A 114,678-nucleotide genomic window follows, 5' to 3' on the forward strand; every position below is an offset into this window, starting at 1 on the left:
AAGATCTTTTGCCCAAATGGCAAATTGAGGTGCAGCATCTACTTTCTCATCGTAGATAGCTATAGCAGGCAGGAACATTTGATCTGTCCATGACCTAGGCAATGGCAAATGGCATTCTCTACATAGTGATTTTGTATGCACAATTACTCCAAAGCAAAAAATGTGCATAGGGTGGTAGCATGCAAGCCATCAGATACAATAATCATCTATGATGGGGTTATGGCAGACCATGCATTTCAAACCCTGCTGCATAGCAGGATAGGCATCTGATTTAACTATTGCAGCCATCAATACCACATTATTTCTCTATACATGATGAAGTTGCTTCCTGATTCCTTCCTCCCTCATCCTAAGGTTGTGATGCTCTCCTTCATCTCCTCCACTTTTTGCTCACTCTGTGCAACAGCTTCATTTGAATCCCTCAACATCTGGAAGCAGCATAAATTGCTGAAAAACATCTTCATGGGCCATTTGCAAGACTTTCACTCTACTTCGTAAATCTCTCAGGACAACGGACTGCTTTTCATAACAGTCAAAAGACATGGCAAGCTCATGCAAACATCTATCCTGATCTTCTTGCAGGGTCTTTTAGCTTGCTCTTTGGACTTACAACAATGTTTTGAAAAAACAACCCTCGTCGTGGCTACTGCAAATTGATCCACTGTGGTGGCTAGAACTTGCTCCACCGTGACTACTCTTTGCATCCTTCCTGGCCTGGGGAGCTGCCTCGTTGTCTTCTCCACCCCGGCTGCTCTCTACCCCATCCTTCCTGGCCTTGAAGCTCTATCCTAGTTCCTGCATCACTTTTCTGGTTTTTGCATTCTCCCTTTTCAGCTCCTCCATCATCTGGTCTTTTTCAATGTTCAATGCATTCTACATGTTGCAGAGCCATTTGTAAAGACTCTCCTTTTTGGCTCTCTGATCTTCAAGATCCTTTCGCATCTTTTCTAGCTCCTTGTCCACCATGTCCCCGTCATTTCTCATTTCTTTGAGCCTATCTCGGATCTCCTTCATGTGCTCTACTTCTTCTTTTCTATGTCTTTCCATGTCGACCAATTTTGTAGCGGCCTCAGCTTGCTCTTGTGCCTATAAGGCCCTCGCTTGTGCCTCCTCTACCTTGGCTTCTGTACCTTCCCTAAGACTTTTCTCAAGTTGCGTTGCCTTTGCTGCATTGGTGGCTTTCTCTTGTAGAAAAGTCACCTTCTGAGACATTTGCTTATCGTATTGCTCAAATTTCCCTTTGAGGGTAGATGCCATTAGGATGACAATTGGGATTTGCCATCCAAGCAATTCTTCATGTTGGTTAACACGATCTTGGAGATCGTCCTTGAGAAAGATACATCACGTTCTTTTAGTTGCTCTACTACTGCTTAAACCTGCCAAAACTTGTAGGCTCCTCTCGTATCAGGAAAGAAGTGAATGGCTTCTTCAGTACATCTTGGAGGTCTATTAACAAGCTTGAAATCTTGAGTCCACCATCTTTACTAATCTGAGTGTTGGGGTATAAGTCTAGAATATCCTGTCTCTTCCACTGCTTCTCGAAAAAGTGTGCTTTCAAACTACCTCCAGAAATTCCTAGAGCATTTTTAATCATGCTTTCATTGATGGTAATCTTTTGACCTTGACAGACTAGTTTCCCCTCCTTCAGGGTCACCTCTTGTACCAACCTGGTGAAGTTTTGGAGAGCATCTAAATTGGGGTTTTGAAGAGCGAGAGATGAGCTCCCATATGTCACGATTTCAAGATCAGGGGAGGAGGGGCTCTCACTTTGTTGCAGCAAAGGTGGAGGAAAGATTGTGTGATGAGATCCTGGACTGCTATGCAAGGTCCATTATGAGAGGGGATAGAAGTTGCACGAAGAGTGCAAGGGAGACTAAAATGGTCGAGAGAGAGAGAATATGAAACAGTGAAGGAAATGGAATAGTGGAGGCTTGAGTTTGTAGTCCGATTACAAGAGAAAGAAATGGTCGAGAGGGATAGAAGATGAAGCAGTGAAGGAAATGGAATAGTGGAGGCTTGAGATTGCAAGGGAGAACGAAACGTTCGAGAGGGATAGAAGACGAAATCGTTAAGGGAATGGAATAGCAGTTTGTAGCCCGCTGACTACACTGTGAAGGTGAGAGCCTGGTGGTTATAGCCCAACTACTATCAAGGTGAGCCACCGTGGTGCTTGGCCCGAATTTCGAATAATTCAAGGCGACAGTATTGACTTGCATGGTAATGAATGATTAGAGGTGGTGGCATCTAAGATTCCCAACCACGTCTGTGGTGGTGGCTAAGACCCACTAACTAGTAGTTATTTACCAACTACCACAATGGCCCGCAATTACTCAGCTTCCAATTACCACCACCAGGCTTGCATGCATGATTACTACGAGTGTAATAAATTATCAGTCACTAGACTTGCATGCTCAGGAGAGTACAAGAGTGCATGGTAATGAGGGATTAAAGGTGATTAGGCTTCATGAATAACTTATGTGGGAATTATTGCCCGATGGTGGTGGCTGTCATCAGCCACGTCTGTCATGTGGCGACAATTCCACCATGCCACGGCTCACCCACCACCACCGCACTTTAACATGCATGATCACTACGAGTGCAGTAAAAATTACCAGTCACCAGGCTTGCATGCTCAGTAGAGAACTAGAGTCAATGATAATGAGTGATTAGAGCTTCATGATTTACCTTTGTGGGAATTATTGCCCAGTGGGGGTGGCTCTCATCAACCACGTCTATCGTGGCTAAGATTCCACCGGACTGGCAGTTAATTACCAGCCACTGGAGTGGCACCACATGGCATCTTCTTCATGATTACCAACCCATCTGGGGGATTTCGGCCTGCAATTAATATGGATGGAACCCCGGCTCCCCAGCCACCACGGTGGCTCGAACTTTAAAATATATATAAGACACATGGCATTTGGCATTTAACTACATTGCTCTGATCCACCCATGCTTTGCTACTTTGCTCCACACGCGCTGCTACTTTGCTCCACACCCCTCCTCTAGCTCTTTTTCACCCCTGCACTACGTTGCTCCATGCTCCCTCCTCCAACTCTTGTCACTCATCTGCTCCCCTACTCATCTGATGCTCACCCACTCATCTTCAGCATGCCTACTACCACCCCCCTCGATGCTTTGTTATCCCAATGTTATCTGCCTTCTCATATAAGGTGATTGTGTTGCACTCACCTGGAGTAGAAATGCTAGCACCAGTGGAGACCCTTCATTCCCAAAGTCGATTCCCCACACATTTGAATGTCATCACCTGAGATGACATGCTCATAGAGGCCCTCTTATGGCTATGATGTATGGGTTCCCCCTACATGTTGATGAAGGCCTCAATATTTTCAGAGCAGAGTACTCTCGACTTACTGGGGGGGTGTAATCTGAGTCCTGGCAATGTGCATGGTCTTCGGCCTCTCCATCATATCCTTCTTTGGCTCCCTAAAATTTTTAATACAATAATTTAGATTGGCGGAATACTAAGTTATACAAATTCCCTCTTGCTTAGACGAGGCTCTCAGCAATGGATGGATGTAATCTTTTGGGCTCTCAATGATCTTTTGGCTCACTGGATGTAATGTTTTGGTCTCTAAGGCATTTATGTAATCTCTTTTTGCTCAATTTGAGGCTCTCAGTATGCACTGTTATTAACTTTTATATTTGTATTTGAATGGTTATGGCCGCTACCTATAATCTTTTGGCGTTTAAGGCTCTCAGCAATTGCCGAGTTTTTATAAATGTAAGATCCTCTGTTCAATTTTTGCTCGATATAAGTTGATAATTTTTATATAACCTGTTATTGGATGTAGATATACATTGTAATCTCTGTTGCTCAATTTTCACTTGATAAATTATACTTTTGCCCTCATTTATAGTTACTGCAACAAGGACTAAAATACTAGGAAAGGACTACAATTTCCTTGGCTTATGACCAAAATAGCACTAAAATAACTCCAACGACCCCACCGTTGGGGTTGCATGGAGATACATCTAGAAAAATGCATGTCGATATGGCCCTTGCCCCTAAAGGGGACCCCTCAAGGGCCATATTGTCAATTGCACTTTTCTTGGTTGCACAACGGAATACATTTTCCTTGGTACACAAATATATAACTCAAAGAACCATTGTGGTGGCTTTCATAGATCTCCTTCTGTTTGCCAGCGCGCTAGTCATCATAGACCTCCTCTAGTAATGCTTAAAAATAGGTAATGGAGCTATAACTCCAAGAACTGATGCGGTGGTCTCTCCAAGACAACCTTGCATTCTGGGTGATGATACGTCGTCATGCCAGATACTACGCTGAGGCGATGCTCAGAATGATAGATTGCATCTCAATATTATGCCAAAAACCAGCATGGTGGTCTCTCCAAGCCAACCTATGATTTGCATGGGCTGCGGGCAAAAGATGCGGCAAAAGGCTACACGATGACAGGTGGTTAGGCTAGAGACTGCGCTGAGGCAGTGTTCAAAATGATAGATTGCATCTAATTATTACACCAAGAACCAACGTGGTGGTTTCTCCAAGCCGACCTTCAATTTTAATGATCTGCATGGGTGCATGCCCAGTGAGACAGGTGGCAAAGCTACAACAAAAGGCTATGCAATGATAAGTGATCAGGCGACGTAGGCCAGAGAGTGCATTGCGCAAAGCAGTGCAGAGATGCCATATGTCAAGATATGCGGTATTTTGAACCAATAGATTGCGTCTCATTATTACGCCAATGTGCCTTCATGACGTCGAGAAAATTTTCAACAAGAGCACGGGTCCGCCCAAAGTTCAAATATTCACCCAGGAGCGTATAACGTCACGGCGTCAAAATGGCCCCGAAAATAGTTTCGTCAATTGGCTACATCCAAGCAAGCGTTGACCCTTCTCGCATGCACATGTCAACCATGACAAAAGTGTTTTGCCCCACTAGGGAGATTTCATCGATAATCAGGACATTGATGTTTCTGTACAATGCCGATAATGCTTCTAGGTTTTCATGTAATAAGGATTTGTATGAGGATGCTAAGTGGCAAGCACAGGGAAGAGTGGATCGATGTTCCACCACCATTGCGGGCAGCCTTGCCACTCAGGACAAGAGCAGTAGGCCTGTGTCAAAACTTCCACAATGTGAATGGTGACGCAGGAGCGCTTGCAATAGCGGGCAAGAATAGAAGAAGCTACGTTGTTGGGTGGGTGCGCTTCTTCTTCAGAATGTCTTCAAGTAGATGTTGTTCTCTATTGAGTTTGTGCAGGCCCTCATAATATTGTGCATTGGGTGCCAAAGTGTACATTTTGTGGGCTAGTGTGTTTGCTTGGCCTATGCGTTTGTTCATTGGTATTTCTCTTCACAAGTCGAACTCATTGTTCTTACTTAGGATTGGTGTGTTTGTGCTCGAGGACGTCGAAGCGAACAAGCATCTTGCAAGTGCTCTTAGTCCAATCAGCATGTTGAATTGTTTCCTATTAGCTTCTATTTGTTCTTTGTTTTGCTCATACAAGTCATGCCACATCGGTAATGTAGACATCAAGGAGTGTTCTTTGCCGATGAATGGAAGGCAAAGGAGACAAAGCTCCCTGTAATGTTGCTCAGGGTCCTTGAGTTTGTAGGTTCAACAAGACAAGAGCAAAAATTCTGGATAGTGCGGGAAATCTTGTTGGCACAGGAGTAAGGAGCAACAACTTGTATGAGCTAAGTGCTCTTACAGCCACCGCTGGAGTGGGCACAAGCAGACTTTGGCATGAAAGATTCGGCCACATCGAATTTGCAGTGGTAAAGGAGATGCAAAAGCAAGGTATGGTTGCTCACTTACCTGTAGTCACAGACAACCGTGTGAAGCTTGCATGATGGGTAAGCAACAGAGAAAGGCATTCCCACAAGAAAGCAAGAATAGAGCAAATGCTCCTCTAGAGTTGGTGCATGTTGACTTGTGCGGTAAGATGCCTACATAGGCCTTGGGGGGATCTTCCTACTTTTTATTGATTGTTGACGACTATAATAGGAAGATGTGGGTGTACTTTCTTCGCGAAAAGTCTCAAGCTTTTGGTAGATTTAAAGAATGGCTACAGCTTGTTGTACACACACACACATTTTTCATGCTTTTGCGCCTAAATTACAAGGAGAGGGAGCAAAAAATGCTACATTATGCTCTAACAAAAGTGAAAGTGAGTGCATACAACTAAGCATGTAAAGCTCAACAAAAGCATAAGAATTATCAAACCCATACCCATGTCGCTGAGAAGGTGTAGGGAGAATATGATCATAAGAAAGCCATTTTGAATCTTCTCAATCATTTCGCATAAAGGATGATAATGACCCAATGGAGGCTTAAAATCTTGCTTGTGCATTCAATTTCTTACAAACAAGATGGTACAATGTGGTAGATCACTACCTAAACTTAATTTTCATGATTTGTTGAGGGAAATAGTCCAAGGAGAGTAGGTATGAGGGGTTTAGAGCAAAAGTTACGAAGTTAAAACAAAATCAAGTTTAAAAGAATGTGATTTTATTTCAAGATAATTCCAAGAATTGATTAGCAAAGGTGCTAGGATTGTGCATGGAGGTGGTAAGGGCATAGTTGCTTATAGGGGGTGAGAGTTTTTTGGTAGCTACAACAAGGAAACTCATCACCTTTGCCACTTGGTCTACACATTGAGGTTCAACGAAAGAGAGTTGGGCCAATTTCAACTATTCTTCAAGTCCCTGGAGGATGCCTTCAACCGGAATAGATCCAAGAAGGTTCTCTTCTCCAATTTGGAGCTTTACTCCATCAACAACAAAGGTGCATTGAGATTCAAAACACTTAACAACTCATCTTATGCTTTAAGCAACGTGTCCATTCCCGTTTAACTTCAGGAATTATTTTCGGTCATCTTCAATTCCTCAATTGATGTAGTTCATGTTTTGCTTTTGTCAATGAAAGTAAACCATTCCATCCTCTTCTATTAAATCTATTATAGGTGTGAATTTCTTTGCTATAGTCCCTTTGTCAAGATTATTTTAATCACTGACAATTCCAATAGTGTAGTGAAATCGTGCACAATCATCTACATTCAAGACCGAAATCACCATTTCTTTTTTTTCTCGAAAAGCTACAATTATATTAAATTGGAAGAAAAGAGAGAGATTACAGCGCTGCACGGAAGCAGAGTCAACAACCCCAACATGCTGGGGGGATTACCAAAGGGAAGTCCTATTCAAAAGGGAGGTGCAACTGTCTCTCATCTAAAGAGGATTTTGCTAGCACAGTCTACAGTAAGCTTAAGATCTGATTTTTGAGTAGTGACAGGGCTACGAGGATTTCTTCATGTTTGACTCGATTCTCCTCCATATGAGCCAGCTTGGGATCTTGTTCTTTATACGTATGGCATTTCATCTTCTACTCCAGGGCCTGCATCTTCTTCCTCACATCTTTGAAAGAGTCTTCAATCTGCTTACAAATGTCATGGATTAGAGGATGCAGTATATCTTTATGAGTACCTTGAAAGAGCATTTTGTTACGGCTAATCCAAACATTCCACAAGTAGGCTGCTCTTATACTATTCCAAAGAATTGTTGGCAATCCATAGATTTCTCCTAGAAGGAGTTCCTTAGCTGAAATAGAAGAAGGATGGATGCAGGACATGAATTTGTTAAACCAATTTAGTGCGGGAATGTTAAAGCTGCATCCCATAAACAAATGTTGGAGAAATTCATTTTCAGTTTTGCAGCGGCAACATTTACCATCTCCCTTTCCTATCCTTAAAGCCCTCATGGAGGTCCACACAGCATGATGTAAGATTAACCAAAGCAGGCAATACTTTTTGGGGCTGATGTCCCTTTTCCAGCAGTTACTGAACCTAAATTCCCATTGTCTTACATTCCAATTGATTTTCCATCGTCTATTAAGTTTAAATTGGAGACTGGAATTCAATTTATGAAGAGGGGGGAGGGGGAGAAGCTGACTCCCTTGTTGCCATTTAAAAGACTGAATTTTGAATTCTCCTTTGAAGTGGATCCTTGCTGCCCTGGAGTCCCAAAGGTCTATCCTTTCCTACACAAGAAGATAATCAGAGTTAGACAGTTTGAATAGACTTTTAAGACTCCTTTTATCCTTCCATCTCCTATTGGCATAATCCCATATGTGTCCCCAGAGCCGAATGCCCTTCTTGTGCAATTTATAAGCATGTTTCAGATCTCCAGAGAAGAAGTTCTAAAGTTGAGTGCTGAACCAAACAGAGTCCAAGTGGGCCCATGAGCAAATGTGATTGGAGTATCTTTTGAGGATAAGTTGCTCTTTGAACTTGTTCCAAGAGTTCCAAATCCCCTTCACCAACTGGGCGCCTTTCGGAGTGATTTTGAGAGGGCTGCAGATGAGGGGGATAGTGTCCAAATTTTTCCAGGTAGGGCAGTCCTTCAGTCTAAAGTCCATGTTGTGCCTATGGAGCAGAAGGGACCAGCTGTCATTAGGGAGAGAAGACTTCCGATGACCCATTTAGCAGCCATCCTATCAGATAGCTCATAAAGGTTAGGGATCCCAACGCCTCCCTTCTCTTTGGGAGTGGTGCAGAATTCCCAGGCCACTTTGGGCAGTTTGTAGATGCTTCCGTCTCCACTCCACAAGAACCAAATCACCATTTCATCAAGGCCAGTTCTCAAAACTCGTCACATCAAGGGAAATTTTCAAAATATATCATCAAGGTTAGCCACTGATACATGTCATCAACCACTAGTACATGTCATCGATTTCATCCCTAAATATGTCAACGATTGGCTCTGGTACACATCAACAACAAGCAGTCCCAGATTGTTATTCTAATAGTTCATTTTGTTTAGACAAGGCCAGCTATTCCTTCAATGATTCACTGCATTTTGAGCTATAACTTCACTATTCATAGAGAGCGCTCTCTATTTCACTCTTCTAACGAGTTTCTTTTTTCATTGCAAAGAGGATTATATGCACATGGGTTTGGACTTTTTAATGTTGACTTATTATTGAACGTGAGCCCCGTAAAGGCCAACACTTCTTTAAATTTGACATCTAAGAAGGGCCGTAAGTCCATTAATGGGACATACAACATAGGTGAGAGCATTCTACATGGCCTTAAATGCCTTTTATGTAGGAGATTTCACTCTATAGAGAGAACGAGAAAAGCTTCAAATCTTGGTGCATGTTACATTAATTTCTTATTATTGGTGCATACGAGTTACATAACATGTAAGTTTCTTAACAAAACTAATACGAAAAAATCATCCATGATAATCATATGTGTGTGCAACAAGTTTTATTTCTTTCAAAATGGTATTCAATGAAGACCATGAGTTTTCTTATAAAATCAAGAATTTGCTCTATATTTGACTCAATAAAACTCAATGGCCTTCACTCCTCCCCGACGTTCTAGTGGTTTATCCCATCCAGGCTTTCTCATGCTCCTCCAATCTTTATTCTTGCTTTCTTCTTGTTTCTTTTTTTATCACTCTTTAGAACAATGTCAAACATGGAGAAATAGATATTGAGCCACTATTTAGAGTATATTGATACAAAAAATAGAGTGGTGACCTAATAGAGAATGATAAAGACCAATTTGCTACTCAAAAGCCATGAGAAAGAGAAATGCTCTACAAAGTCAACATTGCAAAAGAAGAGCTTTAGCGCTTGAGGTCAAAAGAGAGAGAAACTGAACAATCTCTATGGACTATTAATGTTCATGGTTATTTTGGTCAAAATATTAAGATGAAGCAAAGATTATATAACATCGAGACAAGAATTTAGAAACCCAAATAATGGACATCATGTGAAAGCCTATATCTTCATGAAGCCTGGATGACATATGTGTTAAAGATGGGAAAGAAAATTGGCTTTTGATATAGAGATCGTAAATCATGATCCTCAATGCACCTCAACTGTACTTAATACAAGTTTTTGAGATGTTTTATGTGATTATGTTTGCATGTATGGTGTTTTCTAACACCATAAAAGAGTAATATGTAGGTGTTTATTGTAAGCACCGCAATATTTTTTGAGGTTGTAGATTTCCTAGAAAATGTAACATATTTACTATGTTTGCAATGCCTTAAGCTATTTGATATGATCTTTCCGAAACATTACATATCTTTGTCTTTTTGAGAGAGATTACTTTTTTTTAAATTAGAAATTAATGTAGCTCTAATAATGGTTACTATTTTTTCCTAAAGAATGGTTTTCATTGGACTCCTCTATTCTATGTAAATTAATATTTCATAATGACGTATATTTATATGTATGTATATTTCCCAAAAAATGGAAAAAGAAGAAGAAACCACAAGTTTTTTCATAACATAGTGAACAATAATTACAACCAAAGTAGACACATATTGTTCTTAGTTTTTTGCCCCATTCTACTTGAAGAGAAGCAAATGAGATTGCTTTCCCCTTGAATCGCCTTACAAGAAAAGCTTTTGTTTTGTTTCATCCATGGAATTGTCCAAAAGCATCTTCCGTGTTAATTTCATAATTTGGTTTAGTACCAAATTAATGAAATATGTCTTATCCACTCAAGTGTCGTGTAAACTACACTTAGTAGCCTTGATTGCTTAAGTGCATAAATAGTTCTCCAATGCCATAGCGAGATCCTCAAGACCTATGGGCTTTCAATATTGGACTAAATAATGAGCTCGAGTAGTTATTCATTATCATGAGACCCATCAAAATGAGCCACCTATGGCCTTCTCAACTACTAGTTGCTAGATCTTGGCTATTGACTACAATTTGAAAGCTTGGTGGCTCTATAGGTTCAATGAGGCTCTATAGACCCATGAAGCTTCACAATATCCAAAGCCTCCTCTAAATTGGTTGCATCTATTTAATAGAAGGCTCATTCTTACAACCCAAATGTATCATACAAACCATTTGCACACTTACCCACAACCACAAGATTCAAAACACAAAGCATACATGAATTCACATCTACTTTTCTCCTTCAAACCCACAACAATGAGCACAAAATTCAAACCTTCAAGCATATCAATCCATGGAAACAATGCCCATTCAATCCAACAGTGATATTTCACCAAAATTCACATACCCACATAAGCGGAATATATAAGAATCATCACATCAACCTTCCCCTCATGAGCTCTTTTCTACTATGCATGGCCCTGAGTCCTCTAAAATTTGGGAATACAAGGCTTGTTTCCCGTGTAAAGTACTCACGCATAATTTCTAGTTTACAATTCATTGCAATTGGACCTTAAGAGGCAAGAATGCTTGTAGGTGAGGGAAGATACACATCATGTCTTCTCTTTCCTACATTGCCATGCCCTTGCCACCACCAACTCCTCCCCTTCCCCCATGTTGTCAATTCCATAGCATCTTCCTTAGCTTTGAAGGGCATGAAGCTCTTCTCCTCACCCCCCAAGGATCATTGCAAAGCTTAATAGGTTGAAGAGGAGATGGGTTAATGGTGGAGTACAACTCCTCGAGCCCCCATACCCCAACTCCTACAATAGCCTTTTTTAACATTAAAAAAGGTTACGACCATGAGTCAAAGGGGACTTTTTTCAATGAAGCTTCCCCTCCCTCCCCCAACATCAAAAAAGGTTACAACCTTGAGCCAAAGGGGTACTCTCTTGAGTAAAAACATTGTAAACGTCCCTACAACGTAAGAACCTTCAAAGTACTAGCATTGCACCACCTTTGTTCATTGAAATATAACTCACGTAGTTATTTCACGTATCTTTATCATCTCATCCTTTGCTCAAACCAAGATAGCATATGGGTGTTGTAGTGAATGCTACAATTACTCAAAATGTATAGAGTACAATACTACTTTCTACTTGGATATGATCTAGACTCCCTTCAAGGATTCAAGATTCCTCCTAACTCGAACAGTAGCATCGATCTATCATGCATACTTCTATTTTTAAAGGCACGAGAAACGAATTAACATATTATCACTCACTATCGATTTGGCAATTCACTGCACACACAAAGAATACCATCATACTCGTGTTTAAGGCTCATATTGCATCACTCAGTATCTACTTGTCAATTCACTACATCACCTTCAGAAACATGTCAAGACAAATTCGATTGCGAATCATATAAAATCAGTTCTTTTGTACACAAGCACGATCAACAGTGACTATTAACAAATCCATTTTAAAATCCATGCAAGCCACATCTTAAAAATCCATTTGTAATACAAATGGATGCAATTCACATCTTAAAAACCCTTTTGTAATACAAATACCTCTGTACGTGCTAGAGTGGTGTTGGTGGTACATTTTGGTGAGTTCAATAAAAATTATTGACAGAAATAGAAACAAAGCCTGGAGACTTCATTCTGAAGCCCAAATGCTTAGCATAATTGAGATATTATCGTTTTATCATGCATTTGATCAGGAACTCACGTCAGTACCCAACGGGCTCCATGTAATCGTCCTTAAGAAAGAGTCTACAAAAATATAGGTTTAATTATTTGACAGTTACCCTTGTCCAATCAACAGCAGGAAAAGGTATACCATGTCACGTGTCGATGGCATAAACAAACTAGAAATAAGCAAATTATCTAGTGACAAGTTCAAGAATTAATTGCATAGCATGGATACTTTGAACAAACAGTTACACTTGTCCGATGAACAGAAGGAAAAGCTATTCCATGAATGATCTTATACATCACCTAATATGGAAAACCTGTAAATTTAGCACCTCACCGAACAAGGCTTTTGTGAACTCTAGATGTCAGATCCTGGTGGAGAAAAATCCTGTTTTCGATGTACTTTGTTAAAGCGGAGTCTTCAACTACGTGGACAATATTTTAATATTTCCACTGCCTTCCAGAATATGTATCCATACATTGTTACTGAAAAGACAATATTTTACTGTTTCCACTGCCTTCCAAAATATGTACCCATACATTGTTACTGAAAGGACATAAAAGAGGCTTCTCTGATGGGAAAATCTCTTGAAAAAGGAGAGTACAACCTTGTGGACACTGCTGCATTATAAATCTCAAAATGGGAAGCAGAAAGAGTGACTCTTCGTTGATATCCAAGACCTTCATTGTCTTAATGTTTCATCACCTATTTGATTCTTGCAACTTTCTCAAAATGGGAAGCAGAAAGGGTGACTGCTATTACATGCAAGCCCTTCGTTGATATCCAAGACCTTCATTGTCTTAATGTTTCATCACCTATTTGATTCTTGCAACTTTCCAAGCTTTATGTACTCCCAGTACGCAAGCACTACCTCCGAATGAAATAGGCTACTGCACCAAAGAATGAAACTAATCCAATTGCATTGAACAAAGAAAATAACCCAGGAATGGCAGGCTCTCAGAGTGCCAAGAAACTCAACCTGCTATCTTGAACTTGCCTTTATTAAGAATTTTGTAAGCATCAATACACAAATTGCAGAACCTATTGATGTGGTTTACCTTCAAGTGAAACAACCACATGGTTCTTCCTTCCCGAAACAAATTTTCAAGAAAAATACTGCAATCAAACGATGTGCACCTCACCTTCTAAAGTGGTGCAAGTGAGCACAGTCCAGGTGATCTTTGCACCCTTCTGTAAAATGTGGTGAATATATACAAACCTACATGTCGAGAGGCAGATGGAAATTCCACTTCCAGCCAGAAAAGAGAGTGTGCCTTGGAAAATTGGATATACACAGCCCTCTAGATCCAAGCCAATGAACTACGGTCGTTAGATGGTTGAGGCCTACCACGAGTGGGGGTCGGGGGCCTTTGTGAGTTTAATTCCTACAAAAAAAGTACACCGATATTAGCTCTCGTCATGTCTCTCTACTAACCATTTGTGGACAGAGACCATATTTCCATTAATATATATACTTCAAGGCCAATAAATTGCTTCTTATTTTAAATACCTGCATCCAAGTGTCTTCAGCAAGGTGCTCTGGAGATGTCTCGGGAGATGCAATTGTGGGAGGTAGGGGATGGATAAGTTTAGGTACAACAATTAGATCTCTTCCTAGAACTAAAATAGCTCCAGCATTGTTTGCAGTACCTGCAAACCAGACATTTTCAAACAATATATCCCCCTCTGAGAAACATAATATCAGTACACCAGTGTATGTAGAACCACAAGAGTACTATGAAGACTTACCACAGTAATTGGTTGCAGAAAATAACGTGATTAAATGGCCTTGTGCAAAGCGCTCAAACCCATCCATCACACACTCGTGAGCCCTTACAATCAGTTGCAGATCATTGTTCTTGCAGAACTCCATCACCCGATCAGGCTGCCCAGGCCAAACCATGCAACACAGTTCAATCAAAGGCATACAGTTTAAGAGGTATGAAACTCCAACACATTCAGCATATTTGTTTTCAGGAGTAAAAAGAGCATTAACACAAGCCCATTACTCAGCATATCACGTACTCCAAAAGTGACAAGACCTGGCCCTCTGGCATTGGGCCGCAACCCTTCAACACTGTCATTTTCAGTTGGATCAGACCTGCAAAAGAACAGGCAGGATACAAATTTCAACAAGATTGTAGGATGCTAAGCCCAGAAATACAGTCAGCAGGCGATCTACACAAAGTAGAAAGTTTAACTTATAAGACAACAGTGCATAAAATTCCAAGACAATAGTGCCTAAATAAATCATACCATAGAAGATCCATTAGTACCACAGATCCTGTCTCCATGGTGATGGGTCGCTGCAGACTTTCGATCTGCTCCACATGATTTATAGAGCGGCCGATTCCTCCGTGCATGCATATTATTTTATCCTCAATTAGTGCAGCTAAGGGAAGCCAATTAAAGAGCTGGTTGATACGGTGCCATGCCCATATGCCATCTCTTTCACCCTGTTAAAAAACCAGAACATGAGACCCCACCATTTCTATCCCATTGCAGATTCAGGAAATATGCCTCACATAAGGAGAGAACGTTCAAAAGAGCCTCACTTCACAACTTACCATGCGCTCAATGCATTCTATTCGAAATCCAAACAGAGCATTAATGTCAGAAGCCTCATGGTTTCCTCGTATCAAATGCACGTTCAGAGGATATTCCACCTAATCCAAAATACCTCCCAGTCAGGAACATAAACCAAATAAATAAACCTTCATCTCAGAAATCATTTGCCAATCCAGTGAACAGATAAAATCAACTGACCTTGAGAGCAAGCAGTAAAGTTATAGTCTCCAAGCTATGCTGCCCCCGATCAACATAATCACCTAGAAAGAGATAGTCAATATACCTGCAAAAAATGGGTTCAAAACAACTGAGGAACAATAAAAAGGAGACTACGGTACACAGGGATAATAGCCAACCTTACAACATAAGAACCACAGAGTAAAATCAAAGTCACTATATTCCATTGCACTCAAAAATCAACTTGTAAAGTTGTCATTACAACTGTCAGCACATTCGTCTCCTTTAATCCAACCGTGGGGATTCTCCTTTATTCAAAAATAGCACAATTGATTAAACATACAGCAACCAATTTCAATAGACAATGGCAGCACCGCATGTTTCTAACTGAATACACCACACCAAAATTAAAGGATAAAGCTCCTCCTTTTGTCATTTAGTAAAGAATGCTAGGTAGAAAGGAAAAGAGTTGAGACAGAAAGGATAAAATGATGGCCCAACTCAACGAAGGCCACAAAAGCTGAGGTAGCTAGGATTTCTATGGTCTTCCTTTATCTCCTACTCACAAGGCTGCTTGTTGGGAATCACTGAAAAGGAAAGCATGTCTACTATAAGGCAGGTAGAGGACTACGGCAGAAGAAGCAAAGCTATCATTACTAACCAAATTCTTCATAGTAGTTGATTTGTTGAAGAGATATCCCTTTCACTCCACAATACACCTAATGACGTTAAATGCTTTACTAATCTTTGTCCTAGAACAAACACTCTCAAATGTTTGGCAAAGCGTTGTGTATCTGCATATATCACTTGAACATAAACTCTTCAATGCTTGACAAAGGGCCTTGTATCGGAGTAAGCTTCATGTGGAGACTTTCCTTCTACTGCATTTGCCAAACTCACATTGAGATTGTTATATGTACCTTCATAAGACCTAAATAATTTATAAAACAAGGTAGAAGGGAGTTTGTAAGCAAGTTTACACAAAATTATGAGTAAATGACAAATTTTATTTAAAAAATAACTTAGTAAGCAAAGCTATGCTTATTCAGCATAAGCTGCCATCTAGGTATCAAAAGATTTCGGAATCTCTTGGATAAACTCAATGCTTACTAAACTTTGAAATCCCAACCCAAACAACAAAAACTTCAATAGCAAAAAGAAAGAAACAAGGCAAAATTTCAGAAAAAGAATATGAGAGAGAGAGAGAGAATTAAATTAGATTAAATATCCACCATAGCATACCCACCCAAAAAAACAACAACAACAACTAGTGCTAACGCAAGGGAATGAAGATAAACAACGTACATATAAGAAAACAAATGAAACATCAACGCAAACACAAAGAAACAATTATTATCATTATTTTTTAATAAGTTAGTTATTTATTTATTTTAAATTTAAAAAAAATACTAATTAATTTAAAAGGTGTGAATAAATAACAAAACGAAACTAGACAGGTACCGAAAAGTAGATGACCTCTAACAGTAGGACAAGCCTAAGAACTAAAAAGCAAATGGGATTGTTATATAGATACACTTCAGTGAATATTGCTACTAAAAAACAAGTCCTTTGCTCCAGTACTATGCCTCCAATTTCTTCTTTTTAAAATATACTTGTCAATTGCCTCCGATTTCTTCTTTAAAAAATATACCGATATCTTCATGATGGCATCATCGATATAGGTTTTAAAATAAACTACATCTTCATGTAAGAGAAATTCACCAGCACAGCAAAAAGCAATCTTTTAACCAAAAAATGTTCACATGAGAGAGAGAGAGAGAGAGAGAGAGAGAGAGAGAGAGAGAGAGAGAGAGATGTAGAGCTGTGTAAACACAACCCAAACAGGCTGAAAAAATGAATCTCCGTGTGCTCAAGCATGGAACAATGGGTTCTTCGCAATGAACTCCATATTCACCATGAGGGTGGATCAATTCTCCATCCTTCTCAAAAGTGAGTATTCAAACAAACTCCTCTATAGGGTATGGACCAACCCATCTTCCCAAGACCACATCAGTCCTGTCAAGGTGCATAATTTATTTTTATATCCTCGAATTTCCAAACTGACAATATTAAGCATTGTGTCCTAGACTTTCTTGCCTCAACCCTTAGGAGACCACATACTTATGTGCCCTCTAACCTTTAGGTAACTTGTATCCATAGTTCAAAAAGTTATAGATGGCATTATCATTCAACATAACCCTAAGCCTCTTCTCATTAAGGATCCCGGTAGGTCATAAGGGCGAAAAGTTTAGTTCCATATGACCAAATAATGAAGCAAGCATGTGCTTCACCCTCATAGAACACTTCAATTCCTTACATCTAGAATGTTAAGGAATGGGCAATACTTGTACACAATGAGCTTGCTTATCGTTATTAAATGGGTTTTTATTCCCTTGTGATTGATTAGGACATTCATGGCTATATGATGTGACGAGATAGTATTTAGATGTTTCGAGAAATAAAAGAGAAAATATTTTAAACCATTGACTTCAATCAAAGAGTCAAGCGTAAAGATTTGGTTTCAGTCAAAGAGTGTTGGCAATGGTCAACGAGCAAGTTTTGGCTTTGGTCAGAGAGTGTTGACTTTAATCAACAAGAGAAAGGTTGCTTATGTTTACCCATGTGCATGATGGGGACACCCACAGAGGACTACGATTAGTCAAGATCACGAGTATGCATTAGTTTTGCTAACAATTAATGGGTATAGGTGTTTTAATTGTGACAGGGGATTAGACACTGGTAGGAAAAGCTATAGCTTTTTGGAAAGCCAGCTTTTTGGCTAAAAATCATGCAGCAGCTTTATTTCAAAAGCTGAGCTTTTGTAAAAACATGGACAGCTTTCTAAGCCTATAAATCTAGGAGCCTGGATATTTTCCAAGTGGCTACGGATCTCAAGAACACATTAAGAGATGAATAGATTGCTAAACAGAATGATCTTTTTCTGAGTAATTTCACTGAAGACAATAAAACTTAAATGCATGCAAGGCTGCAGCAAAACGCATGTTTTGTTCCCTAGGGAGGGATTGCTTGGATTTGTCAAATCTAGATCATGATACCAACACGTTATTGCCAGCCCTTTTATAAGGGCCTAATTGGGGGTTAACAACAGCAGTGTACCTTGTCCCCTTGAACGACATGATTAATCGAATGAGACCAAAATCAAGACACAGTTTTAAAAATGACTAATAGATTAAAACCTGGCAAACAAAGCTCTCATTTGTTTACACAGCTGCAATCCCAAAACACCCCTTAGAAAACTTTTTCTGGTCAAGATCACTTTTGTATGTATGAACGTCACTGGATGAGATCTTACGTTATATCTCCCGCTGTTGACGGAGAACCATATTCATCAAACAACCGCATGAGGTCACCAAACTGACCATGAAGATCACCAAAAATTTTAACTGGGGCTTTTATTTGAAGGACGCTGTGTTCCCGAGCAAAATTTTTCTCTGCAAAGTCACAAAGTTCTGCAATCTCACTACATTCCAAGAAAAATTGCCTTCGCACAGGAGGCTTCCAGCCACGAGGTTTTAATAAGTGCGCAATAACCTACATGAGTCAAAAAACAATCATTATGTGAACGGTTCATACAATCATATGCTGCCCTCCTAGTTGAACATTTCAAGAATACCAAGCATCTCTAAAGACATGGACCAACCTTTAAGAATTACCTTCTTTGATACACTGTTAACAGATATGTCCCTATCGAGTAGCTTCCTTGCAGCATTAGCACTCTCTGGAGTCCCATAGCTCACCCTACGTCCTTCATTCTCAAATTGATCTATTGATAATTGCCTAACCAGTCCTCCCAATGCTCCTCCAGACTCTGCAGCTACAACCACCTGCAACCATCAAAACATGAATTTTCAACAAGAATTCCTTGAAAAACAGTGTGACTCTCTCTCTCTCTCTCTCTCTCTCTCTCTGTGTATGTATGTATGTATGTCCGATGGGCCCCCTAGCCTTTGTATCACGGATACATGGCTTTATTGTGCCTGCTCCCCCACTCGACGCTGACCATTCATACTTCGCTTTCAGCATTTCGGCCACTACACCAGCCACAGGGAGAGCCCCTCCCACACTCACCCATGCTTAAATACATTTTGATCATGCTCTCAACCCAATCTTTGTGAGCCACTTGGCCCATGAGGTTCTGTCTTTACTTGGGGATGATGTAGACCTCACCCGTGCCTCGAACCCCCTAGTTGCAATGGTACAGGACATTGCTACTAGATCTTTCCCTACAACTCGATCCACAACACATCCCAGCTAGGAAGATGCCTCAAAACTCTTGGGCCAAAGACGAGTGCAAAGAGGTGAGATCTCAAATCACACGTAAGCGAGCCTTGGGCCATCTAATGACCTAGGAGGCGTAACGGATCTCACGATGATTATTGACACATCATAAGAGGCGGGCTTTCCTCACACACAGGATGGATGAGGTAATCCGATGATTTCGAGGGGGGGACCCCGTGTCACATTTGCCCAAAAAGCAGTGACATTTGCTTGCTTTGATTTGAAAATTGGGGATTTTCAGTGAAATTGGCAACGTATTGCAGGACATTTCATCACATTTGCAATTTTACAGCAAAATTTGGGGCTTTTACAAATTTACCTCAAAATTTGGAGCTTTTGCTCAATTTGCTGACATTTGCAGTGATACTTGCCTGAACAAGTCAAATTTGGGCTCTATTTGCATTTACCCTTTGTTTAGGGCTGATACTTTTGCAGGACAGCTATCCTTGGCAGGAGGGTCCTTGTGGCCGGACAGAGATTGTTTTGCAGGTTATATTTTTTGGGGGACAGCATGTGCATTTAGCTCATTTTTTGAGTGCTCATTTTTTGGTTCATCACTACCTGGCATGTACTGTCATTTTTGGACAGCCAGCTCACTTTGCAGTGACAGCCTTGAGGCCACTCTTGAGCACATCGGGGATTTATTTTTGCAATGGGAAGCAACCATTGGATGGGTATGTTCTCAGTTGAGGACAAGCTCGATGGCCCCAACTATCCCATGTGGTCATACATGGTGAAACACTTGCTGGTGGCCAAAAAATTTTGGGGTATTGTCTCAGGATTAGACCTTCGACCTCCCTCTGTGGCATCCACTTCTACTACTATAGCTGGTGCAGCTGTTACAGCCACTTCTGGATCTACTGCTACAACTGGTGCAATTGTTACAGCCACCTCTGGATCTACTACTACTCCAGCCACACCTCCCACACCCGAACAGGCCAGATGGGATGGTAGAGATGCCCAAGCACATTCTATCATTGCTTTTTCATTCAAGAGACACATCATTCCTCACATTCGATCTTGCAAAACATCAAAGGCTGTGTGGGACATCTTGGCCAACATTTACTAGGTTCGCAAATGAGGCACGTGTTGCTTTCTTACGCATGCAATTGGAGAATGTCAGAATGGAAGAGGGGTACAGCATGGATGCATACATCACAAAAGTCAAGGATTTTCAAGGGCAGCTCATCAATGTGGCTGAAATTATTCCAGATGCTCACGTAGTGTCCACGACACTTAATGGACTTCCTGAGTCCTACCAAGGGTTTGCTACTTCATTGAGGTTGGGTGCCATAGGCAATCCCAATGCTTATACTTTCGACCAGCTTGTTTCCCTTCTTCTGCAAGAGGAGCAGAGTCGCACAAATAGTGTTGCCTCTCAAATTGCAAATCAGGCTTTTGTCACTGATCACACAAATAAGGGAAAGAATAAGCACAATTACAGCAAATCAAATCCTTCTAAAGGCTCATCTACTTCTGCCCCGTCTGATGCAAATAAGAAAAACAGCACACGCTGTAATTATTGCAACCGCTTCTGAAGAAAAAACAGCAAAAGGGACTTGCTGTCACTACTACTACTGCTGCCCCAGATCATAGTCATGAGGTTGCAAACTTTGCTCACATTGAGTGGGCATTCATGGTGACATGCAGTACCATCCAGAGAAGCATGCTAAAGCCTTGTCTGTCTTAGATTCTAAGTCACATTGGTACTTCGACAATGGTGCTTCCAAGCACATCACTTCCTGCACGTCACTCTTTCGGACATTGGGGGCTGCTCCATCACATGTGCCAACAATGCATCATATCCCGTGAAAGGGATTGATCAAGACGAGGTCACTTCAGTTTTAGGTGATACATTCACACTAACAGAGATTTTGTTTATCCCAAGTATCAAGAAGAACCTCATCTCCATTTCAGCCATCTCGTTGAATGGCTTTCAGTTTCTCTTTGATGGTTTTCGATTTGCCGTGTATGACAACCGGTTCGATGAATGCATAGTACTTACTGGGTCACTTTCTTCTCGACTGTATCATCTTGATGAATATGACAAACAGCCAGCTGTAGAGGCAAATTTGGTTGCTGAATTTGTAATTTCAAATTCCCACTAATGACATGCACGGTTGGGTCATCTCAACTATAGAAGCTTGGCTAAAATGCATTCACAGGACATTGTGGTTGCTCTCCCACCCATGCATGCACCAACGAAACATGTTTGTGAGGCATGCTTGTTGGGTAAAATGCACCATTTCTCATTTCTAAAAGATGGGACAATTGGTGCATCCCAGAAGCTTCACCTTGTGCATAGTGATGCGTGCAGGCCGATAAGGACAGCATCTCTTGGGGTCTACCTTTACTATTCTACCTTTGTGGATGACTACACCAGCTTTGCTTGGATATATGGCATGAAAGCCAAATCTGATGTGTTCCCATGCTTCAGACATTGGCTTGCCATGGCTGACAATGAATCAGGGCACAAGCTCCTTACTCTACGCACTGACGGGGGGGGGAGAGTACATGTCCCATGAATTCTTGGATTTTTTGGCAACTTGAGGTATTATACATCAATGTACAGTGCCTTTTACTCTGCAACAGAACACGCTGCCAGAGATGAAAAATTGGTCAAAGATGGAAATGGGTAGATGCATGCTCAAAGGGAAGTCTTTGCCAAATAAGTTTTGGTTGGATGCTATCATGTGCTCCAACTATGTGCTCAATCAGCCACCCATAAAGGCATTGAAGACTATCACACCTTACGAGACATGGCATGGTCGCAAACCTGAAATTTCTCATATGCGGGTGTTCGGGTCATTGGGTTATGCTCATGTGCCATCTCAGCTGAGGCACAAGCTTGAAGACAAAGCTGTAAAATGCATATCAGCGCAAAGAGCAAGGGATACAAGTTGGATCAGCCCCGCACAGGCAAGGTCATTGTCAGTAGGGATGTTGTATTCGCTAAAAATGTGCCTTTACCTTGGCTGGAAGGCCACACAGCATTTGGGTTTACTCTATGGTTCAAAGGCCCCACTTGTTTTGCATGCATTCACGGACAGCGACTAGGCAAGATGTTACAACACTAGGGTGTCACACAGCGGCAACTGTTTTATGCTTGGAGCTTATGCATCTCTTGGTTCAGCAAGAAGCAACCTACAGTTGCCACATCCAGTTGTGACTTGTGAGGCTGAGTACAAAGCAGCTTTCATAGCTATAGTAGAATGCGTTTGGCTTTGCAAGTTACTTGCAGATCTTGATATCATTCAACCGGACTCTATTGCGATCTACACCGACAACCAGAGTGCTTTGGCAGTTGCTAGAAACCCAATGTTTCAGCACGCACAGAGCATATTGAGGTCCACTATTACTATGTTCGAGAGCGATTGTCTGGTGGAGACATCCAGTTGTCCTATGTTCCCACCGAGGACAGCTTGGCAGATCTTTTCATGAAAGCTTTACCACGGCCCAAGTTTAAGGCATTTTGACATGCTTTACACTTGGCTAATTTTGTTACGTAAGGGATCACTCTGTACATATCATAGGTTGCTATATCCCTCTGGAACGATATGTGCAACCATGAGTAGTTCTAGGTTTCTTGAGATATTTCCAAGATACTTCAGCCATACCATGGAGGGGGGTTTGTTAGCACTCAGCCCTGGAGCCTTGTAGGTCAGGTCAACTCTATGAGTCGACTTCTCTGGTCAACCATACGGTTGACTTGGGGGCCATATAGGCCACCCTTTGTATTTTTCTCTTAATTTTTTGAGCAATACTTCATTCTTGCTTCAGTCTTTTGTTTGCTCCCTTTGCACTTCATTCTCATAATTCATTCCATTGCTTCCCGCACCAAATACAATATCATACGGTTAGCTCTCATCCAACTCTAGGGAAAGTTCTTTTCTCTAGCAAATAAAAAGGCACATGAACAGCTTGCTGAACTAGTTTTTAAACAAGGGATGAAATATGCCTACTTATTAAAGCAGTTAACTATGATATAGATCATATCATTTTCACCCATTGTATCAAGCATTCCTATAATGAAATTCATTGAAATTTGTTTCTAAGACTGATGGATTTCAATTTTATCATAAGTAATGCATGAGTCTTACCCTTGTAAATCCTTTCGAGAAGCAATACATTTTGCACCAAATATTGCAACATCTTTCCTTATCATTGGCCAATAGAATATCACTTGTTACGTAGCCATCACTCTTCAAAGTCCCATATAAGATGGCTGATGCATCTATTCCATTACATGTTGCCTATAATGTCAGGTACCAAGAAATTTAGTGTGCCTCCAAAGGGAAGAGGTGCACATGGCAGGAAGGGTAAGCCAATGAACCTGCTCGTGCAAAAGGCCAAGAGATTAAAACATGGTGCAGGTGTGCTAAGGGAGATCAAGAAGCAACAAAAAGCTATAGGCTTTGCAATCCCCAAGGCACCTTTTCAAAGACTAGTGAAAGACATATGTGATAGTTGGCACCTTAGGTTCAGGTGGAACAGGACTGCCATTCTTTCCTTACAAGAAATGGCAGAGGATTACTTGGAAAAATATTTTAAAGATGCAATGCTACTAGCAACCCATGCTCACAGGGTGACTCTGATGGCCAAAGACTTTAACACTTTGTTCAGAGTGAGATGGAGGTATGACAATCTTGTTCATCCTGTGGAATGGCAGGACATAAAGATGAGAGACATATTATTAATTCCACCTACAGGGAAGTTGAAGGTAGATGAGGTTACGGTTGTTGAAGTAACCCACTCAAAGAACACTAGAGGGAAGGTTGCTTATGAGAAGTCACTGAAGCAGCAAATAAAAGAATCAAAATCTGTTATAGATGTGGAGACTAGAAAGAGGGAGCTACAGATACAAAGAAGGTTGCAGGAGCTAGGCCCTAATATAGTTGTCCATATTGAGGATGAAACTTCAGTATGGATGGCAACAAGCAGGATGCAGCCTTAAATGTGCAAAGGGGCAGATCACAGTTTAGGGGGAAGTCCCAAGAAAGAGGGAAGTCTCGTAGCAAATCCAAGGCACGGAACATTGAGTGTTACCATTTCATGGAATAAGTGTTGTTTTCCAATCTAACCCATATATTGGAGAAGCTGAAGTAGTTCTCATGTACTAAACTTCTATTGTCGCTATAAGATTGATAGTTGGTTTTCGACTAAAGCATTTTCCCCTAGTTGACATTATATCATAATTTGAAAGATTTGTATAACAAATGTCCGTTTAATATGTCTACCGGATATCAATGGCTGATATATATCCCTTCATAAGACTAGAATACATCAATCTTACACATTAAAATCTTTTAAAGAACAAGCGAGAAATCGTTACGAAAAATTTGGTGCCAATTAAATAATACTTCCGTATCCTTGAAGCATGCACAACAACCTTTAATAATTAATCATATGTAGTATAGATGCATTCCACTCACTTGAATTCACAGTTTTCATATGGTATGGGATGTCCATCTTGGATAAGGACAACTCCACTAGTTGTTAGAAAACAGAGGCCGAGGTTGCTTGCTACAGGCAACACTCCCCCGCAGTGGAAGATTATGAAACGTTGCCCAGAAGACACACAGTTCTATTTCAAATCTTACTTCTTTCCTAGATGCGTACACAAGTGCATAGAGAGATAGATACAGAGTTAGATCTTTGAACAGTGCAACAGTAGAGTAGAGTAGTAGATCAAGTATTTATAGACTGCTCCAAACAAATGAACAAAACCTGATACAAGAGAATGTATTCAGTGCGCCACCATCTAGCAGATAGGGTTCTACCTAGATGTGGACCCCTGACCACCCAAAACTGTCATTTACCTCCTGCTGGCACCTTTCAATCTCTGTCAGTCTGCATCCAATGCATTATCTCCAAGGAGGCGCTGAACCATCCTCAGTCGTGTACCTTGTGCTGTGTATACCTTTTGCTTTTGCATTCTTGAATGTAGAACTTTTCAATTTCTCTGTTCATTCGAACAGTAATTAAATCAAGTTAAATCGATAAAGATGAAATCTTACATGTTCCCTAGGCACCTTTTGACACTCAAGCAGACATTTTAGGCATTGTCCGATATGTTCACAATTTCCAGGTCAACAAGAATTCATATACATGTACAAGACATGCTATGTTGCTCAATCTTACTCTAATCTCTAGAATACTTGAATAAATTCTGCCGACACGTCCTTTGCAGCCTCTGCTCCCATCACAATCCTGCCTAAATGCTCCTCACCCTTTACATCTTGGCGTATGTATTATGAGGTGAGCACAATGTGCGAAATGTACAAAGAAGGAAGTTGTAGGAAATTATTTGTTGTTCCTTGATGAAATCAAGCTTCTCAAATACATTCCAAATCATTGACTTTATCAACACTTCTCAGATTCTCTACAACAATCCAAAACAGTGGCTTTTCTGGTCCTCTCGTAGAAAATTGCATCCACCACATGAAAAGACACCCAGGTCCACATGACTCAACTATGAACAGTTCATAAATAATTACAAAACCCACCAACACAACACTTTTAGTTCACACAACACCTATAAAATACTAGACTCTATATGAGCTCCTTATGCAAGACGAAAGGTTGCAATTTAAATGCCCAGCTCCTAGATAGTGATATTTCCACATTGAACTTACTGCTCTGTGATGCAATCGAACACCAGTTTGAGGTGCAAGATTTTCCACTGGTGTTTGCTGAGCTTTGCTAACAGAGGCCATAGTTGATGAAGGTTCTCCTTCACTTGAAGAAGGATCAGCTCCATTCTCGACATCTGAAGTACTCTGGTCCATCTCCCCATTAGTCTGGCGGGCTTTGGCAGCAGCTAGTGCCGCACTTATAGCCTCAGCCTCAGCTGCTGATGCCTCCACCAAAGACTCGACTCCAGTACTTGGTCTCCTGCTTGTGAATAAAACTATAAATATAGCATGTAAACAAAGAACTAAATCTTAACATTTCTAAATTATTCAAAAGCTGATTTCAATAAATGGAGATCTACCGTTGATGGCCATGTAGCAAAGCATTTTCTGCACTGATATCCATGGATACATCCCCATTGACAGGAGCTGCAACTGGAGTCCCCAAAACAACAGCGCCATTTGAGGTTGGCTCTGGGTGAGGCATTTTAACATGCCCATCTGTATAATTTGTCCGACCAGCAGTAGTTGGTGTTGCAGGTTGTCCATTTGCAATAGCAGCAGTTGCTGCAGCTGCATGCAATGCAGCATTGGTTGTTTCAACAGCTGCAGGGTCTTCTGCTACCAACAGATCATCTAACAGCACTCCTGTAACATTTAAACGACGTTAAATTTCAAGGACAGCTTTAAAAGTTTATAGATACAGCATTGAAAATCCACGTAAAACCAGAGCACTTGTTGATAATCAACAAGCGAACACGCTAAAGGAGCTGCAAAATGAATTTGGAAGGGGAGGGTGGCACACCAGTCCCCAGGGTGTTTCATTATCCATTCCAATAAACAATACATAAGACAGTATTTTCGGGTGTTTAACAGACTGAATGCTTTTTCCCTGCTGCTGCAGTATTAAAGCCAACCATCAGCATGCAATCTGTATTTTCATAGCATGAGAGCTACACCTGCCTACTTTCATGTTTACACAAGGATATCTCCTTGTGGCGTCAATGGCAACATGTAGCTTGCCATGGCTTGCAAGAGAACCAAACAGAGACTACGAGACAAGAAAGCTGAAAATCCTTGTCAAGGCACAAGGAATAGATTACGAGTTGAGGAAAGCAATGGCAGGGTATTGAAATGGCAATGGAAGACACTTTTGCAACATTTGCGAAGGGAGAAACAACAAGAAGAAAGAAGACTCCTTGCAGAGCAGCAAGAAAGAAGCAGTTGTTGCAGATGCATGAGATGCATGCATTCAATCATTGCCATCGAAGGGAAGAACACGAGCTTCTAACCTACATTTGTGCTGCTGACCTTCTATAACACAATCAGCTAGCCACGTTTTCTTGTGTGTTTTTGCACACATGTAAGTATGTATGTTTGTGGGCGCACACACCCACATGCATATGGGCGCACGCCAACACACACACACATGGCATACACCCCAGCCACCGTGATCTATATGACCAAAAGTGGCCAAAAACATGTTTAGCAGCCAGCCAACAGCGCTGCCAGCAGCAGAACTGCCACCGCCAGAAGCAGTTCCTTCACTCCTCGGTCAATTGTTCTCTGGCCCCCTGCCCCCCTGCTCACCTCGCAGCAAGCTCCTAGGGACTCTGACCCCGAGTTAGGCTAAACCTCCAGCCCAACCGGGAGGGCTAGGTTCAGCTAGGGGGTTCTAAAGAAATAGCCAACATGGAATGGCCTACTCTCTCCCCCACTCCAGAGGACATGCAATTATACACCTACACGAGCTCAATTGAAGAATAAGGCAACGGAATTAGCTAGAGTCAGGGCTGCTAGGAAGGATGGAAAATGGGCAGTTTACCGTGCACGCATAGCACTAATCAAAGAATTAAAATCCAAACCAAAAGACTCTCAGTCTTAAACTAATGTATGGCTGATTACTCTTTCAAACTATTACGTAGGTACTCTAAATAATTGGGGTTGCTTTTGCACTCCCTAGGAGCTGCAATGTGCCCTCCCTAAAGAAGATGTACTAGATGGGCTTTTTGTTGTCCCATAGACCTGTTGGTCTCCCGTGGACATTAATAGACTTTCTTCTCTCTCTCTCTCTCTCATCCTCATCTCATCCTCAACGGAGGGGCTGCAGAGACACTTGAGGCCCTACAGGTGTTTTGTAAAGAGAGAGACCTGAAAGTCAACCTTGGGAAGACCAAGGTTATGGTCTTCAACACCTCACATGCAATACTCCGACGACTCAATTTCACTTATCGAGCCGAGCCAGTGAAGATAGTGCAGTTCTACACATATTTGGGAGCAGTCTTCACAGTACGCCTTTTCACTATGACACGTATAGCCCAAGCACGACTCACACGAGGACGGGGTACTTTGGCCCAATTGGAGAGATGGTGTTTCTAGGCACACTTTCAAGATCCACCGACGAAGTGTTGGCTTTTGAATACGCTAGTGCTACCGACTTCCATGTATGCAGCAACCTTCTAGTAATGTGATCTACCAATAGCGATGCGGAAGAGATTTGAGCGGCTACAAGTGACCATGCTCAGTGCCGCATGAGATAGTACAGGCAAAATTCGCCATGACACCTCTGCAGATTGATGCCATCTTTCAGACAGTGACTTTCATCCAGAGTCTAGGACTTACCTCATGGGAGGCTACCGAGGCTAGCTATGGAGTCATCCAGGCGACTAGCTGAGGGTGGTGCGGACACATGGCATGCACGTATATCCACATGGTTTGCTAGACACAGGATCCAGATGGACAAGCTCCCCCCCTTTCAATATAGTTTCGATGCAACCCCTAAGTCGATCCCATGAGCTGAGATTAACCGTATCATACGGTTAGATCTTCTCCAACTCCACACGTCTCGCGCTTTTGGTTGAGATCAGGAGCTCCCCACCAAGACACAGTTCTATCGTGACCATTTCTTGAATGTCTCAGAGGAGGGATTCATCGTCAGACCCCTATATCTCGAGGACAGAAGAGTCTCACATGCATTGAGGATCGCCATTGGGCAAATGCAGGTCTCATCCCATCAGCTGAGGATTGAGATAGGGAGAGCAGCACATATACCTAGAGAGCAGTGGACTTGCATACTATGCACACTGGGAGTGGTTGAGACAGAGGAACACTTTCTTTCCACCTAGCGTACTACAAGATCCGGGGACGATACCACTGCCTCTATCAGGATGGGAGTGGCTTCGGCCCACTATCACGATTGATCCACTTCCATGACCAGGCCAGCATCGGGCTCTATCTGCTTGAGAAGCACCAACACAGGGAGACCCTGCTATGACAGATCAGAGAGCAGCAGGAGGCGATCACACCACAAGATGCAGAGGCTGACCACACACAATGGCACGTCACAGATTTCTATGCATTCGAGTCAGCTCCAAGACACAATGGGTGGAGGAGGAGGAGCTATCTACTATGCAGGCAGTCTGGATCACCGAGAGAGCATTGCAAAGGCCATCCACGACATGGAGAGCACCCAGAGCACACTCGATCGAGGTTCGCCCTATCACAGCTTTCCTCAGAGGAGACCGCCCAAGACGAGGGGTCACTCTGAACATAGTTCAACGGGTTCAGAGATCAAGAAGACCACGTCCCCCTCCGACACCACAGCATGAGACACTCAGACAGACTCAGAGTCGATACATTTTCGCCACTCATAGACTAGCCACCACAGTGCCGGGTTTCGATTTCTGAGTTTCCAATTTCCAGTTTCTAGTTCCAGTTCCAATTCCCAGCATGCTCCAGATAGCAAATAGCACATGATATGATATATATTTTTGTACTTAATTTTACATGAGCCATTGAGCTCTTTTTATTTCATCATAGTACTCAACCAAGGGTTTTAGCGCGCCCTTTGACTAAGCCCCTTGTGGCATGTATGAATTTTTCCCCTTTGGTGTTACCTTGTCCTATAGGCCCGCGAGGCCTCCCGTGGACATTAATATATCTTTCTTTCTTTACTCTCTCTGGTTTGATGATGAGTGCAGAAAGATGAGAGCCCGCCTCACACGTGAGCAATCACTGTGACATTTGACTTCACCAAAGGCATGGCGGATCTCACGCCGAGTGACACGGCATAAGAAGCAAACTTTCCTCATACACATGATGGATGAGGAGATTGGATCCTTTCGCAGCGGAGATCCTACTACGGGATGGGGGCTCTTATAGGAGGGAAAGTCGCCCATCCCCATCACAAATCCAGCCGTCTGGAATACATATACATGCTCTCTCTATGATGTCCCAGGTCAGACACCACCTGATATGTTCTTTATGCCCAGACCCACTACATGTCACTTGTTTACTGCACACAATGTACGGGCTGCCCTTCTCCAGCTTCATAACCGAAGACCACCAGATCATGAGGGATTACGCACTGAGCACTTTGCACATGGACAGGAGATCTTGATCCCGGTCCTAGCACAGTTGTTCAACCATGCCTATGCCATGGCTTCCCGCCTACCTGGAGCACCACAACCATAGATGATAGTACTGATACACAAGGCAAGAGATCCCATAAACACTGGGAACTACCTCACTCTTATGATTGGACAAACCCTAGCTAAGACATATGGGTCCACAGGGTCCATACTAGAGAGGGAGATCAACAGTGACACAGAGGGCAACAAGCAATGGGTTCTTGGGCAGCAGGGTTTTCAAAGACAACACTCCGCCCTGGACCACATTTTCACCTTGAAGGCTATCATTGAGGAGGTGAAATCAAGGCATCAGAAAGTCTACACTTGCTTCGTAGACTTTTGTAAGGCTTGATACAGTCCCATGTTCTCACATGATCAGGAGATTACAGGAGTTACAGCTCCTAGAGATCATGATATGGGGAGTCATGAGTCTATACCCAAATCATGAGTCTATATAAGTCCGTCGAACGAAGGGTGCGTGCCCCAAGAGGTCTATCAAACTGGGTTGAGAGATTATCGGAGTGAAACAAGGCTGCCCCCTCTCACCGACTCTCTTCTGGCTTTATATCGATGAGTCCACTTCCTTTGTACATCGCCTAGGTGGAGAGGGTTCACTTCTGGATGACCTGATGGTGCAGATACTACTGTTCGTAGATGACAGTCCTCATATCATCCTCAGCAAAGGGATTGTAGAAACACCTACAGGCTCAGGAGAGAGGGACAGTTAACCTTGTGAAAACCAAGTTTATGACCTTCAAAACCTCGCGAGCAGTGTCCCCTTGCAATAGTTTCACATACTGAGATAAGCCAGTGGAGATAGTGCAGTCTTACACATATTTTGGGGTAGTGTTCAGCGGGCCACGTTTCACGATGATCCATGCAAGTACGACACGACTCACACGAGGACATGATGCTTTGGCCCGACTAGAGAGGCAATGCTTCCAAGCACACTTCCAAGACCCTCCGACGAAGGGTTGGCTTTTTGACACCCTGATGAGATCGACTGCAATGTATGCAGCACCTTTCAGCGACAAAGTGGAAAAGATTTGAGAGACTATAGGTGATTATAGGATCCAGGATGATTCGGAGCAAGCCCTCAGTCCCCCATCAGATTATACAGGCAGAGTTCGTCATGCCCCCTCTCCAGGTTAATACCATCTTTCAGATAGTGACTTTCCTCCATAGAGTCTAGCCTTACCCTAGTGGAGATTGCCGAGGCTAGCATTGGAGTCTTCCAAGCGACTCGCAGAGAGTGATGTTGATACAGCATAGTACGCACGCGTATCCACATGTTGGAGATATCAGTCGTATAGTGTGTTAGTGTGTAGTACTAGGTGATCTAGTACTACTTTACACGTGTGAGTCTTGTGTGAGTGCCACGTGTCATCATGGGACTTATCCCATATGCACTAGGTGCTAGAGTGTGTGTGAGTAGCCTACATAAGGCTCTTGGAATACTTAATGATTGAATGAAAGCCTTTCATTATGTCTTCATTTGTGCATCATTTCCTCACACCCTCTCTCTGTCTCTCTCTCTCTCTCTCTCTCTCTCTCTCTCTCTCCCTCCCTTCACCATGCTTCTAACATGGTATCAGAGCCAGGTTCCATAGCTGCCACGTCACCCTTGTTCTAACCCTAATTCATCACTCTTGCACAAACCCTAATTCTGCTTCAGCCGCCTCTCCTATGCAGCCTGCTCATTTCCGTCTCTAGCTGCCTCCTTCTCCATAGCTTGCTACCTCAATTCTGCCTCTATCTGCCCCTCCTTGCAACCATTATGCATTCGTTTCTGACCTTACAGCCAGCCGCCTCTGTTCAAGCTCTTGTGGAGCACTAGGCGACCTATTCCCTGCTGGGCTGTGCCTTTTCTTGGAGGTACGTTCAACGTGTGAAGAGTGGGTGTAGACCATAGTATAAAAATATGCTCTCACACACACACATCCACACACCCACACATACTTGAGCATTCATTTATACAAAGTCTTCGTACTGAGATTCTGTCGGCACTCCGGAGGTGAAGGGCAGACTCAACCATGACGAAGGCTAGCACTAAAGGAGAAGACTAATCAAAAAGTAGTCCAAAAACTCTTCATTCAAGCTACAACTGCTTGTGGAGTCTAAACGATTTCATTTTAGTCTCTCCCAAACAAGCATCTAAATCTAGCTGATAGGGCAACGCACCATTTAAGATAGAAAGAATTATCACAATACCAGCAGGCCGCAACTTGGACGAAAACTTCACAAGGTGAAATTTGCATGTCCGCTAATACGGCAAAATATACCTAGATGAATCCGGGAACATTCCCAAACTCATCCTCTAAATTTGCTCATCAACTTCAGGTTGCTCTTCAATTGGCATATCCTGTGGCACTTCTCCATGAAAAGGCTTCAACAAGCTAACATGGAAAGCATTGTGGATGGTCCACTGCTCAAGTAACTTCAGCCTGTAAGCTACCTCATTGATTTTCTCAAGAACTTGTTAGGGGTGTAGTACCTCATATTCAGCTTGGTGTATAGCTTTACCTTCCCTTTCTTGCTCCTGAGGCGTGCCTTAAGAAAACGCAGCAACACCAAGTTCCTGCGATGCTTATCTTCATCTCTTTTCTGCTTGTCCTGACTGCGTTGAAGGGCATACTTAACTTTTCATACGCTGTCCGCAAGTCTTCCACATACTCATCAGCCAGAAATATCTTCTCTTTTGTATGCAAAATAGGAGGAACCTTTCTCGCTTGTCACGATCTGTGACGTATTCCTTTCTCTATTTCTAGACTTCCTTAGCTCTGCAAATACAACTGCCAAGTGTTGCCTATGCTCCTCTTCATCTTTCGAGTACACAATAATGTCATCAAAGAATGTACCCACAAACTTCCTGTGCTCTTTGAAAATACGATCCATCATGCGATTGAAGGTAGCAGGAGCATTAGTCAAACCCAATGGCATGACAAGAAACTCATAAAGCCCCAAAGTGGTCCTAAAGGCAGTCTTGTGTACATCTTTGGGACTGATTCGTATCTAATGGTAACCACTCTTCAAGTCAATGCGACCGAAGATGATTGATCCCTCTAATCGATCCAAGATGTCATCAATGCATGGAATAGGAAATCAATTCTTAATAGAGATCTTATTCGAAGCCCTGTAATCAATACACATTCTCCAAGATCCATCCTTCTTCTGCACAAGTAGGATGGGAGAACAATATGGAGAAGAGCTTGGCTAAATCAGCCCCTTCTGTAACAATTCATTCACCTGACACATGATCTCCTCCTGCTGTGCCGCATCACCCTGTATGGTGGTCGGTTCAGTGGAGAACTGCCAGGAATGATATCGATGGTATGATCTTCTGGCCTCTCAGGAGGTAACTCCTTTGGGAGTTCATTTCACAAGCATTCTTGAAACTGAAATAAAAACTCAATTTGCTGTTTTTCCAGCTTGGAGATATTAGATTCATCCTCTACTGGTTCCTTTTCTTTGACAAACATCAAATACGCTGAAAGATGCTTTTTCATTATAGAAGAAATTGCCGAAGCGGATACAATTGGGACTGATTTCCCTTTCGAGTTTACATCTAGGACTTGGGTTTTACCCCTATAAGTCAAGGTAAGCTTCTTATCATGTGCATCAATGATAGCATGAACACGGTACATCCAAGGCATCCCCAGCAAAATATCACACTCGGGTAAAGGCATCACATAAAAATCCTCATGGTCCACATATCCCTGAATGTGAATCCGTAGCTTCCCTATGATGGGAGTGACAAGGATACTAAGCTCCGGATTAGCCATGTTGGCCTCACAAAGAGGGCCAATCTCCTCTGGTCGAAGACCCAACTGAGTGCAAGTTCAGGGGTTATGAAATTTGCTTTGGCCCCTGAATCAAAGAAGTACAAACAATGATGATCCTGTAGCTTGCCCCATGCTCTACACATTTCTGTCTTCTTCTCATCATGCTCACCCCCAATGATATTAGGAATGTGGCCAGCACTTGGCTTGGGTTTCTTGCCTTTGGGATCCTCTTTTGTGCCTTGATTAGAGTCAGCCCGAGTTGCTGCAGGTTCTTTTCTCTTCTTGTTAAGACAATCTGCTGCCCTATGACCCGTCTCTTTGCAGAGAAAACACCTCCCTTCAGCAAACAATTTATTCCTCTCTTCAGGAGTGAGAAAAGAGGGCTGCTGTTTTCTTCTTTGACCTGCCACAAACTTTGATTTGAGAGGTACTTTTCCAGCTTGCTGTGGTTTCTTTGGCTCCTCCTTGAAGTTGCTTTTGAAGCCTGAGACTCTGCCCTGCATGAGTGAGTAAGCTGTGTTGGCATTCTCTATCAACTGTAACATGCTGGAAATGTGTGTCTTGGTACAATAGTCCCTCAGCTCTTTCGGAAGACCACAACAATACTTTTCAACCTGCTCTGAAAAGGGGACTGTTTTGTAAGAGCTCACAGGTAGAAGTGCATCCCAAAACTTCTTGTTGTAGTCTTCTAGATTCTTGCATTCCCTAGCATTCAAGTTATGCCACTGAGTCATGATATCCACTTCAAAAGTAGTGGTGAGCCATGTGACTTAGAATACCTTCTTAAATTCAACCCATGTAGTAGGTGTCTGCCCCTGAAGAAGGCGGCTAGACCACCACTGCTTTGCATTACCCTTGAGGAATGTGGCTGCCTTCCTAATTTTCGAGGACTCTCTGAAGTACCCTCCAGCAAAATCCAACTCAAATTGCTGCAAAAAAGTAAGAGCCTTCATCCTATCTGCATGTCCATTGAAGGTCTCAAACTTTACTCCTGCCCCCCCCTCCTTGTAATCCTTTATCTTAAGCCTAAGTTCCAAATGGTCACATATGGGGGCTTATAGATGGGGAGGTGACCTTTCCAACACACGGACCAAATGGGAATAAGCATGGTAGCAATGATCAGAATGTGCAGCAAGGGCAGCATGCCCAACCACAGTATGTGGTTCAGCCAACTCACTTTGGAGAAGGATCTATATTTCAGGCCATGACCTCACAGCCAGCCCCAAATTATTTGTATGCTAATGTGGGGATACAGGGATACAGCCTGGAATGTAGGGAGGCAGTCCCATGGTGTCACACTCAGGCAGTACCACTTGTGCCACCAAATGCAGCTGTGGGGGGTGTTCTTCAAGCTCCAGAAGGACCCCAAGGACAGCAGCCTCTTTATTTGCAGCCCCCTGGCTAAGGAGAACATGGGGGGGTGGACCTGGGTCCTGAGGGATGGCCACATGGGCAGCAAGATGGCTGCCATGGGGGCAGAGATCAAAGAGGAAAAGTAAAGTACCTGGATGCATCAAAGTGGCTGCAACACATGGCGTCAAGACCATGGCAGATGCAATGCATACATGGCATAGATCTGGCCTGGAAGAGACAGATCTGGAGCAGCACTAGATTTAAGGGTATCCCGGGGTACATGCGCCTACATGGCGAGCTATCTGGCGAGGTGTGTGGGTAGGCACATGGCCTGCAACATAACCTAAAGATGGCGCAGGAATATGGCGGGACAGATCAGGAAACAGGTCGGTCAACAGTAGAGCTGGTTGGGGCTGGTTGAGCCAGCCAACCAGGCCTTGGTTAGGCTGGTCAAGAGGGCTGGGTCCCTGCCTAGAACAAAGGCTGCAAAGGGCCTAGTAAAGACCCTTATATAGGGCTCTGGTTGGGCTGGTAGGGGCAGCCAACCAGGTCGGTTTTCAGCCAGACCGAGTCGGCCAAAATAGGGCTGACCAGTCAGCTATTTTGACCAGGCCTTGGGCCTCATAATTCATCCAACATTCAGCAAGAGCAGGAGCAGACAGGAGCAGCCAGAAGCCACTCCCTTGGGCCTCACACTGGATGTGAAGGAGAGTGGAAGGTGTGCTGCAGACTGAGTTCCCTAGAGGCTGGACCTTGGCTGTCTTCTAGGGCTGATCATCAATATATATCCTCTGGAGCAGCAAACCTACAGCAAACAGGAGCAGCAGTTAGGGCTTTCTTGGGCCTACTCCCAGGAGGTGAAGGAGACCTACAGAGAGCTGCACACTGAGCTAGTGAGTGCTGCCTACCTAGGCTGATCTACAGGCAGTAAGATAGAGAGGAACACTCTGGACAGAGAGTCTACATACGCTCGAGGTGGAGCACGTGGGCTCAGAGATCTAGAAGTACTTGAAATCTAGTAGAAGAACCTTTCGGTATTGTATCATGTCCTACTCTATGGACGGACGGAAATATAAAGTGTTGCTTCTATATTTGTCTCTGAGCATTGTCTATTTATTGGCTTGCACATCTATGCACATTAAGTCAAGAAGTTTGTGATTCCACACCCCACACCACACTGTGTGAGCTCCTGGGCAATTCTCTCAGTCTTCCGCTGTGCATACCCTCTGTTGGGTAATTTCTAACACCCTGTCTCTGTGGCACTGCAAGTGGCTGTACCAATGGTGTTTGTGGCTCTGGTAGTGGCTGTCCCACATGCATTTGTGGACTCTGAATGAGCTGTGCCTCTGCCCTTGGCATCAAAGCTGGATTATGCACAATCTCAGCAAAACTCTGAGTGAGCTGAGTCAAAACTTGCAACACAGAAGTCATCTGAGTTTGCATCACTGCCATAGCATTTGGCTGTACACTTGGGTCTGCACCCAATGGAACTGTACCAACAGGATTATGCACCCAATGGAACTGTACCAACAGGATTATGCCCCAATGCATCAACCTGAATATTCTGCCCTTCATGGGCTGCATCTTGCACTCTTATTCCGGGGTGTGCTCCAGCACCTTATCTGCTGCTCTGGCTTAGACTCTGAGTCTGCATCATAATCAAGCCTTATATGCTTCATATCCAAGACAATGGGTGGCTGAACCAACAAAAATCAGCAAATGCTTTCTCTACCCAAGCTGCCCAGCGACTCCTCTGGATGATTTGATGAGGATCTCGGCAATGTAACCACTGTAACCGGCCTTTGAATGACAAGTATTATCTCACAAATCTGAAATACAACCAACTTGAACCATTGCCATTTGCCCACAAGCAAAACTTAGAGCATGTAACTTCACAGCATAGCATCACTGAACCATTTAAAACAAGGGAGGCTAGAATGCCCCTACTCAAGCATGCAAAGTGACACCTGTTGGCCCCAACACTTGGCGCCCCTTCCGTTATTACTGGTTAGCTCAAATCATAGTTACTAGGGAACGAGGGTGTCAGAACGGGAACGTTCCAGGAAGGGGGAATGGGAACCGGAATGCCACATCATCATATGGCTTTAAACTATGTTAGAAAATGAAAGAAACTAACATTTTACAGCTTTAAACTTTATATACAAGCTCTAAAATACCCATTTGAAACTTTCAAAGAGCAAAATTTTACTGTTTTTTTTTTTGTTAATTGACGTTCCGAGGCCGGCTTGCTACCTGGAACAGCATTCCAGACGTTCTGGATGTCAGAACGCCATTCCCTGGTAACTATGGCTCAAATACAAGGGACTCCCTTCAAGAGCTCACCGCAAGTGCAACCTAGTACAATGCCAACCCGTGGCTGTGCCCGTGATCAACTCCCAGTGCTATTCTCTTGGTTCCCTTCAATAGCCATGCATAACACAAGTAGAACAACCCAATAGCATGGCAAGCAATGCATTCACATAGATCAAAGCCATTATTGAGCCCAAGGCTTGCCACTGCACACCCATGAAGAGAGTATCACAACCAGTGACCTAATCCTCTCATGGGCCAATGGCAGGGCATCCAACCTTGCAGATCTCAGCAAGAATGACAGTAGCATAGAACAGAAGGAGAAGATAAGAATCCAGCCAACACAGAAAGAGCCTGTTTCAGCCCAAAACAGCCCCTGAAGTTGGTTGAACAGTAGACAGTAGACTCTGGTAGGAGGGAGCTGCCTATGACTGACTTCCAGCACCAGAAAAGATCAAGAAAGAGAGGGTCCAGCAAGCTTAAACAGATCCTCCATGATTGCGTCCACCAGAATGAAGATTCCAGCCCACCAGCACCTCCGTTCTCAGTGCGCCTTGCACCAGACGGGAGCTAGAAGTGAGGCGTCCAAGAAATGGCCTCAGACGCAAGAAAGGAAGACTTTTGTCGTGAAGAAAGTCAAGAAAACCCTCGGAAAAGGCCTAGAATGAAGGCGTCCAAGTCTAGGAAGCATGCCAGCAGCAGAGAGCACCAAGGGGAGGAGAACTGTCACGAAGAAAGCTCCAAAATTCTTCATCCAGCAAGAGAGAAGCTGCAAAAATCCGCCATCTTCAGAATGAGGGGCTTCTGGTAGGGGTGAAGACTCAAAACAGCAAGGAAGGGAAAGGAAGGGCTCCAAGGCCTTCCAAGGGCTTCCAGAGGTGACACCCAAGTTCCACAAGGCAAGCAGAGAGGCCACACAAGCTCCACACACAGACACATGGCAAATGAGGCATGGGAATTTAATGCCCCTAGGGGGTTCAGTTGGCAAACCATGACCCTAATGCTTGAAACCAATGGCCCTAATTTGTAGGATCTCTAGGGGGTCAATTTTTAGAGGATGACCCCACTGAACCAAACCAATGACCTTAGAAACTGAAACCACTCTAATAGCACTAGGAGTGGCACTTATTGCACATGAAATCATAGGTACCTTTTGGGCATTAACTAAGGCCCCTAAGCTAAATTTAGTGACAGTGAGTTTGGACACTTCACTATCACCACCACGTCCCCGTGACATTTACTATTCTTCGCATTCAGCTTATTCTATCTTAATAGAATTAAGACAATCCTGAGATGAGCAATATGATCCTCTAGAGTCTTGATGTAAACTAAGATATCATCCAAGAACACAACAAGAAACTTGCCCAAGAACTCTCGAAACAAGTCATTCATCATCTATTGGAAGGTCGCGGGAGCATTGGTCAATCCAGGTAATACGAGGAACTCATAATGACCATACCTGGTCCAAAAGGCTGTCCTTTCTATATGTTTAACATAAATACGAATCTGGTGGTAGCCAATCCATAAGTCAATCTTAGTGAAATACTTTGCTCCAGCCAATCTGTCTATTAAGTCATCAGCACGAGGGAGAGGATACTTATTCGTAAACGTGATTTTATTCAATCTTTTATAGTCCACACACATTCTCCATGAACCATCCTTCTTCTTCCTCAGAAGAGGAGCACTCCAGGGTAATTTGCTCGGGCGTATATAGCCCAACTTCAAGTATTCTTGATGTTGCTGAGCTTACTCATCCTCTTCTAACTGGCTCATCCTATAAGGTGGTATACTTATAGGTTGAGAACCAGGGACTAACTATGCAATGGTCTACTGCCCGTTTTGGAGGCAAGCCTACCGGCAATTGTTCAGTAAGTACATCACTAAAATCATTCAACAACTTCTTTAATTCAATATGTTCAACCACACTTAAATCATTTGCATCAGACACAGATACAACAAATGAAGAAAATGAAATCAAAACACATTGAAACACATCATAAGAAGTTGTTTGTAATATATTTCGAACTTCAATCGCATTTACAAGAGGTCCCTCGGAGGGATGTATATCATCACACTGTATCAAAATTCGGGTGTCTCCTTACAAAAGGGAAAGGGTATGGGCTTCCCAATCAAATTGGACATGATGGGTTCAATGCCCAACAACAAGTCTACATGATCCAAGTGCATAACACAACACTCCAAACTATTTGCATAGAGGCTTGAATCTGGATGGGAAGTCGATCCACCTTGCAATCCCAAAACTACTTCCCAACTAGAAGCTGCATCTCGTAGGTCTGATCACTAGGCGTCGTACTCAGTTGTAGCTTCAGCACAAGTTTGTAATTAACAACGTTGTGAGAACTACCGAGGTCAAAAAGAATGTGAATCCATGTCCCTTGGATCTCACCATAAGCCCGGTAGAGATCATGGGGGCCAACTTGTGCAAATACTTGTCAAAGTAGTCTGAGCGGCTGTCTTTTCTTTGTAGGTATTCGGTGTAGGTCCCTAAGAGGCTCTGGGCCTCTTCGGGCAATCAGCTTGGATATGCCCACGCTCCTCACAAATCCTTCTAAAGCCGAAGCCAAAGCGAACAGAGGAAGCGCTCCTTGCTGTCCTTAGCAGTTTTATGCTTCTTCTGAGAAGGAGGCTCAGAAGATCTCACTTCTCCGATGCTAGTAGCTGCATTGAAGAACTTTCTCTTGTTCTGGGTCTCGGGTGTAGTCAACTTCTTGGTCGAGACAATCGTATCATCATAAATGCGTGCGAAACGTATGGCCTGTGAGAAAGAGAGTGAGAGAGCAAGAGAGCTGAACGTCAGATTGCAATAGATGAAGTGACTGAATACAAGAAAAGCGAAAGGTTTTGTTTAAGTGACAAAACCTTATCCTTCACTAACCGTAGTTAGTGAACTAACTGTGGTTAGGGCAAAAAACCTCTAAAGAGGGAAAAGTGCCCCTAACCTACTTATTGCATTACATTGGTCACTGCTAGAATATAATAATAATTCTAATACCCCTTGCAGTGCCAATGTCATGTACAAGGAAATGATCGATCACCAAAAGGAGATAAGTTCAGGGCACTGCAAAATGCCTCAAACTTTTCACGTGGAAGTGCTTTGGTGAAGATGTTTGCAACATTGTCATGTGTTGACACATAGATCATATTGATCTCTCCTGCATGCAACTTCTCTCTGACACAGTGATAGTGAACCTCAATGTGCTTCATGCGAGCATGAAACACAGGATTCTTTGCCACTTCTATAGCACTCTGACTATCAATGAGAATCGGAGAAGGACCCTCCAGTGAAAGATGAAGATCAACAAACAAACGACAACCAAACACATTCAACTGTCGCTGTGAAAGCTGCCCCGTACTCAGCTTCACATGAGGAGGTAGCCACTGTAGATTGTTTCTTGCTCAACCAAGAAATGCAAGCGTGTCCTAGAAAGAAACAATTTCCATTGGTGGACTGCCTAGTATCATAGTCTCCAGCCCAATCTGAGTCACTGTAAGCATGCATCTGCAAGTCACCCCCCTGGGAAACATCAAGCCAAAAGACTTTGTACCTTGCAAGTAACAGAAGATGTGTTTTACAGCCTGCCAATGCATAATCTTTAGGCTGTGCATATACCTGCTCACCTAGAAACTGAAAACTGAATATCAGGTCTTGTATTGCAGAGATAAATGAGGCATCCAACAGCCTGGCTATAGAGTGTGACATCAATTGATTCACCCGCATCATGCATTGTAAGCGTCAGCCCCGGCTCCATGGGAGTGGACATAGGCTTGTTGCAATCATGCATGTTGAATCTGTCCAAGAGCTTTTGAACATACTTGGACTGAGACATAACAATGCCACGTTTCTCTTGAATAAATTGGATCCCCAAAAAGAAATACAACAAGCCCAAGTCTAACATATCAAATGTAGCTTTCAATTGGACTTTGAAATCTGCAATTACTTTCTCATTTGATCCGGTGAGCAGCATGTCATCTACATAAAGAATGATGACCAAAATATCCCCCCCATCCTTCTTGATGTAGAGGGTGCTCTCAGTTGGACTATTGTGCAGCCCCTTGCTGGTTAGAAAGGCATCAATTTTGGCATACCATGCACATGGGGCTTGTTTCAGCCCATACAAAGCTTTATTCAGCTTGCATACTTGATGTGCATTTCTTGAAATTTAAAAGCCCGGAGGTTGTTTGACATAAACCTCTTCCAACAAGTCTCCATTAAGGAAAGCTGTTTTAATGTCCAACTAATGAACATTCCATTCAAAATTTGCAGCCATTGCTATAACTGACCTGATGGTGGTCATTCTGGATGTAGGAGCAAAAGTCTCCTCATAATCTATGCCCCTTTTCTGAGCATATCCTTTTGCAACCAGCCTTGCCTTGTACCGATCAATGGACCCATCTGGCTTTCTTTTGACTTTGAAAACCCAACGTGTACCTATGGCATTCTTACCTGGTGGCAAATCCACGACATCCCAAGTCTGATTTTTATGAATGGACTGCAATTCATCGTGCATGGCATTCATCCAATGGACATTATCCTTTGCTTCTTCAAATGTCTCAGGCTTCTCCTCATCAAGAAGAGTACCTGCATAAGCTTATTCAACTGAAAGAGCCCCCCCCATGTGCCTTACTGCACTACGAGTTCTGCCAGGCAATGGAGCTTCAAGCTTACTCTCCTTGAGAGTCTGAAGCAACCAATGCGGGACTGTTTTGGCTGCGTGTATCTCTTGAATTTCTTTGGGGGCTGAATCTGTACATGTGGATCTGGCGGAGGTTGCTGTAAATCCTGAGTTTCAGTGGGGGAACCAAATTAGACAGTCACTCTCCAAATGCTGTCACATTTATTTCCAACTTGAAAGCTTGTAGCAGCATAGGAGCCATAGCCAGAGGGAGAGACATAAATTCCGAGATTGCAAGAAGGGGGCTGGAAAGAGATCATGTTGTTGGCAGCACTCTAGTGGATATGTATGCCAAATGGGGCTTGCTTGCAGAAGCACGCGAAGTGTTTGACAAGCTGCCAGTTCGAGATGTAGTCTCTTCGTTTACGTCTTGAAAGCTTGTGGCAGTATAGGAGCCATAGACAAGGGACGAGAAACACATGCCAAGATTGCCAGCAGGGGGCTGGAAAGAGATCTTTTTGTTGGTGCCAGCTTGGTGGATATGCATGTGAAATTTGGCATGATTGGAGACGCACGAGAAGCTTTTGACAAGCTGCCAGTTCGAAACGAGGTTTCATGGACTGCATTAATCACAGGATACGCAGAGCAGGGGCTTGGTAAAGAAGCACTGAACTGCTTTGAACAGATGCGTTTTATCGAGAAACTGTAGGGTTTGCAGTGGAGCGATCAAAAAGTAGACAATACTCAGACACAACTGAAGAACCGAACTCAGAAAACATAGTGCCTGTCGGTAATATGAAAAACTGAATACAAGAACCTCAAGCCGTCGTGTCTGAAGGACCGTGGCTGAGGTGAATCAGAAAGATGATTCCATGTAGAGAGATAGTAGAAAAGATAGTAGCAGAGGGAGCGTAACGCAGTCCTCCGTGTAGCTCGATGATGACGAGGATGATGAAGGGCTGGAGCTGCCCTAGGAAATGGCTGAAAACCAGCATGCTCTGAGGAAGGAACCTTCAGGCTATCTAGAATAGCAACATGATGAAGAAAAGGAGCTGATCTGGGGCAGAAGGAGCTGATCTGGAGCAGAGGAGCAGAAGGGGACAGATCTGGAGTAGGATGGGACAGATCTGGAGTAGAAGGAGCGGATCTGGAGTAGAGGAGCAGAAGGGGACAGATCTGGAGTAGGATGGGACAGATCTGGAGCAGAAGGAAGGAGAGGCAGAAGAGGAGGCAGCAGAGGAGGCAGAAGTGGAGAGGAGAGGTAGATGGAGCAGGCGGGCCTGCAGCAAAAGATGGAGGAGATGAGCAGCAGCTGCAGGTCCTGTCCTGTCAAAGGAAGTGTGGGGGCAGAAGCCTTTTATAGGCCAGACCTAGCTGGTCGGCCACCTGGTCGGTAGGTCTGCCAGCTGGTCGGCCAGCTGGTCGGTGGGCCTGCCAGCTGGTCGGCCAGCTCTGGTCAGCCAGACCAGCTGGTCTTTCTGGCCACTTGGTTGGCTGAGATGGCTGGCCTTTTGGCTGGCCTGTGAGCTGTTAGATTGCCCCATAAATTGGGGACTGCTTAGTTGCTGAATAGGTTTTTGATGCCAAAACTGCCTTTTATTGCTGCTGCTGTGAAGTCGACCACCTGGCAGCATTCTTTCCAATATTTCGAGGTTTTAGAAGGTTTTTTCGACCTGTTTTGAGGCTGCTGTTACATTTTCGAGCTGTTTTGAGAGTGCTGCTGCAGGATTGTTAGAAATGACCCAACAGAGGGTACGCACAGCAGAAGACTGATAGTAATGCCCAGGAGCTCACACTGTGTGTGTGTGGGGTGTGGAATCACAAACTTCTTAACTTATGTGCATGAAATAGATGTGCAGACTCATCAATAGACAATGAACCAGCCAGATAGAGAAACCACCAAAATAATATATTTCCGTCCAAAGCTATGGACACAATACAAAAGAGATAGATCCAGAAACCCACCAATGGTGTGGTCCTATGATCTTACCACAAGGTACTTCTCCCATCTGGTGGCTATCTCTAGACTCGAGCCCGCGTGCTCCACCTTGAGCATAAGTAGACTTTCCGTCCAAAATGATCCTCTCCACCTTACTGTCTGGAAACCAGCCTAGGTGGGCTGCCACTAAAGCTCAGTGTCATCCTGCTTCAACATGTATCCACTTGCTTGGTTTGTTTTTCAATAGTATGCTTATTAAGAAATGAAATGTTTTCCTACTGTTCAGTTACGGAGACAATGGGGACTAGGTCTTGCTTGGGGTTATGGGCATTAGTGACCCACAAGAGTGATGGCCTCTCTTTGAGAGGAACATCTGGAAACCACACCCCACCTGAGTACCCAAACATGGGACCAATCAAATGCACAGATTGCATACCGACCTAGGAACCATTCAAGAGAATGTTCCCTGAGCTTTGGGTGTGGGCCTGGCAGCATGCCAAGAGTAATGGAGATACAAGATAAGACGACAAACAAATGAGCTCAGTACGGCTCAATTATGACCTTAGAGTACATCAATAGATAGTCCAAGCTGTTAGGAACCCGTGGGTGCGATCAGAATTGAATTCTGACAACTTTGAAATTTTAGGGTTTTTTGGAGTGACACGTGGCAGACCGCCACATGGAATCTGAGCTTGCAGGTCAGTCCACCTGTCCCACACATGTGGCAGCATGCATGGCAAGTTGCAAGGCATGCAGGCCAAGTGTCTGGCCCCAAATCTGGTAGATTTGGGGCAAGTTGTGGGTTGTCCTCTTTGGGACTGCAGCCCACCAAAAATCTGGGACAAGTGTCCACCTTCCACTCTAGGCCTGGGGGGGGGGGGGGGCTGAGCCTATAAAAGAAGGCCTCTCCCCTTCGTTCCCTACATGAAAATTCGTCACTTTTCTTCTCCCTCCTTTTGGATGATGCAGCAGAACCTCTCCAGCTCCTTGGGTGCAGCCAGCTTTTCCCCAAGCCATTCCTCAGCAGCACTTTCTCTCTCTACAACAACACATTCTCTCTCTACAGTTCCAGCACCTCCTCTCCAAAAATCTGCCCCCTCTCAGCTCTTCTAGAATAGAAGCAGCATCCTCTCTCCTTCTCCTAGCTTGGAGCAGCCACAGCCCCTTTCTCTCTCCTGCTGCAATCTTTCTCTCTCTACTGCAGAATTTCTCTCTACTGTTCCAGCCCATTCCCCTTGCAGAAATCTGCCTTTCTGTGCACCTCTGGAACAGCAGCAGCTCCTCTCTTACATCCCCTCCCTTGGGATCAGCATTGGCACTCTCTCTCTACAGCTATCACTCCATAAAAGCTTTCTCTCTCTAGCCTACAGGCTGTTTTTCTAAGCTGTTCTCATTCCAGCCAAATTTCCACACTCTCCTCACCCAAGGTAGCTTCAGAGGCATCAAGGACTTCATCTACAAAAGGGTCAAGTCACGAAGGCAGCCTGTATTGTCAAGTTTATCTCATTTACAGCACTATTTCATGTTGTTTCTACTATCTTTCTAGAAACTAGTGCTTGTCTCTAATGTTGGATTAAGTGGTGATTGTTGCAGGCTTCTTCCTTGTGGATTGGGCAAGCCAAGAGTTGAAACCTGAGCTTGAAGTCCTCCTTTTTGTTGTCTACCTTGCACATATGCTCTTGAGTCTTGTATCTAGGTCCTAGGTTTTCACTGAGTTCATCAGTTTGAAGGTGTATTGCACCTTGGTCTTGTATCTCCATTTTCAAGAATACAGTGAGCCTGGATTGGGGGGGGGGGGGGGGGGGGGGGCATCTTGGCCCCTCAATCATATTGCAATTTCCAATGATGTCACTTTGTGTTTAAGCTGTATAAGTCTTAATTCCAGCTTAATTGCAAACTCTTAAGTTCAAGTATATGTGTTTGGCAACTCGCAATCATTTCATTCAAACGCCTCTGCAAAATCTGTTGTCTGAATTGGTAGAAAGCACCGAGTAGTTTACACTCAGTCTGCAGCTCCTTCAGGGTCACCTTCACCTCCTGTGTATAGGCCCAAGGCTTGCCTTCTTGCTGCTCCTGTCTGCTGCCAGAGGGCTGCTCCAGAGAATAATTTATGAGGGCTGGAGGCCCTCCTTTTATAGGCCCAGGGCCCTGTCATAAAAACCGACCAGTCAGCTTCATACTGGCCGACCAGTCTGCTGCTGGTCCAGCCCTTTAAGGGCTCTATAACCGGGGCCCTTTGGCCCACACTTCTAGGGCCTTGGCCCTCCAATCAAGGCGAGGGCCCAGCCCTATATAAGGCATGCCACTGCCCACTAGCAGCCCCTTTTGAAGCTCCACCTGGCCTCCATGTGGCCGACCTAATCTGCTGGTCTGCCCCGCCCTTCTGTCGTGCTGGTTCTGCCCTCTGCCAGGCTATCTCCAGCCACATGTGCAGCACCGTACTCATCCGTACTGCTGCTGAAGTCAGCCGCCATCATGCTGCTGCTGAGGTCAGCCGCCATCATGCAGCCACTCCTCACCTCCTGTAGATGTGCTGCCCACATGACAGCCATGATGCTGTCCATGTGGCAGCCCCTTTCTTTTTCTGTGGGGTACTGCCCTAGGTCTCCCTCCCCCATGCTCTCCTCATATGGGGGCTTACAGATGGGGAGGTGACCATTCCAACAAGGACCACCTACAACAGCAGCATTTTCGGAGCTGTTCTTGGCTTCCAGCTCATCTACAACAGTCGTTTTTCATTGTGGTGGCCTACTACAACATTCAGAGTTGTTCTAGGGAGCCGCCCTTCACTTCAGAGAACTACTGTTGCACTTTGGTACACCTGCTACAGCATCTCGGTGTACCTTGGAGCTGCCTTGCTGAGCTGCTTCACAAATTTCGAGACCTATTTTTGTATTTGGAGCACCTACAGCCACCTATATCTGCCCACTTGCACACGTGGAGGCTGCTATTGCATTTTCGAGTCCTAGACCAGCTGCCATACTTGCTGGTTCTTCAGCTGGTGCTGCGAGTTTGTTCCCTCAGTTTGCACACATGGAGCCTCGCCCTCGTGGTGAAGATCAATCCGCATAAGTCTCAGCTTGGGATGAGAAGAATGACAAGGCACTAGTGCTTATTGGTGTGAGGTTGGCTAACAAACTACTTCATCATCTTGACCTCGCTACTTCAGCCAAGGAGACACTGGACAAGCTCGAGAATATACACGCCACATCTACTGGACCTGAGGAGCAAGCTCTATCTGCTATATTACATGATCTATCCCTCTCTGAGGTGATAGATGATGACCAGTGATGCTATGCGTTTTGTGTTGAGTCAAATAAAGGTTCTCAGCCTTGAGTTGTTCCCTCTACATTGAATGTATTGGGAGTTAATAAGAGGTCCTCTGCCCTAGGTTGTCCCCCCAAAAATGATTGTATTGTGTTTTCCTTTGGTTGATGGTATTGACCACCCAGTTCAGAGTAAGGGGGGATGACGAGTGATGAGCCATCACCGGTCGCAAGCTAACTGAGAAGTCACTATCACACGGGAGGTGTTGAATAGTTGGACTTGCTCTTTGCAATATTGCGGTGAAGGGGGGATCGGTCTACTCTTGCGTGTTGGGTCTCACAACTCTTTGCTCTGAAGGGGTTTGATCGGTTTGTGCTGGGCTCTATCTGATTGAGCTGCGACGACAGAGAGATATTGGTGCAACAGACCAGAAAGCGGCAAGGATTGATGCCACAGGTCACCGAGATCGACAGAGCATAGGCACTTGTTCTAGATTTCTATGCATCTGAGTCAGCTACCGGTGAGGCTGAGGGAGAGGAGCTTAATGAGATGAGAGCATCATGAATTAGCAGTAGGAATCTCTGCCACGATGCTGCCAAACGAGAGACACGCACTCCACATGCAACAAGGAGAGCAACCAGAGCATGCACGATCGATGTCCGATCTATCTCAGCCCTCCTTAGAGGTGACCGTCAGAGACGAGGCGTCACCCTTGATTTAGCCCATCGGATACAAAGATCGAGGAGACCATGCCCTCCACAACATCGAGAGACAGCTCAACAAACACATATACAAGAGCTCCTCACATCTCATCAAAGAGCCACCAGGTTACCTGGATATATCGAACCTGAGCATGTACTAGGAGCATTAGCTATGAGCACCTGCTACGCTTCTGATATTTTGCTACTCTACTATTTTGTTCACTAGCTTAGCACTTTAGCTTTCAGCGAGGGCCTTAGTGAGCCCTTTGCTTCAGCCCTTAGTGGCTTGTACAAGTTACCTGTTGGTTTTGCACTGTCTCATAGGCCCGCGAGGCCTCCCGCAGAGGTTAGTACATCTCTCTCTCTCTCTCTCTCTCTCTCTCTCTCTCTCTATATATATATATATATATATATATATATATATATGTGTGTGTGTGTGTCACCACAATGTAAATGTCCTAAGTCAAAGTACAGTTGACTATTTATTTGATCATAATTAAAGAGTTTTATATGTGTTAATTACGGTCAAAGAGTTATTTTAATGGTCAAAAGATTGACTACGGTCAAAGATACTTGACTCCAGTCAAGTAAACCTGACTGCGGTCAGAGAGTGTTGACTTCGGTCAACAAGACTTGGCGCCAAGAGGGTTAACCCCGGTTAACCAAGATGTGCCAACTCCGGTTGGAGAGACTTGGCTATAATTAAAGCGCCTTGACCCTTGGTCAAAGCTCTTTAATTATAATCAAGAGTGTTGACCCCGGTCAACCAGAGAAAATATATATATATTTACTTGTATATATATATATATATATATATATATTTGTTTAGATGTGCACATGTGTTCAGTGGGGACGCCCACCGTGACTAGGATTAGTCCACAGTGTGTTATTTGCATGCAAAGCGCTAACAATTAATGGGTACCATGGTGGTGCGCTTTAATTAATTGTTGCAGGTACTAGGAAGGATTATTTCTCCTAAGCGAAATGGGAGCCTGACAAGCAGCTAGGAGGCGGTTCGTGTGACCGAGAGCTTTGAAGACTCCAGAATGGCCCTTAGAGGCTTGTAATAGGATTTAGTCTAGATTTTAGACAAGTGGCAGGTTGCCAATTTGAATGGAGCTTGAAGCTCTTGTAAAAGAAGGGATTTTTCACGTTTTGTAAGAGAGAGATTTACGAGACAGCTCCAAGCTGAACTTCTGTAACAGATTTTCTGGAATGAATAAAGACCTTCGGGGGGGTCCAGCCCGACGATTTGTCCTGGGCCCTAGTGTATGTTCAGAGAGAGGGAGTGAGGGAGAGCTTTGGAGAATAAAATTCCGTCGATGAAGTGAAGCCATAGCTGTTCTTCACCGGTCAGCCTGGTTTTATTGGTATCAGAGTGCAGGTTCGTGGTTTTCTAAAGCTACGACGGTCTCAAAATATGCCTGCAACCAAAGGAAGGATCACAGCTGCACATGCCCTGTGCTGGGATAAGCATGAAATTCAGAATCGCGGCAGAGAAATCAGAAATCGCCCATAGATAATACGTCGCTCTTCTCATACGTTTGAGATTTTGGGGCATTGGTATGCTTGAAGGAATCGCCACCTGAGATACGTCAATTGTATGAGGTGAAAATTTGGGGCAAAAGATTTTAGAAGCGGCGCAATCCAATCGCACGACAAGATGTGCTTGAATGTATATGCCCTGAGCTAAGCCGGCTAGATAAACAGTAAATTTGGGAAAAGTTGAGGCGGATTGCTGTTTTGTGTACTACAGCCTGTTTAGGCAGGGTTTGTGAATGTCAAAGGTTTGGTACGTAGCTGTTTTAATTCAGAACAGCATAGAAGAAGCGTGAAGCTTGACTACCAAGGATTAAGCGCAGTTAGCTTATCACTCGGGGAGCAAGGAATTAGGCGTATCCTTCATATGGATAGCCCTAAGCAAGAGTAGGCAAAATATGACAGAGATGCGGATGGAGATAAATTGCGCTGGTTACGTTGAGTGCTGACGGAAGTTTTCACCTTTCTTTCCTCGCCGGACGTGAAGGCGCGATGTGCGAAACTCTGGACAATTCCGTCGTCTGCGCGTATTTTCTTAGCCAAGGTTCGACCTTGGGCTGATGTGGAAGCCAACGTGGCAACCAAGGTGACGTGGCAGGCAAGGCAGCCAGAGCTGACGTGGCCCATATGACACGTGGCAGTGCACAGAACAGTGCTGACGTGTCATTTTGACATGTGTCAGCTGATGTGGCAGACCCACATGCAGGGATGATGTGGCATGCACGTGTGACATGACCTGGCATTCTAACAGGTGACTTGGATGCTGACATGGCTGACCAGGGGTTAATCTAACTCAACCTTGGTAGTGGACTGGTTAGAGGTCCAGTTAGTTGACCCAACCAGTCTAGTCTGGTCACTGTAACCAGACTGTGACCAGTCTAGTTAGTCCAGTTGCAGACTAACCAGACCAGAACCAGTCAGTCTGGTTAGAGTAACTAGCCAGTTACTCCATCTGGTTACTGTTCTTTCCCCAAAAAAAAAAAAAAAAAGACAGTTGCAGAGACTGTTTCTGCTAGTAATTTTCACCTGCTTGTCAGACTTTTACTGTCAGAAAAGCAGCAGAAAAACAGAGAAAGCAGAGAAAACAGAGAAAGTAGATCTCTACTGTCAGAAAACAGCAGAAAAACAGAGGGATCAGAGATTTGCAGAAAAAGAGTATGCATGCCTTCGAGCAGTAAAAAGAGGGAAAAACAGATGCCTTTTGAAGCCATCTGCAGCAGCCAGAATAGGGCAATATAGTTGTTGATACTTTGGCAACTGTGTGGGTATATGCCTTGAACTGTCAGCTAGTACTGGCATAGATTGTAAATGCAAAACACCTCTTGTTGAGGTACTTTTTTGTTGAAAAAGCAAAACTAGAGTGCATCAGTTACCCGCACTGTGTGAGAAATCTGCAGATCTCAGAATATGGATCAATCACCCATCCAGTGGGATTCACAAGATAGGGATGTACACCCAGGACAGAGAAATGTGCCGCAAACTCAACAAGAATTTGAACAGATGGTACGCACTCGTATACAAGAGCTGGAAAATCTCAAAAGGGATCCCAGGGCTCAGTATTTGTTTCCAGCAGAAGCTATGCCTAATCCAGTATATGACGTGCCAATGCCAGAGGCACACTCTCGTGTACAGTCTGAGAGAGAGAGATCTCATAGATCTCATAGGAGACGGTCCCATAGTAAAAAGAGATCGAGGCAACATCACTGATCTCCTAGTCCATCACCGTCTACCTCGAGTTCGACTTCTGTGTCTTCTTCTTCCTTATCAGATAAACCATCCAGGAAAAGAAGGAAACACGAGAAGTCTGGGAAGAGAAAGTCTTCCAAAGCGACCAGGGAATTTAAAGAGGGAGGAAAATCTGTCAAGTTTATGACCTACAATGGACAGTATGGTCATACAGACAAAGCATTGCAGTTTATCAGACAATTTGATGCTGCATTCGGTAACAGAGAAATTTTCAGAATCCTCACTTAACAGCAACGGCTAGTGCATGGTGGAGTGCACTGACCACAGATGGGTCAGCCCCAAGGAAGTGGAAGGGCTTCAAGAAAGCGTAGTTCATGCCTAAACAACTTAGAGACCATGTTCTTCAAGATTGGGACAGCTTGCACATGGATGCAGGAGATACAGTGGATGGGTACAACCAAAAGTTCTGGGATGCTTATTTGCAGGTTGCACCGTTCAAAAAGATCTCCAAAGGCACCCAGATGAGGAAGTACAGAGCAGGTCTCACTCCAAGAATTCAGACAGTAGTGAATGCTTTGGGGGCAAAGAATATTCAAGATCTTATGCATTCAGCCTCAGTAGCGAGCCTTGTGCCGCTACAAGATCCATCTACAGTGCCATCCTTGCATGCAAGACGTGCTGATAAAAAGAAAACTGATTTTACAAAATCAGAAAAGAAAGAGTACCCCAAGGCTGAAAAGAAAGGGTTTCAGCCTCAGAAGCCGAGGGGTACCCAGTTTTCAAAGACTTATAAGGGCAAATCTCCGAGAATTGCTGCTATCATGGGGCAAAGTTAGAGACCAGCAAGCGTTAATTTTATTTGATCCAAGGGCTACTGATAATTTTATATCAGAGGATCTAGCCCTGAGGCTGGGAATAAAGACGGAAGAGTTAGGCAGGGCTTTGGATGCCGATCAAATGTTTTGTGGGAATCCTGTGCCAGTTACTCCCCTGATAGGGAAGCTCCGTCTTCATGTTCAGAGTTATGTGGATCAGGAAGACTTCTTCATTTCTCCACTGAAACATTATGATGTAGTTTTGGGGATGCCTTGGTTTCACCGCAAGGCAGTGAAGTTGACTCTTCCTGAAAGAGTGCTGGAGTTTGTGCATAGGGGGAAAAATCAGCGTTTAATTGCCAAGAATAAAGGGGACACTATCCCCATTGTATCTGATGTTTCATGCAGTAAAGCAATAAAGTCTGCAATTTCTGCGTACATGGTTTTTGTAAAAGAAAAAGAGAATGATATACATGCTGAAATGAATGATGCAGACAAAGATAAGTTCCAGTTTCTTGTAAACTTTAAAGATTGCTTTTCTGATGTTTTGCCAGGGGAGTTATCCCCAGAGAGACCAGAAGATCATCAGATAGAGTTAATGCCTGGTAGTGAGCCACCAAACAGACCCCCTTATAGAGTCAGTGCGACTCAGAGAGAGGAGATTATGGCTCAGGTACAGGACTTGCTGTCCAAAGGGTTGATTCAGCCCAGCTCGTCTCCTTTTTGTTCCCCTGTACTGTTAGTACAGAAGAAAGATGGTTCATTCCGTATGTGCGTCGATTATCGCGCACTGAACAAAATGACCATCAAGAATAGATTCCCTATTCCGCGTATTGATGATGTCCTGGATCAGTTAAATGGAGCTTCAGTTTTCAGCAGGATAGACTTAAAGAGTGGCTATCACCAAGTGAGGATACAACCTCAGGATGTACACAAGACAGCATTCCGCACTACATTCGGGTTGTATGAATACTTAGTGATGCCTTTTGGGTTGACAAATGCTCCAGCCACATTCAATAGAATGATGGATCGTATCTTCCGGAAGTACAGGCATTTTACGGGTACTTTCTTTGATGATATCTTAGTTTTTTCTAAGACAGAGGAAGAGCACAGAGAACATCTTGCTATAGTGTTTCAAGAGCTGAGAAATCATCAGCTCTATGCAAACAGCAAGAAAAGTGAATTCTTCCTGGAAGAAATCCACTATCTGGGGCATATCATATCCAAGAATGGGATACAAATGGGTCCAGCGAAGATCCGTGCCATTCAGGAATGGCCAGAGCTGAAAACTGTGCATGAAGTTCGAAGCTTCTTAGGCCTGTGTTCTTACTACAGAAGGTTTATCAGACATTTTGCTGATATCGCAGCTCCATTACATGACCTCACTAAGAAAAATGCAGCCTTCACATGGGGATTATCACAGAAGAAAGCATTCAATACACTCAAGGAGAAGTTGACTACAGAGCCTATTCTGGTAGTCCTGGATCTTTATCAGTCTTTTGATGTGGATTGCGATGCTTGTGGAGAATGTGTTGGGGCTGCATTGCATCAGAATGGTCATGTAGTAGCCTATGAAAGCAGGCGACTTCGGGATGCGGAAAGATATTTACGAATCTATGAGAAAGAGTTATTGGCTGTAATTCATGCCATCCATACATGGAAACACTATCTTTTGGGTGCAGATTTTACTGTCAAAACAGATCACCAAAGTCTGAGATACTTTTTGACTCAGACCAAGCTTTCCGAGAAGCATATGAAATGGGCAAACATGCTGTCAATGTATCATTTTCAGATTGTCCATACTCCAGGAATTCGGAACAGAGTGGCAGATGCCTTGTCCCGAAGACCCCAGGTCAATAATGTAACTATTGCTTATCATCAGGACCGGGAACACATGAGGGAACAATATGCTCATGATTCTGATTTTGGTGAAATTTTACAGCAAATGCAAGAGGGGCAATCCACCAGTCACTACTCCCTGAAAGATGGGTATTTAATGAAAGATGATTGCCTATGCATCACCCAGGAGATGAGGAAAAAGATTTTGGGGGAATGCCATGCACCTCCCTATGCTGGACATAGAGGAATTACAGCAACAACTCTAGCACTAGAGAGGTATTTCTTTTGGCCGGGAATGCGGAAAGATATACATCCGTTTGTTACTGAATGCCTTACGTGTCAGAAAATGAAGTATGATAGACGGAAGGCACCTGGCCTACTTATGCCTCTTCCCGTGCCTCAGGCACCATGGGAAAGTATTACAATGGACTTTATTTTTGATTTGCCAAGATCAAAGTCAGGGAATGATGGGATTTGGACTATCATAGATAGATTCAGCAAGCAAGCTCATTTCATTCCGGTTCACAAAACCATAAAGGCAGATCATATGGCTAAGCTGTTCATGGCACAAATCTTTAAACATCATGGTATGCCTAAGTCCATTGTTAGTGATCGAGATCCCAGAATGACCAGTCTATTCTGGAGAGCTTTATTTGATAACATGGGGACGAATCTGAATTTTTCTTCTTCTTTCCATCCCCAGACAGATGGTCAAAGTGAAGTAGCAAATTCTACCATTTTGGATATGCTGAAATGCTACGTGGGTGACCAAAGTTCAGACTGGGAAAAGTACCTACCGTTAGTAGAGTTTGCTTACAATAATACAGTACATAGCTCTACAGGGAAAGCCCCTTTTGAAGTCATATATGGGAAGGTGATTTTGCCACCTATATTGAGGACTAAAGATGAAATATTTGCCGCTGATCAGTTTGTAAGAGACCTCCAGACAGCTTACAGCCAAGTCCGGACAGCAATTGAAAGGTCTCGAGAGAAACATAAAAGAGTTGCAGATAAGCATAGGAGACAGTTAGATCTCAAGGAAGGGGACTGGGTACTTCTGAGGTTTGAAAAAGCTAGGCTCCGTAAGTTTAAAGGCAAACAGAAAGTGTATGCAAAGTTATCTTCCAGATACTATGGCCCTTTCAGGGTTATAGAAAGAATAAATAAGGTTGCATACAGATTAGCATTGCCAGAGCATTGGAGGATTCACAATGCATTCCATGTGAGTCTTCTAAAGAAATTCCAGGGACCAGAGCCTACACAACCAGTATCAGAGGATCCACCAGAAGTGGATGAGCTGGAGGAAGTCCTTCAGCCAGAGCAAATTGTGTACCATACTGTACGTAAAGGCCCTCAGGGTAAGGAGTTTTACAGGTATCTTGTAAAATTCAAGAATTATACGGCATTACATGCCAAGTGGATGGACGAAGACATGTTATCCGACCATCCACAGCTTTTGGATATTTACAAGGAAGCTTTTCAGTTGAGGTCAACTGAATAGAAGCCGAGGGGATGTCACCACAATGTAAATGTCCTAAGTCAAAGTACAGTTGACCATTTATTTGATCATAATTAAAGAGTTTTATATGTGTTAATTACGGTCAAAGAGTTATTTTAATGGTCAAAGGATTGACTACGGTCAAAGATACTTGACTCCAGTCAAGTAAACCTGACTGCGGTCAGAGAGTGTTGACTTCGGTCAACAAGACTTGGCATGCGCCAAGAGGGTTAACCCCGGTTAACCAAGATGTGCCAACTCCGGTTGGAGAGACTTGGCTATAATTAAAGCGCCTTGACCCTTGGTCAAAGCTCTTTAATTATAATCAAGAGTGTTGACCCCGATCAACCAGAGAAAATATATATATTTTTATTTGTATATATATATATATATATATTTGTTTAGATGTGCACATGTGTTCCGTGGGGACGCCCACCGTGACTAGGATTAGTCCACAGTGTGTTATTTGCATGCAAAGCGCTAACAATTAATGGGTACCATGGTGGTGCGCTTTAATTAATTGTTGCAGGTACTAGGAAGGATTATTTCTCCTAAGCGAAATGGGAGCCTGACAAGCAACTAGGAGGCGGTTCGTGTGACCGAGAGCTTTGAAGACTCCAGAATGGCCCTTAGAGGCTTGTAATAGGATTTAGTCTAGATTTTAGACAAGTGGCAGGTTGCCAATTTGAATGGAGCTTGAAGCTCTTGTAAAAGAAGGGATTTTTCACGTTTTGTAAGAGAGAGATTTACGAGACAAGCTGAACTTCTGTAACAGATTTTCTGGAATGAATAAAGACCTTCGGGGGGGTCCAGCCCGACGATTTGTCCTGGGCCCTAGTGTATGTTCAGAGAGAGGGAGTGAGGGAGAGCTTTGGAGAATAAAATTCCGTCGATGAAGTGAAGCCATAGCTATTCTTCACCGGTCAGCCTGGTTTTAATATATCTTTTTCTCACGATGACTCATGCAGCCAAAGCACGGCTCACGCTAGGGCAAGGGGCTCTGGCTCAATTGAAGCAACAGCACTTTCAAGCACACTTCCAGGACACTCCGACGAAGGGTGGCTATTTGATACACTTGTGAAGCCAACAACCATGTATGAAGCACCCTTCTAGGGGAGTGACCTATCGGCTACCATGTGGCAGAGATTCTAGAGGCTATAGATGATTATGGGATCCGTGATCATTTGTAGTAAGCCCCCAGTTCCTCACCAGATCGTACAGGCAGAGTTCACTATGACACCACTCCAAATTGATGCCATCGTTCACACGGTGACACACCTCCACACGGTTTGGGCCCTGCCTAGCTGGAGACTACAGAGGGTGGCACTTGAGTCATCTAGAGGACTAGCCGAGAGCGGGGTTCACACGACCTCATACGCACACATATCTAGCTGGTTTGCTAGTCAGGGTATTCAAATGGACCGCCTCCCCCCCTTCAAGTACAGCTTGGACGCCCCAAGCGACCCCCATGCTAGGGTAGAACTTCCAGCTAGATCTGGTCATTTCGATTCTACTGTTAGAGCTGGTCTAGCCTGAAGTTAGCTTCAGGTCACAAATGTGAGGGAAAGGGGGAGTGGAACAGTAGGAGACAGAGACACAAGGAGTGTGGGTGTGTAAAGAATGCGTTGAGCCACACCACAAACTCAAAGGTTTTATAAGGATTAGGTATTCACCCTATGACTGTCTTAGGACAGTCATAGCGGTCGTAACATTTAAAGGGTGGCAATGTGCCTTTACCCCAACAACCTCCCACCTAAAGGCCAATGTGCCTAAAGGGGAGAAAAGAATAAAAATTACAGCAATATACAGTCACTGTATACAAGACCATAAAATAAGAATGGTCTCAACCTAATCCCATGATGCGGCGACAATGTGCAAACCGCTCTGTAGGCAAGCTCTTAGTGAGCAAATCTGCAGGATTATCATCAGTGTGCACCTTCACATGCTCAAGCTGCTTGTCCTCCAGTACCTACCTGATAAAATGATATTTCACATCTATGTGCTTGGTCCTCTGATGAAAGACCGGATTCTTTGCCAACATGATAGCACTCTGACTATCACAATGCAAAACTGGTATATCTCCTGTAATGCCCAAATCTCCCACCAGCCGAGTAAGCCATATTGCTTCCTTGCAAGCCTCAGTGGCTGCAATATATTCAGCTTCTGTGGTTGACAGTGCAATGCATTTCTGCAAACGAGACACCCATGATATAGCACCTCCTGCAAATGTGAAAACATAACCGGTAGTAGACTTCCGGTTATCTGCATTTCCTGCATAGTCTGAATCTGTAAAACCATGCACCAATGCATCCTGCCTACCATAGCATATGCACAAGTCTTTGGTACCCTTGAGATACCTCAAGACGCCTTTCACTTCCCAGTGCCGCTTGCCTGGATTTGCCATATACCTGCTGATGACTCCCACCGCAAAAGCAATATCCGGACGAGTGGCAACCATGGCATACATCAAAGAACCAACTGCAGATGCATACGGAACCTTCGCCATCTCAGCCTTATCATCATCTGATCTGGGGCTGTCCTTACGGCTGAGTTTTAAATGTGGAGGCAACGGGGTACCAATAGACTTCCCCCCCTCCATTTTAAACCTCTGCAGTACTTTGCCAATGTACTCCTTCTGTGACAGAAAACGAGAGTCCCTTAGACCTGTCACGAGTAATCCGCATACCTAGTATGTGATTTGCATCACCCAAGTCTTTCATGTCAAAAGACTTATGTAGTTGCTTCTTCAAAGCAATAATCTCCTGCTGAAATTTGCTGGCAATGAGCATGTCATCCACATATAGAATGAGTAGCATCAAACTGCCATCCTTTGCCCGTTTGGTGTACAAGCAGTGATCGGTCTCACACCTATGATACCCTTGGGACTGCATGAAGGCATCAAACTTCTTGTACCATTCTCTTGGCGCCTGCTTGAGTCCATACAAGCTCCTCTTGAGCTTACACACAAGCTGCTCTTTCCCTTTAACAGCATATCCCTTTAACCGGCTATGCCACAATGAAACCTTCGGCAGCTCGGTTATGGCAACAACATGATTACCTACACTCAAAACATAAAGAGGGTACAAGGTATCACTCTTATAACCGTCAGCCACTACAACCTGGCCATCAGTAATTACCCATTTGGAATCCCCAAATGTGGTGTGGTAACCACTGTCATCCAATAAGCCAGTGCTAATCAGATTTTTCTTGATTTGCGGCACATGGCGAACACCATCAAGCATAAATATGCGTCCGTTAGGGAATACTATCTGTATACTGCCAATCCCTGCAATCTGACATGCATAGTTGTTCCCAAGGTGAACAACTCCATGCGTACCTGTGTAGGAAGTAAACCACTCCCTATGAGGCGTAACATGAAAAGAAGCACCTGAATCCAAGAGCCAGGTGTGCATGTCATGGCCATCAACAACCAAGGTATGTGCAATCACAGCAGAAGAGCATAAAACATCATGTCTATCTCCATCACTGTCCGCTACTGCAACATTGACTGCATCCAAGTCATCTGCCTTGGCCTTGCCTTTGCCTTTGCTTCCACTGCCTGCATCCTTTGTCTCAGCCTTCTTGGCTTTCTGATCCCGTATAAACTTGAAGCACTTAGACTTCACGTGTCCCTTCTTGCCATAGTAAAAGCATTCAATATCCTTTTTGCCACGAGACTGACTGCGGGATTTGGACTTACCAGCAGATCTCCCCTTCTGCTGAGTCCTACCTCTTTCTTGCACCTGCAAAGCATTGGAAGACTTGCTGCCCATATTGTTCTTCCCGCTCATCTCCTCCATAAGGAGAGAGCTCTCCACATCAGCATACATAAGAGTGACATTTGAATTTGATAGGGTGGTCTTGAAAGTGTCCCAACTCTCAAGGAGGGTACACAACAAGAAAGTAGCCTTGAACTCCTCATCAAGGTTCAATCCCTGTGCGATAAGCTGTGTAAAGATGGCATTGAACTCACTCAAATGTGAGGTCATAGCTGTACCTTCCTTCATGCGAAGGTCAGCGAGCTTTTTCAGCCAATAAACCTTACTGGCTGAGCTCTTTTGGGCATACAACTCTTCTAACCTCTGCCATAGGCCATAAGAGGTCTTTTCTGCCTGAACATTGAACACAAGAGAATTAGTGAGAGTAAGCATGATAGACGCCCTTGCGGAAAAATCAAGCTCCTCCCACTCATCATCTGCCATCCCAGATGGCTGGACACCCTTCAACCTTATGGGCTTAGAAATCTTCTTCAACAAAAGAACATTCAAACACTGTTCTGCCCATAATGCATAATTGTGTGCCCCTTCCAATTTCTTTATGTTCAGCATTGAGGATTCACTTCCCCCTGATGCCATATCAGACAAGGAAAGTGCCTGACTCCCTGTAAGTCAAAAAATGACTAAATAAAATTCTGATTTCTCAGAAAACCTGCTCTATCAAGAGCCAGGAGCACTCACAATAGTGCTGTTTTTTTACTGTCAAAAAAAAACTGCAGCAAAACAGAAAAATTTCCCTCCAGTCACTGTACCTTCTGACACACTGTACCATGCTCAAATAGGCATAAAACAGTAACTACAGAATGCTGCAGCTGTTCTACAAGTGCTTTACAAGTGCATCATCATCTGATGAAACACAAAACACTGATGTCCTGATCACTTCTCCCACCTCAGATGAGGCATTGCACTGATTAAACATGCATCAATTACCTGGCATACACTATACTGACCACTGAAAAATGCTCCAAACACCTCAGCCTGTCACAAACCTGCAACAAAGCACGGGACAAATCCCAACAAATCACCCTTATGTCAAGGGGATAAAAGACATCTGAAGTCTCTACATAGTGACCAAAGTGCTCTCAAGCACAATCTGGGCAAAAGCCCCTTGATCAATACCTGTACCAAGTGATAAACACCCTCAACAATGAGGTAGCATACAAAATTCAGCGCTCTCCTGGCACTTTCACCTGACAATGTAATGCATAAACTGCCTGCATGCACAATAGCAACACAGATCCCAACGTACAAACACCGAAAAGAAAGTCTTTTGAGCACTGTCAACGATGGACAGTTAGGGACCGAGTAAACTCGATGCGCCCTGGCCAAGCGTGGCTCAACTGAGATTTTCTAAGTGTCATACACAAAATGTGACCTGCAAAGAAATGTCACTGACACACTGCGGAAAACGAGACCAATGTGGGCACCCTGGCACCACACTGCCTCAAGGCATACACTGCACACACTTCCAGGCAAAAGCCCTTTGTAATAGTCACCCGAAAACTGAGATTTGCACTCAGTGTAAGCATAAAAGCCCTCTGCAAATCAAGGCACCTGACCTTCCCGAAAAATAACTGTGCAACCACCACACACTGTGGCACTAGTCACCTCAAGCACGAGGGACACGAGTGTACTTGCTGTACCTCAAACACAGTTTTAAAACTGAAAATTTCGGGAATGCATCAAGAAAAAACCTCGTTGTACTTCTGTACCTGCGTGTACTTGCAAGTACCACGCAAAAGAGTAGAGTGCTCTCACTTTTTCCTTCTTCCCCAAACAAAGTCTGTTTGTGCCTGTGCAGCTGTACCTTCTGTACTTGCACAGGGTACTTGCTGTACCCTGTACCTGATTTCTCTTCCGAGGATGCTGCTGGGCAACCACCGTACGGTTGCTTTTGCAGCCATCACTGTCTGATTGCGGGCTGTGGCGGGACTGGTTGGCGGGCGTGCGGCTGGTCGCCCTGCAGCCGACTGGCTGCTTGGCTGGTCGCGCTGGTCGCGACCGGCTGGTCGGCTGCTGCCTTGCCGGTCGGCTGCTGCCTTGCAGCCGGCTGGCTGGCTGCGGCTGCCTGGCTGGTTGCGGCCGCCTGGTAGGCTGCGGCCTGTTGGGGTAAAGGCACATTGCCACCCTTTAAAATGTTACGACCCCTATGACTGTCTTAAGACAGTCATAGGGTGAATACCTAATCCTAATAAAACTTTTGAGTTTGTGGTGTGGCTCAACACATTCTTCACACACCCACACTCCTTGTGTGTCTCTCTCCTAACGTTCCACCCCCTCTCTTTCCCTCACAAGTGGTATCAGAGCCACCCTCTCCCTCTCACTCCTGTCTACCCCTCCCTCTCCCCTCGGGCCTCGTGCCCTCTGTCAGCAGGTGCGCGAGCAGGGCGCAGCAGCAAGCAAGCAGGGCGCAGCAGGGCAACAGCAAGCAGGGCGCAGCAGGTGCGCGAGCACCCATAGCTGCAGCAACAGCTAGCTGCTGCTAGCTGCTACCAGCCTACCGACGGCCGCAGCCTACCAGGCGGGCGCAGCCAGCGCGCAGCACCGGCCGCGCGCAACCAGGCTCTACAGGCAACTGGTCGCGACCGTGACCAGCCACAACAGGCAACCGGCCGTGCAGCTGTTAGCTGCCGGGTCGTGTGACCAGCAACAGCCGGTTGCACACAGGCAGCCGACCTCCATCAGCGGGCTGTGAACAGCAGCGTCCTCGGGACGCGTGCACGTACAGGTACAGCCGTACCGACTGTACCCTCAGCCAAGGGAATTTTGACATTTTTTTTGGGGATCCGTGCCCTCGCAGGTACAGAAGGTACAGCTGCACAGGCACAAACAGATTTGTTTGGGGAAGAAGGAAAAAGTGAGAGCACTCTACTCTTTTGCGTGGTACTTGCAAGTACACGCAGGTACAAAAGTACAACGAGTTTTTTTTTCTTGATGCATTCCCGAAATTTTTTCAGTTCTAAAACTGTGTGTTTGAGGTACAGCAAGTACACTCGTGTCCCTCGTGCTTGAGGTGACTAGTGCCACAGTGTGTGGTGGTTGCACAGTTATTTTTTTCGGGAAGGTCAGATGTCTTGATTTGCAGAGGGCTTTTATGCTTACACTGAGTGCAAATCTCAGTTTTTTGGGTGACTATTACAAAGGGCTTTTGCCTGAAGTGTATGCAGTGTATGCCTTGAGGCAGTGTGGAGCCAGGGTGCCCACATTGGTCTCGTTTTCGCAATGTATCAGTGACATTTCTTTGCAGGTCACAATTTGTGTACGGCACTTAGAAAATCTCAGTTGAGCCACGCTTGGCCAGGGCGCATCGAGTTTACTCAGTCCCTAACTGTCCATCGTTGACAGTGCTCAAAAGATTTTCTCTTCAGTGTTTGTACGTTGGGATCTGTGTTGCTACTGTGCACACAGGGCAGTTTATGCATCACATTGTCAGGTGAAAGTACCACGAGAGTGTCACTCTTATGTATGCTGATGTGGAGAGCTCTCTTCTCATGGAGGAGATGAGCAGGAAGACTAATGCGGGCAGCAAGTCTTCCAATGCTTTGCAGGTACAGGAAAGAGGTAGGACTCAGCAGAAGGGGAGATCTGCTGGCAAGTCCAAATCCCGCAGTAATTCCCGCGGCAAAAAGGATATTGAATGCTTTTACTGTGGCAAGAAGGGACACGTCAAGTCTAAGTGCTTCAAGTTTATACGGGATCAAAAAGCCAAGAAGGCTGAGGCAAAGGATGCAGGCAGTGGAAGCAAAGGCAAAGGCAAGGCCATGGGGGTTGACACTGATGCAATGAATGTTGCAGCAGAGGATAGTGACAGTGACAGACATGATGTATTATGTTCTTCTGCTGTAATTGCACATACATTGGTTGCTGATGGCCATGACATGCACACCTAGCTCTTGGATTCAGGTGCTTCTTTTCATGTTACGTCTCATAGGGAGTGGTTTACTTCCTACACAGGTACTCATGGAGTTGTTCACCTTGGGAACAACTATGCATGTCAGATTGCAGGGATTGGCAGTATACAGATAGTATTCCCTGACGGACGCATATTTATGCTTGATGGTGTTCGCCATGTGCCGCAAATCAAGAAAAATCTGATTAGCACTGGCTTGTTGGATGACAGTGGTTACCACACCACATTTGGGGATTCCAAATGGGTGATTACTGATGGCCAGGTTGTAGTGGCTGAGGGTTATAAGAGTGATACCTTGTACCCTCTTTATGTTTCCAGTGTAGGTTGTTGCCATAACCGAGCTGCCGAAGGTTTCATTGTGGCATAGCCGGTTGGGACACATGTCCGTTAAAGGAATGCAAGAACTGTCACGTTTGGGTTATCTGCCGTCTCTTTCATTTTCAGATTTGCCTACTTGTGATCATTGCATTTTTGGAAAGCATTCTATGACTCCTCATAAGAGGAGAACTCCCCAGAATAGAGCACCGCTTGATCTAGTGCACACTGATTTGTGTGAGATGCCACAGCTATCACTAGGGGGTGCAAAGTATTTCATTACTTTTATTGATGATGCCACACGCAAAGTGTGGGTCTATTTCTTGAAGCATAAGAGCGATGCCTTAGATGCTTTCAAGAAGTTTGTCGCTCAGGTTGAGAATCGGACAGGACGCAGGCTGAAATGCCTCAGATCCGATAATGGGGGTGAGTATGTGTCACATGCTTTTGTACAGTTATGCAAAGCTAAAGGCATTAAACAGGAACTCACAGCCCCTCATAATGCATCTCAAAATGGTGTGAGTGAGCGAATGAATCGGACTATCCAAGAGAAAGTTCGATGTATGTTGTCTTATGCTGCATTGCCCCATGGCTTTTGGGCAGAAGCCGTGCAAACAGCAATTCACCTAATTAACAGGTCGCCGAACAAGGCTTTGGAGTTGAAAGTGCCAGAGGAGGTGTGGTCTGGCAAGCCACCTTCATATAAGCACTTACGTGTGTTTGGTTGCGAGTGCTTTGCTCATGTACGCAAAGAACTGCACGCCAAACTGGAGCCAAAGTCTTTCAGATGCATCTTCATGGGTTACGGTGACGAAGGTGAAATGGGGTACAGGTTATGGGATCCTGTCAAACGGAAGATTATACGCAGCAATGACGCCATCTTTAAAGAGGATAGTGTACACAAAGAACCCGTGCAACCTGTGGAATACAGGAGGGTTGTTATGATGATGTCGGACAGCAAAGAATGCCCATAAATATGCAGCAGCAGGCTGCTGTAAATAACCCTGTTCAAGAGGGTATACAGGCTGAAAATCAGCCAGACAATTTTGCCAATGATGCACCACTGGATATGCCAGCAAATGGCACTGTAGGACAGCCAAATATGGTGGTAGAGCCACCCGTCATGCATGACGAAGAGGCTAGACAGCAGCCTAATACGGAGCATTTTGTTAGGAGGAGCACCCATGTACAACGGCCTCCTGACAGGTTTGTTCCAGGAGCCAATAATGTGGCTGATTTTATCATGCTGACAGATTGTGGTGAGCCTTTCAGCTTCAGGGAAGCTATGGGAAGAACAGAGAAAAGGAAGTGGGAGAAAGCCATGCAGTCAGAAATGGACTCCTTACTTCATAATGATACATGGGACTTGGTGCAGCTACCTGTAGGCAGAAAGGTTTTGCCATGCAAGTGGGTTTACAAAGTCAAAGTGGATTCAAATGCTTTACCGAGGTATAAGGCCAGATTGGTTGCTAAGGGATTTAAGCAGGAGAAGGGCATTGACTTTGATGAGATCTTTTCCCCTGTAGTCAAGATGACTACTTTGAGAGCAGTGTTAGCTCTTGTTGCTCATGAGGACATGGATTTATGTCAGATGGATGTGAAGACTGCTTTTCTTCACGGAGATCTCCATGATGAGATCTACATGAGTCAGCCAGAGGGATATGCTGTTAAAGGGAAAGAGCAGCTTGTGTGTAAGCTCAAGAGGAGCTTGTATGGACTCAAGCAGGCACCAAGGGAATGGTACAAGAAGTTTGATGCCTTCATGCAGTCCCAAGGGTATCATAGGTGTGAGACCGATCACTGCTTGTACACCAAACGGGCAAAGGATGGCAGTTTGATGCTACTCATTCTATATGTGGATGACATGCTGATTGCCAGCAAATCTCAGCAGGAGATTATTGCTTTGAAGAAGCAACTACATAAGTCTTTTGACATGAAAGACTTGGGTGATGCAAATCACATACTGGGTATGCGGATTACTCGTGACAGGGGTAAGTGACTTTTGTTTCTGTCACAGGAAGAGTACATTAGCAAAGTACTGCAGAGGTTTAAAATGGAGGGGGGGAAGTCTATTAGTACCCCGTTGCCTCCACATTTAAACCTCAGCCGTAAGGACAGCCCCAGATCAGATGATGATAAGGCTGAGATGGCGAAGGTTCCGTATGCATCTGCAGTTGGTTCTTTGATGTATGCCATGGTTGCCACTCGTCCGGATATTGCTTTTGCGGTGGGAGTCATCAGCAGGTATATGGCAAATCCAGGCAAGCGGCACTGGGAAGTAGTGAAAGGCGTCTTGAGGTATCTCAAGGGTACCAAAGACTTGTGCATATGCTATGGTAGGCAGGATGCATTGGTGCATGGTTTTACAGATTCAGACTATGCAGGGAATGCAGATAACCGGAAGTCTACTACCGGTTATATTTTCACATTTGCAGGAGGTCCTATATCATGGGTGTCTCGTTTACAGAAATGCATTGCACTGTCAACCACTGAAGCTGAATATATTGCAGCCACTGAGGCTTGCAAGGAAGCAATATGGCTTACTCGGCTGGTGGGAGATTTGGGCATTACAGGAGATATGCCAGTTTTGCATTGTGATAGTCAGAGTGCTATCATGTTGGCAAAGAATCCGATCTTTCATCAGAAGACCAAGCACATAGATGTGAAATACCATTTCATCAGGGAGGTACTGGAAGACAAGCGGCTTGAGCTTGTGAAGGTGCATACTGATGATAATCCTGCAGATTTGCTCACTAAGAGCTTGCCTACAGAGCGATTTGCACATTGTCGCCGCATCATGGGATTAGGATGAGACCATTCTTATTTTATGGTCTTGTATACAGTAACTGTATATTGCTGTAATTTTTATTCTTTGCTCCCCTTTAGGCACATTGGCCTTTAGGTGGGAGGTTGTTGGGGTAAAGGCACATTGCCACCCTTTAAAATGTTACGACCCCTATGACTGTCTTAAGACAGTCATAGGGTGAATACCTAATCCTAATAAAACTTTTGAGTTTGTGGTGTGGCTCAACACATTCTTCACACACCCACACTCCTTGTGTCTCTCTCTCCTAACGTTCCACCCCCTCTCTTTCCCTCACACGGCCGCCTGGCTGCAGCCGGCTGCTGGTGGCAGCTAGCAGCAGCTAGCTGCTGCTGCAGCTATGACTGGTCGCGCACCTGCTGCGCGCGGCTGCTGCTGCTTTGAGCAGCGATTGCGAGCTGAAAGAGCTCGCCCTGCTTGCTGCTGCCGCCCTGAAGCACACGTGCGTGCTCGCTGCTGCCTACACCGAAAGGGGAAACGCTGGAAGAGAGGGGATGGGTAGACCCGAGTGAGAGGGAGAGGGTGGCTCTGATACCACTTGTGAGGGAAAGGGGGGAGTGGAACAGTAGGAGACAGAGACACAAGGAGTGTGGGTGTGTAAAGAATGCGTTGAGCCACACCACAAACTCAAAGGTTTTATTAGGATTAGGTATTCACCCTATGACTGTCTTAGGACAGTCATAGCGGTCGTAACATTTAAAGGGTGGCAATGTGCCTTTACCCCAACAACAAATAGTCAGAGTTAGCCAGAGTCAGGGTTGGTTCTATTTCACACATAGCACGGTGGGGTGTAGTATGCAAAGATAGCCTTGGACTTTCCAAAGTTGACAGCAGTCAGGTCTCTTTTCCTGCAAAACACGTCCCGGGCCCCACGTGTCTCTGTAAACCCGTTGCTAACAGGGATGAGAGTACAATATCATCTGCGTATAAGAGTACCGGTATCATCTGCGTATGCCAACAATGACCCCCCGACCAAGCCGGTCAATAAAGGTTGAGATCTCACCAATGTAAAGCCAAGTGTTATTGTAGAGGGCATCCTTGTTTTATGCCGATCGTGCTCTCATACCGCACTATGCTTGTATATCCCCCTGACTCACTCATATAATCTCACCACCCCCCAAACATGATTCCCGGGATCCTCAACTCCTGGCCCTCTTAATCATGGCAAGTCCTAATGATGCCGGAGCATAAGAGTAAATCTGATGGCCAAGAGATATGCCCAAGAGGAAAGGATTGACTATGAAGAGACCTCTGCTCCAATTGCCAAGATGACTATCACCCATTCACTTATTTCTCTTGCTGGACTTTACGGGTGGCTGAAAAGTCCACCAAATGGATGTCAAGACTGCTTTCTTCAATGGAAACTGCCCCAAGTATTTGAGGTTGCTGAACAACCTGAACAAGAGCAGTGCAAGTTCCGTGTGCTTGGTATCAAAAGATACATAATCTCTCTTTTCTAGACCCATCTCTTCCGTCCAAATTGAAGAATCCCTCAGCAAGAGGTGTAGTGCATGTACTGTTTTGTTTTAGACAGTTTTCCCCCTTGTGTCAAAGCTTGCTGTCTTTCTCCAATACTGCAACTGAACAAATCTCTATACTTTGCAGGAAGGGACAGATTTAATTTTATTCATCCTTTTGTCACTGACAATAATGTGCGAAAATTGCAGAAATCAAGGCACAGCTGTCAAGCTCTTTTGACATGAGATAGTTGGGCCTACTGCATTTTTCTTTGGCCATTAAATCTTGGCAAAGCAAAGAAGGATTTCCATGTCACGAACTACATATGACAAGTGTCTCTTGCAGAAACTTAAGACACATGACATCAAGCCAGCAGCCACTCAATTCAGACACGCCACAAAAGAATAAGCATGATACTGCACAAAAGTTTAATACTACCTGTACTCTACAGACAGCACGTACACAGCTTGGTTCCACAAGACCTGGCTACTATAGCCTATGCTATTGGTGTGCTTAATCAATACACGCACTCCCCTACAGTCAACACTTTGGCCTTTACTCTTTCCAGACAAAGTTCTTCCTCATGCCTCCGAATTCAATACATATATTTCTTGCATAAAGAAAAGATTATCACGTTCACTGGCCCGAATGTAATCCCTAAGCTGCTATGCCTTCCATAGGTAGCTTGCCTCCACATGATTTAGAGGGAGACTGATGGCAAATCATTGTCTATGATGCAGTTTATGCTATCATCCTCTTAATCATCAGCAGAAAGTTTGAAAAAGTGGTCAAATGAACGCTTCTCAAAGCACCTTAGGAGTTTTGCAGATATATGATACAAACTGTTACAAACCTCCTCGAAGGCCACCATACATGAAGACCAAGTCCCCAACGGAAGCAGCAGCATGACGGCATCGCCTGGTCAGCTCCCCAGAAGCGTCCCCACCGGCCGCATCAGCACTATATCGACCCGTGCGTGCACTTGTGACCACCCCCTTGCGATCCAACCAAGCTCCAGCAGCAGTATCCAACACTGAAAGCCCGATCAAACTGAAGTAAAGCCACTCTGTATATTGGCAGTCATAAACATTCTTGGAATCACGTATACAATGAGCAACTTAAACCTGCCACGCTCGAGCCATCCTCTACCATCCTTCCACCACCAAGTGCTCCACCAGAAACATGAAGCCTTGCATTCACAAAAACCTGCCATAGGAGATCAGCTCTGTGAGGACAACGCACATGTGAGATTACCTGAACCAGACAGTAGTTTTGTGATACAAATGGATAGAACATCAATTGATTAGCAATCCACTTACAGCAGCATGTTGATAGCGAGGAGATGGAGAGATACCAGGGGCCATAGCCCACTCCCAGCGACCATCTCGGTGTTTCGCAAGACCATAAGCATTAGCAATCGGCTGCCAAAAGCCACGTAAACTTTCAATCAAAGTTTTCAAATACCGATGAACCAAATACAGAAAATATTAAAACTAGCCCAAGCTCTGTCAGAAGCCCACCACCCTAGAAACTTGTTGAGAAGGAAGAGTGAGAGGACTTGAATTGAATGCAGTGGAAGAATTCTCAAGCTCAGTTATGGGGCCATATAAAAAGGGCTAAACACCTCATACATGACTATTAAACAAGGACGAGTTCAATTGAGTCCTGAAAACCACAAAGCAAGTTTCATTGCCAATATTATGGCATTAATCTGAAAGGCAACATATTCACTGTTCAGAGCAGTTAACAAAGAATAAATATAAGTATCTTACGTGCAATAATAATAACACAAGGTACAAAAAGTATTCGTTACATCCAAAGGGGAGTCTTGCAAAGCCAGCAAATTAAAAGTGTTCAACTGTGTTGCTGCTAAATTAGTTGAATATGTACCTGAAAGATCAAATCTATTCCTGAACCAAGCACCATAATTTTGCAAAAATGTGCCCCGTCTTGCCTTCAAACGATTCAGCTAGAGATGCATCCAGAATCCAGCACGAGAGTAGACTACACGCCATGACATGTGTGCTCACATCATTGATGCCTATATAGGTGCATGATCCTCTCATACACAGCAAAATTCTGGGTCTCCCACATTTCCTTGCTTTCACCAGCGGGAGGCAAACTCAGCCATGGCAATGGCTAGGAAGAGCAAGAAAGAGTCAAGTGCACACAATGTTGAAGGCACATGGTGGAGAAGGGAGAGAGAAGAGAGAGAGGGTAGGCTAGGGAGAGAGATAATGATACTCAAAGAAAGACATAATGAAATGGAAATGAAATGACTAAACAATGAATAAATGAAAGTACTCACATGTAGACCAAAGAGCTTGTAGCTTCATACTTGATTGATTTGACACTAGACAAGTACAGCTCTTATATAAAAGCACACACACACACAAATGAACACCTAAGGCATATGGATAACTCCCAATGTGACACATGGCATCCATAGGACACACTAGACTAGAACTCACACTAGAACACACCAAACTGACTCAACTTGGCTTCATATTCTAACACCCCCCCATGAAGGCAAGGTGAGAGACTACTAGAATGGAGCCAAGGACAAAACATGACAATGACGGTATCTACTACTCTATGCGATGTCTGAACTAGTCATGGCTCTCATGCTAACTCATAGGCTGAAGTCTGAGCATGGTTCAGAGGTCGGACTGAGCACTCACATGGCTTTACGTCCCAAACATGACTCAAAGACTCATGTCTCAGCATGGAACTCAGCGGTCTAGAAAACCAATGCACCAACATTTTGGAACTCATATGACAGGCCTGATATCTAGACACTATCAATGCCAATACATGGCTCCCACAATACATCCCCCTCTTGACTCCAGGGACTAACTAGGAACATGGAGCCACACACCATAAATATAAAAGAAATACATCATTTTAGGAGCACAATCCAAGGCAAAAGACCTTTATTGACTATTCAAACATTCATTTTAGAGGGACTGCTCAAGGCAAAGAACCTTTATTACATAAGAGAAATCAGAATACATCTTGGTTGTCATCCTCAACGAGGGTGACATGGGCAGTGAGTGTGTGGTCGAGATCTGGAACCTCTTCTGGTGTATCAGCAGAAACAAGATTAGCAAGGTGTCAGTCTTGTTCTTTCTCCTTCTTCTTGAAGCAGTATGCTTCAATATGACCCTTCCATTGCATATGATATTCTTATCGGCTTGCCATTTGCTCGTAGAAATAAGAGCTTCTTGAGTGCCGAATGTAGGAGTAGATTCTTTTTCCTTGTTCCGGTAGTCTTTCCCAATAAGAAGAGCAACCAAATCCTCAAATGTAGAAGCTGGTTTGCTCAAAACAAGAAATATCTTGCATACTTCTGATTAGAACAGACATCGTCCTCATCATCTGGAGGGCACTTCAAAATTTACAATTGTTGAACAAGAGAGCGAAAGTTTACCAAATAGGCTCTCCAATCGGTGCCAGATCTCCTTAGCTTTGGATTTGAAGTCAATGTGATGAATGAGAGAATCTGCCAAGCATAGCCCAATGAGAGTTTGTCATTCTGCTGCTTCCAAAGTTTGAGGTGTTGATCATCCGTTGGAATGGCATTAGTTGCAATGACGTCCCATATTCCTTCCTTCATGAGAAGCAACTGCAGCTTCATCTGCCAAGTAGGAAAGCCTTGGCCCTTGAACTTCTCCACAAGCAAAGAGGAGGAGGATAGAGACGCCATAATGAGAGAGATGGAGCAGCAGAAGAATGAGGATAGCTCAGCTCACTAGCTCATGTGGAGAAGAAGAGAAAATGGACAGCAATGGCACGCATTTCGAGGCTGTCTGGTACGCAGTGCAAATGGGATAGTACGGCTGTACGGATAGCTACGGAGGGCCGATACTGCGGATTGGAATTTGGTAGCCTGTTGTACGGCGCACCAGTTCGTACAGTCCGTACGGCTGTACGGCTGGCTGTACGGGCAGCTGATGGCGAGGCTGAAGGAGTAGTTAATGAAGAGGCATTCCGAGGCAATCGATGTAGATCAGCTTTGTAATCTTAATAGGTACAACCATTTTTCCTTCCTTTGGAAGGCTTATTAAAGACTCAAAAATTCTACCCCTTTCTAGATCTGTAGGCTCCAAGGATGTCACGGGGGCGTGAAATTCTAAGTACTTTAATGTACTACAAGACCGTGACAACTTTGGTTTTAAAAGTCCAAGCGTGGGCTTAATAATGTGTAATTAAACGCGGCATGGTGCCTAGCACATAAGCGTAATTAATCCCTAGGCCCAAAGGCATTCCAAGGAATTAAAAGAGTGGTTGTTGGGAAATGATGATGTGGCATTTTTAATGGGCCTCCTAGAGGACCATGTACCTTCAGTGGCCCCCCTAGAGTTCCAGGTGGCTCTAGTGCCTTCTACATGCTCCTTTGCCATTCTTGGACCTTCCTGGACCTTCTAAACTTCACATGTGTGGTTTTCTCTCTCATCTTCTCCCTTTGTTGAGATTTTGGACTGGTTTTTCAGCCTCCTTCAGCTGAATTTCGTTTTTCTTTATAACTCCTCACCCGTTTGGATTCCTCGACTTCCGTTTTGCCCGATGGCTTCCCCTCTGCCTCCCCTTCGTAGTGATATGCTTTTCCCTCCGTGCGCTTGGTAGAACGGGCAGAGCTGACCACTTCTTTTGCTGGTCGAATTTGCAAAAGTGGCTTTTTCTGGACTTTTTTTCTTCTACCGCCTCCTGGGCCTTTCCTCTTGCAAAGCTACAGCTTTTTGTTGAATTTCGAGTGGTCCGACGCACTGGTTGACTGGTTTTTCTCAGTTTTGGAGAACTTTCCGGCGATGAAACTTCTCCAAAACCTTCTCAATGCATTCCTCTTTGAAGCACGCTTCTTTTGAGCCCAAGAACTCCCACTTCTTCGCGACAGAAGTGCTTCTTTTCGCATTTTTCAGTGGAATTCTTGCTGGTCGACTCTTGTAAATGCTCTTTCTTCATGCCTTTGCACTCCTCTTTGGCTGAGAATGCAATTGGGCATTGGCTACTATGTCCTCTTGGCGATTGAGGACTTGGTTCGAGTCTTCAGGGCTTGGTGAGTTGTGATTTTGCTACTGCAATTTCTTTTTGCCATAAGCTATTGGTTGGCCTTGTGTGCCGCCTCTTTCTTGGCTCACAGGTGCCCAGGCAGTGCTACATGAGTCATTCTTTGGTTGGGTACTTTGCTGATTTTATTTTGGAGCTTTGAAAAGCTTTGTGAATGCCATCTGGAAACCACTCAAAGACAGTGCAGCTGGGGTGCAGTGTGATTGCATCTAGACAGCCAATGGAATTGCACTCGGAAAAGAGAATGCCTTTGGGTTGAGCCTATGGGTTAAGTGCACTTATGTGATGGTGTTCTATGCTTGAAAGCCTTGCGAAGGCTTAGTGAATTGGGGCTGCGTGCTCAGTTGCAGGGAAGGTCTCCCAGATGCAACTTGTAATCATTTCATTGTGAATAATATAAAGAAATACCGAAAGGGGCGCCACGGTGTTTGGGGCCAATCGGGTGCACTTGTCTATGTCTGTTGAGCAGGGGCATTCTAGCCTCCATCCCTTTTTCAGTGGTTTTGTTTGTGAACAAATGGGTAAATGCCAAATGGTAATCATGCAATGGTTAATGGTTGTGATATATGCTTTGTGAGCTGTAAATAAGTGCTGAAGTGATTGAAGGTTTAGTTCCACTGTCCTCTGAGTGATTAGAGGCCGGTTTCATTGGTTCCATTGCCGGGATACCACACACTCTTTCTCAAGAGGTGGGCCTCGGTAGTTTGGTGGAAGGATATCTTTGCTGCACTTTTTGACAGCTGAATATTACAACCATAAACATGGTGAGTACCCATGAGCAAGAGAGCTCCACAACTCCTCAAAGGAGAAGGCAGGAAAGCCTTAATGATCCAGCTAGTGTACAGCTGCAGAGAGCACAACAAATGCCTCTTTTGAGCAGGCCACACATGAAGCTACAACTGAGCTCAACGGTGATACTAGTTCTAGCAGTGAGTCAGATGATGCTACTATGTTGAATGCACAGCTTGCAAGTGCAGTGACTGCTTTGACTCAGCTGGCTCAAAATTTGGCTCAAATTGTGCAAACAAATGCCAAGAAGAAGAAGAAATCAAGAAAGCACAAGCACGGAGAGAGTGAGTACACACATGCATCAGCTTCTCATGGCGGACCGCACACTCATGCATCAGTTTCCCATGAGGGACAGCCATCAAAAATGACTCAGAAAGTGACTTCCAAGAGAGAGGAATCGCCCAAAAGAGCACTTGAGAAAGAGGTACAAAAAGTACATCCAGTGCAACAGTATGAGCGACCAGCACAAGGCCTTGGTTTGGGTATTTCTACTCCTCAAAATAATAATGTGCAGTCCATAAATGTGGCTCAACCACCTCAGCCATATTTGAGGCAGCAACCTGAATATTTTGGTACAGATTCTATCTTTGATGCTATGTTGATTTCACCGCCAATTGGGCATAGAAAACAAGCCATGTATGACAATGTGGGAATGCAGCCAGGCATGCAAGCCACAGTATATGCTCCCATGCCTAATGTTCAGCCAAGCATGGCTCTCCCTAGTGAAGGGAATGCTGCAAATATACAGCCATCTTTGGGACAACCAATATCAAATGTATATAAAGAATTTAAGGATGGTGGTTCTCATGTCAAGTTTGATACATATAATGGAGTACAGGACAGGTACAAAGCCCTCACATTCCTTCAACAGTTTGATGCTGCATTTCTTGGGGGTTTGTTTACAGAAGCATCCAAGATGAGGAAGGTTGCCACATTTTTGAAAGGCAATGCACTTAAGTGGCACACCAACCTTATGCTTCATGGAGATGCACCTACTACTTGGCTGGAATTTAAGCAAGTGTTCTCTTCTACTTGGCTTACTCCAACTTTTGAAGTTGAAGTACTTTCACACTGGCATGACTTGTCATACAAACTTTGCAAGAATCTTGATGATTACACCAAGAGGTTTTGGGATGTTTTGCTGCCATTGAGCTCTTATAGGCATGTTTCCTTGAAAGAGCAAATAGAGAGGTACTGTTGTGGATTGCCTAGTGAGCTACGTGATTATTGCATCAAAACCAAGGTGGGTTCTATGACTCAATTAATTAAGAATGCAAGGACAGCATATGCATGGATGCAGGAGAAGAATTTGGGCTTTATGGACAGCAAGAAAGAAGACAACAAACGGAGGATAAGGACATCAAATCTGAAAATAAAAATTATGGCAAACGACCGTTTCAAAAGGGAGGAAAAGCCCAATTCAAAGCTGGTCAAAGGCGTGGACAGCCTAATAAACAGCCCCGTACCAAGTTATCTGATGAAGAGAAAAAGTCACTCATGGAGCAAAACAAATGTTTTATATGCAAAGGAGAGGGACACCGCTCTTATGATTGCCCATTCAAGAAAAGAGACAGGGTGATAAACAAGCTGATCGGAAGGGCAAAAAGCCTAAACCTTCTGCAAGACTTCTTCCAAATGTGATTGGGAGTTTGCCACATGCTCATGATGAAGAGGAAATAAAAAAGGCTGAGATGTGCAGAGCATGGGGAAAAATCAGAAATCAGAATTGTTTGTTTTTCTTTGATTCTGGGGCAAAGGCAAATTTCATAACTCCTGATATGGCAGGAAGGCTTGGCATCGAGCCTGAGGAAATGGGGCCATCCGGCATGTGTGATATGGCCAACCCTGAACTCAACACACCTGTCACTCCTATCATTGGCAAGTGGAGGATGCATATCCAGGGACATTAGGATGCAGAGGACTTCTACATTATGCCTTTGCCAGAGTGTGATGCTTTGCTTGGGATGCCTTGGATGTATAGGGTGGGGGCTGATGTGCAGATGAGAAACAAGAAGATTTCTTTAACTCATAGAGGCAAAAATCATGTACTTGATGTAAAGTTGAAAGGGGAGTCCATCCCTGTAGTTTCAGCTTCTTGTATTTCCAATGTAATAAAGCGTCATATTTCAGCGTACTTGATTTTTGTCAAAGAGGACAGCCAACCAGTTCAGGAAGGCTCTACTCTTTCTGCTTTAGATAGAGAAAGGGCTGCTTTTATTTCAGATTTTCAGGATTGTTTCTCAGATGCACTTCCTCAAGAATTACCTCCCAAGAGGCCCGAGGATCATCAAATTGATATAATTCCAGGAAGCTCACCGCCTAATATACCTCCCTATCGTGTCAGTAAGGCACAACAGGAAGAGATAATGTCACAAGTGAAGGAACTCTTGGAAAAGGAATTAATACAGCCAAGTAATTCTCCTTACTGTTCCCCTGTGTTGCTTGTGCAAAAGAAGGATGGCAGTTGGAGAATGTGTATTGATTATAGGGCTTTGAATTAAGTCACAATTAAGAACCGTTTTCCAATTCCACGCATTGATGATATATTGGATCGGTTGGAAGGTTCCTCAATGTTCAGTCGTATTGACCTTAAAAGTGGATACCATCAGATAAGGATACGGCCTGAAGATGTCTACAAGACTGCCTTCCGCACTTCATTTGGCTTATATGAGTTCCTTGTGATGCCTTTTGGTTTGACTAATGCACCTGCCACTTTCAATAGAATGATGGACAGAATTTTTAGAGCACACAGAAAGTTTGTGGGCACTTTCTTCGATGACATCATTGTGTTCTCTACAAATGAGCAAGAGCACAAGAAACACCTCACTATTGTGTTTCAAGAGTTGAAAAGACACAAGCTATTAATAAACACCAAGAAAAGTGAGTTCTTTATGCATGAGATTCATTTTCTCGGTCATATAGTGTCAAAGGATGGAGTCAAGATGGATCCTGCAAAAGTTGAGGCCATAAGGAGTTGGCCAATTTTGAAAAATCTGCATGAAGTCAGAAGCTTTCTTGGGTTGTGTTCATACTATCGGAGGTTTATAAAGTACTTTGCAGAAATTGCTTCTCCCTTGCATGCTTTACAAAAGAAAGCTGTACCGTTTCGGTAGGGACCAAAGGAAAATGCAGCTTTTGAAGAGCTGAAGCAAAAATTGTGTTCTGAACCCGTTATTATCTTGCCAGATCTTGCAAAACCCTTCGCTGTAACTTGTGATGCATGTGGGAACAGCATAGGAGGCACTTTGATGCAGGATGGCAGAGTGGTTGCATATGAGAGTAGAGTTCTCAAAGATGCTGAATTGTACTTGTAGACATACGAGAAGGAAATGTTAGCAGTGATACATGCTTTGACCACATGGAAACATTACCTTCTTGGATGTGCAAACTAATCATCAGTCACTTAGATATTTTCTCACGCAGAGAAAATTATCTGAAAAGCATGCGTGAAAATTATCTGAAAAGCACATGAGATGGGCTAACTTCCTCTCAATGTTTCATTTTCAAATTGTACATGTGCCGGGTAACAAAAATGTCGTGGCTGATGCACTTTCCAAGAAACCACAGCCTGAAGCAGTCTCCAAGAAACCCAGTGTTTCAGCAGTGAGCATTGCTTACAACAATGTGTTAGATGTGATGAAAGATCAGTATGTTAATGATGCTGATTTTTCAACTATTTATGAACAGCTTTCTGATGGTCAAAGGCATGATCACTATATGTTGAAAGAGGGTTTCATTTTGATGCATGGACGACTCTGTGTCACTGATCAGATGCGACAGAAAGTCATAATGGAAAGTCATGCTCCTCCATATGCAGGACATAGGGGAATTACAGCAACAATTACAGCAGTGGAGCAATACTTTTATTGGCCATCTTTGAGGAAAGATGTGGAAGAATATATGAGAACATGCATGGTTTGTCAGAAAGTAACGTTTGACAAGCAGAAGGCACCTGGGTTGTTACACCCTTTGCCAATTCCGGATAGACCATGGCAAAGCATAGCTATGGATTTTGTGTTTGATCTTCCACGTACTCCTACTGGACATGATGGATTGTGGACAATAATTTGCAGGTTTAGCAAACAAGCCCACTTTGTGCTAGTAAGAAAGAAAATTACAGCAAATCAAATGGCCAAATTGTTTTTGCAGCATGTCTTCAAGTATCATGGGATGCCTGAATCCATAATCAGTGATAGAGATCCGAGGATGACCAGCCTCTTTTGGAGAGGACTGTTTGGAAATATGGGCACTACGCTGAATTTTTCGTCATCTTTTCACCCTCAGTCTGATGGACAATCGGAGCAGGAAAACTCTACCATCTTGGATATGTTTAAATGCTATGTCTCAGACCACAAAAGCAAATGGGAGCATTATTTGCCTTTGCTGGAATATGCTTACAATAATACGGTGCACACATCCACAGGTAAAGCACCTTTTGAAATAGTGGAAGGTGCCAAGAAGATACCTCCCATTTTGCATACAAAAGAGAAAATCTTCGAAGCTGATCGTTTTGTGGAAAGCCTTGAAGAGGCTTACAAGAAGATAAAATATGCCTTGCAAAGAAGTCAAGACAAGCAAAAAAGAGCAGCAGATAAGCACCGCAGGGAATTGGTATTCACAGAAGGTGATTGGGTTTTGCTGCGTTTTCAGAAGGCAAGGCTGAAAAATAAGAAAGGCAAGGAAAGGTTGTACACAAAGCTGAATATGCATTACTACGGTCCTTTCCAGGTTTCTAAAAAGATAAACGAGGTAGCTTACAGGCTGAAGTTGCCTCCGCATTGGAAGATACATAATACCTTTCATGTGAGCTTATTAAAGCAATATCATGGAGATATTCCCGAGGATGTACCTCATGAGGTGCAGCCTGAAGTGGAAGAACAGGATGAACTTCTGGTCCCAGAGCAGATTTTGGCACACAGAGATAGAAAGCTCAAGGGTAAAGTTATCCGTCGCTACTTGGTAAAATTTCAAAATTACCCATCACTTGATGCGAAATGGATGGAGGAAGGTGAACTGGCAGATTCACCTGGGATATTGCAGCTTTACCTTGATGCTTTCCAATTAGAGCCGACTACGGTCCGGGCTCCTACAGGCAGTTCAGCAGAGCGAGCGTCTGCAGCATTACCTCATGTTCGAGAGGGGGGTAGCACCTCCAATCCCTCAGTACAGACGGGCTCACTGTGATTTCATGAGGTCGCTTGATGACACTGTATGTTTCATCCGAGATACTGAGCTGACAGTATTTCTGCTGTGAGACTTCATGATATTGATGCATCTTGACTATTGATCGCCGAGGATCACATAGATTTTGAGCAGTATATATGGATGGATGCATGCCTCTCCTAGCCATATTTTCAATGTCTCTGTATACTATAGCTGCGGCTTTCTTGTATACTCTTTTATGCTATATTTCATGCTCGCTCCTGTGTTTTGGGGCAGCAAACTGTGGTTTGCTGTTTCAAGAGAGGGGTATGTCACGGGGGCGTGAAATTCTAAGTACTTTAATGTACTACAAGACCGTGACAACTTTGGTTTTAAAAGTCCACGCGTGGGCTTAATAATGTGTAATTAAACGCGGCATGGTGCCTAGCACATAAGCGTAATTAATCCCTAGGCCCAAAGGCATTCCAAGGAATTAAAAGAGTGGTTGTTGGGAAATGATGATGTGGCATTTTTAATGGGCCCCCTAGAGGGCCATGTACCTTCAGTGGCCCCCCTAGAGTTCCAAGTGCCTCTAGTGCCTTCTACATGCTCCTTTGCCATGTACCTTCCTGGGCCTTCTAAACTTCACATGTGTGGTTTTCTCTCTCATCTTCTCCCTTTGTTGAGATTTTGGACTGGTTTTTCAGCCTCCTTCAGCTGAATTCCGTTTTTCTTCATAACTCCTCACCCGTTTAGATTCCTCGACTTCCGTTTGGCCCTATGGCTTCCCCTCTGCCTCCCCTTCGTAGTGATATGCTTTTCCCTCCGTGCGTTTGGCAGCACGGGCAGAGCTGACCACTTCTTTTGCTGGTCGAATTTGCAAAAGTGGCTTTTTCTGGACTTTTTTTCTTCTACCGCCTCCTGGGCCTCTCCTCTTGCAAAGCTACAACTTTCTGTTGAATTTCGAGTGGTCCGACGCACTGGTTGACTGGTTTTTCTCAGTTTTGGAGAACTTTCCGGCGATGAAACTTCTCCAAAACCTTCTCAATGCATTCCTCTCTGAAGCACGCTTCTTTTGAGCCCAAGAACTCCCACTTCTTCGCGACAGAAGTGCTTCTTTTCGCATTTTTCAGTGGAATTCTTGCTGGTCGGCTCTTGTAAATGCTCTTTCTTCATGCCTTTGCACTCCTCTTTGGCTGAGAATGCAATTGGGCATTGGCTACTATGTCCTCTTGGCGATTGAGGACTTGGTTCGAGTCTTCAGGGCTTGGTGAGTTGTGATTTTGCTACTGCAATTTCTTTTTACCATAAGCTATTGGTTGGCCTCGTGTGCCGCCTCTTTCTTGGCTCACAGGTGCCCAGGCAGTGCTACATGAGTCATTCTTTGGTTGGGTACTTTGTTGATTTTATTTTGGAGCTTTGAAAAGCTTTATGAATGCCATCTAGAAACCACTCAAAGAGAGTGCAGCTGGGGTGCAGTGTGATTGCATCTGGACAGCCAATGGAATTGCACTCTCTTTTTACCACTACTCTACCTGGATATACATGGTTATGCCACTGTATGCGTACTCTACGACCATTTTTTCTTCCAATGGCAGGCTTATAAAGATTCAAAAATTTTACCCCTTTCTAGATCTGTAGGCTCCAAGGACCACTTTTCTACCTCAAGACATATACATGGTTACGCCACTGTATGCATACTCTACTTGTCCACATGTGCTTACATGCCCAACACAATGAGCAAACACAAGGCAAAGTTGTTCCTCAACAACAATACGTGCTTCATCAAACATCGACTCTTCTTCTATAGGCAGTCCTTTTTAATTTTCAGATCCACCAACTCGTCCATGTTTTACCAATTTTCTTGGGCTTGTCCTTGCTAGGCTTACCCTTGCCAATTAACCTTCCCCTAGCAACATGCAACAAGGGCCTTGAATCTTCTCCAACGAACATCTTTTCATGAGGCACCTCCCTATAAAACATAGTCTCCATCACCTCAGAGATTCACAACTTTGACTTCTCCACAATCATCATACTAATCACAAATGATCTGAGGAAGCATATTCAAAGGGGTGGCTCACAGGTGGGGTATTGAGCCATAAAATCTGACTTATTTTCAGCCAGTCACAACTTGAATGTCCACAGATCGACCTATATTTTAAGGTTCCAAGTCAAGCCATCCTATCTGGCTCATAGTTTTCTAAACACGTACCAAGTTACTGTTAAAAACCTTGACAGAAACATAAGGAAATATGAGGCTTCAAACTCAACACTAGTTTATAAGGTACACAAAAAGCACTGAACATTTGAATTTGTGCAGCACCAAAGGTTGGCAAACTTTAGCATGAGGCAGGGAAAGGCATCACAGCAATTCTACTGCACAGGTGCACTTCTCACAGGATACATGCAGAATTTAATAAAGGTTTTCCAGCAGATAAACCAATGAAAATACAATGAGCAACCCACTTACCACACTAGTCGCATCTCTCCCTCCACACAACAAGAGTAAGCCATCTCCTCGTGCACTTGCAGTGGCATACCTACAACGTCAATTCGCAAATCAGCAACAGCACACAATCCGTTACGCGATCCTTGAGACAGGCTTTACATAGAAAAGCAGGCGGAGCTATGACGACTATCATCATGACGCCCCTATCAAGACCAATACACTTATATTGTTTTCCATTATGTTCAAAAATATAAATACATTCATAACCAATATTTCATAAAAATTTCACCAAGTACAACTGAGCTTTCCAATACAAGCACACGATTTGAAATCATCCATCCATTTAACATCCACTATTTTGATATCCTGTAATGGATTTCCAGCAAACCTTTGCTAGTGTTCACAGTTCCAATAGATTCAAGCAAAAGAAAACAAAGTCCAGTGACTAAAAAGTGTGCAAAAGGAAGAAAGGCTGCTGTACTGTCTCTTCAGCATACATGCAAGGAGGCGGACCATCACCCTCAGGCTCTAGTCGTCGCCATTCATAAGGCTTAGCTGCTGTATCCAATGCCCATACATCGGCCAATGGACGTCTCCCTGCAAAAGTTACTCAATTAAAACCGTCAAGACCACAGTAAAATAAACAGTTAAACCAAAGGATCAAGGTCAAGCTCCACCTCACAGAAAAGAAGTTACTGTGATTTTTGTACTGACCATCATTGCCGCCAACCTCGAGAAGAAACCTTTGTCCAACCAGCGCCATAACATGGCCATACCGGGGTCCAGGCCCATGTCCTTGCACCACAACCCTAAGAAATAAAAACCCTCATCTGTATGATCACAGTGCACACTGTAGAGCAGGTCAAAGAAAATAAGGTTTCTATACTGTTGAGCTTATGTTTACCTGTGCCATCTTGGCCTTGGCTGCGTAAGGTCAAGCACATGAAGGTCCTCTGTTGAAAGCCCGGCAGGACCAATCCCACCCTACAGGGAAATAGTAAAATTTCTTGAATTTGCATTAAGCCATAGATAGAAGACTAGACTATAATGGCCCCTTGTCATTATACCTGAATAACTACCATTGTGCCTACTGCAGTAGCAGCATGTGCAGCACGTGGAGAAGGAGGATCACCAACCGGATTGATCCTGGCAAAGCCATGAATAAATCAAAATCACAAATACAGTTGCAGACCACAGTGACCAAGACACTGAAAAATCAACACTTCCCTTGAGGAATGCCCCTTTGACAACTGTAGCCATCTAAATGAGTGACTATCCTGTGCTCGAAATTGCATCTTGTTTGAATCACATAAATGGTGCAGGCCTGTGTGCATCGACAGTTGGAGGTGCAAGTCTGCGATACTGTGTGTGAGACTCAGACATGGGGCGAAGTACTTGCCAAGTGGTAAATCTCAGTGGACACGAGACTCAGACATGGGACGAAGTACTTACCAAGGCTGTACTTGTAGCCATCTGACTGATGACCATCATAAGGCTGAAAATTGCAATTCATAAAGTCTGTACATGAGGGTTTGTTCTTTTTTTCTACAAGTACATGTGCCTGTATGTGTGCGTCTGCATGCGGGTGTTCATGTGCATGTGATGGAGCATACACTAGACCTACCTCTAATTTGTCTAGTGCATGCCGATGCTGGCTACAATATATACTCGCAGCAGAAACTTGCATGCTACCAGCATGAGAGAGAGAGAGAGAGAGAGAGAGAGAGGTTTATTAATGTCTTTGAAAGACCGACAGGTCTGTGAGACTGTGAGAAACCTGATACAAGCCAATGGAAAAGGGTGGAGCTACTAAACAGGCATCCACACCCACACAAAAGCAAAAAACTATAACCCACATAGTCATAACAAAATAGTAGTCATTTACAACATCACTATCATCAACATCATCACCAGAGCGACTGTCATAATAATACAAAGTAAAGTAAAGTATGCTCCAAGGTCACTATGGTCCGCCCCTCGTCAAGAGTGAGAGAGCGATAACATGAAATCAGATACACAGTGCTGCCAGCTCCTTGGATGCAATCCTACGCTGTCTCCTGGTCACAGCTCTACATCTAACAAGGCGAAGCCCAATCGGTCGAGCTCCCACTCTGAACATGGAGGGAATGTCCCTGAGTGTAATATGTGCATCAACCCTCTGCCTGAGCTGCAGTGTCACTGCCTCTAGGTCTCGATCATGTCTAGGGTGGGAATCTATGTGCTCCGACTGGAAGAACTCTGTGATCATGCTCTGAGAAGAGTCTGCCAAAGTATGCTCCTCCTGTCTCTGAGATCAGAGTAGGAGCTCAGGATGCCTAACTACCTCACGAGCGACCGTGGCCAAGCACCTCTGATCTAGAAAAGAGAGAAATCTGGCTAATAACCCGGAGCTATCTCTGGATAGTCAATAAACTCATCCTCTGATCTCATAATAAACCGGGCATCTGAAGATAAAATGTTTCTCCGACTCAACCTCTTGTAGGCCACACAAAGTGCATAAGTGTCGCTCCCTAGGTAGACCCTCTAGCCAACCACTCTCAATATGGAGTCTATGTAAAGAGACCCGGAACTGCCCAATGGAGATCCTCAATGAATGGCCTAAATAAATCCGTGTATATCCTAGTGGATCAATACACCCCTCATTTGAGATATGTAGGCAATGATCTCTGTAGAAGCTGAGCTTCAATGAGAGCTCATACAGCTCCAACCAAGTCCGAAATATTGTAGCTGCAGGAGATCCTCACGTATGACCTGGTTGACCTCATGATACCGGAGTGGGAAAAACGGCCCATCAATGCTGTATTGGAAGGGAAGAAACCTATCCATGTGTAACCCTAGTCGCTTAAACCATCTCACTGTGTGTGCAAACCAACATCTCTGGTCGCCTACCTCTGATAGCGCCATGGAAGAGGACAATGCCAAATACAACAATCTGCTGCATATATATATATATATATATATATATATATATATATATATATAGAGAGAGAGAGAGAGAGAGAGAGATGTATTAACGTCTGCAGGAGGCCTTGCGGGCCTATGAGACAAAGGTACAAAACCAAAAGTAACTCATACAAGCCGCTATGGGCTGAAACAAAGGGCTCACTTAGGCCCTTGTTGGAAGCTAAAGTGCTAAACTAGTGAGCAAAATGTAGGCCATCCTCTGGTGGTTCTAGTGATGCCCTATAGGCCATGGTATGTGCCTTGTAGGCATAAATAAAGACACTTATAGTGTTAGTGTCTTTTAGGCCACATAGGACACTTAGTCCTATGTGACACCTAGGACACTTAGTCCTAGGTCTAGGTGCTTATACCTTGTACTCCTTTGTTTTTGGTTTATCCAAGATTTGACGTGACGGTTAACTCATCGCTTCTTTAGCTACCTGCACTCTCTCTCTCCTATCCGATCCTTCAGTGGTATCAGAGCCACGTTTTGACTCGTCTCTTGCTCCTAGATTTGCACTAGCTTTCCTCAGCCCACCTGCTTCTCCATTCGTACAGTCCGTACGACTATATGGACGCCCATACACACAGTCTGCACGCAATATGCCCGTCGTACAAACTGCTTCGCATTGCATTTCATACCTGCGCCGCCGTACAGACGTACACTCTAGCTCCGTGCTACATTTCGTACATGCGCCGCCGTACAGACGTACACTCTAGCTCCGTACAGTTGTACCTACATCGCCATACAGCCACGTGTGAAGATCTGCCGTACAAAGTTAAAGACTACATGCGATTCCGAACATCAGGCTTCCGTACAGCAGAAGTACTGTGCCGTATGTCTTCCGTACAGTCCTACAGAAGGTCTCATACCTGCTCCATACAGCTTTCGTACAGTCGTACACGTTGCTTCGTATTGTGTGAGGGGGAAGAGGGAGCACTCAGGAAGGGATAAGGAGACACCAAAAGTGGTGGAGCAAAAGCTACTCCAGCTTATTCCTCTATCATATATATATGAGTATACATGGGCACTGTACAAGTGGGTGGGCACACTGCCCTTTACCCCAACAACCTCCCACTTAAAGGCAGTGTGCCTTTAAGGGAGTATAGTACACATATAATACAATCAACCATAGGCTGAAAAACAAGATGACCACACCGTCATCCTATGCCCATCGGCACTTTACAATGTGCAAAGTGCATAGAGGATAAGCTGCTAGCAGACATTAGCTTTGCAGGATAGAAAATGACAAGCTGTAGATGCCTGTCAACCAAGATCTCATGCCAGATCTCACTGGGAGAGTGAACTCTCACCACCACGTGCTCCTGTGCTAAGTCCATAGCACCCGAACTGTCACTGTGTAAAGAAAATGTCTCTGTACCACCTGTGACCATAAGCACATGCCCTATAATAGACCTCTGCTGGTCTACCCAACCTGCATCACCTGCATGCTGCTCCTGGAAGCATAAGGACCTGATGTCCACAACGGCTTCCCTACTGCCAAAATCTGCCATAATCATGCTACCAACTCCCACTGCAACGGAAGCAAGAACCGGAAGTGTAGCCCCAATGGCAAACATGTGAGAACCAAGTCTCAAACAGTCATGGATGCATGAAGTACTATGGCTGCCATATCAACCATAACTTGTTGCTCAACAGATCTGTGATCATCAAACCTGCTGTGTTTCAAGTATGGAGCCAATACAGGCAATGGAGTACTCAGTAACTTCCCCCTCTCCATACTGAAACAACCAAGTATCTGACAAACATCATCAAGACCATGCAGCGCCCACTGCAAAGCATCCCTGTCCATAAGGAACCATATGGCAAGTAACCTCAGAAGGATAGCAACCTCCTCAATACTGAGACCATAACCTGTCTCACTGCGCATCACATCCTGAGCTCTCATAACGGTATCAAACCTATGAAGCCAAGCTCGAGGGGATTGCTTCTGGCCACGGAGGCACTTACGAAGCAAACACATCAATGATTTCTGCCCATGCACAATATGACCCGAGTCAATAACTGCGGAAACCACATCTATCCTGGCATAACCAGCCAATGGATCATACTGGGCATCATTAGCCAAGGTATCCTCCTCACCATGCATAGCCTCATCCTCATCTGCAAGAGGCACTCCACATCCTAGGAGTAAATTGTAACGTTCTATAGAAGATGCATCAACAATCTCCATAGGAGTATAAACCTGTGGAATACTCGAGAGATCTAATTGTCTCTGACCAAAATCAGGAAGTAATCGTGGCTGTCCCAACTTTATAACCTGCTCACCGTGGGAAAAACCTCCCACTCCAAGGGATATGGGCTGTCCCTGCATAGAATTCGGAGGTATCACTGCACTTACACGCTCCTGGAATACCACTCTCCTGCTATCCATAGTCCTGGGCTATCTAAACATAGCATCCTCTCTGAAATAGACATTATGGCTGCGTATCAATTCTCTAGTTGAAGAATCCCATAACCTGTAGTCCTTATTGGACTCACTATATCCAAGGAAGATACACCTCCTCGATCGGGAACCATAAGCATAAGCCTCGCAGCCAAACACACGTAAATGCTCATAACATGGTGCCTTGCCTGTCAAGAAGTCAAATGGCACTCTACCATTCAGAGATCTCCTGGGTGACTTGTTAAGCAAGTATGCAGCTGTCTTAATCCTCAGCCCAATAGCATTCGGTAAGACTTGCATACCGTAGCATGCTGCCAATCCTGTCCAATAGAATCCGATTTATGCCTTCTGCCAAGGCATCGTGAGCAGAAAGATGAGGAGTGGTCAACACCCTCCTGATACCAAGTGTATCACATAGATGCTGAAATGTAGGAGAGGTAAACTCTGCATCACCATCAATCATCAAGCTCAATAGCTTCTTTCCTGACTGATTTTCAGCATTACCCAAGAAGCGCTGAAATGTATCATATACATCATGCTTCTGCCGAATCGGATAGACCCATATGTACTTTGTAGCGGCATCAATAAATGTCACAAAGTAAGAGGCACCACCTAGTGAAACGGTAGGCTAGGCCCACAAACTGCACTATGAACCAACTGCAATGGCTCAAGATACCTCTCACTGACTGTCTTCCTCATAAAGGAGGATCCTGACTGCTGACCATCATCACAATCATGACATAAAGGAGGATCCTGACTGCTGACCATCATCACAATCATCACAATTTGAGAGACATCCATAACAGGAATGTATCTCAATGTTGTAAGGACTTCCATACCTGCAGTAGACATATATCCAAGTCTGGCATACCATAAACTAGCTGATGGCTGCTTACTAATCATAAGCATCTTATCCTGGACACCTGATACATGCAATGCATAAGAGAATCCAACCCGTGATCCCCTAGCCATAACCAGATTGCCTCTAGCAATCTTCCATGCATGATCACCCAAAGAGACATGATAACCTACCTCAACCAACTGTCCAGTACTGATCTTGCTCGTAGCAAGTCCTGGTATATGTCTAACCCTCTGTAGAACACGGATAGAGCCACTAGGCATAACAAGGTGGATATCTCCATAACCATAGACATCCATAGAATGATCGTTGCCCATCAAACCACTCTCCACAATGCATTCCTGATATGCATTGAACCATGACCTATGAGGGGTCATATGACATGAAGCACATGGATCTAACATCCAATCACCAAGAATGGGTACATCAGTGGCCAAAAAGGAGGTGTCAGACATAGACAAAAGAATGCCTTCATCACTGCTACTATCATGGTCATACATCTGGCATATACGAGTATAGAACTCATATGCATGGTAGTCTACACCCTGTACACCACCCTGTACCTGCAAGTAGACTGACTTCGAGAGTGATGACTGAATGATAGAGCATGCTTGCTCATCCATGTCATCCCAATCACTCTGTTTAATGCTATTAGGCTTGACACCTTTGCATTGAATGGGCTTATGCTGCCTCTTCTGCACTAACACATCATAAATCTGCTCTTTCCAATACTGAAAGTTTGATCCATCCAACCTCTCAATATCAAAGAGGGCACTACCAGCTGTAGATGCCATATCTGTGGCACAATAGCTCACAACCAAAGAGCAGTATAGTGCAATAGGCAACCCAAATGACCAAAAAATATAGTGTTGTCCAGACCAATCAGATCTCCGAATAAACTGGCTGATCCAATGCTCAAAAGCACTCAGCCATAAAGAGGCATAAACAAGAATATATGCAGCCCAGTAACCTGCCAATGAGGCAATCCAAGTAGGAAATGCACTGAACCAAATGAGCAATGCATGCTCAACCAATGGCAATAGGAGCCCAGCTCAACTATCCATAAACATCAATGCGGCATCCACCAATGCAAATCCATAATGCATCGAAATAACATTTACTGCATCACCAATGCATCACCTCAAGCGCGCAATCCTTTGGCAACAAAATCAAGCATTCACCACTTGCCAAATGTGCCAAAGTGACTTGCCAAAATGCCAATAATGCCCTTGGACTGAAGTGAGATCCCAATCACTTTCTGTAATTTACTGTGAGTTCCCAATTCACTGTTGTGCAAGAGAAATTCCTACAACAATACCTCACAGCCACTTTGGGCAAGATAACACGCTGTCCTTGTTTTTGAACAGCGATATCTTTTCACTGAAATACCGGATGCCAAAGCTGTAAACAGCAAAGTTGTAGCTGGTAGAAAGATCTACAACTTATCAGTTGACCTCAAGAGCCAAATCCTTGTGGATTCTCAGATATTCTCACCTGAAAAACAGCTTCCTGCACATTGGTCACAAATAGACAATAGACTGCAACTTTTTGTGGTTTTGCAGAGGCTGTAACTCCTGCAGCTTACACCGGATCAACTTGCTTCCAAAAGCAAAGTTGTAGTATGTTCTGTGAACTACAACTTTCCAGTTCGGCACAAAGTGCAATTCCGCACCAGGAAAGAGATATTCAGTCTTGAAAATGACTGTTTTGTCATAAAAACAGCAACAGCAGCAATTGTAATGTCCTAACCAATGGCAAACACAATGCCATAAAATCAGCCCCGAATACGGTATCAAATCAACCCCAAAATGCTGACAAACCAGCCCTGAAACAGCTCCAAACAATGCTAATCTGACAGGTTCTCAATACATCACCGTACCACCGTATGTATCCAACATAGGCAAATAACCATGCATCCAACGAATTGTCAATGCATCTCAACCAGGCATGTACCACTGTCAAAAGCATGTGTCACTGCCACTGCCAAAGTGATGTACAAATCGAAAGCTCCTTGTGCAAGATTGCAAAATGGCATATGACCAGTCCCACAAAGTGTCCAAGCAACAGCCTCAAATCAACGTGTCCTCAGCTCCAAGAGCACAAATGCAATCACTGGCAATCCCCCAGGCATTCAACTGCATCAAACATGCAATCCAGAGGCTCCCCAACAGCTCCCAGATGAGCTAGAGACAATGGCAAAGAACTATGCCAAGACTGGAACCTGCAAGTGCCAAGAATGGCTATGGCTGAGTGTTTCTCATTCTAAAATAGTTCGTAAGAGAAAGACTAGGTCCTTTGTATCTCTGAGAGAGAGAAACTACTCGATGCCTCATACATCTCTAGAGACTGAGGCAGCTCCAGCTTCATCAATGTGAAGCCTCCACAGGATACATGCTCCAAGCGCCCTCTCGGCCCAACCACGTTCAAGACGGTGACGGTTCCTAAGCCGGCCTCTATGCAACAGTAGCTCCATTGATGGAACTACAACGAGTACCTAACGCAAGGCTCCCCAGCTCAACCCACAGTGCACCTTCAACGCCTTCATAGCATCTTCAATGTCAATGCTTCTCTACCATGACGAACGAGCTCCACGAGCTCCATGCCTCTAGCTAATCTGCAACGCACTTCCATCAATGAGTGGCCTCCAGCGCCACAGCCCTACAACTTGGCCTCCTCCCACAACGGACTACTCACGGCAACTCTAGCACCATTGCCACGAGCTCCGCCATCGCCATAGCCACCACTCGTCGCCAACAAATAGCTCCTTCCATGCCCATGCTCGACGGCCATCAACCTCCGATAGCTCCATTGCCAAGCTCAGAGAGCTCCTCGTAGATCGAACGCCGTGGGCTCTGATACCAGTTGAGGGGGAAGAGGGAGCACTCAGGAAGGGATAAGGAGACACCAAAAGTGGTGGAGCAAAAGCTACTCCAGCTTATTCCTCTATCATATATATATGAGTATACATGGGCACTGTACAAGTGGGTGGGCACACTGCCCTTTACCCCAACATTGTGTTTTCATACAATCACGTGTGTTCCGTACAGTCACGTACCTGTCTATCCGTACAGCTCGTACCTTACAGGACATTCTCAAAATTTGGGCCTTTTGGGAGCTTTTGGGTTGCTACGAATCATCCCCGATCCCATAATCACCTGTAGCCTCTCAAATCTCTTCCACTCTCTCGCTGAAATATCACTCCCCCAAGAAAGGTGTTGCATACATTGCAGTCGATCTCACCAGGGTGTCAAAAAGCCAACCCTTAGCAGAGGGTCTTGGAAGTGTGCCTCGAAGCATTGCCTCTCTAGACGGGCCAAAGCACCCAGCCCTCGTGTGAGTCATACTATAGCTGCATGGATCATCGTGAAAACTGGTCCAGTGAACACTACCCCCCAATATGTGTAGGACTGCACTATCTCCACTAGCTAACCTCCGTACGTGAAACTTTGGTGACGGGATATTGCTCACAAGGTTGAAGATTATAACCTTGGTCTTTCCAAGGTTAACTGTCAGGTCTCTCTCTGCAGAACATCTCCAGAGCCTCTAGATGTTTCTGCAATCCCTCTGCTGAGGATGATATGAGGACTATGTCATCTACGTACAACAGTATCTGCATCATCAGGTCAGCCAGAACTAAACCCTCTCCACCTAGACAATCTACAAATGATGTAATCTCATCGATATAAAGCCCGAAAAAAGTCCCTGAGAGAGGGCAGCCATGCTTCACCCCGATAGTGCTCTCAACCCAATTTGATAGACCTCCCAGAGCACGTACTCTCCCTCTGACGGACTCATATAGACTCATCACCCCCAAATCATAATCTCTAGGAGCTGGAATTCCTGTAATCTCCTAATGAAGCAGGAGCAAGGTACAATGTCAAATGCCTTACGAAACTCTACAAAGCAAGTGTATACTTTCAGGTGCCTCGACTTTGCCTCCTCAATAATAGCCCTCAGGGTAAAGGTGGTCTAGGGTTGAGTGTTGTCTCTGAAAACCTGCCTGCCCAAGAGCCCGTTGCCCATGACCCTCTGTGTGGCTGCTGATCTCCCTCTCTAGTACCGACGCATATATCTTAGCCAAAGCGTGGCCAATCATAAGAGCACGGTAGTTCCCAGTATCCATCACCTACCTTGTGTATCGGTACTATGGTGGCAGTGCTCCAAGTAGATGGGAAGCCATGGCATATGGCATGATTGAGCAACTGTACTAGAACCGGGGTCACGACCTCTTGCCCATGTGCAAAAGTGCTCAGTGCGTAGTCCATCATGATCTCGTGATCTTCGGTTGTGAAGCCAGAGAAGGGCAGCCCGTACATTCTATGCAGTCAACAAGTGACACGTAGTGGGCCTGGGCCATAGAGGACATATCAGGTGGAGTCCGACTTGGGATAAAGGGAGGTGTGCCAAACCACTGGATCTGTGATGGGATGGGCGGCTCCCCCTCCTATAAGAGCCCCCAACCCATAGTAGGATCCCCCCCCCCCCCCCAAAAGGATCCGATCACCTCACCCATCCCATGTATGAGAAAAGCCGTGTCACTCGACGTGAGATCCATTGTGCCATTGGTGAAGTCAAATGTCCCATTGGCCAAGTGGCTCATGTATACCGGGTCAAGAGCACAGTGAAAATGGATCTGAACACGAGTGGGTGCAGGGAGGACCCTTCTCATGACTGGCATGGCGATCGAGATATAGAAGGCAAGGTATGAGTGGTCCGCACCGAGTGGAGGAGGGGGCACAGTAAAGTCACGTATCCGTGAGGCAAAAGCTAGTGGACCCAACAGATAGTTTGCTATGCTTCTTCCCCCACCCTATGGGGAAAAGTGAGCCCACTAGATGATGGCCATCTCCGGAGACCGTTATATATGATCAAGTCATGGATAGCCCCCAGCTCAAGTAGATGTCTCCCATATGCAGTCACTGGTGCATCTAAATCAGCTGACTGCCTCACTATCCCCAACTCTGCTGCATCCATCTCTGGCACTATGAGGGAATCATCATCGAAATCTAGTAGGGCAACCCAGTACATGCATTGAAGTCACCAAGGAGGAGAGTGTCCCTCTATCTAGAGAGCTCCGTGATGTCATCATGAATAGTCTCATATGGGCTGTGCCCTTCCTTGGTGACTTCTTGCGCATAAGATGATGTATCTGCTCCTGTCTCCAGATCACAGATATGAGTGTTCTCAGGTGTGCTCTAAAAAGGACAGCCACGCTCGCCTCCCAACCCTCGTAACCCACTGTCTCCCCTCATCTCCTTCCTATGGGCTGATTCCTAGATATATCCCTTCACTGTCGGCAGCCCTCTTTGCGGACTTTCATGGGTCTTGGTGTAGAAGATCATGTCTCTGTCCGTTTTCCTCATACACAGTACCCAACCCCGGTAACCCACTGTCTCCCATGGGCTGATTCCCAGATATATCCCGTCAGTGTCAGCAGCCGTCTTTCCAGACTTTAATGGGTCTCAGCGTAGAAGATCATGTCTCTGTCAGTTTTCCTCATACACAAGATGGATGAGGTGTAGAGAGAGCATAAAGCATTTCATATTGACACGTGGCTACAACTGCCCCCAAGTATTTGCTGTAATGCTTTGCCTGGGCATGAACCAAGTGCACTGAGGGATACATTGAGTTGTTAGGGCCAAATATAACTGATGAGTTCCCTAGATTGAGGCTATGCTGAACTAAAGGACATAAATTATGCTTGCTGAAGGTTGTGTACTGCTGCTCAGCGAACATGTTGAACTGGGCTGACAAGAATATGGCCTACTGCCCCTTCTGTGACCTATAAATGCTGGTTTTAAAGTTCTTTTGGCAGCATATTCACACAAGCATAGGCCATTGGAACACGCCCAACTTGTGACCAATTGCTGCCAACTGCTCCCTGACCGTCTTCGCTCTCACGAGGTAGTCATGCATGGCATCTCCCTCCTCCGTCCTCATGGTGAATTGTGATTCTCGAGGTTGAGGTCATACTGTTATTTCGTACAGGTCCTTCAATTGTTCCATGCTTCTTTTGAGGCAATGTGATCATTCTACATCGGTTCATCATTCCCACCAAAGTCTCCCAATGTAGCAATGTGGTTTTACGGCGAAATCTTTAGAAACCCTAACAAGCAGCACCTTCCATCCTTGGGAAGCATCTTCGTGAGCATTTCTACAACTCAAGCCAAGAACCTCAATCAATGGTTACCATTTTTGGCTATATTTTTAGGTCACAACTTAGCTCCTAGACTTTGGAGGAAGGCCAAACTTCACCATAGCCATCTTGCACTCGTTTTTGGCATGTGGGATGTACTTCGGAGATATATTCAACAAGGATTGCTTCCTTCTATCAAGATGCATTTTTGGGAATCTTGTTGACACGTCCCAGCACTCCTGAAACCCCTGATCTGCAAAATAACCACACACAACATCAGAACTGAGCAGGCTGCTCACCACCGTGACATCTACGGGATGTGATCCCGAATCAGAAGATGTCCCCTCCGAGCCACGAGCTGAGCTACTGGCACGAACTCCCAATCAGATCCCAAACCAGCCTGGTGTCCCATACCACCAGGTGGCGCTGTGAAGCCCTGGATCTGCCACTGGGCCTTGGGCTACGCTAAGATGCAGGCGCGCATCCGCGACACAATCCAGGATCAGACCTAGCACCTGGGAACGAGCCTTGCTCCCAACTGCACACTGAGAACTGAACCCCCTGGGCCTCTTTTATAGACTCGGGCCCCGGCGCCAAAAATAGCGAAGACCTAGAAATAGTTCGTACCCTTGCCACTCAACCCGAGAATCAAGCCTGCCTAGCTCTAAGCCTCCCCAGGCTAACCTGAGCTAGTTCTGTGTAACTAGTACACGTCAGATACCAATCCGTGCACATGACATACTCCCCCTCCTCTAAGAACTCACTCCTGAGTTCGCTAAGAAATCCGGAAATGTTCTTTGGAGGTTTTGTAATGTCTCCCATGTTGCATCCTCCTCAACACGATCCTTCCACTTAATCTTGTATTCCGTGATAGTACGATTTCGAATCTGTCTTTCACGAAATTCAAGAATAGATTCAGGTTCGTGAGGAATAAAAGTCAAATCTGTAACTTCTATAATCTCATGAGGAGAAACAAGTTGATCATCTGCACCCAATACTTCTTTCAGTCTACTGACATGAAAGACTGGATGTACTTTAACATCAGGAGGCAATTCTAGTCGATATGCAACTGGTCCTATTCTTTTGATGACTTTGAATGGGCCACAGTATCTGGGGGATAATTTCGGAACCAAACCAGTACTTAGGCTCTTGGATTCCTTAGGAATTCTCAAATATACCATCGTTTTTTCAGAGAACTCTCTAGGTGAACGATGTGTATTAGCATAAAATCTGTCCCGATCTTGGGCACTTCTAATAGACTCCTTGGCAAACTGCAATATCTCCTGCATGTCTTGCAAGAAGTTCTTAGCAGCATCATTTTGAATCCCTTTTAATCCAACCATAACTGGTGACTTAGGTTGAAACCCGTACATAAGCATAAAAGGACTGTAACCTGTACTAGAATGCTTTGCACTGTTGTAAGCAAATTCAATCATGGGTAGATAATCTTCCCATGAAGACTGTCTCTTAGATACATATGCCCGAAGCATGTCTTCAACCAACTGGTTGACCTTTTCTGTACTGCCATCGGATTGTGCATGATCCGAGGAACTCATACTTAGAGTAGTTTCCAACTTCTCAAAAACAAGTGTCCAAAAGTTACTTGTAAACTTTGAGTCCCTGTCACTGACTATGTCAGATGGTAAACCATACAGCTTGAACAAGTGGTCCACAAACTCGTGAGCCAACTGCACAGCTGAAATAGTTGTTCTTGTAGGTAAGAATCATAAAATCCATGGAAATACTTTCCCATTTATTACCTGGAATCTGTAAAGGCTGTAATAAGCCCGCGCTTCTAAGGCGTTCAGCCTTAGTAACCTGACAAACCCGGCAACCTACTACATAGTTTTCAATAAATGCACGCATCTTAGGCCAATAAAAGGTATGCTTCACAAGAGACAGAGTCCTATGTATACCTGGATGTCCCGCACTAGGAGCATCATGACACTCCCAGAGAATCTTGGATTTAAGGTCCAGAACATCAGGCACACAAATCTTTTCATTCCGGAACAGCAAGCCGTTCCTAATCATCCACTGACCTCCCGCCGCCTGTATCCTAGGTGGCACAATCCCTGAGTCCTGGTCAACCATGGAGCTCCCATCCTGGACTCTCTGCCAATAAGAACTGAAATGACTATCAGTTGCGTATAGCCCTCTCAAGGATTGAAATAGGTCTGAGGATATTTCCGTAAATGACAAAGCATTTACAAACTTAACTCGACTTAAGGCATCCGCCACACTATTCAACGAACCCTTACGATAACGTATTTCGAAATCAAAATCTTGCATTAGCTCTGCCCATCTAGCTTTCCTTCCTCTCAATTCTGATCCATCACACACATACTTAATTGACTGGTGATCAGTCAATACAAGGAACTTTGAACCATACAAGTAGTGTCTCCAAACCTTGAGAGCATACACTACAGCATAAAGTTCCTTCTCAAGTGTGGGCCAACGATACTGGGTGTCGTCTAGCTTCTTACTCTCAAAAGCTACAGCTCTGCCCTCTTGGAATAGAGCTGCCCCAATCGCATAATCACTCGCATCGGCCTCTAAAACATAAGGCCGGGTAGGATCGGGTAATGCAAGAACGGGTGCTTCCTTGATAGAAAACTTCAAGGTTTCAAAAGCCTTGTTCATTGCATCATTCCAAGAGATCGGCTGGGTAGACCTGCGTCCACGACCTTTCAATATGTTGGTCAAGGGTGCCGTGATATGTGAATAATCACGTACTGACTTCCGAAGAAATACCGTAAATCCTAGGAAAGAACGAAGTTGTTTCACAGTCTGAGGGATAGGCCATTCTAAAACCTTCTGGATACGATCCAGATCAATGCTAATACCTTCAGAAGAAATCTTGTGTCCTAAGTAAATGATCTCCTTCATAAAGAAGTCACATTTACTTATCTTGGCATAAAGCTTATGCTGTCTTAGAACAAGTAAGACAACCCGGAGGTGTTCTATATGATCCTCAAGCGTTTTACTATATACCAAGATATCATCTAAGAACACTACAACAAATTTGCCCAGATAATCTCTGAACAAATCGTTCATCATCTGCTGAAAAGTAGCAGGAGCATTGGTCAAACCAAAAGGTAATACGAGGAACTCGTAATGACCATACCTAGTCCGGAATGCGGTCTTATCTATGTGTTTAGCATAGATACGGATTTGGTGATAACCCGTACGCAAATCAATCTTAGTGAAATACTTCGCTCCGGCCAAACGGACTTCGCTCCGGCCAAACGGTCTATCAAATCATCAGAACGAGGTAAAGGATAGCGGTTCTTAATTGTAACTTTATTTAGTCGTTTATAATCTATACACATTCTCTAGGAAGAATCCTTCTTCTTTCTTAAGAGGACAGGTGCACCCCAAGGAGATTTACTTGGGCGTATATAGCCCATATTCAGGTAATCCTGAAGCGGATAGCTAACTCATCCTCCTCTACCTGGCTCATCCTATAAGGTGGCACACTGATAGGTTGAGCCCCTGGGACTAAGTCTATGCGATGATCTACTGCCCTTTCTGGAGGTAAACCTTCCGGCAGTTGAGCTGGGAATACGTCCTTAAAATTATCTAATAACATTCTCAATTCTCGGTGTTCAAACACACTTAATTCATTCTTGTTAATGACCGAAACAACAAATGAAGAAAGTGGAATCAAAACACACTGATAGACATCATAATGAGAATTGTTCAATATATTCCGAAGCTGCATCGCAGATACAATAGGCCCTTGAGAAGGGGGAATCTTATCACACTGAATACAAAATTGGGTGTCCTTGTCTACAAAAGAAAGCGTATGCTCCGTCCATCCGATCTGGATATTGTGGGTTTTAAACCACTCTATCCCGATCAGCAAGTCTACATGCTCTAGATGCATAACATAACATGTGAGAGCTCCCGTGTAGGCCTGAATCCGGATGGGAAGCGCTTCAACCTTGCGATCCCAAAACTGCTTCCCAGCTGGAAGCTGCACCTCATAGGTGTGGTCGCTAGGTACTGTGGACAGCCCCATCTTCTGCACAAATTTGTAATTAACAAAATTGTGAGAGCTGCCCGGATCAAAGAGAATGTGAACCTGTTGGTCCCTAACTTCTCCATAAACTCGGAAAAGATCATGGGAACCAAACAACGAAGTATTAAAGGTACAATTACAAGAAAGGGGGCAGGTAATGACATTTACTGAAATACCTGTCATCGTAACCTGGTTGGCTCCCTTGGCTGCGGTGCGTGGACCTGCCTGGAGCTTCGGTCCTAGCACCAATTTTTGGTTCTTCCGCTTAGGACACTCATTCTTCGTGTGGCCCCGCTCCTCGCAATAAAAACATCGGCCTTCTTTCTTGAGCCTGAGAGTGCGAAGGAAACGGGCCTTACCATTCTTCGCAGGAGTTAAGCTTTTCCTGGAGGCGTTGTCCGTAGACTTCGTCTCCCCAATACCAGTCGCATGCTGAAAGAACTTGCGTTTGTTCTTTCCGCTCGTCTCGGTAACTGTGGTTGCCTTGGTACCGGCCATGGTATCATCATATATGCGCGCATATGTCATGGCCTCCTGCAATGTCGTGCACTTGTTATTCTTAATCTGTAACTTATAGGAGTCTGGCAAACCATCCACGAAAAAACCTAACAAGGTTACAGGATCCATTTTAGTGGCCCTGGTTTGCAGATCCCTAAATCTTTGAAGATAAACTTCAAAAGTTAAATTCAATTTTGACATATCGAGGGCCTTGAGCTTGCCGACGATATCGTAGTCATCTTCCTTCTTCAGGAACTCCTTCCTGAAGATACCCTCAAATTCTGTCCAAGTATCAGGCTTAGGCTGGAGTTCTTTCCACCAAAGCAAGGCTTTACCTGACATAAACCCTGCTGCAAGCTGAATCTTTTTCTCATCTGGATAGGGGTGAAATTGGAAGTGTACTTGCCACTTGTGCAACCAAGTGTCAACCACCTCCTTTGTTCTTGATTTTTGGTCACCTGGAAAGGGATCCGGAGTGATATTCGGGCCTAGCACGGAGGCCATGGCATCCACATGCGTGAGTGCCTGAACCGTGCTAGCCAGAAGAGTCAAAGTTGCTTGTATCCCTTGGAGTTGCTGTGTCAACCCCGATTGATTAGCGTTGACCTGCTCAAATTTACCATCCAGAGCAGTCGTGAACTCACTGAAGGCTTTCTTAGTTATCAGGTCGTCATAGAGACCCTGATCATCCTCTCCCACTGGAGTGTAATCTAAGTCCTGCTCTCCCATAGTGAACTCGGGATTTGGAGCATCAGACATGACTGAAATCTGATTTGATTACAAACGGAGAGAAATAACTGACTGAAAACGAAGCACAGAGGAAGATGGAGCAGAAGAAAACCGTCCCGAATGAAGCTGACGGAAGGAGATGCTGAAATCTGATGAACTCGAAGACCACGAGTCCTGGTGCCTCCCCGAACCTGCTAACCGGATGCGTAGGCTGCAGTAAAAGCTGTACGGTCAGCTGACGCAGGCTGTACGGTTGCTGGCGTGGCCGGTACGGCTGCTGACGTGGCCTGTACGGCTGCTGACGCAGGCCGTACGGTGGCTGCAGGTACTGGCGCAGTTGCTGTTCGGTGCAGCAGCAGGTACAGGAGCAGGCGGAACAGTCCGTACGGCTGTACGGCTGTCGCTGGAGCTGTACGGGCTGGTACGGAAGCTTCGGGAGCTGTGCAGGGCTGACGCAGGCAAGGGCAGATGCAGGGGAGCTGATCGAAACAGGGCGCAGGCTGAAGGGCGAGGCTGGCTGGCACGAAACTCGAGATAACTTCTCGAATCTTGGGGCTGCTTGTGGGTTGCCTAGCACCCAGCCCCCACCTATATAGGGTGCAGGGCTGCCTGATTTGGAAGCTAGGCTTCCAAAAAAGGCTAAGCCCCTCCAGCTTTGGAGGGGTGCTTTTTCAAAAAAAGCACCCTGTTTCAGCGCAGGCTGCACGCAGCCCTAGGCGCAGGCTGTTCGCAGCCTGTTGCGCAGGCTGTTCGCAGCCTTTTACACAGACTGTCCCGCCTACAGTGCCCCTTCCTAAGCTCCGCATCCCTACGTCCTTTGCTGTCTATTTCCTGCGCTTCTCTCCTTCTTTTCTGCTCTCCTTCTCCTCCCTCTAAACTTCTCTCCGTAGCCTTCAGAAATTTCGATTCTATTTCACTCCTCTTCTTCTTCCTTTTCCAGATATTTCTTCACCCCTTCTACCCCAGGTAGTCAGCAAAAACGCAGCAGGAAATCTCGAATTTTAGGGCATACCTGGAAGAGAAATCCGTCAAATTTCTCGCATCAGAAGTTCCTACCTCAGGAGTTGGCTCTGATACCAACTGACACGTCCCAGCACTCCTGAAACCCCTGATTTGCAAAATAACCACACACAACATCAGAACTGAGCAGGCTGCTCACCACCCAACCGTGACATCTACGGGATGTGATCCCGAATCAGAAGATGTCCCCTCCGAGCCACGAGCTGAGCTACTGGCACGAACTCCCAATCAGATCCCAAACCAGCCTGGTGTCCCATACCACCAGGTGGCGCTGTGAAGCCCTGGATCTGCCACTGGGCCTTGGGCTACGCTAAGATGCAGGCGCGCGTCCGCGACACAATCCAGGATCAGACCTAGCACCTGGGAACGAGACTTGCTCCCAACTGCACACTGAGAACTGAACCCCCTGGGCCTCTTTTATAGACTCAGGCCCCGGCGCCAAAAATAGCGAAGACCTAGAAATAGTTCGTACCCTTGCCACTCAACCCGAGAATCAAGCCTGCCTAGCTCTAAGCCTCCCCAGGCTAACCTGAGCTAGTTCTGTGTAACTAGTACACGTCAGATACCAATCCGTGCACATGACACTTGCGATGCATCAAGCGCAATCGCAAATGCCATACATGGAAGGCACCATGCCCCACTAGGATACTAACTCTGATGTGTCGTCCAATACACTTCAATCATATTAGGTTCTATGTGAGGATGTGAGATTGGAGATGCCTTTCAATATGTCAATCTCAAGTAAGAGGGCAAAAAACCACCGCAAAAATATGATCTTAAAAACAATAGCTGGAAATTGGGTGTGGCAGCAATTTCTTCAAAGAAGCCAGCATTTTTCAAAGGAGATATCAACATATTCGAAATTCATTGACATGTGAAGCAGAAAATTTGTCGCACAACTTTCAATCATCCAAGTGTATAAGCTTCAGCAATACTGTTATAAGTACAAGCATGGCTCAGTGCCTTGAATGTCAAAACTTTACAATGAAAGTCGATCTCCCACAGAGGCTGACGAACACCAGGGCGAGGCTTACCTTCCCTTTACAAAAAGATACCCACATATATCTGCGCTTGGTATGCTCAAAGGTGGCATCTTACCAGGACCAACATGGACCAAGAACGTTGATCGTGTTTTGCACGAGAATCAGTCTTGAGAGCAGCTTGTTGACAGCTTTTGGATCAGTGAGCCAGACACCTTTCGCCCATTTTGCAGACAAAAACACCACCCACTTAGGCTCGTTCAAGCTCTCATGAAGACTTTGGCATAGCTTTATCACACGATTATTGCTGTTGTATCATACCGCTGCTGAGCTTTGAGATCACTTTCTTGCAAGAAATATACATTATGCCCTCTCTGCTAAGCATTTTGACGGTGGGACATCTTTTTGTGAGATTGGCCCCTCTGGATTGCAGTATGAGGAAATAAATCTTTCTCACGCTATGAGTGAGTTCTCATGACCTAGACGTGGGAACTGGCTAATGGCTGCACACCAGGTGAGACGAGAGGATATATAGAAGCTATACTAAGAGCAATGGTGAAGAAGGAAGCTCATGTAGTGCATCTAATTTTGAGATTCTCAAGATTTTCTAACAAGAAGATAAGTGGTGCAGCTACTGCAAGCAAGAGATCATAGATCTTGTTCGGCCTCCTTTGTAGGACATTAATAGAGCGTTTCACATCTCTCTCTCTCTCTCTGTCTCTCTTAGACTTCACACTTTAGTTAGATTTCACAGTTCATGATCTTTGGTATTGCTGATTTAGTCCTATAGGCCTCCATGGAGGCTAATATCGTCTCTCTCTCTCTACACACACACACGGTTTTTTTTTAAACCTGGATTCTCACCTCGTCCACCTGTTGGATACGACGTCATAACAATGGATATCGGCCGTAGCTCCTGCCAATCCTGCAATCCAAGTTGAAATATTGTAATTGGATCAGTGATTGAATATAGCGAAACAATCAGATGCCAACATCATCATGTAGATCGAAAAACTATTAGTCGGTGTCGTTGATCAAAAATCCGCGATAAAACATTGCTGGGTCGTGTCAAAAAAAAAACGACAATTTCGTACTGATGCCCGCACTGCCACTGGATGTTGGTGGCCCGGCAGCAGCTGAACTTCCTTCCAGGGCAGTCGCCCCACCGAAGAGTATAAGCCGGGGTCCAATATAGCCAGGCGTGCCCTCTTCTCCGACGGCGGCCACGGCGGTCAAAGTATGTCCACAACGAGGCCCGGGGCCATCATCTTTCTTCTCAATGATGGCATTCACAACTCTGTAAGCAGGGGCAGGTCGGGGACCTGGGTGATGAAGCCCGGATATCTGTTGGTAAGAAGATTTTTGCTGAGCTTGTGGTGTCTGCGATTGCTGTGAAGGGTTTCTAGATGGAGGAAGAGGAGGAGGTGAAGGAGGAGATGATGAAGCCGGCTGCTGCTGTTCGAGCTGGCTAGGATCGACGTCCATATTCCCGAATTGTTGTCCCCTGCTTGTTCAAGGGAATGGCTTCAGTTCGACCATGAGCTCCTCCTGGGTCGTCTACTTCAACCTGGCTTGATGTAGGGGGAAGGGGGAGCTAAGGGAGAAGGTGAAGAGAAGGAAGGCAAGAGGTGGAAGAGCAACTTCTTCTCATTTGTGGGTGTTTTTGTGTGTGTGTTTCTCCAGGCCAGAGTCGTCTTCTTGAGCCTGGATTGATGGAAGAGGAAGCGGGAGCTCAGGGAGAAGGTGAGAAGAGGGAAGGAAGGAGGTGGAAGAGCAAAACCCACTTCTTCTCATTTCATTTGTGAGTGTTTTTGTGTGTGTGATTCTCCCAACCTCTGACTCGTCTTCTTGAGCCTGGATTGATGGAAGAGGAAGGGGCAAAAGAGGGGAGGAGATGAAAGAAGCAAGGCAGGAGATAGCAGAGCAAAACCCACTTCTCAGTTGTGAGAGTGTATATGTGTGTGTGATGAAAGAAGCAAGGCAGGAGGAAGCAGAGCAAAAACCCACATTTCATTTGTGAGTGTGTTTATGTGTGTGTGATGAAAGAAGCAAGGCAGGAGGTAGCAGAGCAAAACCCACTTCTCATTTGTGACTGTTTTTGTGTGTGTGTGTGTGTGTGTATGTGTGTGTATGTGTGATGAAAGAAGCAAGACAGGAGATAGCAGAGCAAAACCCACATCTCATTTGTGAGTGTTTTTGTATGTGTTTTTCTCCCCACCACCATTGATGCCCATTGCCCTACTCACCCGCCGGGATCTCTCCATAGCTGAGCTGTTTTTCTTCTGCTTTCGTTTTCTTTTTACATACCTACAACACTTACACTACTACCCTTTAGCCTTCCTTTTCTTTCCTACGGACTTTTGCAAATCTGGCTGACACTAACTCTTCCTTTTGGATTTTCTATCTCCATCTCCCTTTCGTTTGGAAGATCCCAATGCCCACCACTATAACAATCCTCACCTTTTTGGTTCTTAGCTTCCCTCCCTCTCTTCATGGACATGTTTATGGCCCTCCTAAGAGTGTCTCTCGAACGTGCTAGGCTTGGCTAATCTGGGCCAAGGGCTAGTTTTCCTTCGTTTCCTATCAAGCTCCTGTGTTAGAAGGTACGTGGTGTTTAATTTTGTATTAGTTGTTAAAGGTTGCCTTTCTTTCCATTCCATGGCTTGCTATAAGACACTGGTAGTTCGAGGCATGTCATCTTGAGTTGATCGGTATTGTTGTTGAGACTATTGTATTCAAGGAATGGGGACCAAGGCAATAAGGAACAAAGCAAAAAGTACATAGAGGTAGACTACTTTGACGGCTAGAGCTAGCGCCCCCTAAGCTCAAGTACTCTTGCTTTCATTAAGCAAGGCCATAGTGGTTTTGCCACCTTGTTCAACTCTATGAAATCATCCTTCACAACTCATCATTCTCAGGCTCCTTCAGATCAGGATATCTATATTTCGCGACTCCAGTTCTACTCCCACATAGTTTTTCTTCGAATACTTCTCATGCTACAATGCATGCATGCCTTTGCTTCTTTCATGCCACAATGCTCTCTGCAGGCTATGCCCCCTCATTTCATTCAATGAATGGATCAACATGTCTTACCTTCTCTTCGTAAACAGTCACATTTAACATGGCAAGCCAACATTTTGACAAAAATGTTAGTTATTTTGAACTTACCTAAATATGTACGCATGCACATCAAAATCTCATGTACCCTACCATAAAGGTTGCATCTGAAAGTAATTTATTTTTTACTTTTTTGGTACATATCAAGTATTAAATGCTCCATGATTAGTGAATCTATTTTCAAGAAAACAACCCACATTAGTTTATTTTATGCCTAGGTTTCAAGTGAATGATGAATAGTCATCGACCAATGATTATAGCAAGTGGAGCTCCCATCTAGGATTGAATTAGGGCACATAAGACTTTTGTCACTTTACATGAGAGCAAAAAAGTTGAGTCCTTTACATCACGTGGCATGAGGAATCCAACTAACCATACATTTAGACTTGTTTAATTATGAAGGTGTTATTATAGCTTAATTTTCTCGCCAATGCACCATGTATCATGTAATCCTTAATTGATTTTCTCTTTTAAGAAGCATATGGAATTCCTATTTTTTTTCCTTATGTCATTTAGTTTCTCATCTTTATTGGAATTTGAGATTCTAATAAGGAGGACTTCCTTGCTTATGATCCCAAAAAAGGTACCAATAAATGGAAATGACTTGTAACTTTCTTTTTAAAAATGTTCCTCTTTAATACGGTGGCATGTGTTGCATCTTCCCTTCATATATTTTCTAGTGTTTGATATATGTATGAGATTTGTATATCACCATGTGTTTTTGGTACAATGATGACCTATTCAAATAGGCCCACCAAAGATTACTTCTCCTGGATTTCTTATTTATCTTTAGGCAGATGTTGAGGGAGTAAAAGGAGTGTAGGTATAGGGTATTCTTGATTCTTGCCTTTTTTCTCCTTCCTTTTTGTTTATGGGACTATTTCAATAAATTTATTTTGCATGAAACTAAACTTGCTTAAATGCTTGTCCCATTTAGATAACTCCCTCTAGGCTCCTATAAACTTGTGAGACTTTTTGGGATATTGTAGAGCATTGTCAATAAAAACAACCACCCTTGACTGAATATATGTTCTTCATTTGTGAGCATTAGAGATCTATATTACAAGCATTGTATCTTTCCTACATGTTTTTGGCGGGACTTATGGGGGAGGACATAACATTTAATGAAGGTTGACTTATATGCATCCATATTATCAGTGTTGCTAAGCTTTATTCAAGCATCGATCTGGTAATGCCCTTACAAGTGAGGGCTTCTATTCCCTTCAGATTTACAAACTCCCTTGGACACCTAAATCTAATTGCACTTCCTTTCAATTCCCTACGTGCTTAGTTACAAATAATGCTCCCCCCTTTTATAAAAAAATCCCCAACCACTTTTCCAAAAACCCTTCACCCACACACCTCTAACTCCTCATCTCGTTGTATGCATATGACATGCCTAGCATAACTAACTCATTTATTTCCTACAACAAAATATATTTCTTAATGCAGCACTATTAATATTAAAGTTGGGGTACCATTAAACATATTAATCTCGCATTAAATACCTCCATTACGAGACATAATAATTTCATTATAAATTATGTAAAATGATTTTCAAATGATATTTTGAGCAGAGGTATCATGTGCTTATTTTAACTTGGTGCACCCATACTAACTGACTTATACTTGCTCCTTCAAGTGAAGTCACAAGGCTTTGGCGGATAACATCACATGAGTGTGTGCTAAGAGATCCATGCTATTGTCATGGCAATGAATGGGATTTTGATATTGTTATGGGAAACATCTTTGTAACTGCATGTAAATTGTGGGAGCCTAGATGGTGAGGGCTATGTTTTTTAAGATGTCATGGTGGTATGTGGTTTCCTTGAATGTCATGATGCCAACCTACACCCATGTTGGGGATGAAAACTACACGCTCCAAGCATTTGGTCAAATGTAGGAAAAAGGATTTGATCCGAAAAAGATCACCTTCATTTGTGCCTAAGTGCTAGCATAGCAACTATAGGGGAGGGTCAATAGATTCATGCTGCTATTATGGGTACCGCTTGGGACTCAAATGTTATCACACAATAGCCAAAGCACTATGACTACTATCAATGAAGATGATGATAGGAGCAGTTTGACATACGTGAAGATCAACAAGTAACTTCCAGAGCCAAACACACTCCACCATAGCTGTAAAAGCTACTCTGTACTTAGCCTCACAGTTTGAAGTAGCAACTGTAGTATGCTTCTTGTTGAACCAAGAGATGCATGAAGTACCAAGCATGAAACAGTTTCCACCATGAGACACAGGTGCCGAAACAACCAGCCCAGTCACCATCAGTGAATCCATGCATGACAATTAAAGAATTGGCCTCATAAAGAAGGTGCAAATGTTGAGTGCCGTTGAGGTACCTGAAGACATACTTCACAGCTTGCCAATGGTGTGTAGAGGGGCTATGCATATATCTGCTCAACTATGAGACAACATCGGGTCTAGTATGGCATAAATAAATCAAACAACCAACTGTCTCTACTGTTAGAGAGTGACATCACATGCACCAGTGCCATCCTCAGATGAGAAATGAAAACCAAGCTCTAATGGCATGGATAGTGGCTTGCAATCCCCAAATTGAACAACATTGCAAAAGTTGTTCAATATACTTGGATTGTGACATCAAAATACCCCCCCATTGTTGAATGCCGATATAATAATGCAAAAGACTAAGGTCAAGCAGAGCAAATGTCTTCTTCAAGTCAAGCTTAAAAGCTACAATTTGCATAGCATGTCGCCCTGTCACAAGCATGTCAACCACATAGAGGACTAGAATCAACAAATCTGTCACTCTTATGAATGTAAAGGGTAGCCTTTGTAGGGCTCTTTTGAAAGCAAAGACTTAGTAAATGAGCATGTATCCTTGAATACCAAGACTGGGGTGCATGTTTCAATCCATAAGGGCTTTCTTCAACTGTATACCTTCCTTTCAGAACCTACAACCTCAACATAGACTTCCTCTTGCAAGTGCCCATGAAGAAGAGTTGTCTTAATATCAAGCTGATGTACCTCCCAATGAAAGTGGGTAGCAAAGGCAATAACAATCCTGATAGTAGTAATCCTAGAAGCGGGGGCAAAAGTCTCCTCAAAGTCAATGCCTTGCTATTGGACATAGCTTTTAGCAAAAAGACGGGCTTTATAACAGTCCATTGAACCGTCGACTTTCCATTTAATCTTGTATACCCACTTAGTCCCAATGGAATTCTTGCTAAGAGGCAAGTTACACAACTCCCAAGTGTTATTCTGATGGATGAAATCCAAATCACGACGTCCTTATGGCATAAGGGCTCTTCATTGCATGCTGTAGCAACCAAATTAGCATGTTCTTTCTTGACAGTTGCTCTAGTACGGGCTGGCAGAGGAGCATCTTGTTTGCTATCTTTTAGAGTGTTAAAAAGCCAACGAGAAAGCCTTTTGGGCTCTTGAATTTCAGCTCTCTCTTGGTCAATGGCCGTGTACACAATATCCTTATCAATCTGAGGCATATCAGGCTCTAAATCGTGTTGATTTTCAAACTGCACATGTGGCTGGAAATGACAACTAGAAGGAGGAGGGGGAAAAGTAGATGTGGCATCATCATTGGGGTTTAATGGAAACAAAGGCATCGAGCTATCAAAGATATATGCGACATCAATTGTGGGCTATTTTTGACAGTCCAGCAAAGGCATAGACGATGACTAATCAAAAACAGCATCCCTACTAACAAAAACCTTGCCCATGCGAGGCTAGTAGAGCTTGTAACCCTTGCTTTCTGAGTTGTACCCAATAAGAATGCATTTGACATTTTTATGATCCAACTTTGTTCGTGTTTGAGAAGGAACATGTGCATATGCCAAGTAACCAAAAATCCTCATGTGAGAAATCTTGGGCTTATGGCTTGTCCAAGCCTCATAAGGTGTAATGGTTTTCAAAGCCTTTGTAGGACATATGCTCAAAATATAGTTTGCACGCATGATGGCATCTAACCACAATTTGTAAGGCAAGTGCTTGCCTTTAAGCATAAACCTGGCCATCTCCATGACTGATATATACTCTCTCAGCCATGGGGTTTTGGCGAGGAGTATAAGGCACGTGCATTGATGATGTATGCCATGTGAAACTAAAAAATCAGCAAATTCCATTGACATATACCCATCTGTATTGATGTGGGCAATTTTTAGCTTGTTTTCATTCTCTATCAAGGCAATGAAATGTCTAAAACATGAAAAACTTCAAATTTGGATTGCAAGGCAAAAATCCAAGTATATCTAGCAAAGTCATCCATGATGGTGACAAAATAGTAAAATCCCTTGATGGCTGCAAGCCGCATGGGACCACAAACATCACTGTGAATCAAATACATCTTGTGAGATGCACCAACTCTCCCATCCTTAGGAAATGCAAAGCAATGCATTTTTCCAAGAAAATATGCTTCACAGACATGCTTTGAAGGCATATGCATCTTAGGAAGATCAACAACCATATCCTCTTTATGCAACTTTACCAAAGCTTCAAAGTTGAGGTGTCCAAACCTCTCATGCCATAAATGAGTATCTATCATGGTAGAAGCATCAACAGCATAAGCATCTATATTTGCAAGTATAGCATCATCTAAGCATCTGTCATATGCATCAAATCTGTAGAGTTCGTAAATGTGCCAGTCAACACCATGGTAAAGGCATGTGTAGCATCATAGATGGCACACCTAACAACATCAAAGAGAACTTGATATCCACAAGTAGCTATGGTTGAAAATGGATATAAGGTTCTTGACGGATGCCAGGTACATAAAATACATTGTCTAGGGTGACTAGACCACTAGATACAAAAGTAATGGCAACCAGCCCAATGCCTTTTACTGAATAAGATGCATTATTAGCACATGTAATTGTTTTCCCTTTGGTGCATTTGTAAGTGAGATGAATAACTTCCTACAAGAAGTGATGTGCTTAGCACCACTACGCCAAAAGCTGTCACGCAGGCATCATGAATTCAGGAGTATAAGGACAAGTAACAAGAAATGCCCAATGTTGATCATGTGCAAAATTAGTTGACTCATGTCTATCATCTTGACTAGGAGCCCCAGAAGATGCAAGATCTGACTCCTTTTTCTTTTTAGGTGCAATGCGCTTTTTGCACTCAGTGATGTCATGCCCAAGTTTCCTGCTATTGTTACATCTATTTTTCTTCTTCTTCTCCCCAAAAGTAGATACATCAGAGGAATGACTAGCATATGTGTGAGGGGGACTTGCCAGCTGAAATGTTCCCTTTACCCTTGTGTTTATGCTATGCAACAAAGGCTTGATCAGTAGCCATGAAAGCATTTCTATTGACATGGCTTTGTTCCTCTTGTAATAAAAGGGAAACCATTTGGTCAAAGGAGTAATGGTTGGCATTGCCCATGGCAACCAACCGCAAAGTAGTGGAAAAGCCCTAGTAGGAATCATGCAATCCATACAAGTGTCATGGATACAAGCTGAGAATCTAGTACTACCTCATCAATATTTGCCAACCGCTCTTTCAAATCCTTAATGCTGGTGAGATAGGTATCCATATTACCACCCTCTTCAAGCTTTAAATCCTTCAACTGCTTGCAAAGATAGGTCACTCTAGCCTCATGCCGCACATGATATAAGGAGAGAAGTTGATCCCATGCTTGCTTAGTTGTCTTGCATGAACGAATATGAGGGATAATAACCCTTTTTACTAAAAGAGCAATCAAGGCATGCGCTTTGGCATCACGTCCATCCCACCGAATCTGCTTTTGAGTAGGAGGCAAAGTATATGTAGTGGAAGAGGCAAGTGCACCATAAGCATTAGACCCATCACCATATGAACGTGAGGTAGTACCAGATGTACCAGATGCAAGAGGTCTAGTGGGTATGACCTCAGTGCCTGTAACAATATTCCAAAGATTCTTGGCAACCAAGACATGCCCAATATAAGCCCACACGGGGTAATTTTGCCATCAAGTTTGTCCTTAGACCCAAGCATCCCAAACAAACCATCCTTATTGCTAGCCATAGTGCAAAAATGCAAGGCAAAGGCACCAATTGACAATGCAAATGAGAGGAGTACAATCTCCCAAATCCAAAAGGCAATTTATTGCAAAAGTTTCAAAGCTTTTTCACTGCAAATGGGTGGCTGTCACAAAGTATACTTGCTACAAAAAAACTCCCAAAAGGCAACACGAGGCCTTCCAAGGCAACACAATGCCTTTCCACAGTTCCAAGGAACTAAATAAAGGAACGTTTTGCTGGAAATGAAAAGAGTCAATGTAGTAGGATCTTACCAAGTGATGGAGACTAAAATTATAACAAGAAAAAGGCTCCAAAGTTTAGCACAACGAGTCTCCCTTGTAGGAGAGGTGAAATGGACAGCAAATGGCAACAAAGGGTGCGAAAAGAAACTAGAAAATGGAATTATAGCAAGGGTATATGCTCCATACTTGTCACTGGTTGATGTGGAGGCTCCCACAAGCAAAGGCCAGAAGTAGGAGAAGGCCTCAAAAGGAGAGCAGCAACAACATGAGGCGACAAGCTCGTAGCTCGAGGTAAAGGAACATCAAATGAGTGCAAGAAGACTTAAAGAGAGGCCTCAAAAGTGTAGCAACAAGCTTCAAAGTGCTTTGAAACAATGTAGCAAGTTCCATGTATTTTTTAAAGTCAATGGACTTGAGGCTCCAAAATGCAAAAACAAATCACGAAACAGGTTTGTATAGCAAGGCGATTGCCTTAAATGCTCCCTATAGCTGATGTAGGTCACATGTGTGGTCCGTACTAATCCTTACTACAGCAACATGTCCTTAATGTGAAGGTGACTATCCTTGAGTACTTCGTACAGATACAACAACCCACATGTGCAAAGTACGGCCAAAGAACAGCTTGGTTGAGACCTTAAATGCACAAAAAATGTAGAGCCAGCTGAAGCATAGGCACTTGTGACAGTCGGCTATGCAGCAACAACACTAAAATGTCATTTTTCCATGATAGAGCTACTTGGACAGCTCATAAATGCTCACACATGTGGTCAACCCGTACATGCTGCTAAAGAGTTCCAAATGAGATCATGGAGCTCAGGGAGGCTGCCAATGGCTAAGGGGAAGGTGTCTAACTTGCTTTGATACCGTTATAGACTAGACCAAGCAATGGAGGTCAAGGAGGTGGAAGCAATGGAAGAAAAACATACTGTTGTAATGAATTGTTGCAATAATGAAATGAGTACAACATACACCCTAATGATGAAACCCTAGGACAGGGTGTCCTAGTGTACTAACTGTACTATCTAGTACATGAACTACACCCTATAGGATGAAACCCTAGGATAGGGTGTAGTAGTGGCACTAACTATACTAAGTGGTACATGAACTAATTGTACCAAGTATCCTAATTGCCTATAACTAGGTCTACAAGGCACGTAGCAAGGAATGGATAGCCACAAAATGGCCTACAGAGTGTTGGTGCATCGTATAACTATAATTTATTCACAGTGATGTGAACCAATATGGACAACATCTATTGGGGGCTATTGTCACTTTGTTACGTTTGTGGATGATTCGCTCGAGCATACTTGGATTTGCCCTATGGAATCCAACTCTGATGTCTTGACTGCTTTAAGCATTTTCTTGCCATGGTTGAGAATGAGAGTGGAAACAAGCTACTCACATGATAGGAGGTGAGTACATGTCCCGTGAGTTTTTTGATTTTTTAGCATCTCGTGGCATCACAATGGAATGGTGTAAAAACAAAGAATAGAACATTCATGGAGATGGCACAATGTATAATGAAAGGGAAGTCTTTGCCAAATAAATTATAGTTGGATGATATCATATGTTCTAGTCATGTCATGAATAGGTCACCAACTAGGGCATTAAAGATTATCATGTGTGCCAATTATGTCTTAAATAGCTCACCAACCAGAGCATTAAAGATTATCACATATTACAAGGCATGGATAGGTTGTAAGCCAGTTGTCTCACACATGAGATTGTTCGGATGCCCTAGCATATGCGCATGTTATGTCTTAGCTTCAACATGTGCTCGAGGACAAGGATGTCAAATGCATTTGCATTGGATACAGCTCAAAAGGCAAAGGGTACAAGTTGTATCAACCTAGTGTTGAAGTATATGGGTCATTGGGCTGGTCATCATTCGTGCACATATGGTGTTACATATGTCACATATGTTGCATATATGGATAGATGGACAGGAGGATAGAGGACGCTAGAAGGGATCCTAAGTCCCTATTTGAATAGTCCTTGTGGAGTTACGGCAACCCACTAGGGTTCAATATATATTGCATCATATTCATCTTTTTGGTACGACAGAGTGTGCATTTTGTATAGCCAATTGTGTGTGATCTCTGTCGTCCTCTTTGCTATGTGCATTGAGTGAGGATAGTGTGTCCTCTTTCACATGGCATCGGAGCTTTTAGAGTTCTTGCCTGGTAGGTGAGAGTTTTGACTGGTAGGTGAGAGTTCCGACTGTAGATGAGTGGCTATTAGATTTTCAAAGTTAGTGAAGCCACACTATTGAAAGACTTAATTGCATGCCACGGAATGTGTTTCCCATCTCCCATTGGCCTCATTTTTTGAAGTCTTGTGAGAAGTTTCCATCAAGGTTGATGTGGAAGTCCTTATAGGTGTGTTTGCTGTGTGCTTGCAATGTTTGCAAGCTTACTAATGTGGAAGTTTCCATCAAGGTTGATGTGGAAGTCTTGATAGGTGTGTTTGCTGTGTGCTTGCAATGTTTGCAAGCTTACTGAGAGTTTTGCTCAAAGATTTACTGAGTGTTTTCTTAGGGTGTGTCCCTGGGTTCCATAATTTTGTGTTTTGCAAGGGCTTCTAAATGTGTTTGTTGAGTGTCGTTGAGCATTTTTACTAAGGAACATTGCTGAATGCCATTTTGGGTTGCTATGCGTGTTTTTGTTGGGTGAGAGTGTGTCTCTCTATTCTTTTTGAGGATCAATGATTGCGTAATTTTGATTTTATATGTGGATGATATGCTCTTGAATGGACTCACACACAACATATTGCAGCCTTCAAGTTTGATTTGTAGCAGTCATTTGTTATCACATATTTGGGCCAGCTGCACTACTATATAGGCATTCAGTTTACTCAAGTCGAGGGGGTTATTATGATGGGTCAATCCAAGTACATTGGATAACTCTTAAAGAGATTTTAATTTTAGGACTACAACCCAATTTCTACACCTATTGAGCTTGGCTTCTGTTTATCTATGGATGATGTCGTTGAGCCATTTGATGCCCCTCTTTATCAGTAGGCTATTGGATGCCTGATATTTGTGTCACACGTGGCCACATCTTCAGTATGCTATTTCCTAGTTGAGCAGATTCGTGCATAGTTGCAGTACACAGTCTTGGCAGCTTGTGAAGCAAGTCTTTCGAGACTTGAAAGGCACTCAAGGTTGGTATGGACACGATTCTTTACTTACGCTATATGATTTCATTGATAGTGACTGGGCTCATGCTATGACCTAAATGGCAAATGTCTTGTGTTTGGAGTTTCATGCATATCTTGATTAAAAAAAAAGCAGCCTAACGATGTGAAGCTGAGTATAAGGTAGCTCTTATAGCCACGATAGAATGTGTCTGGCTATGGAAAGTACTTGCAAATCTCCCACCACTATCTAATGTGACAATCAGAGTGCTTTGACCATTGCACGGAACCCAAGGTTTCATGCATGTACTAAGATTTCATTATTATTATTTCAGAGAGAGCGTTAGTAGGGGATATTAACTTGTCTGGTGATCTGACACAAGACAATGGCAAATATCTTCCCTAAGGCATATCCATGACCAAACTTTGAAGCTTTTTAGCAAAAATATTATGCCACCCCTATGCTAAAACCTTTTGGATGAACATTGCAACCATGGCACTAGTTCTAGGTATCTCTAAGACGTTTCCAAAGTATTTCACCCATACCATGGAGGGTGGTTTAGCCCCTGGCATGCCCTTGTAGGCTACTTCGTGTGCTAGTGTATGCTTTGTGCACAATGCGCACTATTAGTTCATTAACATAAAGTCAACCTTAACTTGAAAATTTGCCTCATGGTTTGACGGGGCTTGGGCTTTAGGGGCAGCCCTCAAAGTGACGTACCATCAATTCACTTTACTTCTTCTTGCACAATTAAGTGTTATTGTAACCTTTTTCAATTTCTAGATGTTGTGTTTCTGCACTATTGTCTCCATAAAAAGTTCAACATGGGAAAGGGTAATAAATTTTGTTTTCGAGGACATAAACATTTAAAGGGAAGGGAATGTTATGCTAGCTATAATATTGAGACCACTATGTAAGGGGGAAACTAAAAGAGTTAGACAATTCTTGCATAAGTGGGAGCTAGGGTCTAGGGGTACTCCTAGGCCTAGGTAGTAATTGATAGGTGCAAATGGGATGCCCTTGAGAGGGCTTTAATGAAGGGTCTATTTAAGGACACATGGCACCTTGAGAAGGATCCAAA

General features: G+C 44.1%; 1 protein-coding gene across 4 annotated transcripts; it reads right to left on the bottom strand.

The window, feature by feature from the left end:
- Positions 1-12,590: 12,590 nt before the first annotated feature.
- LOC147890206 (serine/threonine-protein phosphatase BSL2 homolog) lies at positions 12,591-103,377 on the bottom strand. Of its 4 annotated transcripts, none has more exons than XM_087390366.1 (21): positions 102,197-103,377; positions 101,967-102,027; positions 82,576-82,654; positions 82,413-82,461; positions 82,223-82,303; positions 82,006-82,105; positions 81,530-81,599; positions 69,381-69,482; positions 69,186-69,267; positions 68,915-69,094; positions 26,369-26,654; positions 26,010-26,268; positions 18,750-18,920; positions 18,389-18,627; positions 15,097-15,181; positions 14,898-14,996; positions 14,587-14,786; positions 14,356-14,431; positions 14,080-14,215; positions 13,841-13,980; positions 12,591-13,715 (listed from the first exon to the last, which is right to left on the bottom strand). In XM_087390366.1, exons 1-21 carry the CDS (start codon positions 102,585-102,587, stop codon positions 13,632-13,634), a joined length of 2,970 nt encoding a protein of 989 aa, XP_087246492.1. In that variant the 5' UTR covers positions 102,588-103,377; the 3' UTR covers positions 12,591-13,631. The 4 variants fall into 4 exon arrangements, with proteins under 4 accessions (XP_087246492.1, XP_087246491.1, XP_087246494.1 ...); XM_087390365.1 differs by having other exon boundaries at positions 82,223-82,317; positions 82,413-82,492; XM_087390368.1 differs by lacking the exons at positions 101,967-102,027; positions 102,197-103,377 and having other exon boundaries at positions 82,413-82,492; positions 82,576-82,656.
- Positions 103,378-114,678: the final 11,301 nt, after the last annotated feature.

Source organism: Dipteris shenzhenensis, chromosome 19 (genome assembly GCF_047967505.1).
Source record: "Dipteris shenzhenensis isolate YYH24624 ecotype China chromosome 19, Dip_SZ_1.0, whole genome shotgun sequence".
NCBI classification, from domain to species: Eukaryota; Viridiplantae; Streptophyta; class Polypodiopsida; order Gleicheniales; family Dipteridaceae; genus Dipteris; species Dipteris shenzhenensis.

Bases quoted from the DNA above. Each gene is read 5' to 3' on its own strand.
- LOC147890206 (XM_087390365.1), bottom strand. From the start codon at position 102,587: ATGGACGTCGATCCTAGCCAGCTCGAACAGCAGCAGCCGGCTTCATCA. The intron at 26,655-68,914 runs GTTTGTAACAGT...TAAATGTTACAG, and splicing joins GTATGGTGGCCTTCGAGGAG to GAGTGCTGTTAGATGATCTG. The intron at 13,716-13,840 runs GTATTTAAAATA...CTTTTTTTGTAG, and splicing joins CTGAAGACACTTGGATGCAG to GAATTAAACTCACAAAGGCC.